This window comes from Oryza sativa, chromosome 1 (genome assembly GCF_034140825.1).
Source record: "Oryza sativa Japonica Group chromosome 1, ASM3414082v1".
NCBI classification, from domain to species: Eukaryota; Viridiplantae; Streptophyta; class Magnoliopsida; order Poales; family Poaceae; genus Oryza; species Oryza sativa.
In genome coordinates this window covers 35,273,529-35,388,708 of record NC_089035.1, presented here as the reverse complement: position 1 = coordinate 35,388,708, position 115,180 = coordinate 35,273,529, and the positions used below count along the sequence as shown (strand labels likewise).

The window sequence follows — 115,180 nt, the reverse complement described above, 5'->3', positions numbered from 1 at the left end:
GTACCACGCCAATAATTATAATATGTTGAATTATGCAAAGGTTCTTTCTAGAGTTCGGTGAAATAGTTGACTAATGATTTTTTTTCACATCATGTCATACATTATTATTATTTTTTATATGCTGATGCCTCTAACACGTCTCTCCAGGTATATTGCTAAAATGAGGAATGAGGCCAAGAGGTCCATTTGACAATTAGTTTGGCTTAGGGCGTATTAACTTTGATGCCATTTCAAACCTTACCAAAGCAATAATAAAATTTTAGTAAGGTTAGTAATATTGTCAAATTTTGGCAAGATAACTATTTTGAATATGTTCACTTTGTTACCAACGTACATGCTACTAAATTTTGATCATTACTGTGCAGTTGCCAAATTTTTAGTATATTTACCAAAGTTTGATAAGAAACTAAACAGATGCACATTTTCGTTAACTTTAGCAAAAAAAAAAAAGGATATGATTTGAAATGGCATTAAAGTGAATAGGCCCTTAATGACTTCGAAGAGCATATCTGCATATGGTATGATACTATGATGCATTGCGCTTTAGTTGGTGACACTAGCTAGCACAACACTCTTATGTTCAATTCTAAATATGGTACCTCACCATTACGTGCTTTTATTTACTTAGGACAGACATGGAGGAGGTGAGATCGCACATGAACCTAGAAAGCACCTCTTAATTGCTCTAGCTTAGCTCGACCAAAATACGTGAAAGAAGATTGGAAAAAAAAAAGCACCATCACTCTCTGTCGAAAGAGAAAAAAAAAAAACTGCCGTACGTCACATCCTATTTCCGTTTAAATTTCTAATGACGACTCCCATGGTCCAGGTCCAGCACGAGTGCACGCACAAGGAGTCAAGGAGGACAAATCAATCCCCCGTAGCGCCTAGGAGATGGACCAGATGGTCGTGTACTAGTGTGCCACTCGCCTCGAGGTGTGTGTCTCCTCCCCTTTTAAAACCCCCCAACGAAGAGGCAGGAGCAGCCGAGCAGGACGAGGAAGAAAACCCAACCCGCGCGAAGCACAAGCACAGAAGCAAAAGCGAACGACGAGGAGAGACGCGACCACCGCCGCGGGTCACTCCCCATCCCAATCTCATCCAGGTAAGTACGCACCAAATTCTTGATGCCCATGGCGAATCTATCTTTTGCAAGAGAACTAAAGAACGAGCGGTGTGTTTCCGGATTATTCGGGAGTGCAGGTTGTTTTCTTGGAGGAGTCTCTTTTGAAATTTCGCTTCTCTTTATTAACTCTGTTAGATTGGATTTGAGCGGATAGAGGAGGGATGGATGGGAATTTCGGGAGCGAGGAGCGGATTCTGTGGCCGGCGTCGGTTCTTGCCGGCATCGCCATGTGCGCCGCGGTAAGATGTCCACTTAACCCGTTAACCCTCTTTCTTTTTCTGGCTTAGTTTTCAGCACTTCAATCGCTCAGTTTTAGTCTGCTAGTAGGGGTGAAAACGGTAACGGTAATTACCGGCCGACCGGAGTTCATTTTCGACTTTCTACCGGCCGAGCCATATGGAAATGGTAATCGACCGAAACAAAAATAGAAATGGTAAAAAATATGGAAATGAAAACGGAAATGGTTTTGCTGTTATACCGATCGTTTCCGTATTTACCGTATTCTTGCGGAAATTACCGTTTCTTATAATATGGTAATTACCGTATTCTAAATATGTCAATATTATAGGACATGTTTATACTTGACCCACAGCTTATAGATTGAATGACTCTTCAATAAAATCTCTAACTTTTGTACATGGCTAAAATGAAGTTAATTTATAATTTATATAGTATAAGCTTGAATTTATGTATATATATAACATACTTATGTAAAGTTAAATATATGTTTTTATAGTTTAATGTTTCCGTATTTGTTACCGGTTTCCGATCTGTACCGACATGTTTCCGTCCGTATTGTTCCGTTTCCGGTTTTCCGATATTTCCGATATCGTTTTCATTTCCGACTTTACCGTTTCCGATTTCGTTTCCGAGAAAAATATGGTTACGGAAATGGTTGAGGCTGTTTTCCGATCGTTTCCGACCGTTTTCATCCCTATCTGCTAGTTTGATGCCATGTTCATGCTTTTCTCGGTTTTTTGTTTTTGAGTAAATTTCACAAAACTACATATTTTGTGGTCCAAGTTACAGAAAACCACACGCACTTTGACACTTGGCACTTGAGTACATATATTTTGGTCGTGTAGTTTCACAAAACTACACTATCGATGTATAGATTCACCCGCGAGATGATGTGGTTGTTTCACCTAGGACGAGGACATGACATTCTATTATCAGCCATCGCACGAAATTAATATGATGCCACGTCCTCATACTAGATGAAACAACCACGTCGTCATATCACAAGTGAATCCATTTATCGATAGTGTGGTTTTGTGAAACTAAACTACCAAAATATATGTACTTAAGTGCCAAGTGTCAAAATATGTGTGGTTTTCTGCAACTTGAACCATAAAAAAAATATGTAGTTTTGTGAAATTTACTCTTTGTTTTTTTTCTCTATGAAATTAGTTGTGCATGTTGCTTTCTGTGTTGCATGGAGGTTGTCCAAATACTACTGTTAAAGTGTCAATATCGTTAGGAAGATAAGAGGTTAGTAGCTGGTGAAATTAATGCGGGTGGCCACAGCTCTGGAAGTCTGGATGATGGTGCTTATACTTGTCAATTGGTGATAACTGATTCATGATGTGTGGCTGCCTGGTATTGATAGGCCGTAGGTTCAATGCAAGAATGTGACATTCAACCGTGCTGAGCTGAGCAAGACAGTGTTGATTGTTGAATAGTTTTCGCTTAAGCGAAATATCTCATTTTCGTGTAATTACTGCTCTCCTGTTGGAATTTCTCTAGTTAGTGCAGTCAGTATAACTCGTGTGCTCTGGCAAAGGTTCTCTAGTTATTTTGGAGTAGTCTGCACTGTTTCTCGTCATTTGTCGTGTTCTGTTCTGTTTCTCTGCACTGTACTTCATAGAAGGAAAAGAAGGAAACATTGGCCGGGCACATTCAGTTCTGTTAGGAATAAGGATTTTTTTTTGCACGAAAAGGAATAAGTATTTGTTTTTCTCAATGTGCCTAATACCAATATCATGAAAACTTATGCTGCAATTTATTTATGCAAGGTAGTATGTTTCCCTCAATTAGACATGCATCCTCCAATGTGAGGTTAGTTGGAGATACATTCACGCATTAACAAAAGAAATCTGCTCAAGATATATGCATGTATCGATTTATTTAACCAAGTTGAGCATTGTCCTTTGTGTTGTTGAGATTTACAGATCTCAATGTAAGTTCTATGAAGCATATAAACGAGTACATGCCATCTGCAAAGGGGAATATTTATCCGTATGCAGAAGTTGCGGAGTTTGTTCCCTAGATCACATGGTAGTGCTAATTTATTTTTAAAAGTACAGATTGCTGAAATTAGACGTGATATCCTCTTCATAGTATACGCCATCCTCCTTCACATCAAAGGTGTGTGAAAAATATGCTCTGTTATGGGTTATGTCTTATGTGAATAAGAGTGGTACTTAGGTTACATATCATATATTCAATAGTCAATGGTGGCAATAGCTGCCTCTTATTTTCGTTAACTACTGTCTCCTAAACTGAAAATGATATTCTATATCTTGCTACCAATGTTGAAGCAGATAGTTTTATCTCTTTTAGAATTCATTGTATCTTGCTACCAACACTCATCATTTTGCCCTTCCAGGTATATGACATAACTCAAAAGGTTAGCTCTCATTGCTTCAAGGGTTATGACAATATAAGCCCAATGAAAAAGGTTGAATGGAATAATAGGTAAGATATTCTCCAACACAATTTTTGTTATTTATCTGCTGTCATTATTGTTGCTTGTTTTCCATTTTGAGTCTAACTACATGATGCCACTTGTTGATAGGGGTTTCTCTACATTCCATGCATTGGTTGCAGCTGTTGTTTCTTTTTACCTGGTTGTGATATCTGACCTCTTCCATAGCAACATAATAATTGATAGAAACTCATGGCTATCTGATGCCATGTTTGGGGTAAGCTGTTCATTTCCTGCTCTGTTCTGAGAAAGTTAAATTTTCTCATATAATTTAATTATGCACACCTTTCAGAACAAAATAAAAAGAAAATCTAAAAAATGTTCTTCATATTGTTCTTTGCATCAAGTGGCACAACATGCAAATGATAACCGTATAATGTATCATTTTAAATTCATGTATTGTGCAGGTCTCGATTGGTTACTTTTTGACAGATTTGGTGATGATTCTGTGGTATTTCCCCTCTTTAGGTGGAAAGGAATATGTAAGTATTACACTGTTAGAGTGAGTGCACGTGAATATACTGGCTATCTGTAAAACTTGTTGTCTCAGTTTCTCCCTGACCAGGATTTATTTTATCTCAGCTCCTGCATCATGGACTTTCGATGTATGCAATCTGTCTTGCTCTGTTGAGTGGCAAAGCACACATGTACATACTCATGGTTCTCTTTACTGAAGCCACCACTCCCTTTGTGAACCTTAGATGGTAATGTCCAGTTCTATTAAATCTGTTTATCCTGATGAAGCTTTTGCTCATTCTGAATTCATGATGGTCTGCTGCAGGTATTTGGAGGTTGCTGGTAAGAAGACGCATAACCTTTACTTATACAATGGATTGGCTCTGTTTGTCGGATGGCTGGTATAACCCATGATGACTTGATTTAAATAATTAATCAAATTTTCAGCTCTCCTATTGCTCTTTTGAAACACGTGATTTACAAACCTTTGGTTGGTTTGCAGGTTGCTCGGGTAATCTTGTTCATATATTTCTTCACTCACATGTACTTCCATTTTGATCAGGTATGCATGACTTTACCAGGTTTCCCAGATAATCAAATCAAATATAGCTATTAAATTCATCTACCTTTACATTTTACCGGCAATATTTTTCTTGTTACATTTCTGTTCTAATGCTCTCTGTACGCATATGCCATACTTTCAGGTGAAGTCCATCTTCCCCCTGGGCTTCTACAGTATACTGACGGTGCCACCGGCGCTGGCAGTGATGAACCTATTTTGGTTCTGGAAGATATTCAAGGGAATGTTGAAGACCCTGTCTAAAAGGAGACAGCAAAGTGAAAACGGAAAGGCAGAGTAGAACTTACAAGGAAGGTGGAAGGAGGTTTTGTTCACTTTTATTGTTAGTGCGTCTAACTTTCGACAAATCAAAGTTAAACATCCTTTGTACTTACATTACATTTGGGCGTTTTCTATTCATTAGTAGTATATCTTTTCAATTCTAATTGCCTGCGAGTGTGAGAACTTTATTGTAGAGTAGCCTGCATACTGCAGTCACTACAATAATTCTAACCTCTCCTCTTTTTAATCGTCCATCCAGGCAACTGTACACTATCTTATAACAGCATTGTCACTCCTCGCTTGGAGCTGCTTACCTACAGACACACAGTAATATTGTACTATCGAACTGTCGGCAACTTGCAGCAATTTTCGTGGACTTCCACGTGCATTTCGTGGATCGATAAGCAAATCATTTGTTATTTTTTTGAACGAATCAAATCATTTGCTCTTGTTATAAAACCTGTGGATTGGTAGTTTGGTGCTTCGGGCCTTTGTGGGGTTGGTAGTGGATCTGATGAAACCTCCTCGACAATTAGGGGTGACAATGGCAGTGGCAGTGTGTGGTGGTAGAAAAAAAATGGCCAAGCGTTTGGGCGTGAGCTTTGCCTTAGCCGCGGAACATGCGAGCGCAGCGTCAAAGACGTGTCGACCAGTAGTGGACTCCGTCCGGGAGCGTTTCGCTTTCCAAGTTTTTTTCCTCCTGCTGTTAATGGTAGTTCCTCTTTGGCCTCCGAATCTCGCTTTCCCCTCTCTTTCTTTGTGGAAACATCGTCCGGATGGTCAGGTAAAGCGCGTAGATAGCTATAGAAATCAATCCTGGAAAAAGTTTGGCAGGGCAAAATATGTGATCAAAATTATATGTAGTAGAAACTTAAAAAACTACTGTACGATGCAAAATTGAATGATTGAGATTTCGTCTACATCATTACAAGTGAAATTAACTCTTAGTATGATGTAAATTCAAGAGTCAGTTTTAATTTTCACTCATGGTGACGTGTAAAAAAATATCATACGTTTTAATTTTCACATCCTATCTACGATAGTTTTTAAATTTCCACAATATATAAGTTATTGTTTTTAGATAATGGAATAAAACATCCCGGCCTTTGCTCATCAGAGTTACAGTCAATTATTACAAAAGTAACACCCAAACACTGAGTGTAGTTCAAATGAATTAAACACAACCCACAAAATAAAAGATCAAACTAAGATAAGGAGAGCACATTTATTCAAGTCTATTTGTGAATCTCCATCCATAGTTTGCAAGGAGTTGCATGACCATTGTCTCAAGCCTACGACATGCAACCTTCATAAGCTCTCGATCATCTTCACACATTTGCAGCTGTGCCCAAAATCGGAGCCAATATGTTGCCCTGAAAATTACCTGCATATATGAGATAGATGATGATTTGTCAAAAACCATATCATTCCTAGTCAACCACAGAGCCCAACATATGGCAGAAGCTCTTACAAGTATGAGTTTACTCTTCTTCTTGTCTACCCCCAAGAGCCAACCATCAAACATATTAGATATGGTAGTAGGAAGCTATAAACCAATAGAGAACTGTACTGCTCTCCAAACAAATTTTGCATAATGACACTCTATAAAAAGATGTTGAATAGTCTCATTTTTCATACAAAAACAACATCTTAAACTGCCATTCCAATTTCGTCTTGCCAAATTATCCTTGGTTAGCACAACCCCTTTAAGCAAGTACCACATAAAAATCTTAATCTTAAGTGGCATCTTAAGCTTCCAAATAATCTTGTTTCTCTTAATATAACCATTATTAATTAAAGCTAGATACATCGACCTAACAGAAAATATTCTATTCTGATGATAATTCCATCTAAAGCTATCAGAGGATTGATTCAATTGAATATGTACAATAGAAGCACACAATTCATGCCAATATGCAAGATTCTAACCAACTAATGATCTCCTAAAGGAAACATTGAGTGGAACATATCTCATAAAATTAGCAATAGTAGAACTTTTCCTTCGGACAATAGAGTATAAAGATGGATATTTGTCTTTAAAAGCCAGATTTCCTAGCCATTTATCTTCCCAAAACCTTATTTGTTTCCTATTATTTACAATATAAGAACTCATATCTAAGAAGGTATCTTTGACCTTTATGAGACCTGACAAAAAATGAGAATCTGATTGTAGAGATACTTTCTCTTCAATAGATTTTGCCATACACCTTATATGTTATTTACACTACATATTTTGTATGGTCGATGAGAATCCAAATGGTTTAGAAAGCTGTAAATTTTAGGAGAATGTAGGTGCTAAAACCCCAATTTCTAGCTCTCCATACGTGACCTATGTTTTCTAAAATCTGGTATGATAAGATTTAAACTCTAGTCTTGAGCGTTTTGAAACAAAATTTAGAAACGAATACGGGCGAAGGACAATTTTGAAATAAAAGGGAAGACAAAGTGTTAACGCCTGCCATCATGACGTTTGTCTTTCTTTCCTTCCCTGAGTAGGAGTCACGTTAAGTTGAATTTTGGTCTGAGTATGAACAGTGTCCTGCAATTATTTTGACTATTTGCATTATTGCTTATTCTATGTTATCACTATTTGCATATGAACATAAGCATGTACAAAGGTATAGACAGGTATAAGCTCTATACTATCTAGAGACTAACGTCCTACAACAGTTGAAGATAATATGGTCTCTACTATTAATGTATCAAAATACTTTTTCTTACTCTTCTTTTCTTTTTTTCACCACCATGCAACAAAATTTGCTGAACAGTTATTATCATGCATAACAACTATATTTCTCTTTCCTCTTTTCTCTTTCTTCCATGTTACCAAACTTACTTGCATGGTAATAGAGAGAGACCACTAATAAAAACCGTTGTACATGCTCTTATATAATTTGTGATGGCGTTGAGTACTCAACAGCAAGTATATTTGCATATATGGACGAATACGATTCTTTTTTATAAAGGAAGCTTTTATTAATTTCAGACGATTACATCAACAGATAGAGCCATACAAAGAAAACAGAATACTAAACTTTTGAAAACAGAATAAAGATACAAAGACGGGCTCCCCCACAAAAATTAAGAAAACAAATATGGGATTAAACGGAAAATTTCTGAAATAAAGACAAGAACTAACCTCCACCACTACATCGTCTGCCTTTGTTCCTTTCCCCCTTTGGTGGATGCCACGTTTTTAGAGTTGAATTTTGCCATGAGCATAAACAATATCGTCATACTCTGTCACCGTTTTGACTATTTAGCATATTGTTACCACTATTTGCATAATGGCATATGGAAGAAATTTATTACTACTCCCTCCGTTTCAGGTTATAAGATGTTTTAAGTCTGGTCAAAGTCAAACTGCTTCAAGTTTGACCAAGTTTATAAAAAAATAATAATAATATTTTTGACCCAAAATAATTTTTTTAAAAATAGATTTAATTATTAATTTAATAAAACTAATTTGATAATATAAATATAACTATATTTATCTACAAATTTAGTCAAACTTAAAGCAGTTTGACTTTAGTCAAAATATCTTATAATATGAAATGAAATGGATAGAGTACTTTTGTTCTAAGATATTATAACCTGTTCTAAGATATTATAACCTACATGCGACTAAATTTATTGTAGGTTCCAAAACATTAGAATATAGATGTTTTAAAATATTTAGAATCATTGTTTTAGTATTAACACGGAGTAAATAATAGTACTCTTTTGTCAAAAAAGAATTATTCCTTTTCAGGTTATAAGTTATTTTGACTTTGGTCAAAATAAAACTCAAGTTTGTAGAAAAAATAGTAACATTTTTAAACCAAGACAAATTTATTATGAAAATATATTTAATTATTGATTTGATGAAACTAATTTAGTATTAAAATATTATTATATTTTTTATAGAAACTTAGTTAAACTTGATCAAAGTTAAAACGACTTATAACCTAAAATAAATGGAGTAAACTTTAGAAATGAATCTGAATACACGTGTTCATGTTTAACTCTAGAGTTTGACTTTTTTTTTACGGGGAGAATTCTCCTTTGCAATAGCACAAGCACGGCACCGGCCGTTCAGCAGAGGAGCAGGTGCACTACCATGCCCCTTTCCCTGTGTGTACAGTACAAGTATACAGGAAGCAACCCATCGATAAAATGGAAAGCGAGGTTCAGAAAACCCCTCGCCTCCAAAAATAAACCAAACGAATCCCGACCCCTTCTCCGCCTCTTCTTCCTCCTCCCCTCCCCTCCCCTCCCCTCCTTCCCTTTCCTTTCTCTCCTCTCCAATCGCCATACTTCCCGCTTCCCGCTTTGACCGCCTCCCCTTCCCCCATATCATCTCCCCTTCCTCTCCTCCACTTCCCGCCCGCGCGATTCACCCAAGAGAGATGTCAATGTGGCGCTTCTCCCGCTCCCTCCTCCGCGCCGCCGCCACCACCACCACCGCCACCGCGGCGTGTGCCTCCGCGTCCACGGCGGGGAAGCATGCCGCGTCGCGGAGGTGGGTGACGCCGCGTGAGCTCCAGAGGTGCTGGTACGCGTCGCTCCCGGCGGCGGCGGCGGCGGTGCCGGGGAAGGACGGGGAGGCGGAGGTGACGGCGGAGGAGGCGAGGAGGCTGATGCGGCTGGCGAACGTGGAGGCCCTGAAGCGGAAGCTCGGGGACGGCGAGGTGATCCCGTACGCGGAGCTGCTGCGCGCGTGCGAGGAGGCCGGAGCCGCCAGGACGCGCGCCGAGGCCGCGGCGCTCGCCGGCGCGCTCGACGAGGCCGGCGTCGTGCTGCTCTTCCGCGACAAGGTCTACCTCCAGCCCGACAAGGTCAGCTCACCCCCTCGCCCACCTCACTGTTTTTTTTTTCCAGAATTTTTTCTCTTCCTTTTTTTGGATTGTTGCGTTCGCCGCTCGGCGATTCGTGGGACTTGGCCGATTCGAAGTTTGGTGTGTTCGGCCGACAGCCCATGTTAGCTTCCTGATCGATTAGATTTCGTTTTTGTTTTTTCGGTGCAACCCAGAGATTTGTTTGGCGCATCCCCAATTCGGCCGGAGAAGCATATGGTCCACTAGGAACAGATCACTCCGCGGTTAACGGCTAAAGTACAGATCCTTGGCCCCCTGGTACTGAATTTGTGATGTTGATATGCAACATTTGGTAGATCTCCCGCGAGCAGAAGTGCACTTAACCATCGGTGGTCCAATGCTGCATGCATCTCATGCAAACTCTGGCCCAAGTTTGACGCCCTAATTTTAGTGGGTTTTGCCTAATGGCATCCAAATCGCTCTAATGAGTAATTACCCCCCATATTTTTAACAATTTAATCCATCCATCCATCTTCAGCTTTGTTGTGTAGTACCGTTTAACTGCTGATGGGAACTGACCAACCATCGTGGGGACTGGCCGTACTGTTTGGACCTCTTGGCAAATCCACCTGTTGCAGGAAAAGGAAAGGTCTCGCTTGCTTCTGGACGCGGTTCCAAGTGGTGGCATCTGGTGGCTCACTGCGTGCGTGCAAGATGCACCGCGCAGGTGTGCGCACGCGGACCGCACCGGTGTAAAAGCCGTCCTCGTTTCTTCGATGGAGAGGAATTCTTCCGATTAAGTGTGCTGATAAAGAATCTATTGAATGCTTTTCTCTTCTACCTTTCTTTCCTTTGCCCTTTCGGTGTCATATGGGATGGTCGATGGTGGGTCACTGGCTCATTGCCGTGTAGAGGCTGATGCATATTCATTACAGTGCTTTCTAGTCTTGGGCTCTTGGCCTCTCGGGTCCCTGTTAGTTAATTACTGACTTGTTAGTAGAAGTAGATGAGTGCCTGCTGGGTCTGACTAGGTTTATCCAACAGTTCTTTTCATTATCATGTAGTATGAGACAACCAATCTATCATGCATAACACTTGTTTGATAGCAAGCCCCATTTCTTGGTAATGAGCAAACTGATTCACTAAAAGGTACTTCCTCCGTTTCAAAATATAAGACTTTCTAGCATTATCTACATTCATATAGATGTTAATGAACCTAAGCGTATATGTGTGTCTAGATTCATTAACATTTATATGAATGTGGGTAATGCTAGAAAATCTTACAATATGAAACGGAGTGAGTAAATTGTTCGTCTGTGCAGTATTCTGTGTTGTGTCTAGTTGTGATAAGTATGAATTAGTTTTTACGATTTTGCATCAAATCTATCAGTGCAGGCTTTAGGTTTGCAGAAGTTCTCTACGCGGTTTTACTCTAAACAGCAAGCAACTTTATCTGATATTTAACTTTGCATTAACTTGCTAGCAAAATAATAATAATAATAATAATAATAATAATAATAAAGAAACTTAGCACTAACTAGTTCCTTTTGTTTGTTTCTTATAGATCGTGGATCTTGTAAGAAAAGCTATGCCACTCGCGCTGACACCTGAGGATGATCCAAGAAAGGAAGAACTCAAGAAGCTGCAGACACAGTTGGAAGATATAAACAAGCTCGCACACAAGCAAGTTCGTAGAATCCTCTGGTCTGGGCTAGGGTTCTTGATCACACAGGTTGGGCTCTTTTTCAGGCTCACCTTCTGGGAGTTCTCGTGGGATGTCATGGAACCCATCACCTTCTTCACCACCACGACAGGCCTGGTTGTAGGGTATGCCTACTTCCTCATCACATCAAGGGATCCAACTTACCGAGACTTCATGGAGAGGCTGTTTGAGTCTCGGCAGAAGAAGCTGATTCAGAGGCAGAACTTCAACCTGGATAGGTACCTGGAGCTCCAGAGGCGCTGTAAAGGTCCTTTGGAGAAGATGTGTGGCACAAACCAAACTCCCAACCCTGACATGGCTCACCTTCACGAGTTGTCCGTTAACAAATGACAACCTTCGCTCAAACACTAATCTACCATTGCTTCTTTTCTTGTTCAATTTTCTTGGAGTAATGATCAAGAAAATACTAGCAAAGCTGATATTTTGCATTGCCGAGGTGGACATATTTCTTTTGCGACCCTTTTTATGGTCTTCCATTATGCAAATGTGTAGGTTTAATAGCTACTATAATCCTTTTTTGTAACAATGCTGAAGCACAAGCACATGATAGTTGGAAGGAAAGCTTTACATGTATGATCATATGACCAGAAGCTTTACCGAGAGCTGTGTATCTCTGCAGCCACTGCTAATCTACTGTGCAATGTGGACAGATTCATTAGCTTTATGGTCTTTTTGGTCGATTTCGAATACTTGCCATATATTTTCTGTATTGTGCCTGATCTGCTAGTGTGTGATGGTGATTACTGTTCAAAACAGGACAGAACGATACCAGGGCATTCTGATGGTGTGTTTGATCTCCCATGAGTTGTAAACTACCGTGACATTACCATACAAATGCACCTTTTGAAACCAAAGCAAGAGAGAACTGCGATTCATTTCAAGAGAATGCACCGGCCGGTCCTGAAGGAGAACTCCACAAATGGGAAAAAGAAAAAGAAAAGAAAATGAGAACTCCACAAATGGTCAACCAGTCTACATGCATAAGCTGAAAATAAAATAGTCTGATCGCAATCAGGCCGAGATTCATTTTCTAATGAAGGGCCTTGCAGTTTTGAGCCGATGGTTCCATGTGGATGAAAGCAATGGTCCAAAAGCAGACAGGGTCGTCGAGCCTGAAACCCGATGCCCGCGCACGGCGGATGATCCGCTCCGCCACCCACAATTCTTGAATATAATGCCGGCGCCGGCGAGGCGTAGGCCAGCATGTCCCGCGCCTCCACGGCTCTAGCCTCTAGCTCTACTGAGGCCGAGTTTAGCTCCAAACTTTTTCTTCAAACTTCCAATTTTTTTTATCGCATCAAAACTTTTCTACACACAAACTTTCAACTTTTTCATCACATCGTTACAATTTCAACCAAACTTTCAATTTTAACGTGAACTAAACACACCCTGAGACTGAGTTCAGAACTCCACCTCCCCGTACTGAAAATGGTGTTACCCATTAACACATTTAATTAAGCATTAACCTAATAAACTTAAAAATAGATTAATATAATTTTTTTAAAGCAACTTTACTATAATTTTTTTTTAAAAAAAACACACCGTTTAGCAATTTGAAATGTATGTGCGGAAAAATAAGAGGTGAGTTAGAAAAGAATAGGGAAGAACTCAGTCTGAGCCGCCTGGCCAGGTGACCCAAGTTGACATCAGTTTTTGGTTTAAGTCAAGATACTTACCCTGTTTGCGCACGAAGATGCCTGGCATGATACGGCGGCCGCTGCTGCTAAGCGGGACGTCGCTTTCTTGGAATCAAGATGGCAAGATTCAGGAATCAAGAATTCCAGATCGCTGTGCCTGTTTCTGCTTGGATTTGTCTGATAGCGACCTTCGTGTAATCGCATTGGATTATGTTTGGCTGTTTGAGTTTGACTGAGATATGCTCGAGATAATCAATTTTGCGCTTTCTGCCCACTGCTGTTTGGAACTTCGTGGTATGCTTAGAAAAAACAGGGGACGACGCTCAAATGTGCAACACGTTTAAAACATATCGGTTCCTGAAGACTGCCTTTGGGTGTTTTGGGTGGATCAGATACTCGAAGTTGACTGGCCGAAGTTGTGTTCCAACAGTTACAAAGAAAAGAGTACAAGAACAGGTCGTCCTTAAACTGGGAGGCCTGTGTGAAATTTAAACCGAGCCCTAATTTAAGTGGCAAAAATAAATGATAATAATTCATATGAATTCATGATATATTTTATAGCAACGTAAAATAGAACAATATTTTACGATGCACTGTTGCACTTATCAATCCATACTATTTTAAAAGACTTTAATGGTAGTGAACTGCCACCACCATCCTATCGTCGACGTGTGGGTCCTAATTATCGGTGTGTAGCATGTGCCCTTTAGATTCAAAAACTGCCTTCTGTCTCTCATGGGAACCAGTTTCTCTGACGTTACTGCACAGCGTGACATGAACACTAACATGTGGGATCCATTATCTATGGATCCACATGTCAGCCACCAAATCTCTCTAACATGTCAGAGGATCTCTCTCCTCCCTCGCGTACCTTGCTCACATTTGTCCGCTCACAGACTGACAATGGTAGGCTTAAGGCTAGCAGCTAGTCCCCTTGCTGAATGATTTTGTTATAGGCACTAATGTTCCAATCACTCTGTACCAAAATATATCATAGCCGAATAAATATTATTTATAAAATCAATTTATTTTGAAAGACCTTAGTACACATTTTCTCCATACTCGAGACAATCAAAGTCTACACAGACGATTGTAGCACTATAATCATCGGCAAGGCAATCAACTTTATTATAATCAGGAGCCTCTAAAGTGCAATGTTCAGTGACAAATTGTCTTCACTGCGATATACTGACAATAATCCGTCGCAACTTATGTGTATTCAGCTAGTATCTAATAATTTAGTAACACTAAAGTATTAAACGAAATTAAAAACAAAGGTGGCGCTTGCCGCTGGCGGCCTTGCGTGAGTCGTATTCTCCGTGGTCTATGCAGTCACACGGCACTACATGACAACGTCATGGAGTATATGTAGAAACAATCAGATATGGACTGGAGCAGGCTGCTATTGCAACCAGTCTTTACCTTCGAATCATAGGTTAGTGACTTAGGCCGAGTTTAGTTGCAAACTTTTTTTTTTAACTTTCAACTTTTCCATCACATCAAAACTTTCCTACACACAAACTTCCAACTTTTCTATCGCATCGTTCCAATTTCAACCAAACTTTCAATTTTGACGTGAACTAAACACACCCTTATCTTTTTTGCAACACTTCATCTAACCCGGCGATTCCGGCGGCGGCCGGTAGGATGACAACAATAGCAGTGGAGGGGCCGAGACAAATGTAGTGGTACACACGAATTGTAGCGATATTTTTTTCAATTTGATAAAGTTTTAATGATATGAATCTAATTAACCCTTAAATCATATATGTATGGAGCAGAATACATATTATAAAAAATGTGTAATCTTCTTGCTAAGTACATTTTATTTCTAAGTTAACACAAACTATGGGATTGCCCCACGGCACCACGTGAGCTAGATAATTCGAGCCCATTTGATAAGGCTCCAACTTCTAAATTTAACTTCAGGAATAGGGTCTAAAGTAAAGTTGCGAAGAAACCTAAATTCAGCTCCATCTATCTAGTTTATTTTGTTAGAGCACTTCAGCTAGCTCCACTTCCTTCTTCGGTGAAGCTAAACGGTTGGGTTCCAGCTCTAGGAGAGATGGAGTTGAAACTAGACCCATGCCAAACAAGCCTTAGATTTAATATACAACTCTGAAATTTTATTTCTACTAGAAAAAATGCTCGTGCGTTGCAATAGGTGAAGTCTATTTTAATCTTATTATTGTTATATGGTTTAGTTAAGATGAAATTCACTGTGGGAGTTTGCTTGGATATATATATTTTTAGAAAATCATGAGCTACAGTTAGGAGTCCGATCGTCTCAAGTTAGCATTCGAGTTTTTTTTAAACAGATTTCTTATATGATTCCTTCTGTATTACCAAAAGTGAATGATCTTAAAAACCGACTTAAATACGGATATGTATTTCCAAAAGCAAACGAACTTAAAAACCTAAACGAATTAAAAAACCGACTCATACACGGATGATGTACCAAAATACCGGCAAAAACATCTTCAATTTTTATAATAGTAAAGATATAGAAATCATTATATGTAGAAATATATTTGGATTTCATATACAACTATTAGCTTCTATTTCTATAGACATAGATTTCATATTAAACTTTTAACTTCTATTTCTGTAGATATAATTGTATTTTATATACAATTATATTGTATTTTATATACAATTATATCAAGCAATCCATACCGTTACAATCCGGACCCACCATGATTTAACGATTAAGATCTTTTTTTCTTCGATTAATGTGGAAATATGTAGTAACCACAATGAATATGATGCGCTCTTTCAAAGCTGTTTTAATAATTCAACAAGGAACTTGAGCAAGAGAACATCTCAATATTAGCTAGCTTGCCAGCACAAAGAAAAAAAAAAGAAGATTTAGCCAATCCCAGTTCTCTGATCTCTCAAAGCAGTGAGATCACCATTTTCATCTTATCAGTCATCAGGTCTATCATCTCGACCTCCTCAGCGCGATAAAGAACTTTTCAGTGCACCAAATTAAAAATGATTTGTAAAGGTAATATTGGTGGGAAATAAACCAATTTCGATCTAAATATCATGTTGTTTCTTGTGGTCCAAAGCACCGAGCAAATATCAGCTAACAAAGCGGTAAAAAAAACTCTGATTTTTGAATGGTTAGTGTTTTTGGTTGGCATAAAAAACTCACGGAAATCCCTGGGATTGATGCCCATTAGCTGGGTGGCCCGCCCAATTGCGCGGCTAACACCCAAACAAAATCATATATTTTTTTAAGTATGATTTTACTTAAAATTTATTAAATAGCTATCTCATTGTCTTAAGACTTTGAGAGACCAAACCTTATCATCCTCGTGTTTCTAATTATATAGTTCTTAAAAGTCACACCAGTTGCTACCCCTTATGTCATCTCCTTTATTTGCTTGCTCGATCTACCACTATTTTTATTCATTCTTTTTGGAACCTTTAAAAATTGGATTTTATAGTTTTTAGAGTTTATTGTCACGTTGTGTTTCATTTTTATAATTTCTAGATGTCCCGTCAAACGTTGCCATTATACTCCTCTACGGGCTGTCCACTGTCTCTTCTCTTTATTGTTATTGAGATTTTAAAAATCGAACATAATTATCGTTTGGGTTCATTTTTACTTTCTAGAAGTCCTGCCAAACCGTCAGTAGCTTTGCCATTGTACTCCTCTACGGCTCGCCCGCTGTCTACCTTCTTTATTGTCATTGAGATTTTAAAATCGAATATGATTATCATTGTTTTTTTTACTTTTTAGAAGTTCTGAACCTTTAAAAGTTGGACTTGTAGTTTCATTTTTTATAATTTTTAGAAGTCCTATCAAATGATGCCACTATGCCCCTCTACAGCATGTTCGCCGCCTACTTCTTTATTGTTATTGTGATTCTAAAAATGGAATATAACTATCGTTGAAATTTATTTTTTATTTTCTAGAAGTCCCGTCAACCGTCGGTGGCTCTGCAACTATACTCTTATACACCCCGCTCGCTGCTTCTCCTTTTTATTGTCATTGAGATTTTAAAAATCGAATACGATTATCAATGCGGTTTGTTTTTTTACTGTCTAAGAAGTCTCGGCAACCGCCTTACTCATTTGCTTCACGGCCTGCCTGACGTCTCTTCTTTTTAATCGTCATTAGGATTCTATTTGATGTTTTATTAACAATTTTTATATGTCGTATCAACCGCCACCACTCCACTCCTTTATAGGCCTGTTACTTAATTTATCTCGTCATATGTTTTAGATGGTCTTTTCTTTCAATAATCTTTATTTTTATCAAAAATTTTTAGTTATTTATAAATTGTATTCCTAATTGAAATCTTATTTTTCTTTTTCTAATTTCAGTATTTTTTTAAAAAAATTAGTTAATACCAATATGTTCTTTTAATGTTTTTATTTTTTATTTTCAATTTCAGTTGTTTCAAAATTATATTCCTAATTGAACTCTCTTTTAATTTTTCCAATTTTAGATATTATTTTTATTTTTATTCTAAATTTTAATTAATCTCGTATTGGGTTGTTACGTAGATTTTTCGTTCAATATTGCTTATTTTTAATTCCGAATTTAAACTAATTTTAAATTGTATTCCTACTTGAACTCTTATTTTATTTTCTTTTGCTAATTTTGGATTTATTTATTTTTATTCCAAATTTTAATTAATCTCGTATTGGGTTCTTATATGAACTCTTCTTTTAATATTTCTTATTTTTAATACCTAATTTCATCTATTTTTAAATTGTATTCCTACTTGGACTCTCATTTCCTTTTCTAATTTTGGATTTTATTTTATTTTTATTTCGAATTTTGATTAATTTCGTATTGGGTTCTTATATGGAAACTTCTTTCAATATTACTTATTTTTAATTCCGAATTTCAGCTATTTTTAAATTGTATTCCTACTTGGACTCCCCTTTCCTTTTCTAATTTTGGATTTTATTTTATTTTTATTTCGAATTTTGATTAATCTCGTATTGGGTTCTTACATGGAAACTTCTTTCAACATTGCTTATTTTTAATTCCGAATTTTACCTATTTTTAAATTGTATTTCTACTTGGACTCTCTTTTTTTTTTCCTAATTTTGGATTTTATTTTATTTTTATTTCGAATTTTGATTAATCTCGTATTGGGTTCTTATATGGAAACTTCTTTCAATATTGCTTATTTTTAATTTTGAATTTCAGCTATTTTTAGATTGTATTTCTACTTGGACTCTCCTTTTCTTTTTTTTTCTTTTTCTCTGATTAATGTGGGAATTTCTAGCCCCAACAGCGAACGTGGTGCCTCCTTTTCTAAATTTTAATTAATCTCGTATTGGGTTCTTACGTGGATTCTTCGTTCAATATTGCTTATTTTTAATTCCGAATTTCAACTAATTTTAAATTGTATTCCTACTTGAACTCTTATTTTATTTTCTTTTGCTAACTTCGGATTTATTTATTTTTATTCCAAATTTTAATTAATCTCGTATTGGGTTCTTATATGAACTCTTCTTTTAATATTCCTTATTTTTAATACCGAATTTCAGCTATTTTTAAATTGTATTCCTACTTGTACTCTCATTTCCTTTTCTAATTTTGGATTTTATTTTATTTTTATTTTGAATTTTGATTAATCTCGTATTGGGTTATTATATGGAAACTTCTTTCAATATTGCTTATTTTTAATTCCGAATTTCAGCTATTTTAAATTGTATTCCTACTTGGACTCTCCTTTCCTTTTATAATTTTGGATTTTATTTTATTTTTATTTCGAATTTTGATTAATCTCGTATTAGGTTCTTATATGGAAACTTATTTCAATATTGCTTATTTTTAATTCCGAATTTCAGCTATTTTTAGATTGTATTTCTACTTGGACTCTCCTTTTCTTTTTTTTTTGTCTGATTAATGTGGAAATTTTTTGCTCCCACAGCGAACGTGGTGCCTCCTTTCAAAGCTGTTTTAATAACTATTTTTAGATTGTATTTCTACTTGGACTCTCATTTTCTTTTTTTTTTCTTTTTCTCCGATTAATGTGGGAATTATTAGCCCCCACAGCGAACGTGGTGCCTCCTTTCAAAGCTGTTTTAATAATATAATAGATAGATAGATTAATACCTGAAGATGTTGTCCCTAAAATTCAAAAAGCAAAAAGATAGAGAAGAAGATATGGTACATTTATGGATTCCTAAGTAACCCTGCAGATGAGGTACCTCTACCTTTTCGATCAAAGGCTTCGTTCGAGAAGACAGATTGGCTAATCTTTTTCGCCGCATGCAAAACGAGAATAATCATTAGCATGACTAATTAAGTGTTAACTATTATAAACTTAAAAATATTTTTTTCAAAAAGAGAACTTCTATATATACAATTTTGCACAGAATATATTGTTTGGCAATTTGGGAAGCATATGCTAATGAAATACAAGAAAGATGTCGTTTGTCGTTTTGATTTGCTGAAAAGAACTCATCCTAAGAAGGTGCACAATATACTTTAAAATTAACATTCGAGGCCCAACCCCAAAAGGGCAAAACCTGCACCTGAATACAACAAGGTTGGAAGTACACCCTCCGTAGAGAGAGAGATATAGCTCCAAACATTTGGATGTACACCCTCCGTAAAAAAAAGAGATTTAGAGGGAGAGATATCCCTCCAAATATTTTTTAAAAAGAAAATGTGTGTTTTGGGGGGAGAGATATCCCTCCAAATATTTTTTAAAAAGAAAATGTGTGTTTTGGAGATTGAACACATGATTATAGAGTTGAAACCACACATCTTTTACCATTTCACTATCAATTGTATCTCATCATTGTTTGGATACACAGGAAGAGGGATAAAAGCAGCATTTGCTAGCATAACAACTTTGAGAATGTTCCCTCGCGAGTAACGGTGAAATCACGTTCTACACTATGGGTTGTTTTGTTTTTAAGTCCTATCAAATTTTTGGTTGGATTGTATTGTTTCAACTCTATTGAATTGGCATAATTTGGCCTCAATCCAAATAGTTAGTAAATACTATTCAAAACTATCAAATAACTGGTAGGGCAAGAATTGACCACAATCCAAACGACGTACTACCTCCGTTTTTTAAATAGATGACGCCGTTGACTTTTTCTCACATGTTTGACTATTCGTCTTATTCAAAAAATTTACGTAATTATAATTTATTTTGTTATGAGTTGTTTTATCACTCATAGTACTTTAAGTGTGATTTATATCTTATACATTTGCATAAATTTTTTGAATAAGACGAATGGTCAAACATGTGAGAAAAAGTCAACGGCGTTACCTATTAAAAATGGAGGGAGTACTACTCTATTGTGGAGATTATGGGTACCCCATACCCACACGGCATGGTTATCCGACTAGTTATAGGGGATAACTTATATATATGAAATATGTAACAGATTATGACTTGGGTATTACGTTTCCCTGTATATTATGGAACGGCCTAAAGTCCTGGTTTGATAAGATTGTAAAGTAGATTTAGTAAACCGATACCGTGTTGGTTAAGGTTTCTATCTTGTAATCCTGCCCCCCATCCTATATAAGGTGGGCAGGAGGCCCTCTAGGGGGCATGACACAACTAGATCGTCAGATCAATACACACCCGGCGGATTCAAATCCCCAAACAGGAGTAGGGTATTACCTCTCATTGAGAGGGCCTGAACCTGTCTAAATCCTTTGTCTCCGCATCCATCCACTTTTAGGGCTCGTGCGCTACCCCTTTTATTATTGCCGAAATCTAGTTTCGACAGTTGGCGCGCCAGGTAGGGGTTGCGTCGAATTACCTGTCGAAAAGTGCGATGGAATCAACTTCAGAAGAAGCCCGGAGATCAATCTCATCAATTTCGACGGCTCAAATCTTTAATCGGGTTTATCGTTCCAATCTAATTTTTATTAGATTGATTTTTAATCGTTGTTTGATTTCCTGATATTTTGATGCATTTCATATACTCGATGAGATCGAGACACGGCCATCATCGTCGCCTGCTCGGGTGCCCTTGCCGTGTCCGAGTGCTCCTCTCTTCCTTTCCTTGCAGTTGGACGTGTTGCTGGAGTAGCACAGGCCGCCAGGAGCAAATTAAACACACGCATCTGTTGATTTATTAATCAACACGTATATGCAGACTGGAATTAATCTACTAATTGCTTTCTATTGCATGTACACATGTGCCGTTCGATTCCTGTTTCCATGTATGACAGTTGATGTGCTCCGCCGGCCATCTCCGATAATGGCGTCATACCGAAAGAACATCGAGTTAGCAGTTAGTTGCCGGGGCTTATACATGTTGCATGGCGCGTCGCCGGCTATCACCCACGATCCAGCCTCACTGCTCGACTTGAGTTTTTCGTTTCAATTTGTTATCAATAATCAATATATATTAGATTGATTTCTAATCTCAGATTAATTTCTTGCTATTTTTTGTTGTTGTTCGCATATAATTACGCGGCACTACTGAGGCGAACGATGTTGGTCATGGACTCAAGGCATCTCAGCTTTCCGGTCAATCGGCCGCGAGTCCACTCCGCCGGCTTGTCCTCGCCACCGCCATTGCTGATATCAACAACGACTTCACCGCCGGCTTGCCTCCATCGCCGCCGACTGGTGTCTCCGCCTACACGGCTGGCCTATTATGCCGCCGTTGTTGGGCGTCTACGACTTCACCACCGGCTTGCCACCGTCACGGCCGACTGGTGTCTCCGCCTACACGGCTGGCCTATTATGCCGCCGTTGTTGGGCGTCTACGACTTCACAGTCGGCTTGCCTCCGTAGCCGCCGACTGGTGATCTCGCCTATACGGTTGGTTGGTCACACCGCTGTTCATGGGCGTCCACGTCTTCACCGACCGACCGCCACGTCTGCCGCCGACTGGTGCTTTCGCCTTCACAGCTGGCCTATTATGCCGCTGTTGATGGGCGTCTACGTCATCACCACCGGCCTACCTCCGTCGCCGCCGACTGGTGTCCCCGCCTATACGGTCGGTTGGTCACACCACCGCTGTTAATGGGCTTCATCATCTACACCACTGGCTTGGTTCCACTGGCGCCGACTGGTGTTTTTGTCACCATTGATGGACTGCTTTATTCCCACATCGGCTACTTCTGCTGTCATCGAGGGAATACGACAAAGCTAAGTCATCATTTATTTTATTCTTTATATGATATTTTGTCTTTTCCTTTGCCTCACTACATCAACTGGTTCGCCGTTGACTAGTGAGTCGGGGGCTATAGATGTTATATCGTATTTTTTAAACAATTTTCATAATATTTATCTTGATTGCTTGCGACATAATCTGAGTACAAAAGTACCTATCGAGTTATGGAGTTCTATCTTCCTATGCTTTCCGTTTGGTTTGCCAATGGATGGTTGCCTTTGGGCCGATTCCTAGCACCCGGGGGCTCGTTGGATGGACCGAGTAACGCAAGGTGCTAAGTATTATTCGGAATAAATCAAAAGCATAGAGATGAGATAAATTTATTTTCTGCTCTTAACAATTGCAAAAGTACCCGAGTAGTAAACTCTGATCCGTGAAACTTTGTTCCATTAATGACGAACTCATGTCACTCATATGCATGTTTGGGAAGTGCCTAGGCCGACTCCCGATGCTTGGTGGTTATGACTAGTCGGGCAGAGTGTTTAAACGTACAGAGTCATCTGCTCGGGGAAATCAAAATTGACAAGAGGAGAAATACATATTTATAAATATTTTAAAATACTTGATTTTTTCTCGAGTATTATATTTATATCAGATACTACTCATCCTATATGTTTGTTCTGCAGGATCCAGATCCAGATATGCATAAAAGGGATTCATGGCTTTAAGCTTATCTCTTACGCTCCAGGAATGGATCAGTCAGAACATCACCACCGGCTCGCCTCGACCGCCGCCGACTGGTGTTTCCGCCTGCACGGCTGGCCTATTATGCCGCCGTTGTTGGGCGTCTACGTCTTTACCGACCGGCTTGCCTTCGCCGCCGCCGACTGGTGTTTCCGCTAGGGGTGGATATCGAGCCAGCTCGGCTCGGCTCGGCTCGGCTCGGTAAAGCTCGTTAGGATAACGAGCTGGCTCGGCTCGGCTCGTTATCCTAACGAGCTAAAAACCCAGCTCGGCTCGGCTCGTTTAAAAGCTCGAGCTAGCTCGTTAAGCTCGCGAGCCAAACCATCCAAAAACTGCCCCTAGCCCTCAGCAACAGCCAACACAGCAAGCAGCCAAGCATGCAATGATAGTATGATAAATTGTTACATGAAAATATCAAAGCAACAAATCACATTCACATATAAGTAATCTACTCAAAGTCTTGGATTAAACACATTTCACAAGTACATAAACGTCCACACTCCAGTACTCCACAGTCACAATGACACATTCTGAGTTACTGACATAGTGACATACATCATCAGTTCATCACATATTGCAATTAACTTCAAAATAGTTCAACAAAAGACTGTAATTAAACATAGGTTCAGTCCAGTACAATAATCCATGCTTCAAGTTCAATAGTTCAATACTTCAATACACCAATATTTAGCATAAGTGCATAACTAGTAAAGCTGCAGCCTGCAAGGTTCATCATTTTCATGATTTCATCCAACACAGTTGCACATAAACACAAAACACAAATAGCATGGCAATTGGCAGCTCCCTTTCTCCCATAGTCCCACACTCCCTTTCTCCCATAGGGTGTAGGCTTGTAGCCTGCAGGTAAACAAATTATAGAGTATGATATAAATGGGTGAAAGTCATAAACTTATTAAATAAATATAAATTGTCCCTACTAGTTGCTTGCCACCACACAATTGGGGAAGTCCACTATTTCGATGTCATCATCTCCATTTTCTCCCTATGAAAACAGTCCAAAGTGAACATTTTATACAAAAGACTTGACAAAAATAAAGAATAAAAAATAATCATTGCATTACATACCACAGGGATAGGTGCACTATTGTCATTTTGAGAGGCTCTTATCCAGCTTGAAGCACAAACCAAAGCCTGAACTGTTTCTGGCTTCAAAGAACTCCGGTAGTCATCAAGAATTCTTCCCCCGGTACTAAAAGTGGACTCTGATGACACACTGCTAGCTGGAACAGCCAAGAACCTCTTTGCCATGTTGGACACAACAGGAAACCTATGGGCATTTACCTTCCAATAATTGAGTAAGTTGAAAGTGCTATCTTCGAGGGACACATTTGGTTCATCTAGATAGATGAGTAACTCAGACTTTGAGGATTCTTTAGCATTTGACTGCAAAAAGGATTGAAATCCACTTGGAATAATTGAAGCCAATGAGGTGGTAGTAGAGATTGAGGATGAGGCCGAGTGACCATTGTGTGGACTGTTCCCACCTTGGTTGTGGCGACATATCCGCTCATACTTTCTGTAGAGTTTTTCCATCTCATCAGTTATGGCAGCAACCTCTGTTACACACCTTGTCTCACCAAAAAATTCACTGAAGCACCATCTAATGTACCTCATTTTGAACCTAGGGTCAAGGATTGTAGCAATGATCATGATATTGTTTGTGTTCTCCCAATATTTATTGAATTTTTCCAACATTGCATCAGCCATAGTCACCAGCAATACATCATTAGGGTCAGGTTCATAAAGTCCAGACTGCTGCCCTAACCTTGCAGCTTCTAACAGTGCAGTTTGTGCTTGTGCTCTAGAAGCTAATATTGCAATCTTAACTTTAGCTATGTATGGATAGAAAACATTGGCAGTGGGGTAGGTTGACCCTGAAAATGCAGTGGTTGCACCAGACATTGTTCCCAAGATTGGCTGAATTTTCTCAAACAAATCCCATTCAGATTGTAAAGGTAGCCATTCATATTTGGTGTCTGATTCAGCATAATAATCAAAACCATTTCTATACTCAATGCATGTCTCTAGCATCCGATAGGTCGAACTCCACCTTGTTTTAACATCAATAGACAACCCTCTACCAACTTTAATTGAATAAGTGTTGCACACACCCACAAACTTATACATACGGGCTGGAGACTTCTTAAAGTACTTCACAGTGTTCCTAACATTGGTTATCAAAGATTGAATTTGTTGCAGGCCATCATTAACAACCAAATTAACTATGTGGGCAGCACAACGAACATGGAAATAATCTGGATCAAACTGAGCATTCTTTCTAGCAGCAAGCTTAGACTTCAAATTTGAAACAGCGGTGTCATTGTTTGAAGCATTATCAAGGGTTATTGTCATGACCTTGTCCTCTATTTTCCAATCAACCAAGCAATCAAAAATAGCTTGAGCTATGACAATACCGGTGTGAGGAGGCTCCACCTCAACAAAGTTTAGGACACGGCATTGCAAAACCCAATTAACATCTATGTAATGAGCCACCAAACACATATACTGAAGGTTTTGATTTGATGTCCACATATCTGTAGTTAAACTTATGGTCTCAGCCTCCCTAAGACTTTTCCTGAGATGTTCCTTTTCAGATTCATACAATTTCATGCATTCACTTTTTATGGCCTTGCGACCAATGAATTCATAGCTAGGATTCATCCACTTCATCAAGGCATTAAACCCTTTATGCTCAACAATTCTAAATGGGTAATCATGTAGAATTATCATACGGGCAATCAAAAGTTTAGTGTGATCATGATCATACTCAGTAGGATGCACAACCATAGAACCATCAGCTAAAGGAAAATCAAGTGTACCTTGAGCTTTAGCCTTTGCAAGCTTGTTCAGATATATTGTGCACTTATCTAAGTGACGATTTAGTGTTGTAGTGGTTCCCCCAGGGCGATATGCATAGTTGTGATGACAAAACCTACACTTTGCCTTACATTCCATTTTCCCTTTTTCCTTCTTGGAGGGAACATTGATCACCTTATAATATTTCCAACAACTAGCACGCTTTCCTCTTGTTATCTTAACTTTAGAAGGAGATAGTGAAATACCTGCCTTTGGCCTTTTTGCACCTCGTTTTTGAGTCTTTGATGTGTCATCTCCATCCTCTCCCTCACTGCTGCTTCTTGACGAAGGTAGGCTCACCGACATCTCATCATTCAAGTCAAAGCTGTTTTCTTCATCCTCCCCTCCATCTGAAATGGCCACCATGTCCATTTCCTGCACAAATTCAATTCATACACACACAAACTGATTACTAGCTGCTAGCTGCCTTGGTAGTAGCCTAGTAGGTATAGCGATTCATTCAAAGCTAAATGCAAAATTCACAGTGGTATAAATCAAGTGATTGTGGAATTTAGATACATACCACGGTCGTGGACACATTAGCTCGTGATGCTGATGCCGGTGACGGCGATCCAATTGCCCCACTTGCGATTGCGGTCCTTGCGGTTGCGGATCCTCGACTACGGCCAACCTTGGTTTGAGCAATCCGTGCGGAGCGTGTACGTGCCGCTGCACCTGCACCTGTAGCTGCCGACGAGGTTGGCTTCGCGCTCGCGCATTTGCTCTGGGATTCCACGCTTGGTGGTTGCGGGTGCGGCGCCTCCTCCATGTCAGTAAGCAGCGGCGTGGAATGTGGATGGCGAGATGGCAGCGTCGAGTTCCTTCAGTGGACGGCGGCGTTGAGTTGCTTCTCAAACGCGTGGCGCCGGCGGCTGGCGGGTGGCTGGTGGCGGCGCTTGGCGGTGGTGGCGGCTGGCGGCGGCGCTTGGCGGTGGTGGCTGGCGTCGGCGCTTGGCGGTGCCGGCAGGCGGCGGCACTTGGCGGTGGTGGCTGGTGGCAGCGCGTGGCGGTGCCGACTGGTGGCAGCGCTTGGCGGTGGCGGCTGGCGGCGGCGCCTTGCGATGGCTGGCTTGGCGGCTGGCGGGTGGTGCCGTGCAGCCGTGGGCCCGTGGTGGTGGCTGGCGGGCTGGCGGCGGCCGGCGGGGAGCCAGGGAGGAGAGTCGGTCGGAGACGAGAACGAGAGAAGGGGAGGAGACGAGATCGGCCGCCAAGCCAGATCGGGAATTGGGGAATGGGGAATTGGGGATAGACTGGGGTCTGGGGCTCTGGGCGTCAGGCCGTCTGGGAGTACTAGGGTTTTCGGCAGGCGGCAGGCCGGCAACCGAGTTGGGCTGTTGGGCTGGGCCTCCATTCTCATCTGCCCTGGCTCGTTAAGGCTCGCGAGCGGCTCGCGAGCCAGCTCGAGCTGGCTCGTTATCTCTAACGAGCTGAAATGCAAGCTCGGCTCGTTAGGAAAACCAAACGAGCCGAGCCGAGCCAAGCCGAGCTTCTCACGAGCCGAGCGAGCTAACGAGCCACGAGCTTCCTGGCCAGCCCTAGTTTCCGCCTGCACGGCTGGCCTATTATGCCGCCGTTGTTGGGCGTCTACGTCTTCACCGACCGGCTTGCCTTCGCCGCCGCCGACTGGTGTTTCCGCCTGCACGGCTGGCCTTTATACCGCCATTGTTGGGCGTCTACGTCTTCACCGACCGGCTTGCCTTCGCCGCCGCCGACTGGTGTTTCCGCCTGCACGGCTGGCCTTTATGCCGCCGTTGTTGGGCGTCTACGTCTTCACCGACCGGCCGCCTCGTCCGCCGCCGACTGGTGCTTCCGCCTGCACGGCTGACTTATTATGCCGCCGTTGTTGGGCGTCTACGTCTTCACCGACCGGCCGCCTCGACCGCCGCCGACTGGTGTTTCCGCCTGCACGGCTGGCCTTTATGCCGCCGTTGTTGGGCGTCTACGTCTTCACCGACCGGCTGCCTCGTCCGCCGCCGACTGGTGTTTCCGCCTGCACGGCTGGCCTATTATGCCGCCGTTGTTGGGCGTCTACGTCTTCACCGACTGGCTTGCCTTCGCCGCCGCCGACTGGTGTTTCCGCCTGCACGGCTGGCCTTTATGCCGCCGTTGTTGGGCGTCTACGTCTTCACCGACCGGCTTGCCTTCGCCGCCGCCGACTGGTGTTTCCGCCTGCACGGCTGGCCTTTATGCCGCCGTTGTTGGGCGTCTACGTCTTCACCGACCGGCTTGCCTTCGCCGCCGCCGACTGGTGTTTCCGCCTGCACGGCTGGCCTTTATGCCGCCGTTGTTGGGCGTCTACGTCTTCACCGACCGGCCGCCTCGTCCGCCGCCGACTGGTGCTTCCGCCTGCACGGCTGGCCTTTATGCCGCCGTTGTTGGGCGTCTACGTCTTCACCGACCGGCCGCCTCGACCGCCGCCGACTGGTGTTTCCGCCTGCACGGCTGGCCTTTATGCCGCTGTTGTTGGGCGTCTACGTCTTCACCGACCGGCTGCCTCGTCCGCCGCCGACTGGTGTTTCCGCCTGCACGGCTGGCCTTTATGCCGCCGTTGTTGGGCGTCTACGTCTTCACCGACCGGCCGCCTCGTCCGCCGCCGACTGGTGCTTCCGCCTACACGGCTGACTTATTATGCCGCCGTTGTTGGGCGTCTACGTCTTCACCGACCGGCCGCCTCGACCGCCGCCGACTGGTGTTTCCGCCTGCACGGCTGGCCTTTATGCCGCCGTTGTTGGGCGTCTACGTCTTCACCGACCGGCTGCCTCGTCCGCCGCCGACTGGTGCTTCCGCCTGCACGGCTGACTTATTATGCCGACGTTGTTGGGCGTCTACGTCTTCACCGACCGGCCGCCTCGACCGCCGCCGACTGGTGTTTCCGCCTGCACGGCTGGCCTATTATGCCGCTGTTGTTGGGCGTCTACGTCTTCGCCGACCGGCCGCCTCGTCCGCCGCCGACTGGTGTTTCCGCCTGCACGGCTGGCCTATTATGCTGCCGTTGTTGGGCGTCTACGCTTTCACCGACCGGCCGCCTCGTCCGCCGCCGACTGGTGTCACCGCCTGCACGGCTGGCCTGTTATGACGCCAACTGATGCTATCTTCTTCACGGCTGGCTACATCACCATCACCGCTAATAAGCATCATCATCTTCAACGCAAGCTGTCTACATCTGCTGCTGACTAGTGCCCTCACCTCTACGTCTGGTTTAGACAGCTACCACTACTGATGGACATCATCGTCTTCCGTTGCCGACTGGTTATGCCGCCGCCGACTGGTGCTTTTATCTTCACAACTGCGCGTCTTCGCTACCAGTTTGCTTCTGTTGCCGCCGACTCGTGTTCACTTCATCACGGCGATGCAACTTTGTCATCATGGTGGAGCGACTTCATCTTTATTATCTTCGTCACTGGCAAACTCTATTGCTGCTACTTCGCAAGTTTTGCTACTTCACCAACCACGACGTCTTTGTGAACCTCGACATCTCGGCATGCGATGCCGTGTTATTTTACTACAACAAGTGGCTCTCCAATATTCAGGATTTCTACTTGGACATCTTCAACACATATCTTCAATCAAGCAATGACTATTCGATGACAAGAAGCTACAGTTCTCGACTCTATGTTTAGTTGTTTCCCAACTAATCAAAGAGTCGGGGGCTACACAAATACAAGGCTCAAAATTTGACAAATTTTATGTCAAGCTGAAGAAATCAATTCATCAACCCACGAGTCAACTCCAGGAGTCATTATCTTCATCTTTGCTTCGGAGCAGACATTCTACTTCAACAACTTCAAATATTTCGCACCTCTGCTTCATCGACCCTGACATCTCTGTTGTTGCTAATGGATGATTATGTTTTCGCCGACTTATTATTTCACCTTCACGGTTGACCTACTATGCAAATGCTGATGAGCGTCTTTGTCATTATCATTGGTTGCTACACTGCTATTGGCTGGATCACCGACATCGTCATCTTCATCATGTCGGTTGCGTTTGTCGTCGTCAAGTATTTTCTTCATCTTCATGATTGGTGGATTTCGTCATCGTCTTTGATGCGTGTCTACATCTTCACCGTCGGCTTGCTTTCATCACCACCGACTGATTATTTCGTCGCCGCCGACTGCTCTGTCATTGTTGTTGGGGGCCTTCATCTTCATTGCTAGCTGACCTGATTGCTGCCGACTGGTTTCTTCGCCTCTGCGGCTGTGCAACTTCATCACTTTTGATTGGAATCACTATCTTCACTACCACTAATATTTTTGCCACCTCTGCTAGGCAATGTTATCTCTATATTGGTCGTCTTGTCTCTATGCCAACTGCGTCAGCTACCATCAATGGACTATTATGACTACGACAGAAGGACAAGCTATATGATCAGGGGCTTACTAGATCAAACACAAGTATCATACCTTCAATTTGGACTTGTTCCGGATACATGCAACATGAATTCATGATCATGGGTCTATTTTCTATGCTCAAAGACTGGACTATTTATTATTCCCCGTAAGGGTTATCAACTGAATACTTGCACCAGTCGGGATTCAATTGTTACATCTATTTTGGAGTATCCCATAAGGGATAACCACTCAGATCAGAAGCTATTCATATGAGCTACATTTGGTCTATAATACCTGGAAGATTTATTACTCGGGAGCATGTTACATGCGTCATCCTTTAAAGGGTGTCGAAGGCATATTTTTTGGCCTAGGCCTAATATGTCTGCAGCCCATATTTTCAGGTGTGGCCTGTCACGTTCTTTTAGGGACTTAGGCACTTTTTGCTTAGGCCAAAGTGCGCGTGATCAAGTGCCCAATACCTTAAAATCCTTTTATACCACAGTTACTTAACTTTTTAGGAGTTGGTACAATGCATCTTAAAAGGTGTCAAACAGTAAAGCTTTATATAGCTGGCCCGCTGACTTTTTTATATAGTCATGGTGCTGTTTGGGTTTTTAAGCAATTGATTGGATACAATATCATTGCTTTTTGCCACGTAAGTGTGCATTTTTATTGACCAATATTATGGCTTAGGCTGATTATATATTGTGGTCATTTTTCAGGCGGTTGGTAAATCCTTTATGAGTTTATTTACTCGGATTTTATACCACATATGCCATATATTTCCAGGTGTGGTGGAACCATGTGTCTTCTAGGGACTTAAGCACATCTGTTAAAGCAGTGTGCGTATGGCGTATGCCCAATACTTTGGAAATTTCTTTATTCACAACATACAAGCTTCTTTATAGCTATTTTGCTATGTGAATTTTCAATGATGTAGCCAACTTTAGGTTACACTCATCATATTTTACAAAGCAGTCGGTATATCACTTGGATCATATTATTCAGGGATTCACACCGCATATGCTACATATTAATATTAAGTCGCTTGGTTGACTACAATTATCGAAACCACTCGGTGCATCTAGTCGATGCACCTGACTTTATTTTTTCAGCCCTCCACAGTCTTCAGATTTGGTAAAAATACTCGGGAGACCATGGCAAAGATGATTGAAGTACTCGGTTTTGGAGTAATCTAGTTCGAGAGAAGATTATCTTTTCGACTGTGAAGGTCTCAGGGGCTACTGTGGAGATTATGGGTACCCCATACCCACACGGCATGGTTATCCGACTAGTTATAGGGGATAACTTATATATATGAAATATGTAACAGATTATGACTTGGGTATTACGTTTCCCTGTATATTATGGAACGGCCTAAAGTCCTGATTTGATAAGATTGTAAAGTAGATTTAGGAAACCGATACCGTGTTGGTTAAGGTTTCTATCTTGTAATCCTGCCCCCCATCCTATATAAGGTGGGCAGGAGGCCCTCTAGGGGGCATGACACAACTAGATCGTCAGATCAATACACACCCGGCGGATTCAAATCCCCAAACAGGAGTAGGGTATTACCTCTCATTGAGAGGGCCTGAACCTATCTAAATCCTTTGTCTCCGCATCCATCCACTTTTAGGGCTCGTGCGCTACCCCTTTTATTATTGCCGAAATCTAGTTTCGACATCTATTCTACAATATCTTTTTGAAACCGTTACTCTACAATATCTGGCAAAGCTAACAGCATTCGATCCATACATCAATGCCCACGTATTAGTAAAGTTATATGGGATACCAGCTAGCCAGGCATATGCTTGTTTTTGGCTGAAGAAAACAGAGTCATACAGAATTGCACAAAACGCAAATCACTTGCTGCATGGCACTGAAAATGCAAATCTGATCGAATTCAAAAGGTACACTGAATTGCACATCCATATGTCTCATATACTACTGTGATTTTCATCTATCGGAACAACAGCTTACAAAGGTGAAGTACCGAACAAAATCGAGGATAGAAATAACCAAAAATTACATCAAAACAATCGAGAGGAGATACTCATGTACATATATATTATAGACACAGAACAATCAATTGGTTTGAAGGACTTATTAACTGGGGGATAAATTAATTGACGATCAGGTAGAATCAATACTCCTACTACATGCAACGACGATTCGAGAGGGCATCTCGAGCTTTTGTATGCATTCCATGCATCTCGCTGGCCAATCTTTCTCCTTGCTGTGTTTTCATCCTCGTTCCGGTGTGACGACATCAGGTAATTGAAGCCGTCGATCTTGAAGCCCAATTTTATTCCTCGAAAGAGAAAGTAAACCGAGCAAGAAGAATAAACGGGGGGACGTACGAAAAAAGGAAACGGAAAAACTCGTGCTCTCCCTGTCGCCTGCGTTGTTTGTGTGTACAGCAGCAGCTAGCACCATGGATGGGTTCCTGAGCTTGGTTGGGGGTTCTGCTTTATTATGCGGGGAGGTAGGACGGCGGCATCGGCAGGCCGACGACCTTGCCGCAGCGGAGGGCTATCTCCGGCATGTTGTACTCGTCCCGGAGCGACCTCGCCGGCGATACCACGCTGACGTACAACTGCGCCCCGAGGTAGTACCTCTCCCACATGTTGGACCTGATGTTCCACATCCCCGCGTTGTCGAACGTCAGCATCACCGCCGTCCACGACCTCGGGTACACCTGGATCGTGTGCCGGCTCACCGTGTCCAGCAGGTTGTACGTCTTCCTGCACTCCGGCGTCCATATCCCCGGCCCCATGCTGCACGCACCCACACATCCATATATTCATGCATGGCGATGGCGATCGATCACCAAGAACGGAGCGAGCATGGAACTTTATACGTTTGTGCATGTGTTTACCCGGCGGCGAAGAAGGCGTAGCCGTTGATGTGGAAGGAGTCGATGCTCTTCTCGGGGTTCTCGAAGACGACCTCGATGAAGGTGCGGAACTCGGCGGAGATGACGTTGGGCGCGAGCTTCTGCGGGACGGTGGTGGCCGGCGGCACGTCGCCGATGAGGTTGTACTCGAACACCCCGGAGGAGGCGTTGAAGTACTCGGCGAGCTTGAGCGGCGTCTGGGCGTCGTCGACGTGCGACACGCCGTTGAGGGCGAACCGCTCCTTGCCGTCCACCTTCCCCTTGCTGGTGCAGAGCTTGATGGTGCGCGTGATGTTGATCTGCCCGTAGTGGTAGGACCCCTGCGGGTTGGGCCGCGCCGCGCTCGCCGTCAGGTTCCAGCGGAACGACCTCCACTGGTTGATGGACCACGCCCACCCGCTCGGCCCCTCCGGCAGCTTGGGCGACGCCGGCGTGTTCGACCCGTTGTACCGGACGATGGCGGTGATGGCGCTGTACTCCTTCAAGAAGCGGGTGGAGGCCACGAGGAGGTAGTCGCCGGGCTTCTGGTCGGCGGTGACGAGGAAGGAGACGCACTGGGCGACATGCACGTCCAGCGAGTCGTAGCTGTTCTGCACGGTGTGCGAGCCCTCCATCTCCACGAGCTTGAGGCTGTGGCCCTGGATGCGCACGTTGAGCGACGTCTTGATCCCCACGTTGCAGACGCGGAACCGGTACACCTTGCCGGCCTCCATGGTGTACATGGGCGGGTTGGACGCGTCCTTCTCGTTCTTGCCGTTGATGACGAGACCCGCCGGCCGGCCGATGCTCTTGCCGGCGTCGAGGTTCTTCGCCAGCACGGTGTGGTCCTTGGTGTACCAGTCGCCGACGAGGACCGGGTAGTCGCCGGCCGGCTCGTCGAAGGGCACCGGGATGAGCAGCCGGCTGTGCACGGTGATGATCCCGTAGCCGCCGGCCGCGCGCTGCATGCCCATGCTGGGGAAGTAGAAGAAGGTCCCGATCTGGTCCTTGGGCTGCCATTTGTACGTCCAGTTTGTGCCCGGCTGGATCGGGCAATTCGTCCCCGGCATTCCGTCCATCCACGAGTTCTTCCTCTGTTGGATCCCGTGCCTGGATCGCGTCGCATTGCCACGTACATACCAAAATGATCGATCAGCTCAACATCAATAACGGATCGATGTATGCATGCATGTATACCAATGTACGTATACGTACCAGTTGAAGAGGAGGGGATGGTCGAGCTGGTTGAAGACGTTGACGACGATGTTGTTGTTGGAGCTGCAGTTGATGGTTGGGCCGGGGAACATGTCGTTGATGAGCATCACCTTCTGGGCCACGTCCATAATCGTCCTGGTCCCGTACGTCACCTTCCAATCGAAGAAGTGGTACGGGTCCTCGGCGCGCACGGCGGCGAGGACCGCCGCCGCCACCAGCAGCAGCGCGGCGGAGGCGCGCATCGTTGTCATCGGTCGGGGGGAGAGCACGCACGCGCGCGGTCACTTGTTGCACTGATCCTCCCGTACGTACGTGTGTGTGGCACCCCCTCTCGCCGGAGCGGGCAGAGAGAGAGAGACACCGAGAAACGGCGGCCGGTCTCAGGTGGGTGCGAGACCGGTGCGGAGAGAGGCAGGGTGGGGGTGTGTACGGTGGTGGGGAGGGGAGGCGGGAGGAGGCGTGGCTTATATGCGTGGAGCGGCCGCGGGAAGGAGCGGTGCCCGCGAGAGCGCGCCGGACGTGTCCGTGGCGCGCCTCCGTGGGCGGGCGGATGGACGGCTTTCGCCCCAACGGCCGCAACGCCCGCGCGTCCGCTCGCCTCGGCACCGCCGGGGGCTCCCCCCCAACCTTTGACTCGTTCCTCCGCCGCATGCATGCATGCACGCACGCACGCACGCCACGTCGGTGCTGGTCGCCGCGTGGGACGAGATGGTTCTTGGTGTCTGGGCCGGCCCGTTCGGCCTTGTCCATGAAATGTCTCGATAGTTGGGCCTTTTGGGCTGATTTACCCCTAGTGGGAGAGGCACACTAGCCCTCGCAGGGAAGTAGCTGACGGCGCGAGGGGAGAGGCAGAGACGGGAGGTGGGGGAGTGGAGTGGAGAGGAGTAGAGCCGAATCCGCGGCGGAAGTGCACGGCGCTCCGCGCCACCGCCGGCCGAGCCCGCGCTGAAATCCGCGAGCGGCGAGCGGCGCACAGGTGCGCTGCATTTCTCCCTGTTCTCGCAATCTCGCTAGTGTAATCCATGCCCTAAGTCTTCGAACTGCGTCGGGCTCAAACTCAGTAATATAGGAGTATGAATTTCTGTGATGTTGTTTGGAGGTCGATGTGTTCGTGAATGATTTGTTTTTCTTTTTTCCTTCACGGGATGAATTCCTGGTCGCTGTTGGTTATTCGGAACTCGGAAGGTGACCTATGATTTTAGAGAACTGGGGAATTTTGGGAATTGTAATCCTTGATTCCTTGAGAAACAATGTGTGCAATAGGAGCAAGGATCAAGGAAACTAGTGCGTAAAAAACGTCGTGCCTTAGAGAGAAATCGAGCGATTCCTTCTGAAGTTTTTAGTGCTTTTTCATTACTTAATTTCAGGGTTGGAAGGGTCTTCCACCATGTTGGTATTACTGCTGCTTGTGCTGGTTGCAACCACCAAACCAAAATACGGGTGCACGGTAGTTGCCCCTGCATGCTCAAACTCTGTAGCAGATGGTTGCGTCGTCAATAGCTAGGTCGATGATGCATTGCAGGCCATAGTAGTCGTAGTTGCTTGCATCTATTGCCATCCTGAATTCCCGATCAATAAATCTGCCCTTCGCTAGGGGAAGCCTTCTGCTTAGTAGCTCAAGCATGACAGACCCAAAGCTGTACAGCTCACTCTTCTGTGAGAACTGCTGTGTCATGTCTCAGGTTCCAAAAGGAGGAAGCCAAAACTAGGGCCTCAGCGGGAGTGAAACACCTAGCACTTTTAATTCCTTAGGCCTTTCCCCTTTTGTACAGTTCTTTCTTTTCTGTACATCAGTACATGTAACTTTTACTCCTCCTATATTCAATGAAATTGGCGCAAACTGTGCTGGTTCGTTCACAAAAAAAAAAGGTTCCAAATGACCCTTTTTGGTGTCTGCAACTAGCTTCGACAGACCAAAATCAGCAACCTTTGCTTTAAGGTTGTCATCCAAAAGGATATTTGTTGACTTGGCGTCTCTATGGATAATAGGCAGATTGGTAAGTTCATGAATTATTCTAGTCCTCTGGCTACGCCAAGAGCAATCCTGAGCATCCCTTTCCATTCCAGATAAATTTACTTGCTGCAGAATACAGAATGCGGATAGTTAAGAAAGAAATGTGCAAAAAAGTACATAACGATATGTTCAGGAAGTAAGAATAGGTCAACCGATCCATGCTTGCATATACCTCATGAGAACCAGCTGCAGCTTTGGTTTCAGAGCTGGAGGAAAAGTGAAGGGCAATGGAAAGGCAAGACAACCAAGTTGTATAAGGATAACTGACTCTCACACAGATGTTATTTCTTAAACCTTCCTATGCAGGCTGTTCCGAAATGTAGTTATGTGAGAACCTTCTCATGTCTTAACTCTGCTTTAATCTTTGGTGACCTGATATGAAATAAAATTTTCATATGTGCTTGGGACAGATGGTTCTTCGTTTTTTCTTTTATATGTGTGTGTGTGTGTGTTGAAATATGTTCGTCTGCACATGTTTATAGTGATGAAAATGATGCTTGTTACCTTATATTGGAATATATATTTCTTGTTAAGTAGTCAATAAAATCATATTCCTTTTGTCACAGCATATGTTAGTGTGGACTGGAATCTCGATGTCAATGAAAGGTACTTCCTTGTTTTAACCGTTAAGAGGTAAAGTTCCTGTATCATTAACTTTGAGAATGCAGCTTTGAATTATCTCATTTCCTTGATTGGGTGTAAGGTTGCCTTAATTTAGCACAATAGACATTTTCAGTGGGGATTAGAATTCAACCTGTACTTTTTTTCTCCCAGAAAAGGCACACTGAGCAGTTAGCACGCGTTGTGATGGATAAATAGTAATGGAACTGAATCATCTTTTCAATTGGTAATTCAATCTAAAAAATGATGTTTCCTATGTACAAGGCAGCATCTTCTGAACCATGACACCACCAATTAAAATAAATTCTAAATAAATGTTTCTCTCACTAATCCTATCTTGTATCCACAATGAGAGCATTTTCACAGCTATTCATTAATCCCATTGGCCAATCAGAGGCTGTTATTGTTCCAACTGTTGTCATTAATATTTAACTTTTATGCTATGAAAGGGCATCATGTTGATGTAGGATTGTTTAGAGAAAAATTAATGAGGTGCACCTGGTAACTACTTGAGTTAAACATCAGTGGAAACATATCAAATTACAAAAACAATATTTATCTTGACATGCATGCGAATGGTCAAAAAATATATTTATTTTGGGTTTTCAATGAAGAGAATGACAAGAATGATTCTATAGAAAGATCATCCTCTGCTGTTTCATCTGGCCAGTGTATGCTTATAAAATATCCAGACCTTGGTTTTTATCAACACAAAAAATATGATATTGTAGACTACATATTGTCCTTTACAATGAGTAGGAGATAAGCAAAACCAATACATCATATCTACTTTGGTTCAACAACTGAGTATGAATATACACTGTTGTAATCAAAAGCACTGCTGCTGCTGTCATCATTGATAGGCACATGATCTCCATAAGGATCTGGATCTCTACCCTTTGCATATCCAAACTGCTGAGCCGATAAAGATGCTGAGTTTAGCAACTGTGCCCCTTCATTTTGTATTATAATCTCAAGTTCCTTCACCACATCATTCATTGTCGGGCGGTCAGCAGCAGACTCCTCTACACATTCCATAGCCAACTGCACAAATCTCCTAAAGCCAACCATTTTTGCTGAATCCCGGATTGTTGGATCAATTAGGCTCTTCAATCCGTAATACTCTTGGTCATACTGATCTATTGCTGTCCTGATCTCACGGACAATATATGTGCCTTTCTCTATGGGCTGCCTGGACGTTATCAGTTCTAGCATGACAACTCCAAAGCTATATACATCACTCTTCTCAGATAGCTGCTGAGTCATGTAGTATTCAGGATCCAAATAACCCTAGATATCAACACAGAAGAGTAATCAACTAGAAATATTTTTTTGTCAATAAAAGTTATGCATTTTGAAGTTCCAGAAGTACATACCAGTGTGCCCTTCACTTGGGTAGAAACATGGCCCTTTTTTGTGTCAGATACCAGCTTTGAAAGACCAAAATCAGCAACCTTTGCATTTAGACTTTCATCCAGAAGGATATTGGTTGATTTGATATCTCTATGGATAATTGGTGGATCAGCAAGTTCATGAAGATACGCTAGACCTTTAGCAGAGCCAACTGCAATTTGAAGGCGTTTCTTCCAATCCAAGTGCATTCCTCCTTTACCTGCAGTTAAGATGTGGATGAACCCCCATGTCCTTTTGTTGTAGCATGTATTAATTATGTAAATAGGTTATAAATGGGGGTAGTAGTGGTGATGAAGTTTGAAAAGTATACCCTTCAGATTCTCCCTTAAGGTCCCATTAGGAATGTACTCATAAACCAACATCTGCTCCCCTTGTTCATAGCAGAAACCTACTAAGCTCACCAGGTTCTTGTGATGAACCCTGGAAAGTAGTTCTATCTCATTCTTAAATTCAGCTGCACCTTGCATAGATCCTTGCTGTGCGCGTTTTATTGCAGCCATTTGCCCATTTGCGAGCATTCCTTTGTACACCTTTTAACAGAAAAGATAATAGATTAATTGCTTTTGGAAATCCTTATTTCTTTTTGTGACTATACTAGCATGGAAATTCATTCACCAATATACCTTCCCATATCCTCCTGATCCTATTTCTTGGGTTTCTGAGAAATTGTTTGTGCACCTCTTCAGTTCCTCAAATGCAAAGTATCTTGCTCCCTTCAGCTGTGGCACATCTCCATTATCTTTACCACCTTGTCCCCATGATGCTGTGGCACCAGAGCATTCACTAGCACAGATTAGCAATCATGCTTAACACTTCCCTATTGGATGGATACTGAATGATGAAATAACACATTACCAAAAGGATTAGTAGTTCGTTCTACTGCCTCCTTAGCTATTTTTTTCTGCCTTAGAGCATACATTGCTACTAGGATAAGGCCAACAAGAAGGAGAAAACCAGCAACCGCTATTCCGATTATTGCACCTTTGCCCATTGACGACCTTTTACCACTGGGGCCTGAAATGAATGAGTTATGTAATGTTTGAAAATAAAGCAAACTAAAGAAATTGCAGACCTAAGCAACGCCATACTTGCAAAATATGTGCTTGCTATGAAGCTATATGGTCCAAAATATGCTGGAGCTTTGTAGGTTTGGTTGACCAAAGAAGAACTGATTCTGATAACCTCTGAGTGATTGAAGCTTGTTCCGCTCTCTGGAAAAACCTTCACTGTGAATGTTAGTGGCTCCCCTGGACTGAACTCAACATTGGAAATGGCAACTGATCCTGGAGCTAGGCTAAGGTTCTGAACAAGAGTAAATTCCAAAGGTTGGAATGACTTGGGATTGGTCACATCAGAGAAGGCTGGTGCTCGGAAGATCATCAAACCCTGGAAGGGGCTGGCGCAAGCACAGTTCTGTGAAGCCACCGGATTTGCTGACTGGTCAGTGGGGCATGAAATGGCACCACATGGACCTAGGTTTGTTGAGTATGGCACTTGCTGCTTTTGCTTGAGTGTGCAGAAACTGATATTGTTGAAGCATATAAGATTGCCTGATAGTCTGGACAAGGAAAGAATACGTTGGGTGAGAATGCATGCACTCACTTGTACACCCTTATACAGTACAGGATGATGCTTACATGAGGCTGCCGGTGTAGCTTGGGTCAACTTCAGCATTGAAGATCTGATTGTTTGTCAAATTAACAACCCGCAGTAGTGAACTGATGTTACTGCTCATATTAAGTTCCCCACTGAATGAATTCTTAGCTAATGATCTGCATTCCAATTTATAACATCAGAAGGCATAAGTTCACTGAAGTTAAACTTTTAGCTAGAGATGCTATCAGAGAGCTGTAGCATGATCCATGAGGAAATTACATTTGCTGCAATTGCGGGAAACTGAACAGGGCACTGGGGATTGTTCCAGTAAGATGATCACTATCCATAAATCTGTAAGTTGTCAACAGGAATAGAAACATTAATTGTGATGTATCTTACTAAGTCCATTTGATACTCACTGTTTTTTCGTCATCAGACAACTCACAAGGTAGTCAAGGATGTTAATGTTGAAAACCATCGCGGTGCTGGTGAGCTCATGAAGTTATTGTTGCTTAGGTCCCTGTAAAAAGGAAGAAAATTTCCCATAACTCAAAGAATCATTAACCTTAAATGCTCATATACTTTCTTCCTTACACATAAGTGAGAGCATTTGCACTGGTGAGGTCTGGCACTGTCCCATTCAGTTGGTTGCTTGCTAAGCTCCTGCAAAAACAAAAACAAATATTTGCAATGTTGTTTCCAGGAATAAGAAATATTTGTTGATGTTCCTTGATGGTAATCACTTACAGTTCCATCAGACGAGATAGGTTTGCTATACTTCCTGGAACTGGACCACTGAATTGGTTATGATCTAGTCGGCTGTTGCAATAGGCAGGAAAAAAAAAACATGAAACTGTTCAAAGGGGGTCAAAACATAGGGTAAATCATATTACGAGGTACTTACATAATTTGAATTGATGAGACTCTCCCGAGAGATCCTGGGATTGGTCCAGTAAAGTTATTGTTGTCAAATATCCTGACAATTATTACTGAAGGCAGTGAGGTGATGGCAAGATGATACTACCAAGCACAAACAAACAGTGTGCAGCTTACACGTGTATAAGGTTCATTTTTTCACTGAAAAGCTTTTCGTCAATTGGGCCTGTCAACTGGTTCTCACTGAAATGGCTGTTGATTGGAAATGTATGAGTCATATGAGGATACCATACATTTAAGCAGCAGTATATCTTGATTCTTTTGTTCTAGAACTGGTACACCATTTGAGAACTTACAAATGTTCTGCATTAACAAGCTGATCCAGCCCTGGGTTTGAACCTGATGAAACCGGTATTTTCCCCGACAGCTGATTGTCTGACAAGTCCAACCAAAAAAGCTTAGAGAGAAGGCCAAGTGTTGGGGGGATTCCACCAGTGAACTTATTTGAGTTCAGGGCCCTGCATGAGAGCATTTCTTAGGCTAAAGTAAATCATATCGTGAAGAGATTGATGTCCATTCAATATATCTGCCCACGTTTGAGTTGTTTCTTACAGGAATGTGAGTTGCCTTAATGCTCCGATCTGCTCTGGAATATCACCAGTGAAACTGCATCCAAGTAAAATCCTGACAAAACCAAGATATAAATCAGTGTTTTCCCCTATTTTTCTTAGTCCTCTCCACAGACCAAAAAGGAAGAAATGTTTTCTTATAGTGACATGCTGTTCTTACAGAGTTGTGAGCTGCTTCAGATTCACAATGCTTGGAGGAAGTGGACCTCCAAGATTTAGGTTGTTAGACAGATCCCTGGATGTAGTTTATTTTACATCAGGAGCATAAAGCATTTTGCAGTGTGGTAGTTTGTTCAAAACTCAGTAAGCAGGGACTTACAGATATGTCAAAGAAGAAAGTTGGTCTATTGCATTGCTTAATGTGCCTTGCAGATTAATGCCTGATAATCTCCTGTAAATACCAGGTTTCGGTGTAGTTCTTGTCTCAAAAATAAGTACAAATATGATGAATCGAAGTTGATCACTCACATTTCTGTCACCCTCCCATTGGAACAGGAAATTCCATCCCAGGAGGTGCAGGGATCAGTCGATCCCATCCAGCTTTGCGGTTCATTCTGCCAATTCTTCATCAATGCCTGGAGTGCAGAAACTGTAGAATAAATGGAACAAATGTTAGTCAAGCAAAATGTGTCAACAACTCCAGTGGTTGATCCAAGTCATCTTGGCCTATTAGGTCAATATCATCCATTAGTTTATCATCATCATGGAAAATTTCACAGGAAAGTATGGTCCAGGAAAGCAGGGGCGAATCTAAAAACAAAAATTACCAGGTGTCCTGTATGAATCATGGATATAATACTATGTTTACATTCTAACATTAGCTAAAATTAATGGGATTCAAAAGTTCCGCCTGTCCTGTGCATCACATGGCTTTTTCATGGATTCGCTCCTGCAGGAAAGGAAGGAGTCATCTCTCTAAAATTATTGATCGTGCGTGCATGAGATATAGCTGTTGCAGCTCCCCTTTTCATCATGGGAAACTATTCTTTGTACATGACACTATGAATTTGGTCATAAAAAAAATCTTCCTAGGTTATTAGATGGAAATAACCAAATGATCACAATTTGTTGCATAACTACCCAAGGAGAACATAGTATTGATGGCAGAAGGCTATCTTTAAGGATTTTGTTTTTCTGTAGCATCTAGTCATTCATGCTCCACAAATAGATTCTTCTCTTGCTGTACTTCTGGCAGACCTAATCCTACTCACCTTGTTTTCAGGTCAATGGCCAGTCTGAGTGACAAATCCTGGAAAAGATGTCACCTTTCTTCCTGTAACCTATTGAAAAGCAGAAAGATCAAAGACTTACCATCTTGAGGATTTGTCTGACTGAAGCTTAGCCGTAGGCTCACCAAGAGCATGAACAGAAGTAGCAGCCACTGCATCTCCACCATCGTACCACACGGTGTCACCCTCCACGCAAATCAAATTCACACCGGAGGATAGCAAAATCTGCTGATTGTTCTTGTCGAAGAGCACTGTGCAGTGAACAAGCTCGAGTAGATGCCAAATGGCGTCTCCCTCCTTGAGGCTGGCAACCAGGCAAAGAAAATAGCTAATCAAACAAGACAACCTTATATAACTTGATTCAAGGGAATTCTTATCAAACATTGCCTATGAGAATGCTTACCAGGTCCAAGCAACATGCACATAGAAAATGCATGTATGCGTTGTAGTGGGAGGCTTAATTAAAAGAAACCTCTGAAGAGCTCAGTTGCTGATCAAAATGTGAAATGATTTAATAAACCGTTTACTTGCAGTTACTTCTTGCCTGTTTTATCTATGGAGCCTTATCTGGGAACACCTTCTGGGTTTTGATCCAGTCAGAACTTCTTGGTTTGGACGTTCTTGGCTTTTATACGTTTTTGGTCAGTATATTCTGTGCTTTTACTTAATTTATTTTTTTGATACGGCCATTGATTGGATATTTTTGTCCTGTACCTGCATGTCAGACACTGTGTTAATCGCTCAGGCTGTTCTTATCATATCTGTTTTCCCTTGTATAGTTGGGACCGTTGGAGCTGTAAACAACAGTTTTCAGGCTAAGTCAAAGTGCCTGCCAATGCCAACCTTTCTGATGGGATATGGCATCAGAAAATGGATCGACATATTATCCTAAGTAACTGCCTGTGAATGCTTCCATGGTTGGTCTTGTTTCAAATTTTCATCTTCCAGAAATTTGATTCAGAAAAAGCTCTAGAAATCTGATTGTAAGCAATAGAACATGAATATAAAATCTTGTTTTGCAGGCTTCTCAAGGACAGTGAAAGCTTTGGGTTATGTCAGCAGGAAGCCAAGATTTTGTAGAGGATTATGTTCTCCGCTGGATCCAACAAAGTAAACACCGAAAAATGATTCGGTGTGACATCATGCAACGCAAATTATGCAATTCACGGTCACATTCAGTGGGGCAGGAAGGCCAATTTCTGTTAATACATGGCCGGCCGGCTTCTTCCTTTTGTAGGTATTGTTAACAGCTTCATCAGGTAACATTAGGTGCACTATATACACAGCAAATGGCGGAGCCGGCGACACACGAAAAAGATCCTTCTGCATGAGGCCAAAACTCAATGGCACCCAGTTGCCTCTTGCTTCCTTCCACTGGCCAGCTGATATAATGCATTCGCATTTGTTTCGTCCATTGTTCTAATTGAAAATATAAGCCTGACGCAGTTGAGTTAGATGGCTTGGTGACAATCGTGCTCGTATGAAATGTACTGGTGTGAGAAAAATGTCTTCTTTTTTCTTCTGTGGGAGTAATCGGTCAAAGCGAACAACATGTCACATGTGCCGTTTACTTGGCAACTTAACTGCTGAAATGTTCTTCGGAGTTTAGTCTAATGATAAGCTGGTTGATATTCTGCAGCTGAAAGTATTTACTGAAAGGAATATGGAGTTCACAAGTTACTACATGCATGATATCATCTTCCCCGAGAGGACAAACTGAGATAGAATTACTGAAATAATTTCAGATTATTAGTATGTCCAGAGCAGTTGCTTGCTTCTTATTTTTATATGCGCCAATCATTGGCCTCGAAAGCTTTTGACAAACGGAGTGTGAATGTATGATCCTACGAAAGTGATTGCGAACAAACAGTTCAGGCTCTTCTGGTGAGGATCCTTTGCTTGCAATTTGTTTGGAGAATACTATACTGTAATATGCCCTTAGATCACGTTGGATGTGGCTTCAAATTGCCATTTGTTTGGAAAATATATAACTGTAATATGCTCTTGATCACGTTGGTTGTGGCTTCAACGTAAGCAACAGCACGGTAGCTGCGCTTGCTCGCCGCCTCCAACTCGGTCTAATTTGACAACTGGAGATTGCGTAAGATCAATTCAGAATCTTGCATCCAAAACTGAAGGAACGTTTCGTGTTGGCAACTTAGAACATGTTTGGCAGGGCTCCCGAACTCAGATCCATAGTGGATTTTGAAGATTGTATGTTAGATTATAGGGATCTTAAATTTTTAATTTTATTTAAAATATGAACAAAATGATTTAGCTAAGTGTTATCAACGTAATCGTAAATTTATATATCATTGGATTTCCGAAGTTAGGAATATCCAGCTTCAAGAAATCTTGAACAGGTTTAGTATCTACTCCATCCGTTTTATATTATAATTTGTTTTGACTTTTTTCCTAGTCAAACTTTATTAAGTTTGACCGAGTTTATAGAAAAATATATTAGTATTTTCAATACAAAACAGATATATTATCAAAATATATTCAACGTTCGATTTGATGAAACTAATGTAGTAACATCTAAAACACTAAATTAGTTTCATCAAATCGAGCATTGAATATATTTTGATAATATGTCTGTTTTGTATTAAAAATACTAATATATTTTTCTATAAACTCGGTCAAACTTAAAAAAAGTTTGACTAGGAAAAAAATCAAAACGAATTATAATATAAAATGGATGGAGTAGATACTAAACCTTTTCAAGATTTCTTGAAGCCGGATATTCCTAGCTTCAGAAATCCAATGATATATAAATCTACGATTATGTTGATAACACTTAGCTAAATCATTTTGTTCATATTTTAAATGAAATTTAAATTTTAAAATCCCTATAATCTAACATACAAAATTCAAATCCTGACCCCCTCCAGCCGGTGGAAGGGAGCGGCGCCCACAGGCCACCACCGTCTCTAGCGGCTGGCCTCCACCGGCTCTCCCATCTCCCCGCCGGTCTTCTCTAGCACCACCGCCACCGGTTGGCTCACATGGCCACTGTCGAGCTTGGCATGGAAGGGCTGCAAGAAGGATGAGGCCACACCATCGCTCCGCCTCTAGCCTCGAGGCCATGCCGCCACTCCTCCGCCTCCAGTCTGTGCCATCACTATGCATTGGGCCCACCTAGACGCCGCTCCGCCTTGGGCCGCGCTACTGCGGTCCACCCTCGAGTCGTTGTGTGCGTGTGTGGGAAAGGAGAGGGAGAAAGAAATGGAGAAGAATAAAGAGAAGTTGGCATATGGGCCCCACATGCTGACCCAGTCGGTTGGATCAAGTCAACGCACCACATCAGGAAAACAGTCTTCAAAACCACCAAGGGTGTCATTTTGCATCAGTTTTAATAGTTTAGAGATCGAGGTATCCAATATTACGGTTGAGGGACACAAATTAGATTAGAACTATATTTGAGGGAGTCAAATTGGACTTATTCCTCAAAGACGAGAAGATGAAGAGAAACTGGCCCAGGACCAGTGGGCCCAATTCCCGAATGGCCCGTGTGGGAGAAAGGAAATTCCTGATTTACAGTGATCCCAGTCACCCCGGTCTTCCCGGGAACTTCAAAATCTTTCCAAAAAGAAAAAAAAGGAAAAAAGAATTCGAACGCCGCCGCATCGATCCGGAGTGGTGTAGCACTGTGGTGTACCGCTCGCTCCATCGGATGGAGGCGGAGGCGGAGGCGGGCAGGCCGCGGCCGGCCATGTCGGCGGAGGACGAGAGGCTCCTCATGGAGGCGAAGTGGCTGCCGTGGGACGAGCGGCTCCGGCACAAGAGCTGGAAGGTGCGGCGCGACGCCAACGTCGACCTCGCCGCCCTCTGCGACTCCATCGCCGACCCCAAGGACGCCCGCCTCCGCGAGTTCGGTCAGTTTAGTTACACTCTCCCAGCGTCTCCCGAATCTTGCGCGATCGGATCCGCGTCGTCTGAACTCTGAAATGCATTCTAATTTGCCTTTTCTTTTCTTTTTTTTTTTTTGCGCCGGTGGTTAGGGCCGTTGTTTCAGAATTCCGTGGCGGATTGCAACGTGTCGGTGCGGGAGAAGGCGCTGGATGCCGTGCTCGCTTTCCAGCGGGCGTCCGATGCTGCTGATGCGTCCAGGTTGAGTGCGTGTTGGTCATGGCGTACGCTGCCGTGTCATTCGATCTCTGCTCGGTTCTACTACTTCTGAGTTGATGTGTGGGATTTGTTGGTTAATTTCAGGTATGCGAAGGGGATCTGTGATGCGATTGTCGCAAAGTGCCTCACCGGCCGTCCTAGGATCGTCGAGAAGGCTCAGGCTGCGCTCCTCCTCTGGGTGGGGTTGGACGCGGCGGAGGTTTTCGTTGTAAGTTCAACTAGAATGGATGATTATGGAGCATGATTATGATGAATCACCTGCATTAATTTAGCTCATAGGGATGGTGTGTGCCTGTGTGGTGCCACTCACTTGGTCTCCTACAATTTATACTGTAGATTCTAAGGTGTATTGTTCTATTTAGTTGCAGGCTTGCTTAGTGCTAATCGATTGTTATTCAATATCTAAAGTAATCAAAAGCTCCTCTCAACAGAGTTTTTCATTTAACTTACACCATATGCATTATAGCGACCGTCATGGTACTTTGGACGTATACTGGATCAAGTCGCACTATCATTTGGATGAAAATGATATATTGATAGAGAAATTTTACGATTTTTGATAAAGTACATGTTGGACATATACTGGATCAAATTGGACGTATAAATGTATAATGGATCTGCATTTTGTGCAATCGCATAATCCTAACGGCAATGCGATGTATAGATTTTAAGAGAGAAACTACCTTAAGCCATTGCTTTTAATTAGTATGTAGTACATTTCTAAACTATATTGAACTCATTGATGCATAAGCTTCATTTGGTATAATCTGTCATCATTTATTTGCCGATGCCTACTTACTCTTCTATATTTTGATTACGTCTTATTCCTTTCAATACTTTGATTTAATCATATTATTTGTAAGAGAAGGACTAATTTTGTTGTTATGATCATATCCTGATGCGAGGCAACAAGCCTGTGCCTTAGACCATCTTCTCTTTAAATTGCTTACTCAACCGATCTAAAGATTTTTCATCTCTTTGTATTACCACATTTTGCCTCTTGTAGTTATCGTCTAGCTTAAACGCACTTCATATTTTGCGCTATCAGGAATCAATGGAGAAGGCTGTAAAGAACAAAATGGCTAAAGCAGTTGTGCCTGCTATCGATGTAATGTTTCAAGCACTTAGGTAAGTTCCTACTTCCTAACTGTATTTCTGCCATCCTGTTATTTGTCTGTACCTTCATTAACATAATTTCTCCTACTAGTAAATTCGGACCTAAGGTAGTACCACCAAAAAAAGTATTGAAGATGCTTCCCCAGCTGCTTGATCATCCAGATCGGAATGTTCGGGCTTCTTCCAAGGGTTTGACAGTTGAGCTTTGTTGGTGGATTGGCAAAGAGCCTGTAAAGGCAATTTTATTTGAGAAGATTAGGGATATGATGGTAGGATATTTCATACCAGACCATTACTGATCATATATACCATGCGTGATAGTACAAGCACACTTCGTTCTGTTTGTAGATAAAAGAGTTGGAAGCAGAGCTAGCAAATAACTCAGCAATTGCTAAGCCAGCTCACAAGATAAGGTGATGCCCTTTTTTCTTTTTAAATTATGAGTTTCTGAATCTGTTTCTTTTTTGTTCTATCGTAAAATTTGTGATCTAATCTTTCCAGATAAACATGTGAATTATAGGTTCATACGGTGTTATGATTGTACATGGACGTTGATCGATGAGTATGATCTTGTTGATCCTGTACATACCTTAACACCACCTGAGGAGTCTGGATTCTGTGATGGTGTGGTATGTGCATCGGAACATTGTTCGTCACACTATTATAGTTAAATATCTTACTCTTTTTGTTGATATTGTTTTGTTTTTTGATACCAGAAAGCAACTAAGTGGTCCGAAAGGAGGGATGCTACGGAGCTAACCAAGCTTTCTTCAACAAAAAGAATTGCTACTGGTGATTTTGAAGACATCTGTCCAACACCCAAGAAGGTTAATCCTGGCTCGAAGTCTCTGTGCATTATGTACATTCGAATTTGCAGCCCTGTTGAGTTCATCCAAGTTTTCTTAAGTGTTAGTAAAAATCAACGTTGTTTCTGAATCATGATTCGCTTGTATCTCTCTTTTTTATACCGATGCCAATGTGGTTGCTTCAGAAGAAGCTACTCAAACAATAGGGAATGTAGCTAGCGGATTAAGAACTCAAACAATAGGGAATGCTTCCTGTTTTACTTGTAAGCATTATATAAATTTCAGTAACCATAAATTACCATTGAATTATTTGATTGCCTCACTGATAACCAACTTATTCATCTTTGTTTCTGAATTTTAGTTATAAGGTAACATGAAATTGTATCAATTTAAAAGTACAATTTAACCATTTAAATTATATAACTGGACCTCTAGCCAAACACGTTCGTTCCTTTGTGCTTATTATTGGGGAAGGGAGGAGCAACTTGCTCGTTTACCATTAACACACTTTCTAAATTGTTAAGTGTTCTTTTAAAAAATATATATACAAGTTTATGAAAAACTCCAAAAAAAAATCTATTTTCAAGTTTGAAATAGCTAATACTTAATTAAGCATGAACTAATAACCTTCCTCGTTTTGTGTACGGCTTATAGTCACTTCAAATTCTGTTTCGAATAGAAGCCTAAGTTGTTTCTTACCCTTCTTATTGCTTAGAAGAATTTTATGATGTACCATCTCCACTTTTAAGTATATGATATTGTTGACTGTTGGATATGGTATTTGGCCATTTGATCTAATTTAAAATCTTAGCAAAAATATTAAAAATAATCATCCTTAATGAACCTGTTAAAACAAGTCAACAAAATTAAAATGCCTATATAGTTTTTATTAGACAAATGGTTAAACGGCATGACGAAAAGTCAACAGAATCATATTTACAAATGGAGATAATACTAACTCTAAAGGGAAAAGTCATTTTTTATTGAAAGGGTAAGACCAATTTTATCCCATGAACGAGTGTTTGTCTTAGATACACCCCAAACTACAAAACCAAGTATAATACCCCCTCCCCCTAGAAAAAAAATAAATATTGGACACTTCACCCATCTCGAGCTGCTTTACATTGAGTGTGGTACACATGAACGCAACGTAGGATATCACATGTACTAGTGGTCCACGTCAGCCCTTGTACCATGTAAGATGACTTAAACTAATACCATGTGGGCCATGTCAGCTCCAGTGAGTTCGTCAAATAGTAGTGTAATGGATTTGTTGTTTATATGAAAATAATATTGTGTGATTTTGAGTATTGTAGAACGATGGCTGCGACTTCTCGAAGTGGTATGAGCCGTAGACTACCCCTACACCTTATTTGAAGCAGGACCTGTTGAATGATTTGTACGCTGTTGTACATGGTTTGAAGGAGGACAACACTGAGATTAAAGCATCTCTTATCAGTGCAAGGGCACAGATTGATGAGCTCATGACTGCGCATAATGCAGTGACTGATAGGAGAAGAAAACTCAAGGAGAAAGATTGCTCGGCTTGTAAACTTAGTGCTAGAGTTGTTGAATTAGAAGAGGAAATACAATTTCTGTTGTCAATTATTGTCGGATTCGTAGTGCTAATAGTTGCATTGTGTCTTGGTGGATAGGTTTGCTTTCGGGTGCAATCAACTTTCTAATCCATTGAGTCAAGTTAATGTTGAGATGTATCTTATGCATGTGATGGCAATGTACATTAGTTGTGTCCTGAATCTATCTTTGCGATCATGTATTTTTGCTGAAAGATGTTTGTGCATGCACGGTTGCTGAAAGTTGGGTGAAATGTCAATCCATAATTCAAGAGTGCAACATTAATTGATCTGAGCAACATTGAGATAGGTTCTACTATCAGAACTTGAGCAATGGAAATCATCTGTATGGCGTGCATGGCATATAACCCAGTTCGGAAGAAGGCGCATCAACTTTTACTGTGATACTCACGTACTCCAAGCTAGTTGGTTCTGCACTTTTTCAGGATCCCCTAAAAATTCAGGTGGTGTTTGAATCTCGTGAAGATGAAGATAAAAATTAAGTGTTTCACGCAAAACGAGGTGGTAATAATATGTGATTAATTGAGTTTTAATTATTATAAACTTGAAAAATGAATTAATCTTAGTATATTTTAAAACAACTTTCATATAGAAAGTTTTTGCACGAAACGCACTGTTTAGCAGTTTAAAAAGTGTGCCACTTTTATCCAAAAGTTTATCCAGTTTTTGTTGAAGAAAAGAACATAGCCTCAATTTGTTGAATGATGGAACACTAGTACTCCCTCCATACCAAAATATAAAACTTAAGACTGGATAGGAGGCGTCTGTCCAGATTCGTAGTAGTAGGAAATATCCCATCCGGTTCTAGTTTCTTATATTTTGGACGGATGTAGTACTTACGTACATCATACAACATATTGAATTTTTATAAGTTAATCTAAAAAAATCAAATAATTAATAATTAATAGTTAATTAATTATATGCTAATGAGCTTTCTCGTTTTACCTGTGCTACAAAGCTTCCCCGCAATCATGCAAAGAACGCAGCCTGCTCTACTATTCGACCTTTGCTCCATCTAATAACAGCTAGTACTAATATTTTTTTTGAACGAATAACAGCTACTAATATCACCATTGAGAGAGGGGAGACAGCGAGTGTAAATGAAAAAGAGGCTTATAAATGCAATCTTCTAGTGCTCCTCTGGTACAACACCGGTTGTCATGCCCGGCAAGATTGTACGTACTGGATTAAATGTGGTGATACCGGAACCATGTGTTAGCGATAGAGTTCAATTATGCTTCTTTTTTGGCAGTACAACAGTACTGGTAAGATTGAATCGGGCAAGCCAACGGATGCCGGCAGCAGAAAGTTGCCAATAAACTGTTTATAGTAGCATTATTTTCTGTAACCTGACTCTATACAATAAAATTGGAATTGTCTTGTGTCGGTTCGTTAAAAAAATTGTAGCCCAGATACTTAAATCCCAATTCGCTGGGTTTTGGCTCCTAAATGGGTTTATGATGATTTTATCGTGCATTACTCGTAGAGATTCTGCAAACTAGCTAAAGAAAAAGAATGAGCGTCTCGTATCGTAGCAGCAGTTGATCGCTCCAACAACTAGTACTGTGTACCTATTTCCTTTTCGTGCTAATTAATCACACCTCACCTGCCAATCATTATGAGGAGAATGCGTTTTGACGACCTGAGACTTGTATATCTGGCCGGAGGAATATGTTGCCCAGCCGTTATTCTATTCATGCCCGCACGTGCTGGCATGCCTGCGACAGCGTACCAGCACGCTAGCTTAATTAGCTGCAACGTGATCTATTTATATATTTGGTCGTGGTCGATCGATTTTAATTATGTGCGGTGTACAATAACACAGCAGCTGATCGACCCATCGACTGAGAAAAAGGAAGAGCGCGGCGCAAATGGACCGGTCTGTGTTTTGATTGATTCCTGGCTACTGCTTGAAGCAAAGTCAAGAGGCTTTACGGGAGCCACGAAAAAGAGCAGCAAGCTGCAAGCAAATCATGGTGGCGCCTAACCACTGCAGCTGCAAGGCTAGCTGCGCAAAACGAGCCACCTGTCGACAGATCAGTAGCGCAGTTCGTGCTGTGTCCTGAAAAACGGAAGTCAAAAATTACAGCTCGGGTGATGCTGCTCTTGTTCAGCCCTGTTTAGTTCTAAAGTTTTTTTATAAACTTCCAACTTTCCATCACATCAAACATTTCATACACACGTAACTTTTCTATCACATCGTACCAATTTTAACCAAACTTTCAAACTTCAGTGTGAACTAAACACAGCCTCAGTTTCTTTAGGAGAAAGACCTCTTCGTCTCTACGGGCACGGGCGGAGACAGCGTGGGGGCGGGGGTTAATATAGACTTTGTTTAAGGTTGTTAGAAGGCCCAAAAGACTAAGAAGGCCTAAAAAATCCTACCCCAACCCTAAATTTCTCTTAGTTGCTCTTGGTCATTTTGGTTTAGCCCTTGCTATAATTTTATCCTGGCTCCGCCACTGTCTACGGGCCAGATCTCTTCATAAAAATTTACACGGTAAATACACACGCACGCATCACTATATGTCTACATGCGTCACACCATACTCACACACCCAAAAACTAGCTACACATCTCTTATGTCACTAAATTCCTATTTACATATGTATAATATTCATGTGCATTAGGATTTAAAACTTGAGGGTGGAGTCATACACTCATGACTATCACTACACCACTAGTGTTTTTTTTCTTATTATCGGCTAGATCTTTTTTAGAGAATGGTATTTTTTAAACAGCCTCTATATCCAACGGGATATATGCAACCTTTTTAAATTGGGAACTTAGCCCCTCAAACAACTCAATCTGAAATTCACTCTTATAAAGATTTGAAATCAGAACCTTAAGGGGCTACTTAGATCACTGTAACCCCTAAACTACATAAAAAATAAAAAAATGGGCTAGATCATTTATTGCAAATAAACCATAGATTATGTTTGAAAAAATGAATAATATATTCCCTAATTTTGTGATAATATTCGATAGTACAAATGACTAAATTATTTATTATAAAGTTATTTTTAAAAGGGGTTAAGTGCGTTTTACCCATCAACTTTTCACTTTGCCTAGAATATACTCCCTCTATTTCACAATGTAAGTCATTCTAGCATTTCCCACGTTCATATTGATGTTAATGAATCTAGACATATATGACTTATATTGTGAAACGGAGGAAGTACATGTGAACTTCAAAACCAACCATACCCTCTAATTATTGATATTGGACACATTACCTCCATAGCCCCTTGGGCGGTTTTATAGCCTGGTTTTTGGTAATAATCAATTTCATCCCTATTCCGTCCAGAAAAGATATTAAAAACAAAAGGTCAGTATGTCAACTCTACATTTCTCCTCCATCTCCCTCCTCTATGTCAGCTCGAGCTCTCACGAGCTCGCATATGTTGGGATTCTCGAGAAGGCGAGCCAGCAATGAAGCTCGAGAAGTCAGCGGCGAGCAGGTTGACTAGAGATCGGGGAGAATACAACCACATAAGTGAGAATTTACGTGCATCCGCCATGCCATGGCCCACGGGAGGCTTTGACTCATTCCACCTCCACCCCACTCGTCAAGATTGAGGGGATTGTAGCTGCAAGGATAGTGATGTGGAGATAAGAGTGGCAGCGGAGTTTGGGGATCATGCCGACAATGGATCTTGAATAGGAGACGACGGTATAGCTTGGGTAGGAGGCCGTCGGTACGGGGAGCTCCCTAAGCTCTATGAGGAGAGTGGTGACGATGGCGGAGCTTAGGGCTCACAACAATAGCGGAGCTTGGGTAGGAGGGGATGACAGAGTCCTCGGAGAGAATCAAAGCGCCGCATCGTCAGGGCGAAAAGACTCCTAGATATCAACCTTCGCCGCGAGATCTAGATGTTGTGGAGGACCGATCCACGCAATGTCCATCTTCCATCACCACAGACTTGCTCCATCCGGAGCTCCTCATCCCCTTACCATCAGCCCTGTCTGGCCTTGGCCAAGGGGGAGGGCTCCATGTCGAGCTCACCACCGACCCCCTCTGTTCCCAAGCTTGGCCAAAGGGTAGGCTCCCATCAAGCTTGCCGCCGACCCGTCTTCTCCGAGCTGGGTGGGCTTCACGTCCTTGTCATTGGCGGGAGAGCGGAAAGAAGAAGAAGCCCGTGTTGCTACAGCCTAGTCTCACACGACAGTCATGGTGAGTCTAGACTAGGCTAGCCGGCTAGCCTTATGGATTTCTCCTCTCATCTCATGAATGGCCATCTTTGAGGGAGCAGAGTGCATGCAGGATTCAAAAGGATTAGCATACGCCCGTCCGATCCAGAACGTGAACACGGTGGTGCACACGGACGCCTTTTCCTTTCTTTACTACTCCACCACGCACGTTCTTTTTTTTTTCCTATCTTCCAAAGCGAAATACACGAGAACGGGTGCCTGATGAGTCCGTCCGGTACCCTATAGTTTTCAGTGAAACCAGAGAACCAATATGCCAACAACGATATACGAGCGAACACGGATAGCAGGAAAGCGACGCCTGATAACCGTTGGCCGATCTCGACGGACAAACACGTACGCGGACCAAACGAAGATTCAGAAGGACAGTAGCCATCCTGAAAAGCTCACTGCACCGAATAGTAGTAGAGGAGACGAGAATCCAGAAGGACACAGTAGCTAGACTGCTAGACATCTTAAACTCGGCCGGTTCCATTTTGGGTATTGAGCGGATCATTGTTGCGGATTTATTTACTCTTTTCGCCTTAAAATACATTAACTTTTAGCATTTAAATTTTATTTTAAAATATGCAATTTCTACCATTCAATTTTCTCACGTGTCTTTGCTTCTGAACCAATCACAAATTCCTCTATTTAATTGAACATATTTTCTTAATACGAAAATCTTTATATTCTCAGACATAGGTAGCACTTAATTATATGAACAATTAATTATAAGAAATAAACTTAATAAACAACCTGTTTAAAACATGTAGACTAATCAATACACTGTGAGAAAGTTTTTAAGTACTTTTCAAAGCGTGCAGTAAATAATTCAGATTGTTAGCTGATTACAGCTTCATCAGGTCAGTTTTGCCTGTGCTCGGAAGATGAACGCTGAAGTTATCTCAGCATGAAGTTTAGCTTTGTTTGCTCTGCGTCTTAAAGAACAAAAAGGCAGCAACTAGCAAGCGCCGGCCTGGCAGATCGACCGGAGAAAAGCGTGTGGGTGCTGGTTGGTAACCACGAGGAGGAGCTCAAGGACTTTGTTACCGTACCCAACTCAGCAATACGGTGTCTTTTTCTTTAAGTTAACCGGCGTGCCGGCCAGGCCAGGCCTAGCTAGAATCAAGATAACCTTTTGCTGTCCAATTGCAACTGACAGGACCACTCGGATAAAGAGAGATATAGCTAGCACCGGTAATCTGAATTTTAGTTAGGGGACAATGGAATCTGAATGACGACTTGATGTGAGATGTGCAGGCTGCTTGTTCTTAGAAAAATGCATTGGAAAATTTCATATGATTCATTTGCTCTATGCCACTGCCTGGGCCAAGCAAAGTGTGTGCATCTTAATTCAGAAGAGAACAAAAGTGTGATGCATTCATATATCAAGCCAGCCTCTAAAAATTATATATATCAAGCTAGACTAGCTAGCTAGTTTAGATCATCTCAGGTGTTAGTTAGTACAAACAGATTCCAACACACCGGCGCACGCGCGCGCGCACACACAACAAATATAGTTGTGAGTTGGCGAAGTGAGTATAGATCAACTGGTTAGGTTTCTTGTGCTATAACCAGCCCACCCAGATTCCAATCATAGATTTGACATGTGTACTCGTATTTATGGCTAATTATTCTTTCAGTGGTAGGCGACATAACCATCGACAGCAAGACGCTTACGGTGACTTCTTTAATCTCTAGACATGCCAGCCCAGTCTTCTGGAGGTACTCATAGTTAATTTCTTCAACAAAAGGATACCAAAATTTAGCACTGACGGGATTTGATAATGTCAATATTTTGAAGGTAGTTCTAAAAAAAATAATGTGAAGGTGTTGTTTGATTTGCGATCTAACAAAAAAACTGGTTTAGTTTTGTGGGTGAAAAGGTTATGAAATTATCAATTTTTGGTACTGATACTGGTAACGTTCTAAGGTTGAGATGGTAAGAGTTTGCTTTATGTGCCATGACAAATTTTGGTAAGGATTGTTTCACAAACAAACCAAACATATCCTCAATCATCATGTTTCCTCTCAATTGATACAGAAAATACCATCATATGTCAAGATATATACTCATTCCCGCATTCTTTTCGCTTATGCTTATGTTTATTAGCCAAAATTTGAATTTTCAACCTTAAATTTAAAGTTGATTTTGAGTTTTTTTAATCAAAGTTTATTTTTCACCCTTTGCTTTTAGATCGATAACACGTATATAAAAGTTTTATTTACAAATTACTTTTCGTTTACAAATATGTCGTTTCTCTTATTCCGCGAATAGGTGAAACGATGGCTCCTGCTTTGACTAATAAGCCATCGAAAATAAATGAGGCAACAAAAAAATAAAGTTTTATTTCTTTATTTTTAATGGTTTAAAAACAAGTACGAGAAAATAAAAAATGATAAAATACATAAAATAATTGAAATAAAGTTTGAAAATTCAAATGTTGGATATACATATAAATCATTAAGCAAACAATGAGGTGTATATCTCAGCATTTTTTCCGAACTAGCATCCCTCTTTATCAATGCCCCATTCTTCTCGTCTAATTACCGGATGATCAATACGGATTGTTTATTCCACGCTTCTTATATACATATTTTCCAAAAAAAAACTTTCTATATATTGCTTAAAATACTAGTTCTAATGTTTTTGTTAAGTTGTTTTTTAAAATATTTAACTTATCCTCACAATCAAATAGATATTTCAAAATAATGATTTCGACCACTAATTTATTCAAACAAGGTGTAAACTAAATCACTCAACCTCTATTGCCTGGGCTATAGCTATATCAACCTCCTTTATTGTCTACAACCTCCTTTAGAGTTATCGATAAGTCATACCCAATACTCTTGGATTAGACTCGGCGGGGCACACCATAGATCAAATCTTATATACGGAGTCATGCCTAATATAAGTAAGATGTTCCGAATAAGGATTGAGAAGCTCAGTTCTACTCGGGTACAACAAGCACTACTCATATCGTATCCATACTTCCTTTCTAGTTCTATTTAGACAAGGGGGGACTCGAGGGTATAAATACAATACCCCATAGTAGGAGGGGGGCATGCCAAGTCAGAAGAGAAGTCAATACAGATATAGACAAAGGTAACATTGGTTTTAGTCAACAGGAGTAAACTTGTCACTTAAGGGGTACACGTACCTGTAAAAAAAATTGTTGTTTCTTGTTTCTTTTACCTTAATCTCACATATACCCTGGATTCAACGATCCCTATACTCTACAATTACCGTTCGCGGGTAGATGGTCACACTGCTCCCTAACATACCCAACTTTACAAGGAGACTAAGGTGCAATTTGAAACATATTATCAGCCGGATTATTGTAGTGAATTATTTGCACGATTATAGATATCTGAACTACTTTTAAAACAACATAGTCATCCTCATTTATCCCCTCCATGAAAACCACTATGGTCTCTTCCCAGGAAGTCTCTAAAAACCCAACCCAAGGTTGAAAAACTAGATAAAAAGAAATCGAGTCATATTTCTATGTCTGGATCCAACTGCAATGTACGGGCATCTAACTAGTATAAATTAAATATTTCGGTAAATAAACTTAACAAACATCGTAGAACAAGAGATCTAAGCAACACAAAGGCCGTGTTTGTTTCTTATGGTTGGGAACACTCCCCTTTGGTACGGAAAACAGAGTAGTTCATTGGCACGTGATTAATTAAGTATTAGTTAAAAACCTTGAAAAATGGATTAATATGCTTTTTTAAAACAACTTTCCTATATATATATTTTTTTAAAGTACGTACCGTTTAGTAGTTTGAAAAACGTACACGCAAAAAATGAGGGAGATGAGTTGAGAACGGTAAGGAACGAACTCAACCAAAAGATTTTTCTTAACAAAAAAGAAACATGTTTTCAAAGTTGTGTAACAAAATCGAGCGTAATAATTCGATGAGATACCTATATGGCACATTGAGACCATTGGTAGCAGTGTTCTTCATTGTAGATGCCCTTACTATTACTTTCACAGAGAAATGCTAGTGTACCAATTTTCCCAGGCTCTGCAACGTCTATCTTTTCATTTCGTATTTTTTTTTGGCTTTGACGTGTATATATATTAAGAGAAAAAGGAAAAATCCAGTTTACAGCTCATCATCCCATCACACCCTTCTTCGAACGGCACAAAAAGGATCAGAGCCGTACACGTGGCGTCCACGTCCACCCCCCGTCTTCCCCGGAAATTCAAAATCTTTCAAAACATCCCCCGACCGGACCGACACCGTCCCACTCCCTCCCCCTCGAATGGCCGCTCACCACCAAACCCCGGAGCTACCCCTCTCACCGGCGCGTGGGCCCCACCTCACGGCCCCACCAGAAAGTAACCGTGCGGGTGCATTATCTCGTACGTGCAGCCCCCGACCCCGACCCGGAACCTACCGGCTTCCCCGTGCGAGCGAGCCGAGCCGCTCCTGACCTGACGAAACTCCAAAACTCTCTTCTCCCCCCCTTCTATTTCGCTTCCATTTCCCACCTCCGGAAATTCATTTTTTTTTCTCCTTTTATTCACCCCTCTCCCTCTCTCTCTCTCTCTCTCTTCCTCTCCTCCGATCCAAACGTAGGAGGGGAACGCCTCCTCCCACCTCTCTCTCCAATTCGAAACCCTAGGCCGCCGCATCGATCCGGGGTGCGCGGCGGGGTTTAGTGTGCCGTTGGTGGTGGGGGTGGTGTAGCGCTCCTTCGGGCGGAGGAGGCGACGGCGGAGGAGGTGGTGGTGGTGGTGGTGGTGGCGGCGGCGGCCGGCCATGTCGACGGAGGACGAGAAGCTCCTCAAGGAGGCGAAGAAGCTGCCGTGGGACGAGCGGCTGCAGCACAAGAACTGGAAGGTGCGGAACGACGCCAACATCGATCTCGCCGCCCTCTGCGACTCAATCACCGACCCCAAGGACGCCCGCCTCCGCGAGTTCGGTGAGATAAGCTCCCGGTGGCTCCCGATCCACGCCCATTGCGCGCTCGGATCCGCGCCCTGCTTGATTCTCGCTGTTTCGTCTCGTTTTTTTTTTCGAGGGGTGTTTTAGCGTTAGATCTGAAGGCCCTTTTGTCTTTTCCGCCGGTGGTTAGGGCCGTTGTTTAAGAAGACTGTGGCGGATTCGAACGCGCCGGTGCAGGAGAAGGCGTTGGATGCCCTGCTCGCTTTCCAGCGGGCGGCTGATGCTGATGCATCGAGGTGCGTGCGGTCATGATGCTAGATCATTCACTGTTCGGCTGTACTTCTGATTGTATTTTTCCAATGATATGTGTAATTGGTTGGCTCCAGGTATGCTAAGGAGGTCTGTGATGCGATTGTCGCCAAATGCCTCACTGGCCGGCCTAAGACGGTTGAGAAGGCTCAGGCTGCATTCCTCCTTTGGGTGGAGTTGGAGGCGGCGGAGGTTTTCCTTGTAAGTTCAACTGAAATGGATGATTACTTTGGTCATGGAGCATGATGAATCACTGCATTTAGCACATAATGATGGTTGGGTGCCACTCGGTCTCCCACAATTTATACTCTACAATTTCTAGGTGTATTGCTCTATTTAGTTGCAGGCTTGCTGAATGCTATGCGTCAACGTTAATGATCACCATTCCTGTAAATAGTGGATTTATGTTGACCACCTAGTCAATATTGTGTCAGAAATTGGCCCATGCTCTGTAGGTAGTCAATACATGAAACCATTAAAACAATTTTACCTGGTTGCTTATCATTCTTATAGTTTTGATTGGGGTGTAGTAGATTTCAAAAATCATTTGTAAGCTTGATGGCTATCATCACTTACCAGCAACACTTCAACTATTCTACTCTCATTCATTTGCATATAAGGCAAATTTCTAATATTATCGTAAGCAGCTCTGAAATATTCTCACGAGCTTCCATAACTGGGAGTAATTTGTTTGTTTCTTCATGGTGATGACAACTCTTTACATTTGTTCACAGTTCTGATTGTGTTATTCACACTTGATTGTTTCGTTGTCACCATTCATAAGCACATTCCTCCCACATAAGTATTATGATAACACAGCTTATCATTCAACTGTCACTGCATGCATTGTAGTGACCGTTGTAGTAGTTTGAAGGTATACTGAGTACTGATCAAGCTCGCAACCACAACCATTTGGGTGGAAATGGTATATGTGCATTTGTGTGATCGCGTAATCCTAACAGCACTGAGATAGCCATTTTAAGAGAGAATATACCTTTTACTGTAGAGATATTGCTGTTAGTATGTACATTCTAAAACTTTAAACTTCAATTGGTATCTCTGTCATCATTTATTTTCCAATGCCTTCTTACTCTTCTATATTATTATTAAATCTTAATGTATTCTATATTTTGATTTAATCATATTATTTGTAAGAGAAGGATTAATTCTGTTGTTATGACCATATCAGCAAGGCAAATAACCTCTGACTTAGTCCATCTTATCTTTAAATTGCTTAATCAACCGATCTAAAGATTTCTCATCTTTGTATTATCACATCCTGCCTCTTGTAGTTATCATCTAAAGCTTGCTATATCTTAGTCAAACACTGTTCGTATTTTGTGCTATTAGGAATCAATGGAGAAGGCTGTAAAGAACAAAGTGGCCAAAGCAGTTGTACCTGCTATTGATGTGATGTTTCAGGCACTTAGGTAAGCTCATAGTTGTATTTTTGCCATCCTGTTATATTTTTTTTTTGTACTTCATTAACATCTTTCTTCTACTAGTGAATTTGGAGCTAAGGTAGTACCACCCAAAAAAATATTGAAGATGCTTCCTGAGCTGTTTGATCATCCAGATCAGAATGTTCGGGCTTCATCCAAGGGTTTGACACTTGAGCTTTGTCGGTGGATTGGCAAAGAGCCTGTAAAGGCAATTTTATTTGAGAAGATGAGAGATACAATGGTACAATATTTCATACCAGGCCATTAGAGCAGCATGCACACATTGATCATATGTACCTTGCCTGAATAGTATAATCACACTTATTCCTGTTTGTAGAAAAAAGAATTGGAAGCAGAGCTAGCAAATGTCTCAGGAATCGCTAAGCCAACTCGCAAGATAAGGTGATTCTCCTTTTCCTTTTGAAATTACTTATTTGCTAAATTTCTGACCTAATCTTGTCAAATAAGCATCCGAACAGCGGCGGAGCCAGGGCCCGGCGACCCTGGGCAGTTGCCTGGGCTCCGGCACCGCATGTATCATTAGATTAATGCTAAATCTTGCTGCTTAGCCACAGCATGCAGCAATATAAGCACACTACTTGGTTGATACACTTAATAATCTGTGTAAGTATTAGAGAACATGCTTAGCCACAGTATGCAGCAGTATAAGTATGATGATTGTTTACTAGATCGTTGTACCCATTACTTAAGTGTAAGCTATTAGACATATGCAACCTGAAAGCAAAATAAATTTTCTAGTACTCATTATTATTTTTTCTTTTCAAGATAATAAATTACTAAGTCCCATAGTCTGCAAAAACACAACTATCGTTTTCCTCTAAATTAGAATACGATAAAAAATGTTGTATGGTACATAGTCTATGGAGTTATATAGATTTGTTATATATCCGTTGGTGTTGTTAATTAGGCTTGGGGCTTGCCCAGGCTCACAAACATTTCTAGATCTGCCACTGCATCCGAATGATTTGTTCATACAGTTATGATTGTACATAGACATTGATAAAGTGCCCCTAAAAATGTTTGTATAGTACTATGCTTTTGTTTGTATGATTGGTTTTAAGTTGGGGCTTTATATTCCAAGCTATTTGTTAGTTTTTCATTCTCTGTTTGCCTTCTACATGATAACATATTGTGTATGATCTTACTGGTGAGATATAACTGCTATATTTTTATTTGAACTAGACCCTTGTACTAAATGTATATTTACCTTGCAACCATATCATTGGACAAGGAACTTATGTAATATTTACATAGTCTTTCCTGTTCCTGAATCCTGCTGCACAAACCAAATCAAACATATGATTTCCTGTGTTGACTGTTGTTTTAGCTTATTCAAATATTCAATATATTCTTGAGCCCTAGGAGGCGTGGTGATTTTGTGTTTCTTGTGTATGGCTGTATGCTGTCATGCGTTATGATGTTTTGCTATACTATGTTCATGCAGCAGCATATAACATTGGTTTGATTGATATGCTTTAAACATTATCTATTAGATCCGAACAAGAAAAGGAACTTGAGGAGGAAGTTGTGCCAGAGGCAGCAGGCACTAACAATTCTGAAGAGGCAGTGCCAGAGGGTTTGTTGCTTAGCTGAACATTTTCAGTGTTAGTTCATTTCTATTACCTACATGAATACTGACACAATTATTTGTCCAGCCCCTATGGAGATCGATGAATACGATCTTGTTGATCCTGTTGATATCTTAACACCACTTGAGAAGTCTGGATTTTGGGATGGTGTGGTATGTGCTGATTTGAGTGCAGCATTGATACATTGTCCATCACAACATTATAGTGAAATATTGTCCTCTTTTGAATGATTCTATTTTGTTATCTGATACCAGAAAGCTACCAAGTGGTCTGAAAGAAGGGATGCTGTTGCCGAGCTAACCAAACTTGCTTCAACCAAAAAAATTGCTCCCGGTGATTTTCATGAAATCTGCCGAACACTCAAGAAGGTTAATATTCTGCTCCAAGTCTCTATGTATTTTGTACATTCAAATTTGCAGTCATGTTTAGTTTGGTTTTATGTTGTTTCGAGTGTTCAAAGTGAACATGTTTTTTTTTCTAATATATGTTTGTGAAATATGATTCACTTGTATCTGCCCTTTTTGTTTTTGTTATTACAGCTTATTACCGATGTCAATTTGGCTGTTTCAGTGGAAGCTACTCAAGCAATAGGAAATTTAGCTAAAGGTTTAAGAACTCATTTTTCTGGAAATTCACGGGTTCTGCTTCCTGTTTTACTTGTAAGTATAATTTATTCTTTATGTAACACAAACTTCCATCGAAATGTTTTACTGCTTGCGATTTCTTTACACCATATTATCACTGTGGAATCTTTACTGAGGAACTGTGATGACACTCTGTAATACATTCATATTGATAGAGTGCTTATCATAGCGGTAACACCACAGATTGTGCCAAAGAAACAAATGTATATGATAATATTGTGATAAGTATTCTATATGATATTCATACCGGATTTTGTTATTGAGAAAACTCTATGTAGTGATTTGACTGTGGTAAAATAGTCTGTATTTGCATATCATTCTCTTCTAATCAACTTTATTCATCTTTGTCTCTGAATTTCAGTGAATAGCACCATGCACTGCTTTATCAATTTAAATGTATACTAATTTGACCGGCGTCTTATTATATAACCGAACTTCTGGCAGAACAACTGAAGTTGTTTCTTACCCTTTATAATGATGAAAGGAACACTCAGTAAACTTATATTTTCCTTTCCAATTGTTCTTAATTCTATTAAACAGGAAAAACTAAAAGAGAAAAAGCCTACTATGACGGAAGCACTCAGTCAAACACTTCAGGCAATGCATAAGTCAGGCTGTATCACACTTCTTGATGTGATTGAAGGTTAGTATTTTTCTTTGTTAGATGCTGTATGTTCTTTGTGAATGTGTTCTGTCATTCTTTTCTGAGCCATATACGGGGCCACATGCAAGGAACTGGTGCTCTTACTTGTTGTTGAGTTTGTATTTTGTTGATTAAATGCATTGGAGAAACACCTGATGATGAAGTGCCTTTTTGAGGTTGAAAATGCTGAAGCCATCTTTCTAGTTGCTTCCAAATTTCAATAAAACCGTCTGTTGTGTCATTACAGATGTTCGGGTGGCCGTAAAAAACAAGGTCCCTCTTGTTCGATCCTTAACACTGAATTGGGTCGCGTTTTGCATTGAAACAAGCAATAAAGCAACCGTGCTAAAGTTGCACAAGGAATATGTTCCTATCTGCATGGAGGTGAATAGCCATTTCGTAGTTCACTGCCTGAGTTTGTTTTCTAATTACTGTTGTTTATGCCCAGTATTCTTTATTTCTATTGTTAGTGCTTGAATGATGGCACACCGGAAGTGCGTGACGCTTCGTTTTCTGTGTTGACTGCAATAGCTAAGGTTTGTTTCTGATGAGCATTTTCTTTTTCTTGACATGTTTATATTGTACTGTTGATTGAAACTTGGCTTTCTGTAGATGGTTGGCATGAAACCATTGGAAAGATCCTTGGAGAAATTAGATGACGTGAGGAAAAAGAAACTGTCAGATATGATAGGCTCTGCCAGTGATACTACTTCAGGGACAGGTTAGAACTGCTGCTAGACTGCTACTCTCTCTGTTTCCCATATTTCCATTTTCCTCTGTTTTGTACTCATTCCTATACCAACCATACCATTTCAGTGGCAGCCTCAAATACTGGAGTTGGCACATCTGCTCGTGAGGTACATTGTGTATAGTTTTTTATTTTACTGCGGCATCAACAAACTATAGCGTGTTGTATGTAGTTATCCTCAATTACTACTCCCTCCGTTTCATAATGTAAGACTTTCTAGCATTGCCTATAAATGTTAATGAATCTATACACACATATATGTATAGATTCATTAACATCTATATGAATGTGGGCAATGCTAGAAAGTCTTTACATTATGAAACGGAGGAAGTAGAATATTCTTAGCTTTTAGGTATGTCATTATACCCTGTATGGTATGAAACTTAATGACCACTGGCTGTCACTAGTCTTGTTTACTTTGTTATAGCTAAGAAGGAAGCTTCCAGATTGACATTATACCTGAATTCGGGAAAGAAATGCTTTGTAGAGCCACTGTAGTATACCCTGTGACGCTTAACGACTATGAGCTGTTACTAGCCCGTGGCAGGCTTGTGGCGTTTTACCTTGATATAGCAATTGACAAGCCAACCGTAATTTTCTATGTTTTTATAGGTTATGGATAGCTCATCAATGAGAAGATCTGCTGCAAGCATGCTTAGTGGGAAAAAGCCTGTCCAGGCAGTGGTTAGCATTGCTCTTCCTGCTCTTGGATGTGCATATCGTACTTGAACGTTAAGTGGTTAAATTTCATTGTTGTGCTGATATTTGAGAATTTCTTTTCTTTTTAATAAGCCTGCTACCAAAAAGTCTGGACCTGCAAAATCTGCCACTGCAAAGAAGACAGATGGTGGTCCACAGTCAAAGGCTTCTGCTGCTCCTGTAATTGAAGATGTTGAGGTAATTTGCTCGAGTTCAATCCTTTCTTTCAAACAAAGTCCCTCTTGATACGCATGGCCATGCTTGAATTCTGTATATCTTTGCCATTGTGACAGTAACTTTCTGTAGAACTTGTAATACTGTAATGTCCAGGCTGCATGCATATCGTCCACACTTTTTTATTTTACCATAATTAAACTAAACTATGGTAATTTTGCTGAAGATATTTCCAGTATGTCTTACTGATGCCCAATTGTTGTTATTTGATATTGAGTAAATTTCACAAAACTACAGATACTTTGACCAAATTATCGCAAAACTACAGATTTAAGGTCGTATATCATAGAACTACAGATTTAGTAACAATTTTATCACAAAACTACAGGTTTAAGACGAAGTATCACAAAACTACATATTTTAGAATAAAATTATCACAAAACTACATATTTTAGGATTTAAATCCTTTGCCCTAATGTTATGTTTGAGTTATAAATATCTAAGTTTGGTGATTAAATTGACATTAAACCTGTATGTTTGTGATAACTGTATTACTAAATCTGTAGTTTTGCGATATTTTACCTTAAATCTGTAGTTTTGTGATAAAATTAGTGTTAAATCTGTAGTTTTGTGATACATCATGTTAAATCTGTAGTTTTTCGATATTGTGGTCAAAGTATCTGTAGTTTTGTGAAATTTACTCTTTGATATTTTGTTTCCATTGCCCATTATCTGGGGAAGATAGGTGCAAACTCACCCGATTGTTTCTTTGATGTGTTGCAGCCATCTGAAATGAGTTTGGAAGAAATAGAAGAGAAGTTAAGTTCCGTTGTCAAATCAGAGACAATTTCCCAATTAAAGAGCACTGTCTGGAAGGAACGCCTTGAAGGTTACCAAAGATGCTGTGTTTCTTGTTTTGTTCTTTTTTTTGCTTGGTTTAGAATAAGTTCTGATTTGTGCCTTTTTTTCCTCATTTAATCTGTGGATCTATGCTTAGCTAAAAAAATCTTGTTGTAGTGCTATCTTATCTTATTACTGTTTTCATCCATTGCTTTATATACTATATCTTCTCTGGCGATTTAGGAGTTTCTCACAATCTATTCTAAACGTTAAGGTGTATATGGTTGAATACCAGTCCCTAACATTGTACTGTTTGGCAGCTATTAGCATGCTAAAGCAGGAGGTGGAAAGTCTTACAGAACTAGACAAATCTGCTGAACTCCTGGTTCGTTTATTATGTGCTGTGCCTGGATGGAGTGAAAAGAATGTGCAGGTAATTATTAATAATTGTGTCAAGTGAAATGCTTATTTCTTCTGTAGGCAATGTGATATATATATTATGATTGAAACAGGTTCAACAGCAAGTTATTGAGGTCAGCACATACATTGCTTCAACTGTAAACAGATTTCCAAAGCGATGTGTGGTTCTATGCCTTCTTGGTATGAGTTCTTCCCCTTGTACTTTGCTTTCATGGTACCTTGCACTTAGCTTAAGCTTGGCTCTTCACAATGAGCTTCAGCTTGTCTGAATTAAGACAGGAAAGAGCGAGTGATGTTAAGCTTGGACAGGCCCAAACTTGTCTTAAATCTTAGTGACACTGTGCACTGTATCTACAATAACACTGTACAATCTTAGTGTTATTATTTTTTTCTTCTATAGACCTGAGAAGGCTCCCCCAAACAGAGCCTAGGATACTAGATAATGTGAAACTTATTCCACCAAAGGTAGAAATAATTAGTATGCATTAGTAGAAAATATTTTGATCAACGTTGAATATTTTTATGCTAATGTTAGACAATTTGTACCAGCAATTATGAAACAGTTACTTTTGGGCATTACAAAACTCCTTTTTTTTTCCTAAACCTAGTACAACAACAACAAAAAACTATAGGAGGCATGCCATCTTATATATATATATTGTTTTGTTAAAAATCTGATATAATTTTATTCTTGGGACCTTGGTTGTGTTCATGATTTTCTTTATTAGTCCTTGCTTATTATCTTGGGAGTTTTTTTGTGGTAGCATGTAATATGGAGCAGTATCTAAGGTATTATGGATGTCTTATTACTATGGAGTATCTGACAGCAAATCTTCCTATGTTCTCTCAGGCATTAGTGAAAGGGTTGCTGATATAAAAACACGGGGGCATGCAATGAAATGTCTCACTGCTTTTTGTGAGGCTGTTGGTCCGGGTTTTGTTTTTGAGAGGGTAAGAGAAAACACTATCGGAAGTCCAAACAGTTCAATATCCGTGAAGATCCTTTAGTTATTTACAATAAATAATAGTTTACTTGCCCTTAATCAGGTGATGTTAAGTAACTGTTGTAATTTATGCCTTTCTCTTTTATAGCTATACAAAATAATGAAAGAGCACAAAAATCCAAAGGTGCTTAGCGAGGGTATTCTTTGGATGGTTTCTGCCGTTGAGGACTTTGGGATCTCCAATTTAAAGCTAAAGGTTTGCTTAGCTTTTCCTGGTTGTGCTATACTTACAATGTCACTGGACACTCGTTCTTAGTAGCCTTCTTGTTCCAGGATACAATCGATTTCTGCAAAGACATTGGTCTGCAGTCTAGTGCTGCTGCAACGAGAAATGCAACTATCAAACTAATTGGGGTTCTGCACAAGTTTGTCGGACCAGGTTCTTTGCTCATTTCTCAATTTAAATGTTGCTTGATAAATGCCAATGCTTGATTATATTGTTACTGAGATAAACCTTCCTGCAGATATCAAAGGCTTCCTAAGTGATGTCAAACCAGCGCTTCTCAGTACTCTGGATGCTGAATATGAGAAAAATCCATTTGAGGTTTGTTCTATCTGGCATTGTTTGGAAAATAAGTCTATTTACGAGTTTTTTTCACTGACATCAATTTTGTTCAATTAACAGGGTACCGCTTCTGCTCCAAAGAGAACAGTAAGAGCTGCGGATGCCGTTTCTTCTGCATCTTCTGGCACATCTGATGGTCTGCCGAGGGAAGACATAAGTGCTAAGATAACACCTACATTATTGAAAAATTTGGGTAGTCCAGACTGGAAGGTACTAGAGGGTTATTTTGATTTTGTTGACGTGTTGGGTTGATTTTGTAAGTTCCCCACTATTTTATTTTGATATTGTGCTTATGTGAACTGTTAGCTACGTCTGGAGTCCATAGATGCGGTCAGCAAAATTGTTGAGGAGGCACATAAACGCATTCAGCCGACAGGAACAGGTTCATTGCTTTCGTCTTTCTTTAGAACTGTTAAATGTGTGTTTGGTGTTATATTTATCTGTGATTTAACATATTACTTGATGATCATCGTGCAAATACAGTGGAGCTGTTCACAGCACTAAGAGCCCGACTTTATGACAGCAATAAAAATTTAGTTATGGCGACCTTGTCAACAATTGGTGGCCTTGCATCTGCAATGGGTCCTGCTGTTGAAAAATCAAGCAAGGTTTGGAATGTCTAGTTTTGCATTATACTTTATATTATTCATTTGCAGTTATAATGACACAGATATTTTCTATTTGTTATGAAGGGTATTTTGGCAGATGTCCTAAAATGTCTTGGCGACAATAAGAAGCACATGAGGGAATGCACATTGACTGCTCTAGACTTATGGGTTGCTGCAGCTCAACTTGATAAGATGGTTCCATACATCACAGTAACTTTGGGTGATCAAAAAACTGGTTCTGAAGGGCGAAAAGATCTTTTTGATTGGTTGTCTAAACATGCTTCGAATATGAGTGATCCGTCCGAAGCTTTGCCATTATTGAAGCCGTCTGCATCTTCTTTGATGGTATTAGTCGACTAGTTAGAATATATGATTAGCATTTATTGATTTGCCAATAGTCATACCCGTTCTTTTTTGCATTCTAACATTGGCTATATCCTTATGTCTATAGGATAAATCTTCTGAAGTTCGTAAAGCTGCTGAATCCTTTATGAATGAAATTCTCAAGATTTGTGGCCAAGATGTGGTATGGTGTAATCTTATCTTTTATTTTTACTCGCCTGTCTACTTTTAAGAAACTTTTCCTCTCTTACTGATACGTCATTGATGGTAGGTTGCGAAGAACTTGAAAGATTTGCCATCACCTACTTTGGCCATTGTAGCAGAGCGGTTAAAACTGTCCACTGTACACGAAGGTGTCCTTGATTATCGTGCTTCACAAATGTTTCTGTTTTTCTGAAATGTTGTCAACATTTGTGTACTCATTTGATATCACTGTCTTATTGAAATAGGATTTTCTGACTCTGTGAAGATGGTAACAACAAGCATGAGCTTGCCTTCAAAAGCAGGTTCAAAGAACAACAAACATGGTCCAAATGATCGCGGATCTAATGTTAGCAAAGCGGTATCTCAAGTACGTTTCCTTGCTGTTTATGTGATTGTTGAAAATGATTGCCTTTTCCTGATTGTTGTTTTTTGTTATCAGAGAGGAATTCCAGCTAGGTCCTCTGTTACTATGATTTCTTCTCAGGACTCTATACAGTCACAGGCGTTGTTTAACATTAAGGACTCAAATAAGGTAAGTGGACATCAAATTCTCCGCCTCTTAAGGTCGTGTGTTGAATTCATGTATTAATGTTTAATAATATTATTATTATCTTTAATTATTTAGGAAGAGCGAGAGAGACGTGTTCTAGTAAGGAAGTTCAAGTTTGAAGAACCTCGTCGTGAGCAGATTGATGAATTGAAGGTTTGTACTGCGGAAAGAGATGTTTTAAGCTTCTTGCATTTTTCTCCCAGATATATTTCTTTTGTGTGTTCTGTATTGCTATGATATTTATGCATAACAGATACTGGTGATTCAGATATTATGTGGCAATAAATAGCCTATCGATACCATTTGATTGCAACTAATCTTCTATCAGTAAAAAAATATGTACTTGTAACAGTTGCATCCAAATTAGTCTGTCTCTATATAGTTCCCTGTGACCTGTCAGATCTAGAAGTGGTTACATGATATATGGTAGTAGGTTAATATGAAGCTAAGCCTTAGGGTTGCAGATGTGCTGGTGTTCTAAGCTGGTATGATGTCTGTTGTGCATGTGCAAAAACGAGTTCCTACTTACTGTATTAGATTCCGTAGCAAATATCTTTTACTATATTTCAATGCATAAGAATCTAGTGATTCAATATGTGTTAATGTGTTTCGTGGTCATTGCCATGTGATATATCATGCATTTGCTTCTCTCTTTTTTTTAAGTACTACTAGGCTGTGTTTACATATCCTTTGATTTATTAATACAAAATTTTATCTACAGATTGAGTTATTTAGGCATTTCCGAGAAGATGTAAGCTTGCGACTATGGAACTCTGATTTTAAGAGGCAAATAGATGGTATTGAGTTACTACAGAAGGTTGGAAAAATGATCATCTTGGAAGTTTTTTTCATGCCACTTGCTACGTAACCTATTTTTACAATTTTATTTTTTTTAATGATATTCTTATTATGCAGGCATTGCCTTCTAGTAGGAAAGAAGTGATTGAGCTTCTCGATATACTATTAAGGTGGTTTGTCTTGCGATTTTGTGAATCTAACACAACATGTTTGCTGAAGGTAAATCACTATGCTGGTTATTCTGTGCCTTATTTTCTTTTTCTCTGGGCTATCACTTATTCGATTTCTGTGTATCTTCTGTGCTGTTTTTACCTTTAGGTGCTTGACTTCCTTCCTGAGCTCTTTGATGTTCTGAAAGATCAGTCATACATGTTAACAGAAGCTGAAGCTGCAATTTTCCTTCCATGTCTTATGGAGAAGGTACATAGAGTGCACAAATATTGATTAGTGTAATCCTGAATCTTCCCATCAGAAACACAGGCTGGAGAAGTATATTCTTCAGATTGATCGAACATATTTATTTGTTATATGCCATTGCAATCTTTGCCTATAATTTTAAATTTTCGATTCATTCCTAAACAACTGCTGTATTGCAGTCTGGCCACAACATCGAAAAAGTCAGAGAAAAAATGGGAGAGCTGATAAAGCAAATGGTCAACATCTATTCTCTTCCAAAACTTCTCCCATACATTTTGGAGGGTCTACGCTCCAAGAATAACCGTACTAGGATAGAATGTGTTGATATTATTGGATATTTCATGGACCATCATGGGACTGAGGTACGTATCATTCTATCGTCCTTTTTTCCCCTCTTGATAATTGGTATATTGTCTCTCGTTTCACACTTCTTTTTTTCCTCCTTGCAGGTTAGTGGTTTACTGAAAAATTTGCCATCTGTAGCGGCATTAACAGCAGAACGTGATGGTGAAATCCGGAAAGCTGCTCTTAATACACTTGCCACTGCATACAAGAACCTTGGTATGTCCTCTCCACCCATACTTTGAGTGCCTTTTTGACAATTATGCAGTTGATATTTGAAATCAATGCATGAGTTGTACTCTGTTGCAAAATTAGGTGCTCTTATTTGTACTGAAATACTGAAGGTTTAATTTCACTATTGCGAGCCTCACTATGAGTGCTAGAAAAATGCTTCATGCATTCATACTTATTGCACAAGTGTCAAACCGCTGAACGTTCACACTGAACATATTAGCAGCGTTTACATCACGGCAAAATTTATGGTATTTATTTGAAGGGTATATTTTTGAAAGGGGTCCTTATGGCATTTGTTTACTCTGGTAATGCAGGAGATGATGTATGGAGATATGTTGGAAAACTTTCGGATGCTCAAAGAAGCATGCTTGATGATAGATTTAAATGGAAGGTTATTGTCTATGACCCTACCAGACCTTTTTTTGTTTAAAATTACAAAATCACCTGGTATAATCTGAGGTGTGTATGATTATGCTGTTTGGTGGTATTATATTAGGCTCGAGAAATGGATAAGAGAAGAGAAGGAAGGCCAGGTGATGCTCGAGCAGCTTTGAGACGTTCAGTTAGAGAGAATGGGTCTGATATTGCAGAGCAAAGCGGGGAAGCGGTTTCCCGTTCAATGGCAGGGTCAATGATTTCAAGGTTCTGCATCCATCTTTTTCAAACTGTTCATCTTGTTTCCTTGTTTCGTGTTGTAACTCTACTTTTTTTTGAAGAGAGTGTTGTAACTCTACTTGTGCATGCATGCTATTAACAGGGAAAACTTTGGGTATTCTGATGCTCATATGGTACCCAGGCAGATGGCAACCGCAACACCTGGTCCAGCAGATTGGCGTGAAGCTCTTGATATTGTTGCACTAGGTTTGCCTGAGCAGGTCATGCTTTTGCCGATTTGTTATGTTTCTTCACCGTTTTACCTTTTGCATTGATGCATTTTGTTGTTACTAGCGTGATGCTCGTGTCTTGCACTTGTTTGCATATAACTATTATGCCGTATATTCTAATTCCAAATGCCAGAAATAATTTTCGTGAAGTACATATATTTACTACAGTGTAGAGCACCATCTCCTCTTTGTAAGGAGCAAACATAAATATTTGTTTCTCTATACTATAACATTCTACCTGATTCATTATTTTACCACAACTATTGGTCTGATTTATTTTTGTTTATGCAGTCTGTTGAAGGAATGAAAGTTATCTGCCATGAGCTAACTCAGGCAGTTGATCCTGAAAGCTCTGTCCTTGATGATCTGATCAAGGAAGCTGACAGATTAGTTTCATGCTTGGCTGTTATGGTAAGCATTTGCTATTTTCTTTAGGTTAACTTTTGTCACTATAACTCTGATGTTGGCAAACCTTTCAGGTTCCAAAAACTTTTAATTTTAGCCTATCTGGGGCTTCGTCAAGATCTTGCAAATATGTTTTAAATACTCTCATGCAGGTTTGTTTGTGTACTCTTTTCTCCTTTTGCTCTTTGTTTGGTTCAATGTTATTTATGTATAGGCTGTATTTCAGACTTTCCAGATCAAACGTCTTGCTCATGCTGTGAAGGAGGGTACTCTAGATAACCTTATCACAGAGCTACTACTTTGGCTCTTAGATGAAAGGGTTCCTCTTATGGATGATGGAAGTCAGCTACTCAAAGCTCTAAATGTCTTGATGCTTAAAATCTTGGTTTGTATCTTCATTTTCATGCTCAGTTTAGTTGCTACTTGTTCTTTTCTAATGGTCATACTTGGAGCAGGATAATGCTGAGAGAACATCCTCATTCGTTGTGCTTATTAATTTGCTGAGGCCTTTAGACCCTTCAAGATGGCCATCCCCTACACCACCAGAGTCCCTCGCAGTGAAAAATCAGAAGTTCTCAGATTTAGTTGTCAAATGTTTAATTAAGTTGACAAAGGTATGTGGTTATTTGCTAGCTATGGATGTGCATGTATACAGGATATCCGCCTGATGTCACATTGTCTTTCAGGTTTTACAAAGTACAATATATGAAGTTGACCTTGATCGCATTCTTCAAAGCATTCATATTTATTTGCAAGAACTAGGGATGGAAGAGATTCGGAGAAGGTTACTGCTGTTCTCCTGGAGCTTAATAGTTAGCTTTTAAATTTATTTCTTTTGGGGTTTTAGATACAAGTAGATGCTTTGCATGTCCTGCAGGGCAGGAGCCGATGACAAGCCACTTAGAATGGTCAAAACTGTGTTGCATGAACTTGTAAAGCTTCGTGGTACAGCAATCAAAGGTCACCTTTCAATGGTTCCTATAGATGCTGAACCTCAGCCAATCATTTTGGCATACATTGATCTTAATCTTCAGGTAAAAAAAATACATCCTTTTGTTGTTCCACAACAAACTGTCATGGACATCCTTTTTTTAATTGATACTATTGTGTTCTAGACCCTTGCGGCAGCTAGAATGCTGACTCCATCTGGAACTATGGGCCAAACTCACTGGGGTGATGCAGGGTCCAATAATCCAAACCCATCAACTCATTCAACTGACGCACAGTTGAAGGTAGTATTACTGATTCTTAACTAACATAACATTTGTAAATTACTGCTTGCAAATTTGTACAGCAATTGATGTTCTATTTTGTCTTTCTTTTGATTATGGGTAGCAAGAGCTTGCTGCTGTATTCAAGAAAATTGGTGACAAACAAACATGTACAATTGGTCTTTATGAACTCTACCGGATAACCCAACTGTACCCCAAGGTATATTATTCATCGTGAAAGTGCAACATGATGTTATATAAAGTAATTGCCAGGTCCTGTACAATTTGTTCATCTTTCACCTGGTCCTGGTGGATCAAGTGAATCCAAAAGTTCTATGAACCCTAGTTGTTGATTCTTTTTGTGTTCTTGTGTTAAGAGTTTTGATTTTTTTTTGTTTGTTATTGGTTATGAGTTTGTTTATTTCAGCCAGTTATTATAATGTATGTCGCATAAGCTACCTTTTCTATTTTAATTCCTGAAACAAGAACTATTTTCAGGTTGATATATTTGCTCAGCTTCAGAATGCAAGTGAAGCATTTAGAACCTATATCAGAGATGGGCTAGCTCAGGTTTGCTATTTCAATCCTGGAGGTGTTTAAGCTAGTTTTGGTGTTTTTAACTGATTGGCTATTATCGTTTTTGGCTCATGCAGGTGGAGAAGAATGCTGCTGCTGGAAGAACTCCCTCCAGCCTTCCATTATCCACACCTCCGCCAATTGCACCTATACCCTCTCCAAAATTTGCACCTTCACCGGTTCACACAAAATCGATAAATAACAAAACTGATTGTAATGAAGATGATGCTGGTGGTGACACACACCCCTTCAGAGGTCAAGGGGAGATTGATAATAGGTTACAAACTACTAACCTACAGACCGACAGATACCAATCTTCAGGTCTGCCTTCTGTCATACTTGCTGTTAAGCTGCACTTCTAAGCTTTATAATCTGATTGTATGAATTGTTCTTTCTATGCCAGCAGGGACGTTGGATGCCCTTAGGGAACGGATGAAAAGCATTCAAGCTGCTGCTGTTGGTGCCAATTTTGATGGAGTTCAGGCTCGTCCATTGCCGAGCATGAATGGTAATACACTCCATGGGGGAACACGATTGGATGCTGACCCACAAACACAAAATATTATTCCACCCATGGACGAGAGAGCGTTATCTGGCCTGCAAGCACGAATGGAGAGACTAAAGAGTGGGTCTATGGAACCACTTTAAATACAGTAATTGTACTCCGAAATATACCAATCAATTGTAATTCACTGTAAATTTGCAGCATAGTCATGCTGTTTGTAGATAGGCATGTCAGACGTGCAACATGATGCAGGGCTGACACTTTGTGAGCCCAGTTTGACAACCCATTCTTGCAGAGTTTTTCGGTTCAGTTTTAGATAAGCTAGCCAGATGCTTTGCCTGTAGCTTGCCGCTTAAGGGCCAGATTAGTGTTTTGACACATTTTCGTTGAGTGTTGAGTTTTCCTGTATTGTACAGCCATAGAAGGATTTTAAACTAACTGAAATTATCACCTGTGGAATCTTAAATCATTTATAACTATATGCGATTGAGGGGTCTGGGGTGGCCCCATTTGTGCTCTCTGATGTTTCCAAAGGTGTGTGATGTGTATGCCCTGAAATAATCTCGGTCTTGCTCAAGTATCCTTGCGATTCCCTTGTTATTTGAAATGCGTTTTACCAATTCTACCTTACCTAACTTTGATAATTGTAAAAGTTAACTATTTAAACTTTATCAAATTTTGGTAATACTTTAGACTAAATTACGTCGAAATTTTCGTGTTATCAAAATTTTGTAGCGTATCCATGATGTAGCCCAGTTGCTTTCGGCTTTTCTACTTGCCAGACAAATGTAGGTGGACGCGTTGCTTGCGCAGAGGCAGTGGAGTTCTAGCCGGGACAAACAACCAGGCCGATCAATCCTGCATGAACTCGCAATGCTTCGACTGGCGCATCCATGTAAAATGACCTCTCAATAAGGGATATTGGTTATCCGGATATTTATAGTTGGACTAGATGGTACATGAGTTTACGTAAGAGCACGGGTGTTGGTCTAGTTTACATATTGATAGTTACTAAAAATCTATATTTCTATTAAACCTTCATGCTTGGGATAGGTTTCTAGTTGTTTCATTCTTTTTTTTTTTTTGGCAGTGTGCATTATATGCAAAGGTTGAGAGTAGGCCCAGTTGGATTATAGCATCTCGGTGTAAATTTTTTGGGTCTGAATAAAACTTTCATTATTAAAAAAACTCATCTTACCTCGAGCATTTATCGACATAAAGAGAACAGCGACGCAAGTAGCAGTAGTTAGAGCAAGTATAATAGTAGGCTACAAGCCGGCTAAATACTGAAAAAGAGATGAGAGAGAGAAGAAGCGGGTTGTAAACTTACAGCCGGCTTAGACACAAGAACCAAGAATTCTGTGATAGAAATAAGTGGGCCCTATATTAATTGTAAAGAGCTATTTATTATATGGTTAGGCTGAGAGAAAGCTAGAAATAAGTTTATAGCTAATAGGTCGACTGTATTATTAACCTTGCTGTACCAATGCTGCAAATACTGGATAGTACTGCGATTACGGCGAGCCACGCGCATGCTATAGGTGGACATGTCATTTAAAACGCATGACGGTAGTATGCGCGGTATGCACGGCGTCGCGCGTGTTCGCACGCAGACCGCGAGTTTACCTGTGCGGCCGTGCAGGCCCGCAGCTGTGTTGGGCCGGCCGCACTGCGACTCTGCGACCACATAGCTTGGCTGGCTGCCGCCTGCCGCCGCGGTTCGTCGGTGCCAACGGTGAAAATTTTCATGCCATGCTAGCTCAACGTGCTGCAAAACAAGAAGGTGAATCCAAGGGCCAAGGCTGGACAATAGTACAGTACGGCGCATGTGAATTGCTGCTGATTTGCTCGACTGAGGCTGTGTCTGTGTGGCTATAATTCCCGGTGTTGTTATCTGATCATTCGCCAATCTCAATGGACCTCCTGTGGAACGCCGTTTTTCACAAGTACACCTACCTCACCAGTCTCCAGCGACCATAAGAAAACCGAACTCTTGTGTTTTTCTTTGTCGAAGTTATATGATTACTACGATTGTGTGGTTTGCTGAGCTTTCTCTAGATACTCTAATTAGTTAAGTTCATCGTTTAGCTTATTTAGGGAATAAATTAAACAACATATTTGTAACTAAAAAATTTCTTAGCGATCTAAAATAAAAACTGAAAAATAAATTACGATAAAAATAAAACCTAAAATTAACTATCAATTTAAGATTGAAAATTTAAATTTTATCTTATAAAAGAAGATAAGGCTGTTTAATTTCATCATGGATGTTGCATTGTTCGCATTTGCCCTCCAATTAATCACTGAAGTGACCACAAGCTCTTTTCTGATCTGACAGATCTATGATTTACACAGTGACCGCACACAAGTCACATTAACTGCGCGGCAACTATTGGAGACATGCATTTTCACGTGAAAAGTAATGGCAAATTTGGGTTGCGGCTAGTTCATTGAACTGAGCCACAGCATCGTACACTCGAGGACACAAATAGCAAAGATAGGACTAACGCCTGATCAAATGATATCTTGATAACATAGTCCTTTTGATTTGTCACCCTACCTAGTACATAGTACGTGTCGAAAGGCTGACGACCCATTCTAAATCATGAGCAGGGCTGAGGCCGTGTTCTTTACTTAATATTCTCTACTCCACTCCTTTTTCTTTTCCGTGCACCCTTCCTAACATATTAAACGGTGTGGTTTTTATAAAATTATTCTATAAAAATATTATACCTATTAAACGGTGTGGTTTTTATAAAATTATTCTATAAAAATATTATTTAAAAAATATTAATTATTTTTTTTAAAAAATAATTAATATTAATTAATCATGTATTAATGAGTCATTTTGTTTTACGTGTGCGAGAGATGAGTTCCAAATCATTGAGAAGAATGACCCTTACTAACTACGAAGAATGGCCCTTACTAACTGGTCACCGGTCACCGAATAATCTACTTTCTTTATCCTATAATATATTAATTTGGTAGTACAAGGGTGTGTTTAGTTCCACATCAAAATTGAAAGTTTGATTGAAATTGGAATGATGTGATAGAAAAGTTGAAAGTTTGTGTGTAGAAAAGTTCAATGTGACGTTTTTGGGTTTAAAGTTTAGAACTAAACTCGGCCCAATTATGAGGTACTTCCTCCGTCCCTAAATATAAGGGATTTTGGTTGGATGTGACGTATCCTAGTACAACGTATCTAGACAGTGTACTAGAATATGTCACATCCAACCAAAATATCTTATATTTAGGGATGGAGGGAGTATATCCATATTAGATTATTCCATTTTGGTCACAATACCGTACTGTCGGTCAGAAAATCCGAATCTTCCTGAGAAGCCGGACATGGATGAACCGATCATCGATGAACTGGTACGACTATTCAGCAGGCAGCACGGGCGAGGAATATGCATAGTGGACAGGACGGTGACGTTGAAGCGAACACCGTAATAGTAGTAGCAGCCCAAGTGCTCAACGTGCTAAACGCTTATACGCACGGCTCGATCGATCACAGGAGAGACGTCGCTCGCTTCCTTAGTTGCCCGGCCTGCCGCGCGGCACGAGATTGAATTGACTGCCGCGTCGTAGTCGGGCGCCGGCCGGCCCGGCCGTCGGTGTCACCGGTCACCCACCTCTCCGCGACGAGGCGTCCGCACGTCGTCGTCTTGCTTGCTCTCGGTGGCGGCGGCTAGCGGCTGTCTCGTCGACCAGTATCCACAACTCGCGCTGCGCAGGCGAGGCCGTGAGGGGGAATTGCCCGCAGAAACTCTGGTGTTTGTTGAATCGCACGCGGCGCGCGCACCACGTAACGCCCGTGATTTCCAACCTCCAGCGCGCGCCGTCGTCGTCGGCTCGCCATCAAGGGGATCGTGGATCGATCGATCGGTCAGCCGTTTCGCTCGAAGGCGCGCGCGCAAAAAGTAGCGGCGTTTTGCGTGCAACGCCCCAGCAAGCGATCCGCGACCGCCCGCCGATCGATCGATTTTTCCACCCGGGCGTGCGTGCGTGAGTATGCATATCGACTGCGTGCAACGCAACGCGACGACAAGGATGGTGTCGTCGCATACTCGGTTCGTCCACGAACTGGAAATCATCACTCTGATTTAATTATTGTACAGTATATATAGACTATAACAAAATGACAATTTTCTTGTTGGGACCGGGGACCCACCCTATGAGGCCGCCGCGAGGGGGGATCTCACCCGCGGGCGAGCGGTGTCGAGCGGGGATAAAAATTGACCTACTGGTGAGGTGACCCACGAGGCTCTGGAGTTATGAGTTACTCCCTCCGTTTCAGGTTACAAGATATTTTGACTTTGATCAAAATCAAATTGCTTTAATTTTAAATAAGTTTGTAGAGAAAAATAGTAACATTTTTAACTCAAGACAAATTTATTATGAAAATATATTCTGTCGAGGAGTGATCCTCTCTAGCGGGTGATCGAGAGATCCCTCTTTTGTGAGTTCGGCCGGGGGAAAGGCTCGCTTGTTGAGATCGTGTATCCGCCTGGAGTGTTTCGAGATCACACACGGGCGCCAAGATTATACAGGTTCGGGCCGCTATGGAGCGTAATACCCTACTCCTGTGTGTGGAACTTATCATTGAGTGTTACCCAAAATCCCCCTGGAGAGCACTCTCGATCCTCCTTTTATAGTTCAAGGGGATCCCACATGCGCCGCCTCTACCCACTCTTTCACGGGAGGGGGACCCACTCTACTCAGACCGGACCACGATCTGTGCCTTCGCCTGGAAGCTAAGCAGTCGTCCGTCCTCGAGTGGACCCCAGCGCCGCCCGCCGCCTGACACGGGGGACAGCCCCGTCACTCCCTCTTAAATGAACGAAGACTTGTGGCGGTCCTTCTCACATGGAGGGAGCTCTGAATGACGCTTCGATAGGATAGGGCATACCCGCCCCCACTCCGTTGGGTACAGGATGGAACATGGGGGCACAGCCGCCCGTCCGATCAAATGTGACCGGTGACAGGCCAGTCACAGTCTGGTCACGCCCGATTGACGTGGGTTAATTGGGCAGCACCGCACGACCGCCCTTACCGCATTAAATGCGGTGAGAGACGGTTGGGGCGCCACGCATTGATGGCGGTTCAGCCTGAGTCTCCGCCCTGCTCGCTCCCCTCGCCACGTGGCAGCCGGGCGAGGGCCTCGGGGCGAGGCAGCGCGAGGGCCCGAGGGGTGTGACGTGGCACCCCGAGACTCCCTGGCTGCTTCTGCGTATTCCGAGATGTGGGGGGAGGGCCAGGCTGTAGGGCCACGTGGCTGGACGGGAAGGTAACTCCCCCGTACTCCGCATACCCCCGGGCCCATATTATCGACATATTCAATTATTGATTTGATGAAACTAATTTAGTATTATAAATATTACTATATTTATCTATAAACTTAGTCAAAACTGAAACAATTTGATTTTGACCATAGTTAAAACGTCTTATAACTTGAAACGAAAGAAGTACATGTCAAAAGATATAGCATATTCTAAGACCCATCTGGCCAATTTAATGAAGGACTATATAAGCAAAACCCTAGTTTTCCCAAATCCTTGCCCAGCCGCCACTCACATCTCTTCTCACGTCTATCTCCCTCTTCGGTCTCAGTATGCCGCCTCGAGACAACGCCGTCTCTTTGCTACCGTCTCTAGCTGGTATTGCCTCTTCGCCACCTTCTCACGGCACACCGCACCTGGCCAGTGTCCTCTTGTCGCGGTGTGCTGCCTACAACTGTCCTAATCGACGCTTCGCAGTTGCTGTCCATCCGAACGGTGTTGGGCTCTGCTCACCCGTCCACCCGATTTACTGACTGGGACCGAAGACGGGGAAGAATGCAGGGAGCGGGGGCGGGGGTGGGGGCGTCCTGTCCAGGCTGCCCCGCCACCCCATTGCCACCCCTAAGTGAGATTCACGTGTGCTTTCCCACGAACTGCTTCAGCTAGGAAATAACAATGCAGATGTCGTCACCCGGGGTTACCCAACAGTATAGTGGTCACCCGCAGCCGCACAACGCATGGATCAAGACTGGAAGATAGATAGGCAGGCGCAGGCACACGTGATGCAATGACTCGGCAATAATCGCACGGACGGTTGTAGCCAGCCAGCCGGTAGGTCGGACCTGTCACGGCCGGGCCGGGGTTTGGTCCGGTCAATGCATGCGTGCATGCATGGCTGTGGTGACACCTTCGCGATTAAGAGAGTTAAATCCTCGGATATCGATCGATCGACGTCGCTCGTTGCGTCCGCTCTTGCGTCATGATCGATTATTCCGGCCTAGACACAGCACCATGGATATCTTCCGTGGATATGCCTATCTGACCCAGTGACCACATTAGCCGATCTCGTTGACCACAGTGATGTTACTCGTCAGAACTTTTAAATTGTTGATCGAGAATCAAATTCTACTCATGCCCTTTCACATTACTTAACTTTCTAATTTTATTATTAGTCAAATTAATTTTCTATGTTTATTATTAATTTCTAAGAACTCATATAGTTCAACATCATAAGATTTACGTTATTCATGTTATTGAACTACATGAATTTAACAAGTTAATGATCAAAGACATAGATATAAATATTTGACTTATAACAAAGCTAGAATGGCAAGTACACAATCTAATTATACTGTTGATCTTAGGCTTTTTCCCATTGTTTTTCTTTTTCTTTTTTTGAGCTTTGGCTTTTGGATCGCCAAAAATCAGAGCATTCTTACCATAAAATTATTATTTTTTGTTACATCGTTTGCTTTTCTCGACTTATAAGCCGTGGCTCAACCAATGGGATTGGATTAGTCTCTTCATCTATGAAGATATTAAACTTTAAATTGAGAGTAATTTTATAGTTATTGAGGAGGTACAAAAAATTTAGTGTAAAATTTAGTACCTCATAGTATCTAGGTACCAAATGTACAATAGAAAAAGTGGCACCTCATGGTACCTTCTCAAGTACCGTAAAATTGCTCTTAAATTGATGTAAACTCTAAAGTTGAGAAATCACTTATTGTACACTTATTGTAGATAGTACAACGATCGAGAGGTATTTCAAAAATAAAGTAATACCTTATATTTTATGATTAAAATGACAGAGAATCACATGTATTAAATGTTTCATATATAAAACCCCACCCTTATTTAAATCAAAATTAAATTTATCATATCTGAATTATTATTATTTTTAACTAGCCAAGAGTTAAACCAATAGCCTCAGTCAAGAAATAAAAAAAAATCATATATGTTGTATTTTAAAAGTTTAAGTAAAAATATACTCAACATGTATACCTAATGTTATATGATACTTTGAACCATTATATCTAAGATTACGTACCACTGGTCATAGTATATGTTTTTTTTTGAAAGGATATCATAGTATATGTTATGCAGCTTTAACAACAAAACATAGGTTTATCTCACAACTTGTTTGTGACGATACTTTAGTTAAGTAATATAATCCCTGTTCCCTGTATTAAAAAAAACTATCAAACATAGGTTGATTGAAATTTACTTGAAGTAATTAATATGTTGATTAGCTCCCTGGCCTTTACACATACTCCCTCCGTCCCACAAAAATTACATTCATAGCATCCCAAGGTGGAATTGGTGGAGATGGAGAATGACTAAAATGCCCTTAATCATTGAAAAAAAAAGTAAGAGTGATGAGTAGGTAAAGGGTATTGAAGGGGTAAAACTTCTTGTTTTACGTGCTAAGGGTAGGTATAGAATGGTAGAAGTTGGTTTTTTGTGGGACAAAATTCAAACTCTAGTATTTGATTTTTTTTTTGGGGGGGACGGAGGGAGTAGTAACCAATAGTCGAAGGAAAAAGTACGAATTACCCCCTGGACTATTGCTGTCGACTGAATTACACCCCTAAACCACAAAACCAGACATTCTTTGCCCCCTAATTATGCAAACCAAACAAATAACCCCCTAGCAGGAGGCAGCAGGAAGGGCTCGAGCCCATGTGGGCATAGTTGCGAGCGGTGATAGAGGCGGCAGGCGACGCGCGAGGCGGCAGGTGGCGGGTCGGAGGGCAGTGCAATAGACGGTGATGGCGCATATTCGGGCGACATCGACGCCTTTGAGGGCGACGGGGCGAGCTCCGCTTCCACCACCGGCAGCCTAGGTGAGCTCCGCTTCAGTCACCGGCCACCCGGGCGAGCTCCGCTGGCCTCCACCCACCTCGCTCGAGAAGGCATTGCCGACGTAGGTGTTGCCCCTCTTTGCGTCGCCTTGCTCCCATCGGAGAGATTGATGGTGGCGGTGGAGAAAGGACGTGGCTACGGCGTTGGCATGGTTACCGAGCTCACGCTCGAGACTGCCGCCGCTACCACTAGCTGAAGTTCCCCACCTCGAAGCAAGTCCGGCCGCCGTCCACATCCCACCCTCGCATTCGGCTGCCTCCCTCATGCTGAGCCCTGCCTTCTTCGCTGGCCGACGCCACCATTCCCATTGAGGAGAGAGCGGAGAGAGAGGAAAGAGAGGATATTGGAGAGAGAGGGAGAGAAGAAAGAAAATGACAGATGGGACCTATAATTGACTATTATTATTTTTGTTGACTGTATTGCCACGTTGACGCCATGTGTGCAAGCTCTTGGTTAAAACCACCCAAAACAGTTCTAGGGGGGATAATTTATCCGGTTAGAAGTTCGTGGTTAAAAATATATGGTATTTGAGTTTAGGGGGTAATTTGATCGACCTTGATAGTTTAAGGGAGTAATTTATATTTTTTCTTTAGTGGGTTTCTTTTTTATTAATGTTCATATTTTTTCTGTGTGAATTAACTCTCCTGAGGAATTCAATAGTGCATCTTAACTAGAAAGATGAACGTTGCTGCTAATTAACTGCCAGTTGGAGGCACTGCCCAGGGCCCACCTAGCTAGCCTGTGTATATTAAGCTCCATTCCAACGTTAGTGGCCGACTAGAAAAGGGAGGATTAAAATCTTGTACGGGGTCAAGCGGTAGACATGCATGTGGGTTTATGCCTTCATCCACCTCGATTAACAAATCAATAATTCCTTTTGATGTTGAAGAAAACAATACTTGATCAAGAAGTTTCTGCCTTGTGCACCACTAGGGTTAACTGATGCCAGCTACCCTAAAATATTACTACTTTTGGCTCACGCTTGTTTGGGATGTAAATCCCTTTTGCATGATTCTGTCACTGTAAATTCAGCTAACCAGAAGACAACTAATCGTCTTGCCACCAACCGTAAATTAGCCTCTTCACACACTGTCGTGTCATGCCAATAAAGTTTTCCAGTGATCATTCCAGTTGTGTGGTAACACAACTAAACTTTTCAATTAAAGCTCCAACCAGAGACCTGCAGTAGTGCTAATTTTTTCCCCAGGGAAGCAGACAAAACAAGCCGGCCATCGCTCTCATCGCAGCCGCCGTCCGTCCCTTTTTGGGCTGATTTTTCATACCATATACCATAGTCTACCACCGGAGGAATGGAAAAATAAATCGGCTGTCGACATGACGCAGCATATTTAGGGCTTGTTTAGGTCCTGTTTAGTTCACACCAAACTTCCCCCAAACTCTCAACTTTACATCATATCACATCACATCCAAAACTTTCCTACTCATATAAACTTCTAACTTTTTTTTCCAAACTATCAACTTTCCCCAAACTTCTCTCCAATTTCAGGAACTAAACATAGCCATAGAAAGAAAATTTGTAGGTGTCACATCGGATATTTGACCGGATAACGGAGGAGGTTTCCGGACACGAATAAAAAAACTAATTTCATAACTCGCCTGGAAACCGCGAGACGAATCTTTTGAGCCTAATTAATCTATAATTAGCCATAAGTGGGATTAGTTAGGCTCAAAAGATTCCTCTCAACGTTTCCCTCTAACATATTTTCAAAGATTCGATATAATGTTTTTGGAAAAAAAAAGTTTGGGGAACTAAACTAGGTCTTAGCCATCTTACGTTGTGTCCATAGTGCTATTTCTTCCGGCCTAAAAAAGATAGTATTTTCTGCGTTTAAAATTTAATATAATGTAGAACTTCTCCATTACTATCACTACTACCTCAGGTTCTCAACTTAACCAACTATAATCATCTCTAATTTAAATTTTTATCAGGTCACTTATCTTAATTATCTGTAATTTAATTTAATTTTTCTTTACACCCGTAGAAAACTCTAAACGCTTGTATTCTAGGACGAAAACATGGCACTATGGCGTACCAACCACCTGTGGATTTGTTCGCCACCTTCGCCGTACGTTGCGGCTCGCATCGCACCCACACCCGACCCAGGCAGCGGCTGGTTCACTGCATCTGGATGGATAGGCATCATCGATGTCCAGCCAGCCACGTGCAGAATGGCAGCATAAAAAATATTTTTTTCCTTTTTAATTTTACTGACGGCGAGAGGGTTAGAGGAGATGCACCTACTCTCTCTCGTTGGCTGCGAAGCGAAGTGATTCTGTGATAAAAAGTGAGAAATCGTGGTGGTGCCATGCAAGTATGAACGGTCCATAGTTTGGAGGCGAATGGAAACGATACCCTTCTGAATTTGCTGAGTGATATTCGAAGCATATCCTCGTGTGTCGATCGGTAGATGGATCGATATGGAAGCTACAGTTGGGCAGTACAGCCTCCCTGTGGAATCAGTTAGAGCGATCAGTGATGCTACTAGTATGTGACAGCCTGACAGGGACACATAGAACCATGAATGCTACGGAGATTAGTAAAGGGAACACGCGGCCGGCTTGCATTAAGCTCCTTGTGTTAAAGCTGTCAGATTCTTGGATATCACGTTAGGCAGCGCCGGGGGATTGAAAGCATCCGGTAATTGGCAACTTTGAATGCATCGTTTCAGAGACAGACCGATCGACAGTGATCCGGGCCCCCCCAAGTGTCCGCTCAATTGCTTTCCTTTCATTTCGTGCGCGCGAGTTTTCCTCTTAGCGTAGGCCCCTGCAAGTGAAAGAAAAATCCAAGCCAAGACGCCGTCCAATACTCCAATTGACAGGCAAATGAAATGAATAGTTCTAGAGAAACTACCAAATCCACATCCTAAAAACCGAATTCCATATGCGTCGACAACGCAGGCAGGAATTTCCTGGGCACCGCCTGCCTACACAACGACTGGTGACTGACTGACTGCATGCAAGGCGCAACCGATGCAGAGAAAGAAGCAGAGCAAAATTCGCACGTGGTGCAGCAGGTGAAAGCTTAAGCACGCACGCCGGGCGATTACGACGCCGGAGTCCACGAAACAATCGGGGGCAGATATGTGTGTGTGCGCAAAAACAGTCAAAAACATCGAGTTGTTGTTGTCTTGGCGATGCTGCACTGCACGCACAGCCATCCACAAGCCATGAGCCGGCGCGAGATTACAATATTTTTTCTTCGCGGAAGATCTATCTCTCGCTCGCTAGCTTGTCTGTCTTTTGACTCTTCTGTTTCCATGAGGCTTTCGCCCTTTGAGAGAGGTCAAGCTATTTTCTACGCGCGAGAACCTTCGTCGTAGTAGCCGCGAGCGCACATCCTCATCCGGCGAGGTCCAGGAGGGGACAGGGCCGGGCCCACCTGCAGCCCACGTTCCGGAGGAGCCACCCCCATATATAGCCGCGACCTCGTGTCCGAGGCCACGAACCGACTTGGTCGCCACGGAAGCGCAGCATCAACAAAGGCAGCAGCAGCAGCAGCAGCAGCAGCAGCGTTGGTGGTGGTGGTGTGTCATCACCAACATTTTCACGAGAGGAGAAGGATGGAAATGGCGGCGGCGGTTGGGGGCAGCGGGAGGAGGGACGCGGAGGCGGAGCTGAACCTGCCGCCGGGCTTCCGTTTCCACCCGACCGACGAGGAGCTCGTGGTGCACTACCTCTGCCGCAAGGTTGCCCGGCAGCCGCTCCCCGTCCCAATCATCGCCGAGGTCGACCTCTACAAGCTCGACCCCTGGGATCTCCCTGGTACGTACGCCTCTTCTTTTCTTGGTACTCTCCGTCGATCTGTTCATCCATTGGTTTGGTTTTGTGTCTGATGTTTGTGTGGTTTTGTGTGTGCGCAGAGAAGGCGTTGTTCGGGAGGAAAGAGTGGTACTTCTTCACGCCGAGGGACCGGAAGTACCCGAACGGGTCGAGGCCGAACCGCGCAGCGGGGAGAGGGTACTGGAAGGCGACGGGAGCCGACAAGCCGGTGGCGCCCAAGGGGAGCGCGAGGACGGTGGGGATCAAGAAGGCGCTCGTGTTCTACTCCGGGAAGGCGCCGAGGGGGGTCAAGACGGACTGGATCATGCACGAGTACCGCCTCGCCGACGCCGACCGCGCCCCGGGCGGCAAGAAGGGCTCACAGAAGGTAGGCGTCGTGACGACGCGTACTCCGACGCATTCGATTGGTGATGATGTTGAACTGATTGATGCTGATGTCGATCTCGCCGTGTTTTGTTCCTCTGCAGCTGGACGAGTGGGTGCTGTGCCGGCTGTACAACAAGAAGAACAACTGGGAGAAGGTGAAGCTGGAGCAGCAGGACGTGGCCTCCGTGGCGGCGGCGGCGCCGCGCAACCACCACCATCAGAACGGCGAGGTCATGGACGCGGCGGCGGCTGACACCATGTCCGACAGCTTCCAGACGCACGACTCCGACATCGACAACGCCTCCGCCGGCCTGCGGCACGGTGGCTGCGGCGGCGGCGGCTTCGGCGACGTGGCGCCGCCGAGGAATGGGTTCGTGACGGTGAAGGAGGACAACGACTGGTTCACCGGCCTCAACTTCGACGAGCTGCAGCCGCCGTACATGATGAACCTGCAGCACATGCAGATGCAGATGGTGAATCCGGCGGCGCCAGGGCACGACGGCGGCTACTTGCAGTCCATCAGCTCGCCGCAGATGAAGATGTGGCAGACAATCCTGCCACCATTCTGAGATGGATGGAGCAAGAAAAAGGTTGCTGTAGATAAAGGGCGGAAATAGGAGTGATGGCTAGAAAATTATTAGATTTACTAGAACGAAAATGATTAGAAATCTGGCAAGCATGATTCTGCAAATGTGGTGGTAGATGCTTGCAGTATGTAATTCATTTGTTCAGTATATGCATTTGGTAATCTGCAAAACATCTCCTTTTGTTCTCATATCCTAAGCGAAACATATATGATTTTATCCTTCATTAGTCTGAATTCTGAAATATATGCTTGATGGTTTTAAATGTTTTATCCTAAGTATTTTATATTTTCATCTTTTCACTTATTTTTTTTTTTAAAAAAACAAAAGGTTTGGTTCTTTATCCAAATTGTGGTACAGGGGTTTCAGATATTGATGGAATGGCAACATCCATTGCATAGGCAAACGGAATGCGACCATGCATCAATTGATTAAAGTAAGACGTAGGCATGCACTATGTCAGTCGCATCATGACTCATTTGAGTTAGCGACACTAGCTTGCAACTATAGATAGATACCATGAAAAAGACACTGAACAGAATCACGGCAACCATGACTGCGAGTTGCACACAGAAAGTGAGCCCTTCTCTTTTCCCCAGAAATGTATCTGTTAATATGTCATCGTCTCTACAGATAGTAAAATTTTAAAGCAACTTGCATCTGGTTGAGAGATAATGCCGTCATCTAGAGAGCATATCAAAGAGCTCAGGGTGGGGGAAGATATATATGGCAGAATAAGCCACTTGCAGGCAGCATGAGTATATCCTACAGAATGTGATACATAGGTCTTCAGGTGTACAAGGATAAGGTGTTTGACCAATACCATATATTATCATCAGTGTGGTTGAAGCAACTTACAAGTTGGCATTATTTTAGGCCACAAAGTAGACAGATTGGATTAATATGGAGTTCAGGTATGCTCTCACCTTGTAATGATTTAATAATGTAATGATTAGTACCAGGCTAGTGGTAATCCATCCCAGCTTCAAATCCAATGTGCTATCATAGGAAGATTCTTCATATTCACGGCACTAAAATAGTACCATCAGAAAAGGTGCGATTTAGAGCTGCATCATCAAGAAGAAAATATATCATACAAATGAACATTGTAGGTTCTACACAATGTTGAGAACAGTAAAAACTATTACATGGTTGTTTCAGAATATGCCAGTTCACCCTGGCATGCTAACATTGAAAACAAATACTCCATATGAAATAACATTGATCCATATGAAACGATTTGGATCATGAATATGATGGAAACTGCTCTACTATTTGCACTGACAATTCGGCATGTAAGTCAGGACAAGCTAGAAGGTACAAATAAAGGGATACAGCAAACCAGACATGCTTACTTGTGAAGTGTTTCAGCAAATCATGCATTTAGTAATTACAACCATATCAAGAGAGACCACAATGACTAGGAAAACATACGGCATTCAGCTTCTCTTCTGTTCTCTTTAGCCTGGGAAAGAAATGATTTCTTCAATGTTTCTAGCAGTTCTTCATGAAGAACAAAGCGAATCTTCCTCCCCTACTTCATATCTTTTCATAAATCACTTTTTAAGGGCAATCATCATCCAATCACTTTCGAGGATTTGATCTGAGAGACACAGAACCACCCCTTGAACCCACTGAAGCTGAAGCCTTGGCAAGCTCTCTGCCTGAAAGCCAAGCCTGTATCATTTCTTCAGTCTTCTTCTCAGGTGGAAATCCCTTGGCTTTCATCTCTTCGTAATACTTTGCTGACTCCTCCAGTCTCCCATTAAGGAATAAACCGTGTATCAATACAATATACGCACTCCTATCAGGGCTTAGCCCATTTGCAGGCATTGCACTCCAGAGCTTCTCCACACTGTCATGTTGCCTCCACCGGCAGAATTTCCTGATCAACATAATGAAAGTGTCCATCTCTGGGTCACACTGCAATTCTTTCATCTTATCCAACAGATCAAACACCTCAATGGGGCTTCTAGCCACATCGAGTAACGCATGAAATGTTCTCACTGAAGGTGACAGCCCTCTCCCTAACATGTCATCAAGCATTTTCCTTGCCTCCTGAACCTGACGAGCCTTGCAAAGAGGTCTAATGAGGGAGTTGAAAGTGGCCGTGTCTGGGGCAACCCCCTTCTCCTCCATGCTCCGGACAAGAGCCTTTGCCTCATTCACACACTGTCCCTTGGCGAGAGCGTAGACAACTGCATTGTAGATTTTCCTGTCTGGTATAACACCAGCCTCCTTCATGCGGTTAAAGAGCTTCATGACAGTGTCCAAACTTCCGGCTTTCGAGAAGCACGAAATCATACTCCCATATGATACCACGTCCCTCTTAATACCCTTAATTTCCATGGCATTCCAAAACCTCTTCGCCTCCCGCACACTGCGGACCATGTTGCACCAGCCATTGAGCACAACGTTAAAACTCTTGGTCTCGAAAGGGAACTCCTTCTCGCTGGACAGAAGCAGGTGCTCCGCATCCTGGACGTTCTTGTACCGGCAAAGCGCGGTCAGGAGGCCATGGAACTCTGCGACGCCAGGCCGGAAACCAAGGTTCGGGAGCGCACGGAACGCCGCGACGGCGCCGGCGACGTCCCGTGCAGCGCAGTAGCGCCGGATGAGAAGCATCACCGCGGCCGGAGACGCAAGCGACGAGCGGCGCATTTGGTCGAGCAGGGCGCGTGCGTCGTCGAAGCGGCGGTGCTTCGCGAGGATGGCGAGCATGGAGTGGCACGCGTGCCGCCCTGGCGCGTACCCTGGCTGCGCCGAGGCCCACCGGAACGCGGCGTGCGCCGCGGCGCAGCTGTTGCGGAGGCGGTCCAGCACGGCCACCACGACCGGCTCGGACGCCGTGGCGCCGCACCGCTCCAGGAGGCCCCTGGCCCGCGCGGCGTCCGCATGGAACCCCTCGGCCGCGCCGACGACGGCCTCCACGTCACGCGCGACGTCCGGCGGCAGCTTCTGGAGGTCCGCGAACGAGAAGGGGTCATCCTCCTCGCCATCACCGCCATTGCCGCCGCCGCCGCCGCCGCCGCCATTGCCGATGCCGCCCTGCGAAGTGGAGAGACGCGAACCTTCGCGAAAGAGTAGAGGAAAGCTCCGCGGATCGGTGAATCCGCGGGTGGTGGCGGCGGCGGCGGAGGATCGCGGGATTGCTCTCGCGAGGAGACTCCGCAGCATGGCGGGCGGAGAGGAATCGGGTCGCGAACTTCGCGATTCGTGTGTGTGCGCGACGCGTTTCCGCCTTTTACGTCTGGCTGTTACGCCACGAGTGTAAGCAAAGCGTAAACTGCATTCCCGCCTTGGCGTTTGCTTCGTCTTCCCCGTCGCATTTACGCTGCCGATCCGAGCGCAAGTGCAAGTGCAACCCAAGGTGAGCAAAAACGATGGACTTCCTCTCCAATCTCCAATTCTCCATTGTTGCTTGCTTCACCTTCCACATCGATTGCACTAGCAAGTGACAACTACTAGAGTATAAGAGGGGTATTGTGCTAGGGTTTTGGGGTTTGGGAGGAAGACTAGGTAGTAGGTAACCACGCGTCCTAGCCGTCCATGGCTGGGCTGTCACCTCGCTTCTTGGGGCGCACAAGCCCACCCGTCGATGCGATCGCCGCCCGCCGCCTAGTGGCGCTCCTCCTGGAGCACCAGGACAGGAGGCGCCAGCTCCTGCAGATCCACTCCCAGCTCATTGCCCACCAGGTGTTCGACCGGCGTCCCACGCCGTGGCACGCCCTCCTCAAGGCCTACTCGCATGGCCCTCACCCGCAGGATGCCCTGCAGCTCTTCAGGCACGCGCGGTGGCACGCGGCCGACGACACGTACGCCTTCACGTTTGCCCTCAAGGCCTGCGCTGGCCTGGGGTGGCCGCGGTGTTGCATGCAGCTCCATGGGCTTGTCGTACGGAAGGGGTTCGAGTTCCAGACCTACGTGCATACTGCCCTTGTCAATGTGTATATCTTGTGCGGGTGCCTGGCGGATTCACGGATGGCGTTCGAGGAAATGCCGGTGAAGAACGCGGTTTCTTGGAATGTGGTGATAACAGGCTTTGCTGGATGGGGCGAGGTTGAGTATGCGAGGCTGCTCTTTGAGCGGATGCCTTGTAGGAATGTTGTTTCGTGGAGCGGGATGATAGATGGGTATACGCGTGCTTGTCGCCCTGTCGAGGCAGTTGCTCTTTTCCGCCGCATGATGGCAGAAGGCATTAGTCCAAGCGAGATAACTGTGTTGGCAGTTGTTCCTGCACTATCTAATGTTGGAAAGATTCTTATCGGGGAAGCATTGCATGGCTATTGTGAGAAGGAGGGTCTTGTGTGGGATGTTCGGGTTGGCAATTCACTCATAGACTTGTATGCCAAGATTGGGTCTATTCAGAATTCGCTAAGGGTGTTTGATGAAATGCTGGACAGAAGGAACTTGGTGTCATGGACATCAATAATTTCAGGTTTTGCAATGCATGGGTTGTCAGTTAAGGCAGTCGAACTGTTTGCCGATATGAGAAGAGCTGGAATCAGACCTAACAGAATAACCTTCTTGAGTGTCCTCCATGCTTGTAGCCATGGAGGGCTGGTAGAGCAAGGAGTTGCATTTTTCAAAAGCATGATTTATGAATACAACATAAATCCAGATGTCAAGCATTTTGGGTGTATCATAGACATGCTAGGTAGGGCTGGACGTTTGCGTGAAGCTGAGCAGATAATAAGAGATTTTCCTGTGGAAGTCAATGCAACTGTCTGGAGGACGCTGTTGGGTTGTTGCAGTAAGTATGGAGAAGTTGAGATGGGAGAGAGGACAATGAAGAAGATATTAGCCTTAGAAAGAGAATTTGGTGGTGATTTTGTGGTTCTATCCAATATGCTTACTGAGCTTCGTAGGTTTAGTGATGCTGAAATAGTACGAAAACTAGTCGATCAGAGGAATTCTGTTAAGGTTCCTGGGCTTGCTTTGGTTGATGGGACTCAGTAGAATTCCTGGGATAAGGACTAAATATTGGAAAGAAACTCTCTCAATTGAGTCGGGAGTTTTCCGTTGCAATCTTAGAATTACCTCCCTATGTTATACCAACTGTGATTAAAGATCTTTCATATTAAGGTTGGGTTCATTGCATTCTTTGACCTTTTTATTTTCCATGAAAGTTAATAAAATTAAAATGACAGTTTATTTGTCTGTCAGTGCTAAATTGATCACCATTAATGATATAAGCTTGTATCCAAATTCCCATAACCTCTATATTCACTGGTTGATAAACTCTTTTAATAAGCTTCAACGGCATGCTGTATTGTTCATTTGTCCCACAATCAAGGACTAATTCTTTCAGTCCTTTTTTTGATGGAAAAACTTCTTTACTCATCTTGCTAATACCTTGCAGGAAGCAGATGTACTGAACTATATCCAGTCCTTGCTCATCCTTAACTAGCTCATTGTTTATGGAACAATTCAGTCATTTTTCAACATTGTAAGGATGGAAGCCATAAAAAGGCTTCATGCCTATTACATCGTTTCTGGGCTGTACAATTGCCATTATGCAATGTCTAAGGTTCTCAGATCCTATGCCATTCTCCAACCAGATTTGGTTTTTGCTCATAAAGTGTTTGATCAGATTGAAGCACCAACCACTTTTCTTTGGAATATCCTAATTAGAGGGCTTGCTCAAAGTGATGCACCGGCAGATGCCATTGCTTTCTACAAGAAGGCACAAGGAGGAGGAATGGTGCCAGACAACCTGACATTTCCATTCATACTAAAGGCCTGTGCTAGAATCAATGCTCTCAATGAAGGGGAACAGATGCACAACCATATAACAAAACTTGGTCTTCTTTCAGATATCTTTGTTAGCAATTCGTTGATTCATCTATATGCTGCCTGTGGTAATCTTTGTTATGCAAGATCTGTTTTTGATGAGATGGTAGTTAAGGATGTTGTATCCTGGAATTCGCTGATCTGTGGATATAGCCAGTGCAATAGATTTAAAGATATTTTGGCACTGTTCAAGTTAATGCAGAATGAAGGAGTGAAAGCTGATAAGGTTACAATGATCAAGGTTGTTTCTGCGTGTACTCGTTTAGGAGATTATAGCATGGCAGATTACATGGTCAGGTACATAGAGGATTATTGCATTGAGGTGGATGTTTACTTGGGCAATACATTGGTAGATTACTTTGGAAGACGTGGACAGTTACAATCAGCTGAAAAGGTGTTCTTTAACATGAAGGTTAGGAACATTGTAACAATGAATGCAATGATCGCTGCATATGCAAAAGGACAAGATATAGTTTCAGCAAGGAAAATATTCGATCAAATTCCTAAGAAAGATTTGATTTCATGGAGTTCTATGATATCTGGATATTCACAAGCTAATCACTTCTCTGATGCTCTTGAGATCTTCAGGCAAATGCAGAGAGCCAAGGTGAAACCAGATGCCATTGTGATTGCCAGTGTAGTGTCTTCTTGCGCACATTTGGGTGCACTTGATCTTGGTAAGTGGGTTCATGAGTACGTGAGGAGAAACAACATCAAAGCTGACACCATTATGGAGAATTCTCTGATTGACATGTATATGAAATGTGGAAGTGCCAAGGAAGCATTGCAAGTGTTCAAAGAAATGAAGGAGAAGGACACCTTGTCATGGAACTCAATCATAATTGGGCTAGCAAACAATGGCTTCGAGAAGGAATCTCTGAATTTGTTTCAAGCTATGCTTACTGAAGGATTCAGACCAAATGGAGTCACTTTCCTTGGTGTACTGATCGCTTGCGCGAACGCTAAGCTTGTTGAGGAAGGGCTTGACCACTTCGAAAGCATGAAAAGACTTTACAGCTTAGAACCCCAGATGAAGCATTACGGCTGTGTTGTTGATCTCCTCGGCCGTGCTGGTCAGTTGGAGAAGGCACTGAGATTCATCACTGAGATGCCCATAGATCCTGACCCTGTTGTTTGGAGGATACTTCTGGGATCATGCAATACGCATGGTGATGTAGCCATTGCAGAGATCGTCACCAAGAAGCTCAATGAGTTAGAGCCCAGCAACAGCGGAAACTATACTCTGTTAAGCAATGCATATGCGAGTGCTCATAGATGGAGCGAAGCTATGAACGTCAGGCAATGTATGGCTGATACTGATGTGAGGAAATCTCCTGGATGCAGTGCTGTTGAAGCGGCTTAATCCGGCGAACACGTAGGTTCGTGACTAGCAAAGACATACATTGCATCATACTGTCAATCTGTGTGAATATAGATGTTCAGGCCTAGTTGTCAACTTTTCTGAGGAAATTTATCATACTTCTGTCATTTCAGCCTTTATTACTGATTAAATCGAAGTATAGAAAGATGTCTTAAGGTGTAGATGAAAATCGAAGTAAAGATGTCTTGGGCGTAGATTATTATGTTACTGCAATGTTTCCTACTACAAATAACTGCCGTCTTCACCACATTTTATTCGGGAGAAAAAAATGGAAGTATACAAAGATGTCTTAATGTGTAGATAAAAATCTAAGTAAAGATGTCTTGGGCGTAGATTATTACTAGGTTACTGCAATGTTAAATACTAAAAATAATTGCCGTCTTCACATTTTATTCGGGAGAAAAAAATCATATGCCTGCTGTTTGTTCGCTTCAAACATCTTAATAAATCATATGCCTGTATATTAAATAAAAAGGAGGGTATCGATAGTTACGTCTTTAGCGATGGCACCTGCCACCATACGGTGTAAGAACATGATAACACACTGACTGATTGAAACATCAAAACAGATGGCAAATAAATTAAGGCCATCAAACTCACTGCGCAATTGTCAATGCAGAAAACTTGATAATTTTATAATAGCCAAACATAAGTGCAATTGTAAATTGACTAACAAAATACCCGAAGCATTCAGGACAAGTCATCTCACAGAAAAAGGTGAAAATTCAAGACGGCAGGCTAACTTGACCAAGGTACTGTTTCTACGATATGGCCGGAGAGAAGGCTAAGCCAGAAGAACTCTCCCTATGATGCAAGAGACTTTCAGCGCTTCCCACCACCGCCGCCAATCTTAGGACCTTTAGCACCCCTCTGGGTAGCACCACCCTTCGACTGTGTCTTCTGAGATTTTGCCACCTCTGCCTTCTTTGCCTTTTTCTCATCCTTGGTTTTCTTGATGCGCTCCTTGATCTCACTGTTATAAACATATCAAAAGCACACATTAGTTTGAATCTGAGAGCAAAAAATTGCATGGCCCAAAATATTCAGGGGGCAAAAGGAAGCACCCGAAGCTAATTGATCAAACTATAGCATGCAAGCATGCACTAAACAATGCACAATTAAGTTCAGAATCATTCAACAATAGTGGTCTTAAGAAAAATAAATCTGCTGAAATGAAGGAGCAACAGCTATTACATGAAAATGAACAAATGTGGGCAGCAGCTAAAATCAGCCATTTCAGCTTTACCAACATAAATAATATTCAAGTTCAAAAAACAATTTAAATGGATATGTAAATGCAGACCAATAGCCTAGAAAGGTGGAAAATGTACCGGAGAGCCGCTTCTCTGGCTGCATCACGGACTTCAGGTTTCTCACTCCTCTTCTTTTGGATAACTTCCAGTGTAGCACCAACAATTGACCGTGAGTATGGCTTCTTGGTGGTGCGACGCCTCTTCTTGACAGCTTCAGCATGAATGTCCTACAGTGCAACGTTGAAATTCAGAAAAATAGCAGCAAGGGCATGATATAAGGCAGCAATTCCAGCCAGTTGCTGCAGAAAACTCGGATAACTGCACATGAGCATACACATGAACAAAGGGTGGATAGATGTACTTGGATAACTGCATATCATGTGGCTCAAGGATACAACATATGCATGTATCCATAAGATATTCACAATTGCAATGACGTGCAATATACAGGCTTGCTACCCAAGAAATTGTGTCCAGCAAAAAGACATTATGATATACAGAATCAAACTTCACATTTCCACTTGGAACAATCGTGTTGTTTATGGAACTCTAGACACTGTGCTTGCCACACTAAATAAATTCATGCAAACCATCAAAATAAACATGTTATTTATATTACGTAAGCACAGAAATAGGGGAATTTGTTGATTGCATGGGCAGAGAATGCCAATATATGAATGAATCTGATGAAAATGTTGCACCTTCTTGTGCTGCTTCCTGTACATAGCTGTCCAGGTAAGCTTGGCAGGCTTCAGGCGGTTGTGGAAGTAGCGCTTGCATTTCGAGTTGGCAAACAGAAAAACCTGCAGAAGAGAACACTTGAAATTGTATGCAAAAGACCCCCTAACTTAATCATAGATTGGACTTTCAAACTTCAATGGACAAAGAGGGTTACCTGGGAATCAGCACGAATGAACCTGATACCCTTGCCTGGGTATATCTTCTGCCCACTAAAACGGCAAAGTTCAGTCCTGTAAAACCAAGAAAACAACACGTTAAAGACCATCATGGTGAGATCTTATTTTGAAAAAGATCAAAAGGCATCAACTAAACATAACAAAATCGTTAGGTACAGGAACTTACTTCAGAACCATCTTTTCAGACTTGGGAAACTTTCACAATGTCCTGCCTGGATTCCACAAGCAAAAAAACGAAGGAATTAGCACATGCAGCACGATAAAATGAAACATGGAAGCATAATCAACAATATAAGCACATAAAATTAATGGAGAACATGTAGAAACCAACTCATGGCACAATATGGGGCACGATAAAATGAAACATGGAAGCATAATCAACAATATAAGCACAAAAAATTAATGGAGATCATATAGAAACCAAGAAACTGGGGTGCTACAGTTATAATTCACAAGTCATACTGCACCATTATCTCAGGACAGAAATGGATGATGTTGGGCGACTACTGGCAGCAGAGAGTTGAGTTAAATCTCTGCTGCAAAGCGGGTTCCCGTTTCTATCTTGCACAACAAATAATAGGCTCCCATGCAACCCAGAACATCCATAGTGCCTCAGTACTTGTGCTCTGATTCAGTTAACACTAAAAGTATAAAAGCAACAAGAAAAGGCTGTGTCCAGCATGAACCAGATCACCAGTCAGGCATTTACCCTTCAAGCCAAAGACTGATTGATTGTTGGGTAACTACTAACAGCAGAGACACAAAGAAGTCACTGCTGCAAACTGTGCACCCATGTCCATCTTGCACAGCAATAAGATTAGGCCACCACACGACTTCAGCTAGCATGGTGACCAAGTGCCTGTGCAAGAGAGATCGCGTACAGCAAGCAAATCATTTACGCTTCGGAGAAGAATTCCTAGCGCTTGAACCATGGACACACATGCAGATCACAGGAACAACAAAACATGTACTAACTACTCAAGCACGGGATACGGACGAACACATCCCAATATAGAACGGCAAAACTAAAGAACTGGTTGCTTAGCCTTGGATCAGAAACCAACCAGAACTCGCAAATCCAACGGAAGAACAGGCAAAATCACCGCACGAACTGCTTCCGCACGGACGAATCTACGAGGACGCAGAGGAAGGGCGAGCGAGGGGGAGAAGAATGGGAGATTTACCTTGAAGCGGCGCAGCTGCGGTGGTGGCGGCGGCGGCGGGGGGTGGGAGTAGGGAAATGGGTGTGGCCGCTCGGGTAGGGTTTTGATGACCTCGCAGATGGGCCTTCTGGAATAATGGGCCGTTCCAGAGGAAACCTAGTACTGCTTCTCTCGATACAAAGGCCCACGGCTTACTGGGTCGGCTCTGGAGTTTTTTTCTTTTTTCTCCTTTCGTTTTTCTTTTGACAAACTTCATCGATGCCGGGCTAAGTCAAATTGAATAAATGACGTGATTAAGAAAACTGAAAAAAATGGCGAATAATTTTCGGAAATAAAAAAACATCTTCCACAGGAATATGCAACGTTAGAGCCCAAAGAACAATTTCATTGAAAGATTGGACATTTGAAGCCGCAGAAAAGTAATAGTTCAACAGTGTCATGCAGAGTTTCAGTATCGAAGGTTTCATATACAACATGGATTCCCTGGAAGTACAAAATAAATGGAAGGTTCAGAACAAAAATTTTACAATACAGAGAACCGTCTTGTGCTGGCTTATTATCACAAAACTGCTGTAAAGAATGCCCTTGGTGTTTTAACTCCTCGCTGTTGCACTGGAAATTTCGTAACCACACCTTTTTTTTTTAGTTAGCGTCTTCGTTCGGTTCAGAACTTACGATAGGCAGGTTTCTTCTGTACTGAGGTGATGTTAATCTCCTCTCCAGTGGTGTCTTCCTCTTGCTGACGACGAACCTGTTCACGCCCTTCCTCATCGGCATTATCTCCGGGAAGTCCTCGTCAGGGATGTTGGCGAGCTCGGAGATGTCCTTTATCTGTGCTGCCCTCCTAAACCATCTCTCGGCCTTAGCTTCCTCAGACATATCCAATGGATCAGGATCCTTCACTGCAGATCCTTCCAAGCTCTTTCCAGTATATCCTCTATTCGCACTTTCTCCGTAACTTGAGTAGCCTGCTGTTTGGTTAGGTCTAGATGCGGAACTGCCACTACCGGTGCCGCCATTATCAGAGTATGAGCCACTCCAACTGTTGTTGCTATTGTTGCTCCATGCGCTGTTACTGTTGTAACTGCTATTGCTGCTCCATGCGCTGTTACTGTTGTAGCTGCTATTGCTGCTCCAGGCAGCGTTGTTGCTATAGGTGCTGTTGCTGCTCCAAGTACTGCTGTTGTAATAGGGATTGTTGTCGCTCCGACCACCATTGTCATAATCTCTGGTGCTGCTCCAAGCATTATTGCTGCCATTGTTGTTACTGCTCCAAGCATTGTTATTGTTACCATAACCTGACTTATAAGGTGGCTGTGCGGAATGGCTTCCCCTGTTGTAAGTAGATCTATCTCTGCTTTCGCTAAAGCTTCCCTGGTTGTTGTTTGCATTCCGAGTGCCAGTTTCAGAAGCACCACCAGAACGACCGACCATCCCTTGAGATTGTGGTTGATGCTGATAAGTGATGCTTTCACCATACCCATAACCACTTGTACTCAAGTTTTGATGTGGATAATTTCCGTTCCTGTTCTCATTGTTCATGTTGTTTGCTGCCTGACTGCCCATCACCTGTGAGCTGTTCTGAAAATTTCCCAGATTTCCAGATGAATATTTTGTTTCTGGTAATTTTTCAGCTGATGGAGGGCCTTCTGGCACTATTCCTGCATCTGATGAATTCTCCACAGGCTTATTTTTCTTGGCAAAGTAATCAGGAGGGAATGGGACAAATGGGATGAAATTGGAATTATCAGCATGCTCGAGCACACTGCGCCTTTTGTACTGTGGCGATGTCAGTGAGCGGTCTTTCTTCTTACTAATAACAAACCGATTCTCACCTTTCCTCATTGGCATAATCTCAGGAAAGTCTTGATCAGAAATTGCACTTGGAAAGTCCTTTACATTACTGAGCTCTGCAACTTTCTTGGACCATTCCTCAGTGGTATCAAATGATCGCTTGTCATCTCTCCTCTCCATTGAATCCATTTGGCTTTTTGCCATGGAATCAGCCTCTGTACTTATTTGGGTGTCTGATTGTCCATCACCAAAACTATTTTGTGGCTTAGCAAACTGATCTGCAGATAATGGCACGAAAGGAACAGGATCAATGCCACCAAGATTGCTTGTTGTTTTATTTGAACTAGTATTTACATCTCCATCACCAGATTGATTGTTCTGCACCGAAGTAGATGTAGAACGCCCAAGAATCCTGTCTAATGTTTTACTTATCTTGGAGTCAGATGATCCATCTTGGGGGCTATTGTTACTGCTGTACTGTGCATTTGCCAGTCTTCTCTCCAATGGTGTCTTGCGTGTGCTAACCACAAATTTATTGACCCCCTTCCTAATCGGCATGATCTCAGGAAAATCCTCGTCGGCTGCTAGACTACTTAAATCAGCAGAATCATCAAGTTGGGATACTTTGTTCAACCACCTTTCTGCCTTCTGGTCATTTTCAGCGAGTTTTCTCTCAATTTCAGATTTACCAACAATGGATGTATTAAGAAACTGTGCCACTCCATCTAAACCAGCACCAGCAGGATTTGGTGGTATTGTTCCTGGTCTTTTACAACTACATCGTAAGCATGACATGTTCCTCCCATAATTATAATACACACACCTTGGCAAGAGGAAAGAAGTTAAGTAAGCTAATTTGAAATAAAAATGAATCTCAAATCACATAAGTTTAGAACAAGCATGCCAGATCTCTTACTGAGGGCATTCCCACTCTCCACCAGTCAACATCTTCTTTGGTCGATGCTCATTGCACTCAAGGCATCTCGCATTTCTAGCGAAATTCATAAAGCTACATCTGCAGGTTGCAAAGCACATTTTCAATGGAATAGTATGAAAGACAAGGTTGCAAATCACATTTTCAATGTAATATTATGAAAGACGAAGAGGGGGCAAACAATTCATTAGTAATAAAAAAAATCAAAAACTGCAAATATCCTCAAATGCATTCAAACAAGTCAACATTGTGGAATGATTGGCTCTTTGAACTAAATTATGAGAATTATTGGTCATGTTTGGTTGAACATAAATTAAGTTATCAAAAGTTCAAAGCTTGGTAGGATGCAAAATAAAACCTGCTTGGTTGTGATTGTTAAGACAATATACTTTGTGACAACTGACAACATTCAGTAGGTTGACTCCTTAAAGTAAGGTGATCAATACCATGCAACTGTTCAAACAAGAAAATAAAAAGACAGAAGTAGAGAACTAGCATACCTTGTACAGATCCAGTCACCTCGCTTCATTTCAATATTTTGTCCTGGAGGCCTAGAGCCCAATGTATTTTGCCTAGCTGTTGATTCGGCGTAACTGGAGGTTTGAGGAAATCCACTAAAACTTACAAACTCAGCCAAGATATTTCTCACAGCTGAATCAGTCAGTTCCTTATCTTTCAAATAGCTGACCGGAGAACCGTATGCGTAACTTAATAAGTACCGAACAATATCGATGGTTTCCGCTCTCTCTGACTGAGTCACCTGGTAAAATTTTCAGATCTTCAGTGATAGCATTTTATTATCTGAATGAATCAATAGTATTTTGGAATCTAAAATGTGTAATGACAATTGAAGGTTGAAACTGAAACGAATATAGCATTTCTACTAGCCTAGGTAACTCACTGATAGGAAAAAAAACATGAAGTGTGATAAAGCACACAAATCAAATGACTAGCTAGACTTTTTAAAATTCAGCTCAAAATGTTTTGGGTGGCACATTTAGTCCTTCTGTCCTCCCTTCCTGATTCAGTGTCTCAGATTCTCGCAATCAATATAGACCAGGTGAAACCAGAAAAAAAAAACTATGCATCTGAAAGCTCGTACTAATGCAGTAACTTAAGCTTACTAAGATCATCATCAGTAAGACTGATGACCACATTGAAGTAAAATCTACTGCAACCAAGACCAACAACCCATTAAGCAAAGGAGCCAACTTGAAAAAAAAAAACAGGGAAAGAACTCACATCGCTCCCTTCCCCGGCAAGGTATTGCCGCAGACGCAGCTCTGATGCCTCCCCGTCCTTGAACAGAGCCGGCGCCGCGTTGGCCACCAAGACCTCCACGTCCTTCCTCGGCAGAGACCTGAGGAGGTCAGGCCGGTCGCGTGCGAAGGCGAGGAAGGAGGACACCGCGGCCTCAGCGTCGGACGACAGGCCGCATTCGGGGTCGAGGTCGAGCTCATCGGCGGGGGAAGGTGCGCGCGCGCCGTAGCCCGCCGCCGAGAGGCGGTCGACCAGGCGTGACCACTCGGGAAAAGGAGAGTGGCACGAGCCCGAGCTGTACGAATCCGAAGAGGCTCCGCCGGCGGCGGCGGAGGCGGAGGCGGTGGAGAGGGTGCGGAGGGGAGCCGGGGAGGAGAGCAGCAGGTGGCGGCGGGACGCGGGCGGGGAGAGGAAGAGCGCGAAGGCGCCGGCGGAGGGGCGGAGGCGGAGCGGCGAGGAGGTGAGGAGGAGGGAGGAGAGCAGCTTGGAGGCGCCGCCCATGGCGACGGCGAGAGGGAGGAAAATCTCGCCGCCGATACCTTCTCTCCGAGGAAGGGAAGGGTTTTGCTTGCGGCTTTGCGCCACCGGCGTTGGGGAGGATGATGGGCCGTGGGACGGAGAAACGGACGGTGGAGGCCGTAGGAGAGGGGAAATATCTCAGCGTGATCGGACGGCTTAGATTCTTCTCGCGGACCTCTTCGTTGGACGGCCCAACTTTGAAGGCGTTAATTTGATGGGCCAGAGTTATTGGGTTCTTTCTCTAGCCGTGATGGGCTGCAATTTGTGCACCGAACATTTCCTCTCAGAAAAGCAAAAACCATTCGTCAGTTAAACATCACCACGAATCCCTTCAGAAAATGCAGGACAAATTATACATCAGTGTGTATGTGCATACATGTAAGTACGTTTTTGTAAGTATTAGGGACCATGCATGTCTCAGTTGTGCATTTGCGGATTGGCAAACGGGATCTTTCGGCGACGCAAGGGACCAACGCCCCTTTGTGGCGACGAAATGACTCCGAATGAGGTCACTGCTCAGTGCTCACCGAGCAATCGTGCCGCGGAAAAGGAAGTCCCCTCGCCTCGATCGCGGTCGCTTTTCCTTCCGTTTTCAGATAGCTTTCGCCGCAGAAACGTTCTCGCGACGATTTTTCCCTCTCCTTTTTTTTCCCAGGTGACCACAGCGTCCACGAAGGCCAAGCGAACGTGCGGTCCGCGGCGCCGGCGCGTCGGCCACTCGTCGCTCCTAGCCACCGTCCGTACTACGTGAGAACGCAATGCTGCGAATTTAACTTGCTCGTTGACTGCTCGGCGATGGAAAGTACATTCATTCCTTTCCAGCCACAACTCCACGATGGTGTTGGACGACAGTACGGTTAGGTACATGCACTGGGGCAAAAAAGAAAATCCACTGTGGATAACGAACAACGCCCAACTTCTCGCTGCGATCCACCTTGGAAGAAGCCCCGCACATTGCTCATCCAACTTCAACGGTGCACGACAGCTTGGACACGTTCGCGCGTGTTCAAGTGTCATGCCATGCACGTCACATACTCATCCACCTGTTGCTTCACGATTGGCTCGCACATAAAAAAAATCCAGTTATATAGTACGTAAACCCCTTTTAAAATCTCAAATAGCTACTGCAAACTACAAAGCTTAATTTGACACGGACGATTGTATTTACGGTTAATTATTTTTTTATATTAGACATTCAAATTATAGATTTGAAACAACTGATGATATTTACGGTTAATTATTTTTTCAGTGTTAGGCGATATATCCGACGTATCCGTCGATAGCGGGGAGTTTATGGTGACTTCGTTAATCTCAAGATATACCAGCTCGGTTTTTCGAAAGTGCTTATATAAATACGGTGTGCGTGTATTATGGGTGTCTAATTCGTTGTACTATGTCTGTGTTTAAAATTAATAATAGACCAGACTAAGATTAAGATTTTTCTACACAGTGGATGATCGAGCGTCCCAATACAAGCACCAGCCAGATCTAATCCGACCCAGCACGCGCGCACCCGAGCCATCCATCCATCGTTGCGGCGCTGACCGGGAACCCAATCAAGCGGCGCAGATGTCAGGCGAGGCCCGCGCACACGCGGCGCGCCTCTGCCACACAGCGCAGCAGGATACCCACCCACCCACACCCACACCACCCAGATCGCACGGACGGACGCAGGCACGCGACGACACCTCGTCCTCCAAAGGTCAGTGTCGCGGAGCTGCGAGGACGAAGAGACGACGACGACGCCCTCGGTAAAGCCGAAAAACCCAAGTGCTCGCCAAGTTGACTTTGGCACGCACCAGCGTGGGGACGGACGGGTCGAAGTCGACAGCGAGAGCACGTAGGAGGGGGAGGCGTGGCCTCCGTATAAAATCCACCCCACCACCGCCGCCGCGACTCCGCCATTGGGTGTTCCACCGCTTTGCGCCTTTGCCTATCAATCGCCTTGGCCCCCAGAGTAGTACAGCGTCGATCTCTGCAGCCGTGGGTAGCAACAGCAAGCGAAGGCGAGTGAAAGAAACTCGATCGATCATCAGTGGCGGTGAAAGAAACAAACCAGGACGTTCGAACGATACAGGAGAGATGAAGATGGAGCAGGTTTCGCAGAGGAAGGCGCCGCTCCTGGTTCTAGTAATCTTGTGTGGCCTTCTTCTTCTTCTTCCCCTGGTTTCATCTGTGCCTCTGTCCAGTAAGTGATTGATGTCTCCGGCTGATTTTCATTAATTCTTGCTCTGTTTTAATTCAGTATGTCGATGATCCGTGCTTGTGGTTGATTAGTTGCTGATCTTGTTTGCGTAGGAAGCGTGTCCTTGAGGAACCACCAAGCATCAGTCTCTGCTCTGGAGGCGCCTGTTCAGGTATTTCTTTCTTTGTTTCTCTCACACAGGCTGATATGTCAAATTACTCTACCTAGTTTGCTGGTGATTATTGAACTGTCAGTACCATATGGCCTAACTGTGCCTCTAGACTCTAGTTTAAAGCAAAAGCCACAGTATTTTTCTTCTCCACAAGGTTGCATAGTGCCATAGTGCCATGCACTCCCGTGAATGGCAAAGCACTCACATGCAAACAAACTATTCAACTATGCGCACCACACCAACAGGGCCAGTGCAGCGTGTCGCATGGCCATATCACCCCGATTGCACAGCGTCTCTCGCGGCCGCACAGGTGGCCAACGCAAGTAGTAGGCAAACGCACAGTGAATAAGCTATCTACAGGTTGACGAGCTCGTGGCTTTTCCCTTGCATGTGAGCTGAGCTCTCTCATGAGTCATGAGTTTAGAGCAGATCAGAGCATATGTGATATGCAGCAGCAGCTGTTTCTGCTGTTGGGTCGCTGGGGCGCTCCACTCACATGCACAGCTAGCTGCTTGCTAGGCCGGCCATAGTGCAGTTCACATGCATGGCCACACTTCCCACTTGTGCACACAGTTCGTGTTTTCCCCACTGACAAACGCCTTTCCAGATAAATTTAGTAGTGTCTCACCTCAGTTCGTGCAAGAACATTCTCGACTGTTTTAACTACTACCGCAAATTGGTTTATATTATTACAGTATTACTTCGATATTTATCTATACGTAGTTAATAACAATTTGTAATCCTGTGGCTGATGATACAGGTTGTGGCGGCGGCGGCTGAAGAGCGAGACCTCGACGAAGTGGCGGCGAGGATGGTGATCGAGGTCAACGACTACCCTGGCTCCGGCGCCAACAACCGCCATGATCCTAAGAGCCCTGGAAGAGCATGAAACGATCTCTGATCTGATCTGATCTGCAGGGCCTTGTTGATCGATACATATAGGAATATTCAGTATTAGCTTTTGTACGTAGTGATCGACATGCATGTGTGATATATGCAGTGCTTGGACAGGGGCTTAGTTAGTTAAGTCTTCACCGATTATTATCAGATCGGGTGAAGAGGTTGATTAGCTAGCTACCACTCTAGTTTAAAAAAGAGAAGGAAACTTTTCAACAAGTTCCTTGTGATATATGTATCTGCACGTACATGTGTCCATGTCCACCCCATCCGCCCGTTTTGTACATCTTGTGTACTGCTTACTCAATGACAATAGCAGATAAATATATTTCTACGAGATCCACGAGCTCAATATCTCATGCCTGATTAATTAGTACAATCAACGCATTGTCTCCATCGATCGTTGACTATTAGTGGTGCTACCGATTTGATAAACCATAATTGCGTACTGCATGTGTGGCTGACGATCTTGATGTCCAATGTTTTGTTCGGTTGTGATCATTTCCGGACACATCGCGCTCTCCTCTGAGTGGCGTAAACGACGCAGAGCGAGAGAGTGACGTTGAACAGTTAACTACTGCACTGCAATCGCTTAAGGTCCGGGGGTGTTGTGCAGTAGAAATCTCAGCTCAGAGCGTTTCGTCGTCAGCTCTCGACACGATCGACGTCGCCTCTGCAGACAAGACAGTGGGCAGAAAGCTGAGTAACATTTTCAACTGTGGACTCACGAGCTTGATATACTGTCAGATATGGCTAGCGATCAACATGTCTCGTGTCGTACTGTCGTTGGCAAGGCTGAAAGACATTAATAGTGGTGACCAAAGAGCAGCAAATGGGAAAGTGATGGATTGATTAATCGTTGTCTCATTGTGATGGTTGATGGATTTGAGAGAGGAGCCCCTCGGGGGATGAAGAATACTACTCCCTCCGTTTTATAATGTAAATCATTCTATTATTTCCTATATTCATATTGATGTTAATAAAACTAGACATATATATCTATCTAGATTTATTAACATAAATATAAATATACGAAATGCTAGAATGACTTACACTATGAAACGGAGTAATTAGCTAATTATGGAGTACCGGATACGTTCCTTTCGACGGAGATAAGCGGATCTGAATCTCTGTATCAAGTGCTGTAGTAGTACCATTCAGTAGCTTACTAACTTCAGTTTGCACTTGCACAACGTGCTAATCGAGTAAAAGCACTCATTGTCAGCTGCAAACTTGGCTTCCCTGCTGAAAAACATAGCTAGACTAGTAAATTCCTACTAGCAACTAGTATAGCTTAGCATGAATGACGGCCCTGTTCAGTTCTAAAAAACCTTTTCTCAAAAAATATCACATTAAATCTTTGGACACATGCATAGAATATTAAATATAGATAAATTAAAAAACTAATTACACAGTTAAGGAGAAACATCCTAATTAGTCCATGATTAGCCATAAGTGCTGTAGTAACCCGTATTTGCTAATGACGGATTAATTAGGCTTAAAAAATTCGTCTCGTGGTTTCCAGGCGAGTTATGAAATTAGTTTTTTCATTCGTGTCCAAAAACCCCTTCCGATATCCGGTCAAACGTCCGATGTGACACCCATAAATTTTTCTTTTCACGAACTAAACATGTCCGAAGTTCAATTACCCTTCTTCAAATGAATGCTTGTTTTCCTTCATCTGTTCTCGGGAAAAAAAATTCCCACCTATAGTTAATCTAATACGAGATGCGATATATTCTAATATTATGATCCAGATATACATATGTCTAGATTCGTAGTACTAAAATATATCGCATACTATATTAGATAAACTTATTTTAAGATTACTGATGGTTTGTCAAGGGAGTGTTGGCTTGTCAATTGGATGAATCGCTGCAGGTCTAATCATTTTCTTTCTACAATTCGCGCATTAACAGAGATTATAAAATGGGTGCACGGGTCATGGAAGGCAACGAGTGGCTGCCGACCACAGAGGAAGCATACAAAACCGGCTCTGTCTTAGGGCGGCGAGACACTGCTCCCAGACTTCGACGGATCTGTCATGAAGATTCGCCCCGTTTTTGACGTCGCAGGAGAAATCACATGACAAGAGTAGACTTCTAGCTCCAGTCTGTTCCTAAATCTTGTTCCATCTTCTGTTGTCTTCCTCCTCATTCTTTGACAGCTTGACTTCCTGAGAAATCCAGCTTCCTTTTAGGTCCGAATATTGTCTCTGTTTTGTTGCAAAATAAACAAAAATCCGGCCTTCTGATACATCTGCAATGAAGGTACTTGAAGAAACATAGCATTATGTCAACTCCTGTATGCAGCTACTACTAGATTGTTACTCCCTCCGTCTCATAATATAAGGGATTTTTATTTTTTGTTTGTAGAGTTTGACCACTCGTCTTATTAAAAAAATTATGTAAATATAAAAAATGAAAATTTATGCGTAAATTACTTTTGATCATAAAGTAAGTCAAAAAAAATAAATAATAATTTTAAATTTTTTTAAATAAGACAAGTGGTCAAACCGTAAGCAAAAACTCAAGATCCCTTATATTATGGGACGAAGAGAGTAACTCTCAATCAACTTTAGTCCATGAAAGATTCACGGGACAACGGTTGGCTGTCGTTAGCTGCTACCAACCGCGCAATCTCGTGCCTTCCAATGGCTGACGAGCGAAACATTCGACGGCTAACAAAGACACACACAGAGAATAGTTAGCTCTCCACATCTTGCCATCAAAACTATCGTGTACGGGGTTAAGACAAAGGCCTCTTCGACAGGACAAATTGAACAACCTGTCGTATAGCTCACTTTTGCTCACAGGGGGAGCACGCAAAACCGCGGTCTGCGAGCGATTCAGGGGGCTCCGGTGCTGTCAAGGATTCAGGGTCGGGAGCTAATTATGATCAAGGGGGTGTACGCACGAGGAAACATAACAACAATACGAATGATAAATCTGATTAAATCGTTATGATTGGGTGTTGGGATTTTGTTGCATCTCAATCGTATCTAGCCGTCCTTGACTAAACAATTAGCCAGTGGGCAGTAGCTGCTTTATTTCTTTCTTTTTATTTTTCGTTTTCTTTTCCTCGCTCAGATGTAAAGCTCTAGCTCTATAAAAAAAATTATCATGCTATATATTTAATGAAATGAGCACATCTAAGCGCCGATTGGTTCCAAAAAAAAAAATCGTTCTTTTCAAGAGATCAACGAAAGAAAGGTCAAGTCAACACACCTTTTTGAAAATATTTTTTTTGAAACACCTGAATCTTATTGCTCCTTTTCCTACAAGGTAAAAAGAAAATCTGGATATCATGTCAACGAGAGAGCTACTGAAAATAATCTGAATATCATGTGGAGGGGAGAGAGCTACTTTCCGGGTCGCGCGTTGCTGGTTTAAAAGTTCAAACCCAAGCCTTTTTCAACGAAACGGTCCGTCCATATCGGCCCACTGTACACTGGCCCATGATAAAACAAGACTGACCTTGTTAGGACATCTATTTGGGCCCGGCTTTGCTCACCGATGCGAAAAGGATCCGTGTACTTCGCTGTCAGCTTTTCAAGTTTCTTTCTGGCTACTCCTTCAGTTCTGCACATGGAGGATGGGTTCTAATCTCTCGAGTGGACGTCCACCCATTTCTTACATGCCACCTAAATGATTATGAAAATATTTTAAAAAAATTTTACAAGATAGGTTAATATGTAATATATCACTTAACAAACATGCAAATTCCAATTCGACTTCTACAAGTTGTAACAAAAATAACAAATTAAACTCTAATTAGTATACATATATTCACAGGCAAATTTGTTATTTTTGTTACAATTTATAGAAGTCGAATTTGAACTTGCATGTTTGTGAAGTGATATATTACATATTAACCTATCATGTCAATTTTTTTGAAAATTTTTCATAACTATTTAGATGACATGTAAGAAACGGATGGACGTCTACCCGAGTGTTTAAAACAGTTTCCCCTATAAATGTCTCAAACTCTCACCCATATGATTGGAGGCAAATACAGTAAGCAAATACTAAAATGATAAAAGAAGGTTCAGATGCACGAGTTTCACCTGCCAGAAGAAGAGGACAATCTTGCTGGGCAAAACTGGACCCAACCAGTTCAAACTTCAAAGCAAGATTGGTTTTGCGATAATAAGAAAACCGGTTTCATTGTGATGTCCAGACTCTAGCGGTTGTTCCCGGCGAACAGTTCAAGTCAATACCATCCTGATTCTCGCGCGCCGAGACTTTAGAATATAACTCCCCAGGTCCAGCGCAATACAGTATATGTAGCTAAGCTGCCGGCTGCTGCATGCGAAGAATTCTCACTCGCCGGCCATTTTTTCGCAATGCCCAATCGTTTCCTCGCGGCGGCATCTCCGCGCTCATCGTCCGCGTCGCGTCGGTCTCCGCGTGCGTGCAGGTGCATTCCGGGCAGACGAGACGACTCTGTCCTAGCCTCCTCAGCCGCGAGCCAAAATTCAGAAAAATCCGCAACAATTAGGCCCTGAGCCATACACGCTCGTACGATCGAGTTACCGCCGGCGGCTGGCGTGCCAGACAGACGGTAGTAGTATCTCATATTCTCACGTCTCACGATCGCAAGTGTCAACTGTCAAGGCAGCGAAGTCAAGCGAGACGCTGAATTATTCCCCGGATTTGTCAGCCTGTTACGTACCCGTATTGTTGTACTTGTCGTCCGTAACGGTGTGAGAGATTGGGGCTCCATTTTGTCCACCCATGTGAGCTCACATGCCCCTGGATAAGTGGATAGGATCGTAATCAGAGGGAAAAAAATGTGTCCACGCTATGCGAGTACTGTTCGCTCAGACCGTCAGACGTGGTAGATAAAAAGGATGGTTTTCAGTGTTTTCGCCGTATAATTTGACGTGTCGTAGTAGCAATCAAGATGCTAGGGAGAGAGGTGAGTGAATATCTGATGGCAAAGTTTGCACCACTTCTGTTTGTTCCATCTGCTAATGAGCATGTTTTGTTGTTGGCAGCGAGTAGATCGGCGGAGCAGTTGTGGCTTGCCGCTTGCCTGATCGACGATGTGTTTCTCCGGTCTGTAGACTGGAGTAACACGGAGCAGTTGAGGCCTGAGGGCCTCTTCTTTTGATGTTCACCTACGGGATTTTTTTTTTGTTGACAAAATTAGATATGCCCCCACTCTAAAACACGGAGTTGTGAATACCGCACGTTCAATAATTAGACATGTCCCCTTTGAATTGGAAGATTCAATTTCCTAAGAAATGTTCCCTATGAAGCCTTTTGATACCCTTTAATTTATAGGAAAGTATAGAAAATATTTCATAGGACTGCATTCATATAGCTCAATTTCATAGGAAAAAGCAAGAGATCTAACCTCTTGGAAACTTTCATTTGCTTTATTTGTTTCATATGGTCCTATCAAAGGGCCACTCTTAATATTTCCTGCGTTTTACATTCATGTAGGATTAGTAAAACATGTCACTTCAATTCCTACGTTTTTTATATTTCTGTGCGTTTTTTTAATCCTGCGTTTCAAAGGGTTCTTAAAACGCGTGATGGAAAATAACATACGAATAGGGAAAACACATCAACCAAAAGTTTTTTCAATCCTATAAGGGCTTATTCGGATCAGAGGATCTTCACATGATTTTTGGAGTAATACTGTGCATAACAATTTCTTCCTTTTCTGACATTCAGATCATGAAAACTGGTTGTAAGAAATCTAAAGGAGAGTTTCCTTTGATGCTAATTTCATAGGAAAAGTACATGAAAAAACCATCCACCTCAAGCTCTTTTTTTTTTGCTTCATGCATGCAAATCTTAGGCAATTAATTTCCTGTGATCCGAATGCTCTCAACTTTTGTATTCCTTTGTTTTTCGTTTCTCTGTTTTACATTTAGATTCATTTCCTATTTCTATGTTTTTCCTATCTTATAATCCAAACAAGCCCTAAAATTTAAAAACATGGGAAATAAAAAGAAATGAAAGAAGAAACCATTTGATTACACTATAGGAAGATTGAAAAAAAAAGGTTTCCAAGAGCTCTTGCTTATTTTCCTATGGAATTAACTATAGAGATACAATCTTATATAAAAAATTCCCTATCTTCTTCCCATGGACGAAAGGAGCCTATATAGAAAAGATTCCTATGAAAATTGATTTCTCCAAAAATCCTTTGCCAATCCTCCAATTCCCAGGGCCCTTACTTTAGCTACTCTTTTTTTTTTTCTAAAATATCTCTTTTTTTCCATACTGACCTTGTTCTGTGGAGTTGAGGTTACAAATTAAAGGGACTCATAATCCACCCCATGGCCCATATGGGGCAAGGGTAAATCCTATTAGGGAAAATAAATTCACACATATAGAGGAAAAAATCGTAAAAATGTCTTATATACGTTGATGTGTCATACTAGATTAAATCTTAATTTTCTGTAACTCCTGATTAATCAAATCAAATGGTTGAGAGTTATGATCGTATTTTTTTAAGTAAGTATAGCTTGACTCAATGCTAATCCCCTAGAGTGATTGGACAAGAGGACAAACGTCTAATAAGTAAATAGGGCAACTGAAAAAAAAAACATCTTTCAAAAAACAACAAATTAGATAGCCGTTTTTTTTTTCTGATTTCATGACAATGGACGAGACATATTCAAATGCCGATTTTTTTTATGGCACACATCCATTTTTTCAGGAGAAAAAGTTGTATCATATGCCTGATTGTTGAAAATTAAAGCCTTTTGTGAGTACAGTGCCGGAGTTTTGCCAATTAATTAAGACAAAACAAGAGGGCAATATTCTTAGTTAAATTTTAGAAAAAAACACTATTGTAAACAACTAAACATACACAAGCTACATATGTGAGAATTACATGTGGGGACTGGAACTACATATCAATGATACATTTATTTTTCAACTATGAGATGTTTGTGATGTACCAAGCATTTTATTAACTCTATCATAAGAAGTCTCTCATCATTTGCTCTATGGCTAATAATCCATGAAAAAAAAATGAAGAAAAAAATGAGCGTGACTCTCATGTATTTGTTTCTAGTGATTTAAAAACCAATAAAAATAAACTATAATGTTTTTGTAAGATAATGAAACGAAAACCCCAACTTTAAAATAAAGTGTTAATTGATAAGCTAGCTAACTACCGTTGTTTGTCTCTATATAGTGAGTTGATTTTGCTTCCAATTTTGTACAACAGATGGGCTATACTTTCTCCTTACTAAATGTAAGCATTTCTTAAGTTAGTACGGATATTAAGAAAGTATGTGAAAATAATTAGAGAATGTGTGTCCGTAGGTAATTGGTTGAGAAGAGAAAGTAAGTGAAAGAAACTAGTTGTGATTGGTTGAGAGGAGGAGATAAGTGAAAACATAGCTTCATTTTAAGACAGTATTATGATAGAAATAGCTATATTTTTTAACAGTGGTAGTACAAGTACTACTTTATAATTCAGACTCTTCTCTTCACAACGGTGTGTGTTTAGCGTCTATTGTGAAGCTGTCATGCCTAATGTGTCACTGTAACGTGTCAACCATGCCTGACTTTTGTGTAAGAAAAGCTTCAGTTCTTAGAGCACCCGCTATAGTAAAGTAAGGTGTTTTTTATAAAACATATACATCTCAGCAATAAACTAGATTAATAGTAAACCACCTTAATAGTATATCTACATGTGTATCTATAGCTCTCTCATGTATTGTCTCGTTTTTCTCTATAGACTATCTCTAAGTTAGTAGATACCTTTGCTCTCTATCTTCATTTAATATCTTCCAAGTAGGAAAATATGTTGACATGGATCTCTTTTATAGAGCCTATAGATAACCATTGTGGGTGCCCTTAGGCTCTGTTCGTTCCAGGGTGATAGAGGAGATTGAGTATCGTTTTCCGCGCGCACGCTTTTCAAACTACTAAACGATGTGTTTTTTGCAAAAAAATTCTATAGAAAAGTTGCTTTAAAAAAATCATATTAATCCATTTTTAAAATTTAAAATAGTTAATACTTAATTAATCATGAGCTAATGAATCACCTCGTTTTACGTATCTTCTCAATCTCCTCGATCCCCACAGACCCTTAGTTCAGGGAGGTGATTGCCCGTGCAGGATTCGTCAACCTCAATCACCTCTTATCAATTTATCCTTTTTTCGAGGAACTTTTTTTGCAACTTTTGCGAGGATACCTCGTCTTCACTCTTGACGGCCAGTAATCCCTTTCTGACTCGGTCTACATACGAGTCGATTTCACGTAGTGAAATCCAACATATAACCTGACGAAACACACAAGAAACGACTCATTCCATTCGAGCCTGTTTCTTTACGAAATCCAACACAGAA

General features: G+C 42.2%; 14 protein-coding genes and 2 long non-coding RNA genes across 23 annotated transcripts; 9 read left to right on the top strand and 7 right to left on the bottom strand.

The window, feature by feature from the left end:
* Positions 1–984: 984 nt before the first annotated feature.
* Positions 985–5,539, top strand: LOC4327490 (uncharacterized). 3 transcript variants are annotated; one of them, XM_015768601.3, is made up of 9 exons: positions 985–1,105; positions 1,262–1,365; positions 3,735–3,823; positions 3,924–4,050; positions 4,241–4,315; positions 4,416–4,537; positions 4,615–4,690; positions 4,792–4,851; positions 4,994–5,539. In XM_015768601.3, the coding sequence occupies exons 2-9, from the start codon at positions 1,288–1,290 to the stop codon at positions 5,147–5,149; spliced, it is 783 nt and encodes a 260-aa protein (XP_015624087.1). In that variant the 5' UTR covers positions 985–1,105; positions 1,262–1,287; the 3' UTR covers positions 5,150–5,539. The 3 variants fall into 3 exon arrangements, with proteins under 3 accessions (XP_015624087.1, XP_015624100.1, XP_015624116.1); XM_015768614.3 differs by having other exon boundaries at positions 1,204–1,365; XM_015768630.3 differs by lacking the exon at positions 985–1,105 and adding an exon at positions 3,433–3,493 and having other exon boundaries at positions 1,275–1,365.
* A 3,748-nt stretch (positions 5,540–9,287) lies between these two features.
* Positions 9,288–12,307, top strand: LOC4327489 (calcium uniporter protein 6, mitochondrial). Its single transcript, XM_015770335.3, has 2 exons — positions 9,288–9,947; positions 11,491–12,307. The coding sequence occupies exons 1-2, from the start codon at positions 9,519–9,521 to the stop codon at positions 11,977–11,979; spliced, it is 918 nt and encodes a 305-aa protein (XP_015625821.1). The 5' UTR covers positions 9,288–9,518; the 3' UTR covers positions 11,980–12,307.
* Positions 12,308–23,658: 11,351 nt separating this feature from the next.
* Positions 23,659–26,958, bottom strand: LOC107281182 (zinc finger BED domain-containing protein RICESLEEPER 2-like). Of its 3 annotated transcripts, XR_010740816.1 has the most exons (6): positions 26,500–26,958; positions 26,183–26,351; positions 24,605–24,741; positions 24,186–24,503; positions 24,038–24,102; positions 23,659–23,957 (listed from the first exon to the last, which is right to left on the bottom strand). XR_010740816.1 is itself a non-coding variant. In XM_026022041.2 (3 exons), coding segments are annotated over exons 1-3 (1,788 nt in total). In that variant the 5' UTR covers positions 25,908–26,074; the 3' UTR covers positions 23,659–23,956. The 3 variants fall into 3 exon arrangements, 1 of the variants encoding a protein (XP_025877826.2); XR_001546480.3 differs by having other exon boundaries at positions 24,186–24,741; positions 26,500–26,956; XM_026022041.2 differs by lacking the exons at positions 26,183–26,351; positions 26,500–26,958 and having other exon boundaries at positions 24,186–26,074.
* Positions 26,959–32,240: 5,282 nt separating this feature from the next.
* LOC4327488 (L-ascorbate oxidase homolog) lies at positions 32,241–34,953 on the bottom strand. Its single transcript, XM_015780144.3, has 3 exons — positions 34,398–34,953; positions 33,186–34,292; positions 32,241–33,084 (listed from the first exon to the last, which is right to left on the bottom strand). The coding sequence occupies exons 1-3, from the start codon at positions 34,646–34,648 to the stop codon at positions 32,781–32,783; spliced, it is 1,662 nt and encodes a 553-aa protein (XP_015635630.1). The 5' UTR covers positions 34,649–34,953; the 3' UTR covers positions 32,241–32,780.
* A 294-nt stretch (positions 34,954–35,247) lies between these two features.
* On the top strand, positions 35,248–36,820 carry LOC9267804 (uncharacterized). Its single transcript, XR_010738909.1, has 2 exons — positions 35,248–35,373; positions 35,765–36,820. It is a non-coding gene; the product is annotated as an uncharacterized lncRNA (long non-coding RNA).
* Positions 36,821–37,706: 886 nt separating this feature from the next.
* LOC4327487 (leucine-rich repeat receptor protein kinase HPCA1) lies at positions 37,707–43,363 on the bottom strand. The gene is made up of 18 exons (XM_066308140.1): positions 42,858–43,363; positions 42,012–42,135; positions 41,707–41,781; positions 41,530–41,601; positions 41,274–41,435; positions 41,095–41,169; positions 40,946–41,017; positions 40,789–40,860; positions 40,636–40,704; positions 40,487–40,561; positions 40,321–40,392; positions 40,083–40,217; positions 39,534–40,003; positions 39,301–39,459; positions 39,069–39,208; positions 38,756–38,975; positions 38,409–38,644; positions 37,707–38,322 (listed from the first exon to the last, which is right to left on the bottom strand). The coding sequence occupies exons 1-18, from the start codon at positions 42,940–42,942 to the stop codon at positions 37,819–37,821; spliced, it is 2,817 nt and encodes a 938-aa protein (XP_066164237.1). The 5' UTR covers positions 42,943–43,363; the 3' UTR covers positions 37,707–37,818.
* A 2,983-nt stretch (positions 43,364–46,346) lies between these two features.
* On the top strand, positions 46,347–50,614 carry LOC9268306 (protein MOR1-like). Its single transcript, XM_015789081.3, has 9 exons — positions 46,347–46,650; positions 46,777–46,885; positions 46,988–47,111; positions 47,952–48,031; positions 48,111–48,288; positions 48,368–48,432; positions 48,540–48,648; positions 48,736–48,846; positions 50,142–50,614. The coding sequence occupies exons 1-9, from the start codon at positions 46,449–46,451 to the stop codon at positions 50,178–50,180; spliced, it is 1,017 nt and encodes a 338-aa protein (XP_015644567.2). The 5' UTR covers positions 46,347–46,448; the 3' UTR covers positions 50,181–50,614.
* Positions 50,615–59,128: 8,514 nt separating this feature from the next.
* Positions 59,129–76,208, top strand: LOC4327486 (protein MOR1-like). 2 transcript variants are annotated; one of them, NM_001409114.1, is made up of 52 exons: positions 59,129–59,550; positions 59,704–59,809; positions 59,900–60,023; positions 61,173–61,252; positions 61,328–61,505; positions 61,602–61,666; positions 62,779–62,861; positions 62,941–63,026; positions 63,129–63,242; positions 63,414–63,533; positions 64,059–64,161; positions 64,409–64,545; positions 64,632–64,697; positions 64,774–64,882; positions 64,978–65,018; positions 65,522–65,593; positions 65,702–65,806; positions 66,566–66,671; positions 66,943–67,055; positions 67,135–67,222; positions 67,893–67,993; positions 68,135–68,242; positions 68,320–68,425; positions 68,511–68,590; positions 68,672–68,821; positions 68,918–68,993; positions 69,095–69,219; positions 69,304–69,564; positions 69,671–69,745; positions 69,833–69,914; positions 70,011–70,132; positions 70,205–70,297; positions 70,391–70,468; positions 71,037–71,132; positions 71,231–71,332; positions 71,432–71,533; positions 71,710–71,892; positions 71,980–72,091; positions 72,421–72,497; positions 72,603–72,748; positions 72,864–72,981; positions 73,282–73,401; positions 73,470–73,547; positions 73,622–73,780; positions 73,851–74,009; positions 74,082–74,179; positions 74,273–74,429; positions 74,511–74,627; positions 74,731–74,826; positions 75,105–75,176; positions 75,260–75,503; positions 75,589–76,208. In NM_001409114.1, exons 1-52 carry the CDS (start codon positions 59,388–59,390, stop codon positions 75,828–75,830), a joined length of 5,994 nt encoding a protein of 1,997 aa, NP_001396043.1. In that variant the 5' UTR covers positions 59,129–59,387; the 3' UTR covers positions 75,831–76,208. The 2 variants fall into 2 exon arrangements, with proteins under 2 accessions (NP_001396043.1, XP_015616777.1); XM_015761291.2 differs by having other exon boundaries at positions 59,175–59,550; positions 75,586–76,205.
* Positions 76,209–87,298: 11,090 nt separating this feature from the next.
* On the top strand, positions 87,299–88,860 carry LOC4327485 (NAC domain-containing protein 68-like). The gene is made up of 3 exons (NM_001409113.1): positions 87,299–87,620; positions 87,719–88,005; positions 88,106–88,860. The coding sequence occupies exons 1-3, from the start codon at positions 87,419–87,421 to the stop codon at positions 88,571–88,573; spliced, it is 957 nt and encodes a 318-aa protein (NP_001396042.1). The 5' UTR covers positions 87,299–87,418; the 3' UTR covers positions 88,574–88,860.
* A 455-nt stretch (positions 88,861–89,315) lies between these two features.
* On the bottom strand, positions 89,316–91,806 carry LOC9267207 (pentatricopeptide repeat-containing protein At5g15010, mitochondrial). 2 transcript variants are annotated; one of them, XM_026022014.2, is made up of 2 exons: positions 89,944–91,806; positions 89,316–89,655 (listed from the first exon to the last, which is right to left on the bottom strand). In XM_026022014.2, the coding sequence occupies exon 1, from the start codon at positions 91,763–91,765 to the stop codon at positions 90,173–90,175; it is 1,593 nt and encodes a 530-aa protein (XP_025877799.1). In that variant the 5' UTR covers positions 91,766–91,806; the 3' UTR covers positions 89,316–89,655; positions 89,944–90,172. The 2 variants fall into 2 exon arrangements, with proteins under 2 accessions (XP_025877799.1, XP_025877801.1); XM_026022016.2 differs by having other exon boundaries at positions 90,023–91,806.
* A 95-nt stretch (positions 91,807–91,901) lies between these two features.
* On the top strand, positions 91,902–94,094 carry LOC136351053 (pentatricopeptide repeat-containing protein At1g09220, mitochondrial-like). The gene is made up of 2 exons (XM_015765266.3): positions 91,902–93,673; positions 93,951–94,094. The coding sequence occupies exon 1, from the start codon at positions 92,138–92,140 to the stop codon at positions 93,545–93,547; it is 1,410 nt and encodes a 469-aa protein (XP_015620752.1). The 5' UTR covers positions 91,902–92,137; the 3' UTR covers positions 93,548–93,673; positions 93,951–94,094.
* On the top strand, positions 91,902–95,923 carry LOC4327484 (pentatricopeptide repeat-containing protein At2g22410, mitochondrial). The gene is made up of 2 exons (XM_026022009.2): positions 91,902–91,958; positions 93,958–95,923. The coding sequence occupies exon 2, from the start codon at positions 94,044–94,046 to the stop codon at positions 95,742–95,744; it is 1,701 nt and encodes a 566-aa protein (XP_025877794.1). The 5' UTR covers positions 91,902–91,958; positions 93,958–94,043; the 3' UTR covers positions 95,745–95,923.
* Positions 95,924–96,376: 453 nt separating this feature from the next.
* LOC4327483 (large ribosomal subunit protein eL24) lies at positions 96,377–99,160 on the bottom strand. 2 transcript variants are annotated; one of them, XM_026022018.2, is made up of 6 exons: positions 98,997–99,160; positions 98,099–98,144; positions 97,911–97,986; positions 97,717–97,818; positions 97,094–97,242; positions 96,377–96,735 (listed from the first exon to the last, which is right to left on the bottom strand). In XM_026022018.2, exons 2-6 carry the CDS (start codon positions 98,107–98,109, stop codon positions 96,585–96,587), a joined length of 489 nt encoding a protein of 162 aa, XP_025877803.1. In that variant the 5' UTR covers positions 98,110–98,144; positions 98,997–99,160; the 3' UTR covers positions 96,377–96,584. The 2 variants fall into 2 exon arrangements, with proteins under 2 accessions (XP_025877803.1, XP_015620714.1); XM_015765228.3 differs by having other exon boundaries at positions 99,117–99,160.
* A 299-nt stretch (positions 99,161–99,459) lies between these two features.
* LOC4327482 (zinc finger protein VAR3, chloroplastic) lies at positions 99,460–103,655 on the bottom strand. Its single transcript, XM_015766113.3, has 4 exons — positions 103,066–103,655; positions 102,324–102,583; positions 101,806–101,904; positions 99,460–101,712 (listed from the first exon to the last, which is right to left on the bottom strand). The coding sequence occupies exons 1-4, from the start codon at positions 103,582–103,584 to the stop codon at positions 99,738–99,740; spliced, it is 2,853 nt and encodes a 950-aa protein (XP_015621599.1). The 5' UTR covers positions 103,585–103,655; the 3' UTR covers positions 99,460–99,737.
* Positions 103,656–105,502: 1,847 nt separating this feature from the next.
* LOC4327481 (uncharacterized) lies at positions 105,503–107,193 on the top strand. Its single transcript, XM_015768912.3, has 3 exons — positions 105,503–105,790; positions 105,901–105,959; positions 106,720–107,193. The coding sequence occupies exons 1-3, from the start codon at positions 105,685–105,687 to the stop codon at positions 106,846–106,848; spliced, it is 294 nt and encodes a 97-aa protein (XP_015624398.1). The 5' UTR covers positions 105,503–105,684; the 3' UTR covers positions 106,849–107,193.
* Positions 106,717–111,090, bottom strand: LOC136353677 (uncharacterized). The gene is made up of 2 exons (XR_010737069.1): positions 110,923–111,090; positions 106,717–110,499 (listed from the first exon to the last, which is right to left on the bottom strand). It is a non-coding gene; the product is annotated as an uncharacterized lncRNA (long non-coding RNA).
* Positions 111,091–115,180: the final 4,090 nt, after the last annotated feature.

Coding starts and splice junctions, on each gene's coding strand:
- LOC4327483 (XM_026022018.2), bottom strand. Junction 97,819..97,910: donor TCATTCGTGCTGATTCCCAG/GTAACCCTCTTT, acceptor TCTCTTCTGCAG/GTTTTTCTGTTTGCCAACTC. Junction 97,243..97,716: donor ACAGGAAGCAGCACAAGAAG/GTGCAACATTTT, acceptor GTTGCACTGTAG/GACATTCATGCTGAAGCTGT.
- LOC4327482 (XM_015766113.3), bottom strand. CDS start 103,584: ATGGGCGGCGCCTCCAAGCTGCTCTCCTCCCTCCTCCTCACCTCCTCG. Junction 102,584..103,065: donor TTGCCGGGGAAGGGAGCGAT/GTGAGTTCTTTC, acceptor AAATTTTACCAG/GTGACTCAGTCAGAGAGAGC. Junction 101,713..101,805: donor GGAGAGTGGGAATGCCCTCA/GTAAGAGATCTG, acceptor CCTCTTGCCAAG/GTGTGTGTATTATAATTATG.
- LOC136351053 (XM_015765266.3), top strand. CDS start 92,138: ATGGCTGGGCTGTCACCTCGCTTCTTGGGGCGCACAAGCCCACCCGTC.
- LOC4327481 (XM_015768912.3), top strand. CDS start 105,685: ATGAAGATGGAGCAGGTTTCGCAGAGGAAGGCGCCGCTCCTGGTTCTA. Junction 105,791..105,900: donor TTCATCTGTGCCTCTGTCCA/GTAAGTGATTGA, acceptor TTGTTTGCGTAG/GAAGCGTGTCCTTGAGGAAC. Junction 105,960..106,719: donor CTCTGGAGGCGCCTGTTCAG/GTATTTCTTTCT, acceptor CTGATGATACAG/GTTGTGGCGGCGGCGGCTGA.
- LOC9268306 (XM_015789081.3), top strand. CDS start 46,449: ATGGAGGCGGAGGCGGAGGCGGGCAGGCCGCGGCCGGCCATGTCGGCG. Junction 48,289..48,367: donor AGAAGATTAGGGATATGATG/GTAGGATATTTC, acceptor TTCTGTTTGTAG/ATAAAAGAGTTGGAAGCAGA. Junction 48,433..48,539: donor AAGCCAGCTCACAAGATAAG/GTGATGCCCTTT, acceptor TGTGAATTATAG/GTTCATACGGTGTTATGATT.
- LOC4327489 (XM_015770335.3), top strand. CDS start 9,519: ATGTCAATGTGGCGCTTCTCCCGCTCCCTCCTCCGCGCCGCCGCCACC. Junction 9,948..11,490: donor TCTACCTCCAGCCCGACAAG/GTCAGCTCACCC, acceptor TGTTTCTTATAG/ATCGTGGATCTTGTAAGAAA.
- LOC4327486 (XM_015761291.2), top strand. CDS start 59,388: ATGTCGACGGAGGACGAGAAGCTCCTCAAGGAGGCGAAGAAGCTGCCG. Junction 70,469..71,036: donor AGCAGATTGATGAATTGAAG/GTTTGTACTGCG, acceptor TTTTATCTACAG/ATTGAGTTATTTAGGCATTT. Junction 74,430..74,510: donor ACATTGATCTTAATCTTCAG/GTAAAAAAAATA, acceptor ATTGTGTTCTAG/ACCCTTGCGGCAGCTAGAAT.
- LOC9267207 (XM_026022014.2), bottom strand. CDS start 91,765: ATGCTGCGGAGTCTCCTCGCGAGAGCAATCCCGCGATCCTCCGCCGCC.
- LOC107281182 (XM_026022041.2), bottom strand. CDS start 25,907: ATGGTTGTGCATCCTACTGAGTATGATCATGATCACACTAAACTTTTG. Junction 24,103..24,185: donor ATAGTGCACCTATCCCTGTG/GTATGTAATGCA, acceptor CTGTTTTCATAG/GGAGAAAATGGAGATGATGA.
- LOC4327488 (XM_015780144.3), bottom strand. CDS start 34,648: ATGACAACGATGCGCGCCTCCGCCGCGCTGCTGCTGGTGGCGGCGGCG. Junction 34,293..34,397: donor CATCCCCTCCTCTTCAACTG/GTACGTATACGT, acceptor GACGCGATCCAG/GCACGGGATCCAACAGAGGA. Junction 33,085..33,185: donor TACGCCTTCTTCGCCGCCGG/GTAAACACATGC, acceptor GGGTGCGTGCAG/CATGGGGCCGGGGATATGGA.
- LOC4327490 (XM_015768601.3), top strand. CDS start 1,288: ATGGATGGGAATTTCGGGAGCGAGGAGCGGATTCTGTGGCCGGCGTCG. Junction 4,051..4,240: donor TATCTGATGCCATGTTTGGG/GTAAGCTGTTCA, acceptor TGTATTGTGCAG/GTCTCGATTGGTTACTTTTT. Junction 4,691..4,791: donor CTCTGTTTGTCGGATGGCTG/GTATAACCCATG, acceptor GTTGGTTTGCAG/GTTGCTCGGGTAATCTTGTT.
- LOC4327487 (XM_066308140.1), bottom strand. CDS start 42,942: ATGGTGGAGATGCAGTGGCTGCTACTTCTGTTCATGCTCTTGGTGAGC. Junction 41,782..42,011: donor GGGAGGGTGACAGAAATGTG/AGTGATCAACTT, acceptor AACTACATCCAG/GGATCTGTCTAACAACCTAA. Junction 41,170..41,273: donor CTTGTTAATGCAGAACATTT/GTAAGTTCTCAA, acceptor TCCAATCAACAG/CCATTTCAGTGAGAACCAGT.
- LOC4327485 (NM_001409113.1), top strand. CDS start 87,419: ATGGAAATGGCGGCGGCGGTTGGGGGCAGCGGGAGGAGGGACGCGGAG. Junction 87,621..87,718: donor CGACCCCTGGGATCTCCCTG/GTACGTACGCCT, acceptor GTGTGTGCGCAG/AGAAGGCGTTGTTCGGGAGG. Junction 88,006..88,105: donor GCAAGAAGGGCTCACAGAAG/GTAGGCGTCGTG, acceptor GTTCCTCTGCAG/CTGGACGAGTGGGTGCTGTG.
- LOC4327484 (XM_026022009.2), top strand. CDS start 94,044: ATGGAAGCCATAAAAAGGCTTCATGCCTATTACATCGTTTCTGGGCTG.